This window comes from Nerophis lumbriciformis, linkage group LG09, assembly GCF_033978685.3.
Source record: "Nerophis lumbriciformis linkage group LG09, RoL_Nlum_v2.1, whole genome shotgun sequence".
Taxonomy (NCBI): domain Eukaryota; kingdom Metazoa; phylum Chordata; class Actinopteri; order Syngnathiformes; family Syngnathidae; genus Nerophis; species Nerophis lumbriciformis.
The window spans coordinates 17,012,267-17,134,619 of record NC_084556.2 but is presented as its reverse complement, the minus strand read 5'-3'; the positions used below and the strand labels follow the sequence as shown (position 1 = coordinate 17,134,619).

At 38.8% G+C, this 122,353-nt stretch overlaps 9 protein-coding genes and 1 long non-coding RNA gene across 17 annotated transcripts in view; 5 read left to right on the top strand and 5 right to left on the bottom strand.

Moving 5' to 3' along the window:
- Positions 1 to 931: 931 nt before the first annotated feature.
- On the bottom strand, positions 932 to 37,986 carry cfap54 (cilia and flagella associated 54). 3 transcript variants are annotated; one of them, XM_061962460.1, is made up of 55 exons: positions 36,437 to 37,986; positions 31,072 to 31,177; positions 30,775 to 30,924; positions 30,508 to 30,673; positions 30,386 to 30,444; positions 26,973 to 27,116; positions 26,768 to 26,881; positions 26,559 to 26,660; positions 26,237 to 26,429; positions 25,526 to 25,624; positions 25,329 to 25,441; positions 25,140 to 25,251; positions 24,951 to 25,027; positions 24,356 to 24,475; positions 24,134 to 24,260; positions 23,979 to 24,019; positions 23,730 to 23,855; positions 23,483 to 23,654; positions 23,284 to 23,417; positions 22,990 to 23,190; positions 22,823 to 22,915; positions 22,568 to 22,756; positions 19,821 to 19,939; positions 19,599 to 19,746; positions 17,939 to 18,094; positions 17,740 to 17,862; positions 17,517 to 17,639; positions 17,279 to 17,399; positions 17,079 to 17,168; positions 16,875 to 17,001; positions 14,696 to 14,786; positions 14,470 to 14,552; positions 11,984 to 12,181; positions 9,519 to 9,682; positions 9,316 to 9,446; positions 9,036 to 9,245; positions 8,764 to 8,960; positions 6,366 to 6,501; positions 6,172 to 6,295; positions 5,745 to 6,089; positions 5,547 to 5,634; positions 5,217 to 5,387; positions 4,241 to 4,307; positions 3,606 to 3,791; positions 3,343 to 3,429; positions 3,147 to 3,266; positions 2,943 to 2,990; positions 2,532 to 2,822; positions 2,308 to 2,462; positions 2,134 to 2,233; positions 1,870 to 2,017; positions 1,617 to 1,771; positions 1,382 to 1,528; positions 1,168 to 1,289; positions 932 to 1,039 (listed from the first exon to the last, which is right to left on the bottom strand). In XM_061962460.1, the coding sequence occupies exons 2-54, from the start codon at positions 31,171 to 31,173 to the stop codon at positions 1,176 to 1,178; spliced, it is 7,197 nt and encodes a 2,398-aa protein (XP_061818444.1). In that variant the 5' UTR covers positions 31,174 to 31,177; positions 36,437 to 37,986; the 3' UTR covers positions 932 to 1,039; positions 1,168 to 1,175. The 3 variants fall into 3 exon arrangements, with proteins under 3 accessions (XP_061818444.1, XP_061818441.1, XP_061818442.1); XM_061962457.1 differs by lacking the exon at positions 36,437 to 37,986 and adding an exon at positions 34,731 to 34,908; XM_061962458.1 differs by lacking the exon at positions 36,437 to 37,986 and adding an exon at positions 34,731 to 34,908 and having other exon boundaries at positions 23,483 to 23,651.
- On the top strand, positions 34,738 to 36,446 carry LOC133607640 (uncharacterized). The gene is made up of 3 exons (XR_009815432.1): positions 34,738 to 35,025; positions 35,569 to 35,755; positions 35,847 to 36,446. It is a non-coding gene; the product is annotated as an uncharacterized lncRNA (long non-coding RNA).
- Positions 37,987 to 38,113: 127 nt separating the features above from the next.
- Positions 38,114 to 39,425, top strand: LOC133607638 (alpha-crystallin B chain-like). Its single transcript, XM_061962466.2, has 3 exons — positions 38,114 to 38,356; positions 38,422 to 38,544; positions 38,613 to 39,425. Exons 1-3 carry the CDS (start codon positions 38,177 to 38,179, stop codon positions 38,802 to 38,804), a joined length of 495 nt encoding a protein of 164 aa, XP_061818450.1. The 5' UTR covers positions 38,114 to 38,176; the 3' UTR covers positions 38,805 to 39,425.
- A 1,229-nt stretch (positions 39,426 to 40,654) lies between these two features.
- Positions 40,655 to 42,954, bottom strand: mia (MIA SH3 domain containing). Its single transcript, XM_061962468.1, has 4 exons — positions 42,353 to 42,954; positions 42,153 to 42,286; positions 41,254 to 41,355; positions 40,655 to 41,163 (listed from the first exon to the last, which is right to left on the bottom strand). The coding sequence occupies exons 1-4, from the start codon at positions 42,474 to 42,476 to the stop codon at positions 41,140 to 41,142; spliced, it is 384 nt and encodes a 127-aa protein (XP_061818452.1). The 5' UTR covers positions 42,477 to 42,954; the 3' UTR covers positions 40,655 to 41,139.
- Positions 42,955 to 43,000: 46 nt separating this feature from the next.
- Positions 43,001 to 55,619, top strand: bicdl2 (BICD family like cargo adaptor 2). 4 transcript variants are annotated; one of them, XM_072913798.1, is made up of 11 exons: positions 43,001 to 43,143; positions 44,185 to 44,266; positions 44,350 to 44,581; positions 45,832 to 46,047; positions 46,236 to 46,352; positions 50,508 to 50,654; positions 50,818 to 50,964; positions 51,182 to 51,256; positions 53,824 to 53,906; positions 53,977 to 54,091; positions 55,370 to 55,619. In XM_072913798.1, the coding sequence occupies exons 3-11, from the start codon at positions 44,444 to 44,446 to the stop codon at positions 55,538 to 55,540; spliced, it is 1,209 nt and encodes a 402-aa protein (XP_072769899.1). In that variant the 5' UTR covers positions 43,001 to 43,143; positions 44,185 to 44,266; positions 44,350 to 44,443; the 3' UTR covers positions 55,541 to 55,619. The 4 variants fall into 4 exon arrangements, with proteins under 4 accessions (XP_072769899.1, XP_061818447.1, XP_061818449.1 ...); XM_061962463.1 differs by having other exon boundaries at positions 44,333 to 44,581; XM_061962465.1 differs by lacking the exon at positions 50,818 to 50,964 and having other exon boundaries at positions 44,333 to 44,581.
- A 40-nt stretch (positions 55,620 to 55,659) lies between these two features.
- LOC133607643 (mitochondrial import receptor subunit TOM40B) lies at positions 55,660 to 67,554 on the bottom strand. 2 transcript variants are annotated; one of them, XM_061962473.1, is made up of 10 exons: positions 67,528 to 67,554; positions 66,339 to 66,538; positions 64,843 to 64,910; positions 63,615 to 63,707; positions 63,424 to 63,525; positions 63,230 to 63,335; positions 62,856 to 62,978; positions 62,705 to 62,781; positions 60,075 to 60,177; positions 55,660 to 57,439 (listed from the first exon to the last, which is right to left on the bottom strand). In XM_061962473.1, exons 2-10 carry the CDS (start codon positions 66,520 to 66,522, stop codon positions 57,297 to 57,299), a joined length of 999 nt encoding a protein of 332 aa, XP_061818457.1. In that variant the 5' UTR covers positions 66,523 to 66,538; positions 67,528 to 67,554; the 3' UTR covers positions 55,660 to 57,296. The 2 variants fall into 2 exon arrangements, with proteins under 2 accessions (XP_061818457.1, XP_061818456.1); XM_061962472.1 differs by lacking the exon at positions 67,528 to 67,554 and adding an exon at positions 66,947 to 67,075.
- Positions 67,314 to 73,169, top strand: fdxacb1 (ferredoxin-fold anticodon binding domain containing 1). The gene is made up of 5 exons (XM_061962471.1): positions 67,314 to 67,708; positions 67,790 to 67,946; positions 69,278 to 69,481; positions 69,583 to 69,741; positions 71,737 to 73,169. Exons 1-5 carry the CDS (start codon positions 67,534 to 67,536, stop codon positions 72,887 to 72,889), a joined length of 1,848 nt encoding a protein of 615 aa, XP_061818455.1. The 5' UTR covers positions 67,314 to 67,533; the 3' UTR covers positions 72,890 to 73,169.
- Positions 73,170 to 73,315: 146 nt separating this feature from the next.
- On the top strand, positions 73,316 to 86,839 carry alg9 (ALG9 alpha-1,2-mannosyltransferase). 2 transcript variants are annotated; one of them, XM_061962470.2, is made up of 15 exons: positions 73,316 to 73,503; positions 77,303 to 77,438; positions 77,527 to 77,661; positions 77,752 to 77,822; positions 79,977 to 80,065; positions 80,137 to 80,272; positions 80,354 to 80,441; positions 80,532 to 80,637; positions 81,815 to 81,937; positions 82,054 to 82,208; positions 82,272 to 82,401; positions 82,466 to 82,613; positions 85,266 to 85,395; positions 85,474 to 85,604; positions 86,219 to 86,838. In XM_061962470.2, exons 1-15 carry the CDS (start codon positions 73,325 to 73,327, stop codon positions 86,340 to 86,342), a joined length of 1,881 nt encoding a protein of 626 aa, XP_061818454.1. In that variant the 5' UTR covers positions 73,316 to 73,324; the 3' UTR covers positions 86,343 to 86,838. The 2 variants fall into 2 exon arrangements, with proteins under 2 accessions (XP_061818454.1, XP_061818453.1); XM_061962469.2 differs by having other exon boundaries at positions 82,054 to 82,401; positions 86,219 to 86,839.
- Positions 86,840 to 88,182: 1,343 nt separating this feature from the next.
- layna (layilin a) lies at positions 88,183 to 101,244 on the bottom strand. The gene is made up of 8 exons (XM_061961600.2): positions 101,059 to 101,244; positions 100,928 to 100,945; positions 97,967 to 98,270; positions 94,394 to 94,551; positions 94,280 to 94,321; positions 92,112 to 92,171; positions 91,933 to 92,029; positions 88,183 to 89,230 (listed from the first exon to the last, which is right to left on the bottom strand). Exons 1-8 carry the CDS (start codon positions 101,132 to 101,134, stop codon positions 88,522 to 88,524), a joined length of 1,464 nt encoding a protein of 487 aa, XP_061817584.1. The 5' UTR covers positions 101,135 to 101,244; the 3' UTR covers positions 88,183 to 88,521.
- Positions 101,245 to 114,828: 13,584 nt separating this feature from the next.
- The window catches only part of LOC133607644 (complement factor B-like), a 24,199-nt gene continuing 16,674 nt past the window's right edge, over positions 114,829 to 122,353 (bottom strand). Inside the window, exons 9-18 of the mRNA XM_061962474.1 lie at positions 121,891 to 122,001; positions 121,687 to 121,821; positions 118,806 to 118,903; positions 118,577 to 118,712; positions 118,354 to 118,492; positions 118,199 to 118,275; positions 116,769 to 116,869; positions 116,566 to 116,695; positions 116,429 to 116,478; positions 114,829 to 115,109 (exon numbers count right to left, since the gene is read on the bottom strand). Of these exons, the coding sequence (XP_061818458.1) occupies positions 114,933 to 115,109; positions 116,429 to 116,478; positions 116,566 to 116,695; positions 116,769 to 116,869; positions 118,199 to 118,275; positions 118,354 to 118,492; positions 118,577 to 118,712; positions 118,806 to 118,903; positions 121,687 to 121,821; positions 121,891 to 122,001 (1,154 nt within the window). The 3' untranslated portion in view covers positions 114,829 to 114,932. The remainder of the gene's footprint in view (positions 115,110 to 116,428; positions 116,479 to 116,565; positions 116,696 to 116,768; positions 116,870 to 118,198; positions 118,276 to 118,353; positions 118,493 to 118,576; positions 118,713 to 118,805; positions 118,904 to 121,686; positions 121,822 to 121,890; positions 122,002 to 122,353) is intronic.

The window sequence follows — 122,353 nt, the reverse complement described above, 5'->3', positions numbered from 1 at the left end:
GTTATCGATGGTAAAATGCATTTTTAGACAATATGATTTGCCTGAGTGGCTAAGAGACGGTAGAAAATGGACTAGTAAGGACAAATTTAAAAAAAAATAATAATACAAAAAAAAAAAATGTTTTTTTGTTTTTTTTTTAACTTAGGACTTCCCGCGGACCGGATTTTGGACGCTGGAGGGCCGTATCCGGCCCGCGGGCCGTAGTTTGGGGACCCCTGGTCTTAACTCATTCTCATTTTTTGCAACATCAATGTGGAATGCGCTCCCAACAGGTGTAAAAGAAAGGGCATCTCTATCCTCCTTCAAAACCGCAATAAAAGTACACCTCCAGGCAACTTCAACCCTAAACTAACACCCTCCCCGGATTGTAAATAATCAAATGTAGATACTTTTTCTTATGCTTTCTGATCTCTCTCTCTCTCTCTCTATGTCCACCACTTGCTGTACATATCCTACCAAGTCAGACCTACACTGTTGCAATGCCCATTTCTCTGTTCTCAATTGTTGATGACTGAAGTGATGATAACAACCAAACCTAACCCCCCCCCCCCCCCCGTCCACATCCCACACCCCGGATTGTAAATAATGTAAATAATTCATTGTATATACTCTGATGATTATCTTGTGTGATGACTGTATTATGATGATAGTATATATCTGATAGTATATATATGTATCATGAATCAATTTAAGTGGACCCCGACTTAAACAAGTTGAAAACTTATTCGGGTGTTACCACTTAGTGGTCAATTGTACGGAATATGTACTTCACTGTGCAATTTACTAATAAAAGTTTCAATCAATCAATCAATCAATCAAACAGATTATTCAAATATTGCACACATCGGAAATAGTAATAATTATAATTTATTTTTTTCCCCCACTGAATTTAGAAAAAAATGCAACCATGTCGTTATTTTTAAAACACAATTTTATTTCTATTTTTTACAAAAGGAGTTATGATGTTGTTGTTTTTTTCAAATTAAAGTTTGATGCATGTGCATTAGATGTCACAGCATGCAAAAATCCAAATTATGACCTGAAAGAAAGTGTACATGACTTAACCACAAATCTACAAGAAACAAACAAATGATACATGTATACAAATAATATTGAAATATGCAAATCTCCAAATCTATGGTTGGAAACTGTATAGGCTATACATACCTTGTTTGCTAGGTTGTTTGATTTAACATATAGAGGTAAGGAAGATAGACATTTTTGGGCCCGGGGGAAGAAATGCACATTTCCCCATCATTAAAAACAACACTCTCACCAAACTCGAACAGCTGAAACAAAAAGAGAATATCTTCAATTTAATTCCCTGCTTTACCTGACTGCAACCGTATTTATGTGAGTGGTGAATACAGTATGTTTTTACCTTCTTTTGCAAAAGTTTATGCGTCAGCTTTATTAGTTTGGCACTTTGTGTTACTTTCAGGCTGCTGAGGAGTAATGTGGCTCTAATTAAAGTCATATCGGATCCTGGTGGCATACGAGGTCGTCCTGACAGTAGGCTCACGGCATCCTAAACATATTTGGTGTTATTTGGTAGCATTTGACACAAAAAGCAATTGACTAAGTTATTAATGAGAAGATGTTGTTTGTGTTGTTACCTGCAACAGTGCCACGCTGTCATCCACCCTGCCTCGTTCTGCTTTTAACTGTGCACCTTCTACCATCAAAAGGGCTTTAAGGTCGACATCTCCCAAAAGAGTACAGTCGTCCAGACTCTGCTTTAACACCTGAGCCGTCTTGTCATGAATTTTATCTATACAAAGGCAATACAGGTATTTGTACACATTTTGTACAGAATAAGATGCATATTGTGGGTGTGCGCGGGGTGGGGGGGACTACACGCAAACAGACTTGAATGTGGAGTTGCGGCATCAGGGTCCTGTGCTGCGAGGCAGCGGAACATAGCCACACGGCAACGTAGCCACAAAACACCTCCGACCCGCTCACTGGCCTCAACTGCTCTGGGGCAGTCTTCATGCTGCGCGCAATCTACGGTGTCCTGTTGACAAAATAAACCACACATGCATCCATGCATTAAATCAGTTATGTGTATTCTTGTACATTCTACATGCAAACACTTTGAAATAGTCCCCCGGCCCCATACGATACTTCTACCTTTTCATTTTCAATCCCAGCAAGTGTTGATTTCTCGTGATCCAGTACAGGTGCTTTTAAGTCTTGCAGAAGCACCAGTGATGCCACTGCCATTTCAGAGCTGAAAATGTTAAGCATGAAACAGGCATGATATTAAATAAGATAGCCATATGAACACAAATAAGGCCATCATACCTCAGTGCAACATGTCCTTGCTGCATGTAGAGATTGGCTTTGAGTAGATTGGCCTCTATTTTGAATTCCAGGTTCTCAATTTCACTGTGGGACGGAGATGGGAGGTTTTGCAATATGGAGTCCAATTGGAGGTGAGCTTCTTCCAGCAGGAGGTACTGAAGCAGAGGAGAGGGCAATTAATGACAGAAATTGAAGTAAAGATCTGTAAAAAAAAAAAATCTTACCTTTAACCTTTCTGGTGTGAGATTTTGCTGTGAATCAAATAGTACTCTCGCTTTTGGGTTTTTATTCTCCTCAGAACGTGTTTGGTTTTGTTCATGGTTATCAGCATTTCCTGTGTAGCTAAAGTTAGTAAATGTTCTTTCTTGTGGATCTGGCTCAGGAGGGCCTTGCACAGTGTTGCTGAGCATCAGGATGAATTGAACAATTGCAAGGTTAAATCGGAGCCCCAGTGTGGATCCGAAAAGAGTGCTGACCTCTGGAGAAAGCTCACAGTTGAAAAGCTCCTCCAATGCCTAACAAAACGTCACAAACAGAAATCCTGAATAAAAAATGTTTTAACAACTTTTAACCTTGTAGGTGTAATATATTGCAATAGAATGAATACAATGCTTGGAGAAAATAAAATATAGTACCTGAACATTGTCCAGAAGTGGCCTGTTGTTATGAAACATCTTCCCAGGCTGCAGAATGAGCATATTGCATTATTAGGCTTATTAGGCTCAGTTAACTAAAGTCACAAGAACAAGATTGTAACTTAAGGTGCATCTGACAACATGAGCATGATATTCTCTTATGACTCAAATAAAGAGTAAAGCGGAATGAAAAAAAGTGAATACTTGAAGGAACTCATTAGTGATGTAACGTCCATTAGGGAGAAGAATCCCCACTCCTTGTGAGAGCTTCAGTGCCTCCTTTATGGCCTCAGAGAAGAGCCATAATTCAGTGAGAGTGCGGATCTGCAGAAAACACCACCCAAGTTTAAAAAAAACAACTATCCCCCAGAAGCACCACACAGGTCTAAAAAATGCTTACCTTTAGAATTTTGCCCTCAATTGTGCGTTCAGCGTCTCTGCATACAGTTCCGACAAGATGCTGATAAAGGGCTAGCATGGGCAGAAGCTGAAATTAAATTACAAACTTTATTCAGCACTGTAATTATACACTCACTGGGCACTTTGTTAAGCACACTTGCTCTAATGCACTGATTTTATATCTCTAAAGTAGCTAAACAAAACTGGTCAGGTCAACAGGTAATGTTGGGTGTAAAGTATGGACAGTTTAGTGCAGGTTGTTACCGCTATATGATAGCCTGCGATGTACAGCCACTGGCAGATAAAGTTCAGGCTGGCGACAGTATTCCCGAGGTCGGCCCTGTGATGTTCTGAGAAAAGGTCAATCCCGGGGAGTAGTTCATCTCCGATGCTGTATGAAGCATACTGGAGGTCATCGAGGGGGTGAGCCAAGGAGCAACACAGCACACACTATAGGGAAGATGCATATAGAATATGTGTAAAAAAGCCCCTCTTAAAAAGAGTTAAAAAAATTGTTTAAGTTATTTTTGCCTGTCATGAGCTAAAACGTCAAACTTGTCTTGGTAAAATTTCTTTAAATAAAACATTATATTTAAGCTTTAAAAACTTAAAAGTGATCTTGAAATTAGCTATTAAAACATATTAGCTATAATTACTAGTATTATGAAGTTCTGTGTCTTATAACAAACTTGTGATGCTCAGAAGTAGTATTTTTTTCCTCATAAGATCAATTACCTAAAAAACAAGTTATTGTGTCTCACGGAAAAAAATACTACTTGTAATAAGATTGTTTAGATATTTTGACTAGAAATTAGAAATATATACTTGGTAAAATTGTGATTTTTTTTAGTGCTGGAAGAAAACTATTGCAACATAAATAAATATGTATTTACCGGTACCTTAAAAAGGTGAGCAGACAAGAGTGAGCACATGGTCCTCTGGCCGATATCTGAAGTTAGAATATACCTGTAGATGGACGCACAAACAGATAATGGGCCTCACAAAAGTAACTATAAAACCCTCACATTTCAGTAATCAATTATTCTCAAGATATAATATGAAACTTGGCTAACCGTTAGAGTAGTCGGTGTACAGCTTGTATTTACGGACCACTGGAAAGGAGTCAACACAAAGCCATTTTTGTCTGAATAGGTGGCAAGGCAAGTGAGTAGAAAAATAATTGTCTTGCCTACATTCAAGCACAGAGGTAGAAGAGTTATGGTTTCGGGCTGTACTATTGCTGCCGGGGTTAACTCGGGATTGCAGTTTTTTGAGGGAAATTCTAACATGTAATGTGACATTCTAAACCAAAGCACAATCCCCTCCTTTCAAAAACTGCAGGGGGCGGGGGGACTTCCACAACCAGGGGTGGAAGAGGTTTCCATTGAAAAAACTGAAGCTCTGGTAAATTTCATGCCTGGGAGGATTAAGGCAGTGTTGAATAAAATAGTGCTCACACTAAATAAGGATGTTTTGCCCCAATGTACACTGTTATCTGTGAAGAGTTCTACTTCTAAATATCACAGTATATTACAGAATTTATGTGAACCACAACTCCCCAATTACAGCTGCACTCGTGCAACCCCGGACCATGGTTGACCGTAGGCAAGACACAATTATCTTGGGACTCACTGGTATTACCAGTTATTCAGACAAAAATGGCTGTGTGTTCAGTCAATATTCAGAGGATAGTAAATACAGAGTGTTGTACAAGCTCTACACAGACTACACTAAAGCATATCAACGTTTTATTTCAACTTATTGTCCCTTGAGAAGATAAAAACAAATGCAAGGGGTGTACTAACTTTGGTGAGGTACTGCACTGTATGTTGCTAACATAAAAAGTCATTAATAAGAAATATCACAGGAACCTACTGTGCAATCTTAGCAGCAAGCACCGCTGCCTGTAAACATCCCCAAATGCCAGCCTGTTTTAAAGTTTGTTGCAGTGTGCCACCCGCGAAAGTTGCCCCATCCCATCGATCTATCACCTCTGAGCTCTGTAAAGCAGCATCAACAGCTTTACTCCAGCAAGTGTGTGCCATCCTAGAAGTAAGGAGAGAAAAAAACAGTGCAATAATGAAAAGCTGGCAAACTCTGTAACCTAGTTTGGGCTGCGTAATTGCAGGAAAGAGGCAGGGTACAATAAACGGCTTGTTTCAACATGCACACATTCACAGACTTGGGAGAAAATAGATTGCAGACCGTGGGTTTCCATCGTAGAAATGCAGGTTTCCCATTTCATGCAGTGCAAATACTCTGAGAGATTCTTGGCTCTTTGTCTGGAGATATTCTAGGAGAAGTTGGCAACGAACAAAAAAAATATTGCAGAACTTAACTGTCCACCATATTTAAATTCAAAGTTTTCAGCAATAGTAATTTCCAGGTATTTTGTGATCTTACTTGTGGATGCAATGTATGTAGAGATGACTTTGGGCAAGTGGTCGGGGCTTATAGGGATATTGTAGAGAGTCTTGGGAGTAACATAGTGGTTGTCGATCAGGTTCCAAGGCTGGATGTTTGGTGTGGCCATTAGTATGGGATTAAAATCAATCTCTCCTGGTAAGCATTCTTCACTTTCAAAACCTGCTTGTTTATTGGCAAGGTGCAGCAGCAGTAAAGATCGACTATAGCGGAACACTTGGAGACAATGTGGTACTCTCTCAACAGACTGACGGTAATAATGCAGAGTGTTCTCCACATCCAGTGGGACACACACAAGGGCCTGAGAGCGCTTCATTTCTGCATCTTAAGACACACAAAACACAGCGGGCGCATTAAAACATTACCGCGGTAATAAAAACATGGCATGCTTTATTAGTGTTCTAACCTATGAGCTCAGTTTCATTCGGGGGACTGGCGTCCGAAGCATTGTTGTGGCTTGATGGGTGCCGAATAAGATGAGGTACCCATCCACTGAACAGCTGGCAGCCTGCATAAGTCTTGTATGTTACCTAAAACATCAAAAGGGATGCTTTAGATTGTATACTAGCTAACTACAACTTCAAAATGATGAGGTGTTACCTCTTTGTTAGTGAACCAATGGGTTTTCACATGGTGTGGTTGTGGGACCCTTGGCCCTCTGTTGTTACTAATCCTTTCAAGCAGCTTCTTCTGGGCCAGGACCAAGAGGGGAGTCACTGTCAAGGCGTATCGGTCACTAGGATGTCACAGGACAGATTTACATTTAGTGTTGTTATTCAGTACAACTTGTTTTGTGACCTCAGAAGGGACAAATAACATACTATAGAAGAGGTTTCCAAAGTTTGATGCACACCACCTCCTACATCAGGGGTGCAGAAACTTGAGAAAAATAAACCTTTTTTTAAAAAACTTATAAAAACTTTAGTTTTGTCACAAAATAAACGTCAGTAAATAACTTTGAAAACCCCATGCCACAGTCTCTTTATGTCATCCCTCAACATACTAAATGTTTCCATTGTTTTCTATAAAATAAAAAAAAGCAACATTAGATGCATTAGGTGCAGGTGTGAAACTCAAGACCCAGGGCCAGATCTGGCCAGCAATAGCCTGGAAATAATATGCGTCAATAAAGCAATTAATCTTTTTTACTAAATGTTTTTGTTTTTTTAATTTTGACAGAAAAAAATGCATGTACTGCTAACTTTAAAGGGGTCATAATATGATTTTTCTTCTACATTTAAAACACTTCCTAACATATAGTGGTGGTTCTTTGGTCAAAATTTTGCATAGATTATGTTTTACAGATCGTTTTCAAGCAGCTTTCTTTTTTTTGCAAATACATTTTATTGAATTTTACAGTTAAAATCCCATTTGACAATCATACTTTGCTCACTCAGACCCTTCATACATGCACACATCCACTCATCCACACTCACATGCACGCTTGAGGAGAGAGGTGCACTTGGGCTTTAACTCAAGGTTTACAGTATAGATTCCTGGGCGCGGACAACGCTGCTGCTCACTGCTCCCCTCACCTCCCAGGGACTGAGGGTGATGGGTCAAATGCAGAGGATAATCTCACCACACCTAGTGTGTGTGTGACAATCATTGGTTCTTTTTAGACATTATTAGAAAAAGTACCCAGATATTGTATATATCCATTCATCCTGCACTGGCTCAGGATCAGCAGATGATCCAGACCATAGCATTTCAAAGAGCTTTCTGAACGTGGTTTTTATGGGCAGTTTTATTTACCTGCAGTTTTATTTACCTTACCTACTTCAACAGCATCTTCTTTCCGCTATCTTTGTTTAGGTTTTAAACACTTCCATAGCGATTTTACTGACAGATGAAGTTCAAACTATACGCTACTTTGTCTTAGAAATGGCAACAGCGGAGGATGCATGTGCATGTACGAGCCATCATGCCCCACAACAAGAGGATAGCGAAAAATACATTAACTACAGCGTCGGGCGGCAATGGCACAAAACACTCTGGGTAAAAATATACCATAAATGGATTATCCGCTGACGTCCCACTTGAGAACAATTCCAAAATTCTAAATAGCTCGTTTGGCGGAAGTGTGAAGGAAGGCAAGTTTATTGACGTCCCACTGGGGTGAGTTTTTCCTTGCCCTTATGTGGGCTCTGTACTGAGGTTGTCGTTGTGGCTTGTGCAGCCCTTTGAGACACTTGTGATTTAGGGCTATATAAATAAACATTGATTGATTGATTGATTGATTGATTGATTGATATTTTATAAATATCTCTGCAATGCCTCCACAAATTAAATTCAACTTTTGGGAACTTAAGCAGATCCCAAATACACAACAGCAGGTACCAATAGGTAAGAAAAGTTGGTTTTGCATAATAGGGTCCCTTTAGATTCGTTATCTGATTATGCAACAAACTATTAGTATTAATATTAACAATGTTCCAAACATTTTTTTGTCAAAATAAAAAATACTTAAATAGCTGCTAGTCAAACTGAAGCAAGTTATCCATCAATTTGTACATAAAAAAATATGATCAAATGCATAGGCAATCGTGTAATAATACCAAGTGTTGATTATACATTAATATTCATATATAATTACTGTTACAAGTGTGCCCCTGAGGGCAGCCATAACTGTGATGTGGCCCGCAATGAAGACGAGTTTGACACCCCGATACAGAGTAAGAAAACCGAACCAATACAAGAGATATAAAAAATGTTGCTTTTACAAATATAATAATTATGTTTTTTAAAGATACTACCCAGATGGATTTGCATCATATTAAGAGGCACTTCGAATATTTTTAAATTAAAGTAAAATATTAGAAATACCACTTGGTATTGTGTAATAAATGCAGAGCAATGACAGTGGTATCATAAAGTTAAATGAATGTGTTTGCGTTCCATAAGAGCAATATAGTACTAGTGTTTTTTCAAAGCATATTTTTGATACAACTTTTGAATTGTGCTTAAAGCCAGATCACAGCTAGAACATCTCATTTACCAGGTGTATGAGTTGAAAAGTAAGGCAAAGTGCGCTAGGTGTTCCCATTTGCCCCTGTCATGGAGCAGCTCAAGAGTGTGCAACACCAAAGAGCGAACCCAACGCATGTCCACCTGGGTGCAGTCATCCAGTGGGGCTGTGAAAGAGAGATTGAGTTCCAGTTCCTCCTCGGTTACGTTGTCATACAAACGCCACAGCTTGAGGTGACAACAAATGGACGGTTATAATTGGATGAAAACAATAACATAAATTTTGCTTTGCATGACACTTACTCCCAATCTGCTGAGCATGTCTATGATAAGATCTGTTGCATGTACTAATAGAGGGGTGAAAATATTTTGCAAGTCCTCCAATGAAACCACGAAGGGAGGTTGAAGCTGAGTAGCTGTCCGCTCTAAAGCTATAATTCTGCTGCTTTCTTCCCACACAGTGTGACACACTTTCTGCAGGATTGTCCAGTGACTTCCGCGGTGGGCCAACACCTGAAAAAAATAAAAACAGCACACAAATTAACAAATAGAGTGGCTACAATGTGTGATTAACAAACTATACCATAGCCCTGCGTAGATACAAGGCAGCTTTCTCCAGCGATTCCAATAGAATTTTACAAGCCGTTCTCTGTTCCTCTAGCTCTTGAGAGTTTTCTTGGGACCAGTCAAAACTCACCATAACAGAACCATCATCTGCTGACAGAAAGTAATGGCAAAAAAAATTCCTTTCATTCAACAATCCCCAATGTGTGCTAGATTACCCACCATCCTTTTTATCCCAGTCTCTGTTGGACGTGTCATCTGACAAATTAGAGTCTGAAGAGTTTAAAGAAGGTTCGGGTTTAGAGATAGGCGGTTCCCAGGAGTGATTCTTTATCAGAAACCCAGAGTTGGCCAGAAAGAAACTTGATGGATTTAGGTGACTGAATCTGAAACACAAAGCACTTAATTTATTAGATGAATTAGCACAATCCAATAAGATCTGATTTAAGATATGGACTGAACAAAGTAACAAATAATTAATTATAGGAAGTGAGACGTATGTGTTAGGGATTGACCAATTATAGGCCAGGCCAATTATCGGGGCAGATATTTGGCATTTTGAAGTACATCAATATCGGTCTTCTTTTATCGGTATTGGCTGATATATATATATATATATATATATATATATATATATATATATATATATATATATATATATATATATATATTATATTATATTATAATGGGACAAGCGGTAGAATCTGGATGGATTTTTTTTAATACACATTACTAAAATAAAAATACATCAGCAAATACAATATATAGACATATGATACCAGTATTTAGTATTAAAAAATAGTCGTATGTAGAGAGTAAGTAAGTTAGTAGTAATAACCTGTGCTCCTTTCTGCAAAGGACCGCCACCCCTCCCCATTTCTCCCCTTGCTGATCGCCTACAGCACATTTCCTTGGTTTACAAGAACTTTTCAGAAGTTAAATTTTTTGCCAGTGATTTCAGTTTTTGTCCTTCTTTCCTGCAGTCTTTCTCCTGTTTTGTGTGTTTTCGTAACTGCAGTGATTACCTTCGTCTGCAGCACTCGCAACGTGCATGGGCTCTTTAGAGGAGCGTGGCGAGTTTTTATGTTCCGTGATTAAATCAAATAACAACGTGACAGAGATGGACATGACAGAAAATCCATATCTGCCAAAAATCCACACTTTGTGTAAATTGACAAATAGGAGACTTATATAATACGTAAAGAAAGTAAAGTTAAAGTCCTAACGATAGTCATACACACACTAGGTGTGGTGAAATGATCCTCTGCGTTTGACCCATCCCCTTGTTCACCCCCTGGGAGGTGAGGGGAGCAGTGAGCAGCAGCGGTGGCCACGCTCGGGAATCATTTGGTGATTTAACCCCCAATTCCAACCCTTGATGCTGAGTGCCAAGCAGGGAGGCAATAAGTCCCATTTTTATAGTCTTTGGTATGACTGAGCCGGGGTTTTAACTCATGACCTTCCAGTCTCAGGGCAGACACTCTAACCACAAGGCCAGGGGCAGAAGAGCAGGCAGCAGCTAATTTCTGTAACATTTAAATGATCAGCCAGCTTAAAAAATTGTCTCACTTATAAGCTACATGAAGGATCCCAAAATTGGTTTTATTTAAATGTTTGCAATATTTAAAAATCATATATTTCATATCAATCATACTAAATTGTGATACAAATTGAGAACAGGAAGTGAACATTAGTAATTGTGAGTAATTGCTATGAAGTGGAAAAGGTGTAGGATTAAATAAACTTTACTTATTCCTACACTCCTTTTCGGACATGTAGTAAAGAGAAATTAAAATATGTAAAACATGGGATGTATCATGGTGAAACTGTAAGCATGTTCGAAATAAACTTCAACCTACAAACCAACCAACCTATATTTCAGGGTCCCTCACAAGGAAACCTTACAAAGTATTAAATATATAAACTGCTATAAAATTTTATAAAATTTAATACATGGCAAATTATTTTGATGTAGAAAAATCCCATATCACTACCAATTTTCAAAGGAAATTTTAATTAAAACGTTGATGCTCCTCTTACACACAAGTAATAAAGGGTGTTTGTAATATCGTCTGATATTTTTTTCTGCTAAGTTAACCAAGACATTAGCACCACATAAAACGTTATGTCGCTACTGGTCCGCCGTTTCCTGAAAAGTATTGTTAATAAAACAACTTAAAATTATTTTACAGCTGTTTACTGACGTATAGCCTACTATTCATGTTTAGCTAATTTCTATTGCAAATTAGTATCGACTTCAAATATCGGTTATCGCCTCCTTGACTACTAACTGTCGGTATCGGCCCTGAAAAAAACATCCATCCATCCATCCATTTCCTAACGATTGTCCCTTTCGGGGTCGCGGGGGAGTGCCGGAGTCTATCTCAGCTGCATTCGGGCGGTAGGTGGGGTACACCCTGGCCAAGTCGCCACCTCATCGCAGGGCCAACACAGATAGACAGACAACATTCACACTCACATCCACACACAAGGGCCAATTTTAGTGTTGCCAATCAACCTATCCCCAGGTGCATGTCTTTGGAGGTGGTTACGGGGAGAACATGCAAACTCCACACAGAAAGATCCCGAGCCCAGGATCGAACCCATTGTGAGGCACAGGCACTAATCCTTGTGTCACTGTGCTGCCCTGAAAAAAACATATCGGTCTATATTTAGTATGTGTGAACCTGGACTGCAGGGATCCTTCGTTGAACTGGTGCAACTCCCACTCAAATATCGTCAGATGTGCTTGGGCGATGCAGTAGTTCAGCTGAGACCTCCAGACTCGCTCCTCAGAGGAAGTTTGCCTCAGTTGAAGCTTCCTCTGTTGGCGCTGAATGGCAACCCTCAATGAGGCCAGCAGCCTCTCCACGGCCTGTAGCTCCCTACACCAAAAAAAAACAATTACAGAAATACCATAATAACAAAACACAGACAGCTACTGTATACATAGACATACTTTGCGGGGAGTGACAGGGGAACATTTGATTGATTGAAACTTGTATTAGTAGATTGCACAGTACAGTACATATTCCGTACAATTGACCACTAAATGGTAACACCCGAATAAGTTTTTCAACTTGTTTAAGTCGGGGTCCACGTTAATCAATTCATGGTAATACATGAATTCATGTCCTCTGTATTTTAAAAAAAAAGCCATTTTTGTCCCATACACCATCCAAAAATAATATTACGCTATTGAATAAAGACAAGTCAAACACTAGTGCTAGGCAAAAAACGACATCTCAGGCTAAATCTTGTCCCTTTAGACCAGCGTTTTTCAACCTTTTTTGAGCCAAGGCACATTTTTTGTGCTGAAAAAATGCGGAGGCACACCACCAACAGAAATCATTAAAAAAACTAAACTCAGTTGACAGTAAAAAGTCGTCACAATTGTTGATTATGACTTTAAAGCATAACCAACCATGCATCAATATAGCTCTTGTCTCAAAGTAGGTGTACTGTCACCACCTGTCACATCACACTGTGACTTATTGAGTTTTTTTATGTTTTCCTGTGTGTAGTGTTTTAGTTCTTGTCTTGCGCTCCTAGTTTAGTGGCTTTTTCTCTTGTTTTGTTATTTTCCTGTTGCAGTTTCATGTCTTCCTTTGAGTGATATTTTTCGCATCCACTTTGTTTTAGCAATCAAGTATATTTCAGTTGTTTTTATTCTTCTTTGTGGGGACATTGTCGATTGTCATGTCATGTTCAAATGTACATTGTGGACGCCGTCTTTGCTCCACAGTAAGTCTTTGCTGTCGTCCAGCATTTTGTTTTTGTTTACTTTTTAGCCAGTTCAGTTTTAGTTTCATTCTGCATAGCCTTCCCTAAGCTTCAATGCCTTTTCTTAGGGGCACTCACCTTTTGTTTATTTTTGGTTTAAGCATTAGATACTTTTTTCCCTGCACGCTTCCTCCCGCTGTTTCCGACATCTACAAAGCAATTAGCTACCGGCTGCCACCTACTGATATGGAAGAGCATTACACGGTTACTCTGCGTAGCTCTAGACAGCACAGACACTCAACAACAACACATCATTTGCAGACTAGAATTACTGGTTTGCAAAAAATATTTTTTACTCCAAATAGGTGAAATTTGATAATCTCCCATGGCACACCAGACTGTATCTCACGGCACACTAGTGTGCCGCGGCACAGTGGTTGAAAAACACTGCTTTAGACAACCAACAAAATCATTGATTGGCTTTATGGGGCTGCCTTCTTGCCAACGTGACAATGATTGACAACAAGCAGCAGTTAGTTTGGAAAAAGGAGCGAGTTGGCCTCCAAACGGCAATATGGATCACAAACAAGTAAGACAAGGAAAAAAATCCAAGCAAGAGGAGTCTAGTGCGGCAATCAAAGGTAGTTATATTGTTGTCTAAGACTTGCACTCAGGGAATAAGAACGCAAATTGCAGATTAAGTTTTTTCGATTCTTGGTAGCGCAATGTCTTCAGTCTTTTGTTTCAGCGGACATGATTCGACTCCCAGCCAAGACATACAAGGTTAACATTAAACTAAATCATGATGTAATCTTGGAAAATCAAGGAAAGTTAAACATTTAATTATGTTAATTTCTTTATTTTCTACAAAAAAATTATTATTGAGCGATTTGTTTGCCATTCATATTACTCCAAAACATGCATCTAATCCAGTGGTTCTTAACCTTGTTGGAGGTATCAAACCCCACCAGTTTCATTTGCGCATTCACCGAACCCTTCTTTAGTGAAAAATAAAATGTTTTTTTTTTTCAAATTCGGGACAAAGTTATATGTTTTTTTTACTGGTGCACAACATGAACCGTGCATGAGCATCACCTTGTTCAAAGAACAAAACCAACACAGTGCAGGAACTCACAACAAATTACACACCTGCAAATCAGATGGAAATTAGAGGGAACGTTGTTTCGGGGTATCTATAATATGCCGATAGGGAGAAGTTTTTATTCTCACGATGAGTTGAGTGTGTCTTGACCTCCGCGACAGAGGCTCCGCTGAACCCCTGAGGCCGACTCACCAATCCTTAGGGTTCGATCGAACCCAGGTTAAGAACAACTGATCTAATCCCTTCAAATAACACCCCCTTCAAGCCATGCACCCTGTATGCAAACTAGTTATGTCCCCTACCACTTCTGAAATCCACATTTTGTTTTTGACTGTACATATACAATACCTGGCAGTTCTAGCACTCAGAAGCGCACCCCTTCGAAGTTTAGACTTCCGTTTCTTTGTAGTAGTTTTCTGAGACACTGTGCTCTGCAACAAAATAGCTTCATTACCATATGTCTGCTTTATGGAAGAATACAAATATATAATCGACCATTTAACTTTAATATTTTTTAGGGATAATGGTATAGTCATTTGAAAATCATTATTTTCCAGTGTACTTGCATTTTTACCTGGGAAGATGGGCTCTCTGTCACAGTGGGCTCAATAGTTTCTTCTTTATCACACTGGCTATCTGTGGCTTTTTCCGGTACATCATCTCTCCTATTGGAAGACGCACACAATATATATATAAATATGTATATATATATATATATATATATATATATATATATATATATATGTGTGTGGGGGAAAAAATCACAAGACTATTTCATCTCTACAGGCCTGTTTCATGAGGGGGTTCCCTCAATCATCAGGAGATTTTAATGGGAGCATTCACATACCATGGTTTATATAGGGCACAGAGTGGGTGGGTACAGGCTGGCGTAGGGGCGTGGTGATTGGCTCATGTGTTACCTAGGAGGTGTTTCCGTCTGTGGCGGCATGCTGTTACAATTTCGCTGCGCTTGTTGAGGGATGACAGGTCTGGACGGTAAATAATAAACAGTTTCTCTTTCAAGCATAGGTTGCATCTTTTATTACCACTATTGTAAGGTGTGCTGGATGCAAGAATTTGCCATGTTATTGAATATTCAACATTATTGTCTTTGAGGTCCCAAATGTGTTTGCTGAGTTCTGTGGTATTCCGCAGGTTTTGGTTCCTGAAAGAAGCCTTGTGATTGTTCCATCTGGTTTTGAACTCTCCCTCGGTTAATCCTACATGTGTCGGATGTGTTAATGTCCTTGCGTGTTACCTTAGATTGGTAGACAACTGATGTTTGTAAGCATCCCCCGTTGAGAGGGCAATCAGGTTTCTTTCGGCAGTTGCAGCCTTTGTTGGTTTTGGAGTCGCTCTGTCCGGGGGCCGACGGCTCATTTGCAATTGTTTTGTTGTGGTTTGAGATAATTTGTCGTATATTGTTCATACAGCTGTAGCTCAATTTAATGTTGTTCTTGTTGAATACTTTTCTTAGGATGTTGTCTTTGGGAAAGTGTTTGTCAATCAGATTGAGGAATTTGTGTCCAATGTTAGTTGAGACGTTTTTGCTGTATGGGGGGTTGTACCAGATGATGTCGTTTCGTTTTCTGTTCTTTTTTGGTTGGTTTCCTGGCGTGGGTTCATAGGTGAGGGTGAAATTGTATCCGCTTTCATCAAGGGCTTTTTGGTACGGGGGGTTGCTTGGTCAAATTCAGCTTTGCTAGATGACAGCATCGATAGCCTTTTATTAATTCCGGTAGGTATTCTTTTCGTGGTGGTGGGTGGGTGGTTGCTGTCATGGTGCACGTATTGGAGTGTTGTGTTGGGTTTTGTGAATGGTTGGTAGCTGTTATTTGTCAGGTTGAAAGTGACGTCAAGGAAGATGACGGTTTGCTTGTTGGCTTCAATCGTGATCCGTAGGCCGTTCTCTTTGAAAATTTGGCATATGCGCTTCAATAATGTTGAATATTCAATAACATGGCAAATTCTTGCATACAGCACACCTTACAATAGTGGTAATAAAAGATGCAACCTATGCTTGAAAGAGAAACTGTTTATTATTTACCGTCCAGACCTGTCATCCCTCAACAAGCGCAGCGAAATTGTAACAGCATGCCGCCACAGACGGAAACACCTCCTAGGTAACACATGAGCCAATCACCACGCCCCTACGCCAGCCTGTACCCACCCACTCTGTGCCCTATATAAACCATGGTATGTGAATGCTCCCATTAAAATCTCCTGATGATTGAGGGAACCCCCTCATGAAACAGGCCTGTAGAGATGAAATAGTCTTGTGATTTTTTTCCCCCACACATACATATATTGCGCTCTACTACGGTATCGAGCACTATTTTTTGGATAACCTTATTAAGACATATATATATATATATATATATACACACACACACACATATACACAAATATATATACACATTTATATATATATATATATATATATATATATATACACACAAATATACATATATATATATATATATATATATATATATATATATATATATATACATATATATATGTGTGTATATATATGTGTATGCATATATATATATATATACATACATATATATATATATATACATACATATATATGTGTGTGTATATATATATATATATATATATATATATGTATATATATATATATATATATATATATATATATATATATATATATATATATATATATATATATATATATATATATATATATATTTGTTTTTATTATCTTGCAAACCATGGCTGTTGTATACCTGGCTAGAAACTCAAATATGGATTGCCCCCATTGTAGCACAAGTCCCAGGTGTCCTTCTTCCAAGGCTCTCTGAAGTAGTAGTGCCGAATACTCAATAAAATTTGTATGGCTGCTGAGCTGCATCACTATGAAGAAATCATATACACATACATGCAAGAATGTAGTAAATGATTTAGAACAGAATATTATGCATGTCACTTACCGTATTCATAGGCGTCATTTAGAGCGCTGCTGAGGAGCCGCTCACGCAGTATGGCATCATCCTCATAACCAGTCAGAGAGAGTGATATCTCTAAGAAAATCACATTATGGTACAAAACTCACTATTTTGTAGTATTACATATTTTTTCAAGAATATTTAATAAATCTAATGAATGCAACCCTTTTGTTATTGTGTATTACCATTTACAGCGGCAGGAGCTGCTTCTATTGGAATTGTTTTTGTGTACTTCCCATATAGTTCTTTCAGCTGCAGACTTGTTTTAATTTCGACTTTTGCTGCAGCAGCATCCTCTGCCTTTAACTAAGAAAATACAAAAGCGTACTGTTTTTACTTGGTTCTTGAAATACCATTTTCTTTAAAAAAAAAAATAATACATTTGAAAACCAGAAACGATAACAAATCAAAACATATCTTTACCGACACATTTTTGTTGGGAGGTTTAATGATTCGCTCCTGGGCATCAAAGATGTCTTGGAGAAGAGCACGGCCACTGTCAATCACCATGGCCGCCTTACGGTGCTCCTTCACTGAACGCAGTGCCTGGCCAAAAAAATCTACTTTACATCTTGATTATTCAGGACTTAATTCCAGCTTACTTAGATGTTAACATTTTTAGATTCAGCCAAACATGCATATGCACCTTAGACAGATAGTTGGTTATACAGGCAATCATGTGCATAAGGTATTTCACTGTGTTTCTGGGCCATTTTTGTTTGAGATAAGGTTCATTATCCTTCAAAACTGTTAAGCATTTGGTGAGCAACTGAAAAATAAAAGCAAACAAAAGTATTGGAAATAGTGTATCATCTTATGTTGAAGGGGCAAATAAGTGTTATTACCTCAATTGCATGATCACAAGGGATTTGATAGAAGATGAATGGAACCAAGAGGGTATAACAGCTTACTACAGCTTGAATGGCAAAGATGCTGTCATTCAACCACATAGCCAAGTCCATGGCCACCAGTAAGCGTTCACATTCCTCAAGTCTGGCCTCCTACAGACACAAAAAAATTCACATATTTTGTGTTCAAAAGATATAATAAATGTGTTCATAGGAGGAGACCATCAAGTCCGCCTTAAACATTTACCATACTTGTTTTTTTCTGATGACACAATGTAGTGGTTCCAATTGTATTTAACAAATAGAAAACAGTGTGTCATGATGAATGGTGTCAAAAAACTTAGTCAGTGTTCCTCAAGGATCCATCCTTGGGCCTTTACTCTTTTCACTGTAGATGAATAATCTTCTTCAGGCATGGCTAGAGTTTAATATAGAAAGGTACGCTGATGATGCTGTCATTTTAATTTATGGTCATGATACTAAGGAAATTACATCTAAGCTTACAAATGCACTACATAATATCCACAACTAGCTAAGTAACACGTGCCTATTGTTAAATGCAAAAAAAAAAAACCCCCAAAAAAACCCAGTATGCATGATGTTTAGTAAGCGACGAGTAGACAATAAATGGTCCAATGGGTTTTTGGGCAGGGAGGTACTTAAACTAGTCTCTCATTTCAAATATCCTGGAATTATTCTGGATATTTTTTTCATTGAGAAACTTATATTAAAAGTCAGGAACAGAATTAATTTTAATGTTACAAAATGTTAAACAAATGCGAACCCTTAACATCTGATGCGGATTTTTTTTTTTTTTTTTTACTGTATGGTCTGTATGGCGTTAGCAGGCACCACTGTTTTAAAACTTATAGAACAACAGTATAAAAGAGCAATTAAGATATTTGACAGAAAACCTTAATTTTATCGTCATTGTAAAGTTTTAGAAAAATGTGTTTACACTATGAAAACCTGAAAGTATTCAAAAGTGCTATTTTGTATTATAAATGTATGCATTGAACAAAGAGAGCACAGTCTAACAAGTCAAATGTCTTGTGTGGTAAACATACTTGCCCATTATTATGCATATCTGATTCTAATTTTGACATGGACATGCTCCAAGCCCCTGTTACAGACTACAATAATAAAAGAAGAGCCACATGACTTGGCACCAAGTCAGAAGCTAGAGGTGAATGTGAGGTGCAACACAGAAAAACCACCGTTACACAAAACATTCTAGAAAAGGCGTACAAATCTGGAACAGCCCTCAGTCCCAATCAGGGAGAGAAACACACTAAATTGATACTTTCAAGGTAAAACTAAAAGCATGGTTACAAGGAAACCAAACGTGAACATTTTTAACCTATTTCAAAACTGTTGCTATGCTCTGGATTTTGATCTATTTTATTATATTGTGTTGCTGTGTCACTCTATTTTTGTTTAGAAAGACAGCAGATGAAAATTTGCATCTTTGCTATCCATCCATCCATTTCCTACCGCTTGACCCTTTAATCCGGCATATTTACACAACCTCTGGTTTTATTGTGTTCATCAAGGGGCATTGTCCCTTTAAAATAAACAATAATACAATAATACAAGTAAAAAGCACAATATGTTCACTCAGTTGTTAATATTGTTTACAACACTGATTTAAAATGACCTGTTTCCAGACAAATAGTCCGCAGATGCTGCCCCAGTCACAGAGAAGAGAATGCTGCTGTATGTTGATGTCTGTCTCAATGAAGATAGACGTGAGGAAGAGCTGACACAGGAGAGGAGATGAGCTTTCCAGAGCCTTTAAATGCAGCCTTAAAATGGGATAGGAGTCAAATGAGATGAGCTAAGACCAAACTTTAGATATTTATCGGTCTTTTATCCTCACCCTGTTGAAGCAATTCTTTTCCGTGGGCTCTGTGGCCCACTATCAGGGAGGGTGTAGTGTTCCCATAATTCTTTACAGGCGCTCTTTGCGATGGTGTATTGTTTGGTGTGGAATGCCACCTGTAAAGGGAGGCAAATAAAAAGAGTACTTTTCTGGAAATGTACGCAATTGAGAACAAAGCTTATCTACATTGTCTTCTCTCGAATAAGGCAGTTGAACTTGAGGTGAGGGGTATTTGTCCTCTAATTTTACACGATGGGTTTGTATCAAAACAATTGTTACTCTTAGAAAGTGCAAACCAAAAGCTATAGTTTTGATTAATATGGAACAAAAATATGCCAGACACAGGAAGGTATATATAAGTCTAAACTGTCAGGGAAGAGATTATGACAATATTAAGTTATGAATGATTTTAGTCATGAAAATAATATTTTGACAACCAACAATATCCCCTTCATGGGGTTGGTTGTCACACTGTGTCAGAGTGTCTTTAAAAAAAAAAAAATTGTAGGTATTTTAGGTATTTTCCTTTTTTTAATATGTGTATATATATATACTGTATATATATATATATATATACACATATATGTATATGTATATGTATATATATGTATATATATACATATACATATATGTGTATATATATATATATACACATATATGTATATACATATATGTGTATATATATATATATATATATATATATATATATATATATATATATATATATACACACACACACACACACACACACATATATATATATATATATGTATATGTGTGTGTGTATATATATATATATATATATATATATATATATATATATATATATATATATATATATATATATATATATATATATATATATATATATATATATATATATGTATATGTGTGTGTGTATATATATATATATATATATATATATATATATATACATATATATATATGTATATATATATATATATATTTTGTGGAGTCTCACTCAAGCACCGCCTGACAGGTAAGCACCTCACAGGGGAGGAGCCAGGGCATGGAGGCAGAGTGGAACATGGAGGACAACGCCCCAGCCTAGGCCGCATCATTGAGGGGCGGTACATACCGCTGTACCTACTCAATTAGCCTGAAATGCCACCAGCTGTGCGGCCGGGTGGGGCCCAGCTACAAACTTTTCTTCAATCTGCCTAATTCAGGTCTGGCTCTCCTCTGTGTCAAGGCAGGTGCATCAGGTGTTAAGCTTAAACATCCACTATTTCCCCATTAATGACATTACTGGTGAGGTGAGATGTTTACTGATATTATGTATTTCTTAATTTATAGGCAAATCCCTAGGACATTGAAGGAAGTGTGAATTGGGAAAGATTGAGAACCCCGGATGCAAGAGATTTATGTTTAATTGAGACTTTATGTTTGATGCTTACACATCCTGCCCTTCTTAAAAGGACCAGTTCAATAAATAGCCCCTTTCGGCTTCTTGCAAACTGCATCCCGTGTCTTGATGTGAATCAGGTGCCATAATTTATATATATATATATATATATTTTTTTTTTGTTTTGTTTTGTTTGTTTGTTTCTTTGTTTTTTGATAGTCTGTTATTTACAATGAATTTGAAAATTTGAAAAAAACTCAAGCTTCAATGGCTTGAATTTAATATATTAACGACTGTTGCATTTGGGTGAAAGAGGTGTTCCCCCATGATGCAAAAGGAAGGGCAGGAGGCGACAGAACCGGCCTGCAGGGACGCTTAATCCTTAACATTATATGGCAAAATACGAGCAAATTGCTTTGAAGAAAAAAATAAACTAAATGGGTAATACATACAAACAAAGGGAGTATCGAGAAGCTAACATAATAAATACTGTGGTCGAGAGAGGTTCCACCAAACATAACATGTCGCAATAGCAAACAATGACCTCCCAAAGGCAGGGAGGGTGACACGTGTGTATAAAGCTCTCTGAATAGTGAGCTAATTGATTAGTTCCCTCTAAACTAATCAAAGGGAGGAGTGAAATCAATTAGAGCTCCTAGCAGCCACACAGTAAACAAATGAGCGCCAAAAAAGGAAATAGACAATAAACATAATACAAAACTCAAAACCAAAGACATCATGACAATGACTATTGAAAATTGTTTTGATGAAGAATTCACCGGAGTTAGCGGTAGCTAATTGGGACTTATGCAGATCCCAAAAGCAGGTGCCAACAGGTGGGAAAAGTTGGTTTTGCATAAAATTACCCCTTTGCGGTGGTTAGAATTTGAAAGTTGAGATGCCATATAATTTTCAAAAAAAGTGCATATTAGAAAATCCATCACTCCTCTTTTAAAGTTAAAGTACCAATGATTGTCACACACACACTAGGTGTGGCGAAATTATTCTCTGCATTTTACCCATCACCCTTTATCACCCCCTGGTGGGCAACAGCGGTGGCCGGGCCCAGGGAATCATTTTTGGTGATTTAACCAACCCTTGATGCTGAGTGCCAAGCAGGGAGGCAATGGGTCCCATTTTTATAGTTTTTGGTATGACTCGGCCGCAGTTTGAACTCACAACCTACCGATCTCAGGGCGGACACTCTAACCACTAGGCCACTGAGTAGGTTTTGGACAAAGCCCTGTATCTTCTTCAATCCTAAATCAGCCCCTGGAATTAAACCTATAGAGTAACAAATGTGACAACTAACCCCCTGTCCCCCATGTAGATTTGGTAAGACATATAAAGGAGAGCGAAGTGTTACAAAAGAGCGTACCTGTGCCAAATGAGCCCATGTGGAGAGCAGTGACTGCGGCATGGATGCCATCAGTGGGACACTCGTCCCTCCTATGTTGTTTCCCAGTAACTTCCCTTGACTGTTGTATGCCGCTAAAGCAAAAACATACTTCTGGTTGGGTTCCAGCCCCTCCACCTTCAGCTCCCATTCGCCAGAGACTGCTGGTACCTGGAAAAACGCGTTTTTCTTATAATATGCGTCTAAGGGGACATTATGTGCACAAAAATGCCATACAAAATTTCCAGTTCCTGCTAGGCTGCAGTCTCCAAGACGAACTTTAAGGTTGATGCCCTCAGCTGCACGGCCACAGAGTTGATACCAGCAAACCTTGATTGACGTAAGAAGGGGATGAATTTGGTGCACTATACTTTAACTTGATAAAAATAAAAAGGGAATCTCACTTGTTCCTCCATATGGTACGGTGCAGGAGCAAAGGTGAAGGAGTGGTTAGTGCGGTAGATCAAAATAGGAGGAGGGGGAGGGCTTTCCTGTTTCTCTTCCCCCACAATGTTGCCTTCATTTTCAAGTGTATACTTTGGGTTGTTGGCAATGTACAGTTTTCTCTCTTCTATCCCTGCCTTCTCTATTAAAGTGCAGGCTTCCTGGAGGGAGTGATTTTAACAGAACACATACAATCTCAGCATAAATCACTATATATACACACCATACATACGGTATGAATGTGTGCGAACAACCTCTAAAAGACTCTTGATGTCACTGGACTCCTTTGACTTTATCCTGTCATACACCAGCAAAGCTTTCTGAGTCAGAAAAAGTGCTTTGGACACTTTGTTCTTCTTGATCTTGTCCAACAGATCAGACTCTGTGCCTGTATTAATAAAACAATATATCAATGACAGGTGAGTACTTAAGGATTTTGCAAGTCAGGCTCACCTTCATTCAGTTGTGTTAACTTAAGAGAAGCCCGATGGTGGACAATGGTTAGTTCAAGAAGAAGGTCCATGACAAGCGAGGACATTTGTGAAGACGGGCTGGACCGAGACTCTTTAAAATCTGAGTCATTTTCTTCATTTCTTTTATCCTCTTTGCTTCCCTCCTCTGTCTTCTAAAAAGGACGATCATCCAGCCATGACATAGGGGACATAGTTGATGCAAAAATAGTGTTGCAAACAGCATGTACCAGGTAAGCTGCATCGGTGACTGCAGAGCCATCTTGGGGCATTAGTGTGACCACACACTTGACCAGAGCCTGGAAACCCATTGCCACTACCTCACACACCTTCTTAAGAAGATCTTTACATGACCCCTGTAAATACACACATTGTACTGTTTTTCTCCGCACAATCTTCAGGAAGTGATGTAAAGGTTATGCAAATGGTTGGCAGGACATACATACTCTTATCAAAAGAACAATGCAAAAACAAAATACCTGAAGAAGGGAAACTGTCTTTTCACCATCACTTTTGACTTCTTCACATGTAATTAAAGAGAAATAATTAGGGTTTTAAAAGTAAAACATATATACAGTAACATATATAGAAAAGTACTCGTCAGGATTGTCATACGCAGCTTAACAATTCTTACTGCGATCAGCTGCACTCTCTAGCAGTAAGACCACGCTGTGGATCATCTCAGCTGTCTTTAAGCAGTCAATTGTTGCCAGGTCACAGGCGAAGGCCACATCACACTGCATGGATAGACACCATGCCCACTGCATAGGTATAAAGAGAATGTACATTAAGCAGTGGACAAAGCAGAACAAATCAAACAATGTTTATCCGATTAAACAAAGTGCTGAGGTGTTACCTTGTCGTGGTCCTTTGTGAGCTCTGGGTTTGTGAGCTCATCCATCACTATCACCAACTTCAGCTTCCCCCACAGAAAGAGCAAAACATCCCAAACCAGTTCCACATCTGGTCGTGCCTTCTACAAAACACATTTGTGTATGTACAGGTGAAACTCAAAACATTTGAATATAGTGCAAAAATCTATTCATGTCAGCAATTCAACTTAAAATATGAAACTAAAATGTGAATAAACTCATTACATGCAAAGTGAGAGCTGTCAAGCCTTTATATAATTTTGATGATAATGGCTTACAGTTTATGAAAACCTCAAATTTTCAGAGATTTTAAATTTGAGGTTTTCATAACCTGTAAACCATGATCCTCAAAATGATATAAAAAAAAAAAGGCTTGAAATAATTGAGTTGCATTTTATGAGTCTATGTCATATATTAGTTTCACCTTGAAAATGTAATTGCTGGAATAAACTACACAATATTGTTTTTGTTTGTTTCACCTGTGTATACATACAGTACATGCACAGGTCCAGCACTGTTTACAGCCGAGTGTAAAAACCCATGAAACTACAACATTTATAAGCTGTTTTATGAACTTACAGGGGCATAACCACAAACAGCCTTGTGCATAGTCTCTGTCAGGATAATGATACCATCAAGGCACCACTTGTTTCTTTCTGTGGAAAAACGAGATCATGTTATTATTTTAATTAAAATACAAGATAGGAGCTTGCCATAAAAAAAAAGACATTTTTACTAAAGGTCAGCATTAACAATAACTATGCGTACCAGTGTTGACGTCCTCTTTAATCCTTCGCCTCTGGTAAGCCTTAAGAGTGTTGAAACCATTGATTAAGTTGAGTTCATGTTCTGCCTTCCTGAATGAAGGGCCCTCCACCGCCTGACATACACAACCAGCTTTCTTCAAGACATTTGCAATATAACACACTTTTTTCTCATGCAAAAAATGCTACTTACAGACAGAATCTGCAGCATCGGACTGGTGTGTTCAGCAAAAGCTTCCGGTTGCTTGTACTGATACATCAACTTAATGAACCTCACGGCAGCAGTGATGGGCACTTTGTTTTCTCCTGTAGCAAGACAATGATTCAATGGAAACAAAATAGATAGGGTGCCTTTAACTTTGTTGTGTGACACATTCAACAATGACTTACCCGCAATTGCTAATTCCATTAGTGTCGTTGTTGTGGTCAGCGCACTGAGAGGCACACATGGCTGATCGTTACGCTTTTGATCACTAGTACTAGCCACTCCTTGAAAGTACAATATACAAACATTTAGTACAGAGAGTGACACTTTTGGGACACATGTCAATAAAACAGTTCCGAGGTGTCTCAACCCAAAGAGCTGGGCAAAACCCCTTTAAACACCCCTGTTCAGAGCAGACAGTTTTGGGATGTGAGCATGCATGTCGCACGCTGAAAAAACAGGATTCACACAAAAAACTTCAGTCTGAGTCCTAACAAAAAGGAGAATTAACCTCAAAGCTAAGAATATACAGACGCCAGTCGGTACGCCCGACAGTCAAGCCAAGATAAAATAGAATGTGATATCATGGGTGTGTAATGTAACGATCATACAACCAAAATTCAGTTTTGCTTGGCTTTTGGTTTTAACATGATATTGATTCCATGTAGTGGATTTTGATAATGAAAAATGGCTGCTCTTTGCCAAGTTAGCTGTCAAGTCACACATTTTTGACATAGGAATCTCAAAGAAAAAAACGTAATTGTGTAATTTCACACTGAATGGTTGGGCAGGCACTCCAGCCACAAATATGTGTTATCAATCAATTGATAAGTCACTGTTCCATTATAAATCCTCTTTAATGTCCAACTATGCTAGCAGCATTGATTTGTACTGACCAGATAATATACAAATGCCAGCAGAAAAGAGTTCCAGGACCACTTCTTGCAACTCCAGTTCATCCGGTATCCTCGTCTGCAGCGGGCGCATGGAACTGTCCCACAGAGCTTCACAAATGCCCAAGAACTGGGCTGCACTGCAGTCAAAGAGGCCCATCAGCATTCGCTCTGTGGCGTTACGAGGCCATGGTATCTACGGCACACATTTGGTTCAAATGTCAACGACAAACAAAGCCATTTTTGTCAGGCAGCTGTTGTTCTACGGGTGAGAATACTATATTACAGAATGCATGTACGCTTGGATTTTACAGTTTTGACATACATTTGGAAAGTCCTTCAGGGTAGTTTTGGTCTTGATTGTGATATAATGCTTGGGTTTCCTCCTGGTCTCAAACACGGCACGCTTGAACATCTGGGTGGCTAGCTGGAAGAAAAAAAATCATTTTCGGTTTTGGACTATGATTGAAGCATACTATAGCAAAAAGTAGTAGCAATAATAATAATAGAATGAAATGAAAGCTTGTTTAGTGCCTTGATAGAGGCCTCTCTATAAGTCATCTGAGTCTCTTGAGTGGCAGGACCACCATCCTGCTTGTCCTGCTCCGCGAGGTCATTGATTTTTCCAAGAGCTCTCCTGGCAAATTCCTGATAGCATTTAAAAGCACAAATACGATTAAGTAGTAAACAGCACTATTGATTATAGGGACCAAGGTGATCCAAAAGTGTCATCTCTTACCTCTGCCTGCAGAGAAACCTGGTTGGCATAGTAACAGTGACATACAGCACAGTAGAGTGTGACAATCCATGGAAGATGTTTAGCAGTCATGACATGGATGTATGGCTCTAAACTCAGGCTTGACCACAAAAGGTACTCAAGTGCCTTAAAGAAAACAGAAGAATAATGTTGATTGTTATTATCAGGGAAAAAAAACTGTGCTGGAAGACGACTGCCCGGTATTTTTAATCAGATTAATCACAGGGTTCAGTGTATTAATTTCAATTGATCAGGAATAAATATCACTCATTTCAATATATATTAATTGTATTTTACTTTTGTATGAGCATAAAAACTGTTTTTTAGGGCTGCACCTAACGATTATTTGAATAGTCGACTAGTCAGCAATTATTTTCAACTATAGTCAACTATAGTCAACGATTATTGCTAATGATCTGCTGTACATGTTTGAGTTTCACGTTAATTTTAATTGATTTTAAAACTCATAGTAAATTAAAGTGTAACAAAAAAAACATAAATTACTGAGAGATTAGTGGTTTTGCTTTATTTAAAAAAAGTACATTATCACAGTGAAAAATAAATTAACAGACCTAAAGTATAGCGCAAGATGTCCTGTAAACATGACATTCAGTGCAAAAAGTATTTGCAATACATTATGGCACTTTATTCGGGCTGTGTGGAATACTATACTCTTTTTTTTAATTTTTTTTTTTTTTTTATTGTTTTATTATTATTTTTAAGTATTTACCTGGTTTTTGAACTCTTATTTAATTACCTGAATGTTAATGAATCTGTAATGGTGATCCTGACTGTTCTTTGTTGTTATTGTTAATGTTATTGTTATTTGATTGTCTGTACACACCAACCTGTCTGAAATTAGCCTTTGGCTAAGACCTGACATAATTACATTTTATGTATGTAATGTATATAATGCATTATTTTATGTCCATTAATATGTGCGGTCCCTATTTTAAATAAATAATTGAATCAAATTTAATTGAATCCAGTACTGTTAGGGTTATTTAGCTGCAATGATTTACCTAAAGGAATAAAAGTGTAAAAATTAACATTCCTGGTGGTCTATCAATTAATATTTTATTAAGCGACTGTCAACAATAACACATTTTTGTTGATAATTTTTATAATCGACATGGTTATTTATGTCGACTAATCGTAGCAGAGATACTGTTTCTATAAACTAACAGTTATCTGCATTAATGTCAACCTGTTAGTCCTTAACTTGTTATTCAAGTGCTATTTTAAGATGGAAAAATAGTCCTTCCTGCAGAATCTCTGTAAAAATGTATTTTTGTGTACTCAAATTTCCCATGGAGAGGATCATTGTGCGTTTAGCGTGTTCCATATTGACTAGTTCGGTTCTGCGGCCTATCACTAACGGATCAACTGCACATTTGCACGTGCACAACATTTTCACTACTTGGACAAACTGCCTGATATGTGTTGCCAGAGTCATTTCAGGGATTTTGAGTCATTCTGCACCGAAGATGGGTCAGTTAGATTTACATTTTGTTTTTTAATTGAATTAATAATGGATGCATCCACTTTTGAAGGGGACCTATACTGCAAAACCAACTTTTCTTACATATTGGTACATGTTTTTGTTTATTTGGGAGCTGCATAAATCCCAAAATTTTAAAATCAAACCATCGCGGCAAGGCGGAGACATTTATAAAACAACATTTCCTTCTTTCGTACTTCCTCCTAACAAGCCATTTTAAAAGTTCCCCATTATTGAGATTTTTCCCATTGATGACTTAGGCAAATACCTACATATATGGTAAAGTGTTACTGGAAGAGCTTTGCACGAGTCCGCCATTGTAGTCAGTAGGTTCCTCCTTTTTCTCTATCCTCTTGTTGCTGGGCAGACTAGCTTGTACATGCACATGAATCCTCCACTGTTGCCATTTCTAATACACAGTAGCATATAGTTCAAACTAGGGATGTCCGATAATATCGGACTGCCGATATTATCGGCCGATAAATGCTTTAAATGTAATATCGGAAATTATCGGTATCGGTTTCAAAAAGTAAAATGTATGACTTTTTGAAACCCCGCTGTGTACACGGACATAGGGAGTAGTACAGAGCGCCAATAAACCTTAAAGGCACTGCCTTTGCGTGCCGGCCCAATCACATAATATCTACGGCTTTTCACACACACAAGTGAATGCAAGCATACTTGGTCAACAGCCATACAGGTCACACTGAGGGTGGCCGTATAAACAACTTTAACACTGTTACAACTATGCACCACACTGTAAAACCCACACCAAAACCCACACCACACCCACACTGTAAAACCCACACCAAACAAGAATGACAAACACATTTCGGGAGAGCATCCGCACCGTAACACAACATAAACACAACAGAACAAATACCCAGAACCCTTGCAGCACTAACTCTTCCGGGACGCTACAATATACACCCCCCGCTACCACCCCTCCCCCCACACCTCAACCCCGCCCACCCCAACCCCGCCCACCTCAACCTCCTCATGCTCTCTCAGGGAGAACATGTCCCAAATTCCAAGCTGCTGTTTTGAGGCATGTTAAAAAAAATAATGCACTTTGTGACTTCAATAATAAATAAGGCAGCGCCATGTTGGCATTTTTTCCCATAACTTGAGTTGATTTATTTTGGAAAACCTTGTTACATTGTTTAATGCATCCAGCGGGGCATCACAACAAAATTAGGCATAATAATGTGTTAGTTCCACGACTGTATATATCGGTATCGGTTGATATCGGAATCGGTAATTAAGAGTTGGACAATATCGGAATATCGGATATCGGCAAAAAAGCCATTATCGGACATCTCTAGTTCAAACTTATATTTGTCAGTAGAGTCCATATTGAAGCACTAAAAAATACAACATGGTTGAAAAAAATCATAATAGGACCCCTTTATGCATTAATTTTGACAGCCCTACATTTGATCAATTAAAATGTTTTTTTTTTTTTATTTAAATCAATTTAGGATAAATGCAAAGTTTTACGCAGTATTCTTAATTGTTGTACATGTATAAGAAAGAAGTTTACTAAGGTATAATACAATTTTAATAAAGTAAATTGATGCATGAAAAGGGCAATACTGCCACCTAGTGGTGTTTTATGGGTATTGCTGGTATTAATAATGCCTTCCAATATTTACAATTAAATGCATTGCTCATATTGTGCTGAGCAGCCAAGACCCTTTTCTGTGGTGGCATTACAAAAACACTTTTGATGCAAGTCCAGATTGCTGAAGTTTTGATTGACATGTCACAAGATGATGGTTGGAACCCCAAATTTTGTTTGACTTCCCATAAAACAATTGGTTGTTCTCCAAAATGTGTTTAGGGCCATTCGACTTCTGGAAGCTCCACTGTACCCCTGCGCAGCAATACGTACCTTTGCATTATGATTCACTGTCATCAGGTAGCGGCAGATGCTGTAGATGTGCAAAGTACCTGTAATAACATTTCGAGGTTCAATTTCATGATAAACAGATACCTTTTGCAGCCACTGATTACCATTATAAATCTGCCAACAGAGGTGCTCGTGTGGCTGAAAAGCCTGCATCATTATCCTGATGAATTTCAGCACATCCAGCAGTTTTGAAAGCCCCTTCTCACTGAGGACCATGGGCCTTTTCTCCAACTCAAATATGCACAATGCACAGCCCAGCATTGAACGGACCTACGGAAACACAATCCAGAAATTTACATTATCAACAATGTTTCTGACTTTCATTTAGAAGCTTGATTGTAGCATGCCCAAACACACTGTGTGCAGAGTACCTTCATGCTAAAGATAGCTTGGTCTGTGTCAAAACCTTCAGGGAAGAAGCAGGCCAGGAAGTGGTCCAGATCTCTAATGTCACTTATACTGGTTGAGCAGAACTGAATCAGGTGCAGACCGTAGCCTTGGGACAGAGCCAGCTGATACAACTGCAAAGACACAGGAAATAGCTAAAGCACTAAATAATTCATAGAAAAATACAAAATAAATAAATGAATAAAGTAAAAATAAAAATCTTCCATAAAATCTAAATATATGTATATACTGTAACCAAGTCATTTCTGGCTTCAGTCTACCTTTAATCCAGCGAGAAAATCTCCTATCCGTACCATGCCCTCCTGATACAATGCAGAAGGCAGACGACGTTTATAGTTTTGCCAAATCTCTGCCAGCAACATATTCCTGCAAATGTTATGAAATGAAACATGTAAAATGATCCATAAATAATATATACAAATTGCTCTTAATATGATTACAATGGAAACCGTGTTGATTATACTGAGCTTCACTAAAAATATTTTTTGTCAACAAGGAACCCAGCAGGCACAAGACATTAAAACATTGAGAACATTTGTTGAATTAGGGCTGACGTTGAGCAACTCAAACATAACGTTGAAACAACATGCTTTTTGACGACGTTTATTCAATGTTGGGTTCTGACATTGATTTGACCATTGAATTATGATCAATTCCCAAACAGTATTCTACAACACAAATGCAACGTTGAAACAACATGCTTTTTGACAACTTTTATTCAATGTTAGGTTGTGACGTTGGTTTGACCTTTAAAATGTTGTCATTTCCCAACCAACAATGTGGATCCAACATTGGACATCAATGTTGTCTCAACTTACGAATACAACTATTTCGCAATGTCGTTTTAAATTCAGTTTCAAAAGACATGTTCAGTCGTGGTCAAACGTTTACATACACTTGTGAAGAACATAATGTCATGGCTGTCTTGAGTTTCCAATAATTTCTACAGCTCTTATTTTGTTGTGATAGAGTGATTGGAGCACATACTTGTTGGTCACAAAAAACATTAATGAAGTTTGGTTCTTTTATGAATTTATTATGGGTCTACTGAAAATGTGACCAAATCTGCTGGGTCGAAAGTATACATACAACAATGTTAATATTTGGCTACATGTTTCTTGGCAAGTTTCACTGCAATAAGGCACTTTTGGTAGCCATCCACATGCTTCTGGCAAGCTTCTGGTTGAATTTTTGACCACTCCTCTTGACAAAATTGTTGCAGTTCAGCTAAATTTGTTGGTTTTCTGACATAGACCACCGAACTTTCCTCCAGAAGGTCTTATCTTTGTCCATGTGATGTCAGATTAAACAAAAATTCAGCTCTTTGGCCACAATACCCAGCAATATGTGTGGAGGAGAAATGGTGTGGCCTTTAATCCCAAGAACACCAAACCTACCGTCAAGCATGGTGGTGGTAGTATTATGCCCTGGGCCTGTTTTGCTGCCAATGGAACTGGTGCTTTACAGAGAGTAAATGGGACAATGAAAAAAGTGGATTACCACCAAATTCTTCAGGACAACCTAAAATCATCAGCCCGGAGGTTGGGTCTTGGGCGCAGTTGGGTGTTCCAAAAGGACAATGACCCCAAACACACGTCAAAAGTGGTAAAGGAATGACTAAATCAGGCTAGAATTAAGGTTTTAGAATGGCCTTCCCAAAGTCCTGACTTAAACGAGCGGACAATGCTGAAAAAACAAGTCCATGTCAGAAAACCAACAAATTTAGCTGAACTGCACCAATTTTGTCAAGAGGAGTGGTCAACAATTCAACCAGAAGCTTGCCAGAAGCTTGTGGATGGCTACCAAAAGTGCCTTATTGCAGTGAAACTTGCCAAGGGACATGTAACCAAATATTAACATTGCTGTATGTATACTTTTGACCCAGCAGATTTGGTCACATTTTCAGTAGACTCATAATAAATTCATAAAAGAAGCAAACTTCATGAATGTTTTTTGTGACCAACAAGTATGTGCTCCAATCACTCTATCACAACAAAATAAGAGCTGTAGAAATTATTGGAAACTCAAGACAGCCATGACATTATGTTCTTTACAAGTGTATGTAAACTTTTGACCACAAGAGTATGTATAATCAACATTGCACCAATGTCTTGTGCCTGCTTATCATACTTGCCAACCCTCCCGGATTTTCCGGGAGACTCCCGAAATTCAGCACCTCTCCCGAAAACCTCCCGGGACAAATTTTCTCCCGAAAATCTCCCGAAATTCAGGCGGAGCTGGAGGCCACGCCCCCTCCAGCTCCATGCGGACCTGAGTGAGACAGCCTGTTTTCACGTCCGCTTTCCCACAATATAAACAGCGTGCCTGCCCATCACGTTATAAGTGTAGAATGATCAAGGGCGAGTTCTTGGTTTCTTATGTGGGTTTATTGTTAGGCAGTTTCATTAACGTCCTCCCAGCGCGGTAACAACACACAACAACAGCAGTCACGTTTTCGTCTACCGTAAAGCAGTTTGTCTGCCGTAAACAGCAATGTTGTGACACTCTTAAACAGGACAATACTGCCATCTACTGTACATGCATATGTGACAATAACATCTAGGGCTTTTAGAGAGTAAAGTGCACAACTGCGCACACAACAAAGAGACGAAGCAGAATGCATCATCAGAGAGGGTGTTCAGCATGGTTAGAAAAATAGCGACAGAGAATAGAACAAGGATGGACAATTCAACCCTTAACTCAACAATGAGTAGATGAGTGTTATGTGTGTGTATATGTGTAAATAAATGAACACTGAAATTCAAGTATTTCTCTTATTTATATATATATATATATATATATATATATATATATATATATATATATATATACACATATACATATATATATATTTTTTGTTATATATATATATATATATATATATATATATATATATATACATATATATATATATATATATATAAATAAAATAAATATATATATATATATATATATAGCTAGAATTCACTGAAAGTCAAGTATTTCATATATATATATATATATATATATATATATATATATATATATATATATATATATATATATATACAGGGGCGCCGCTAGGGATTTTGGGCCCCATGAAAATAATCTTTACAGGGCCCCCAACACAGTGTCATTATTTTTTCTGTATTATAATTTCATCATCATTAGGGGCCTCTCTGGGCCCCCCTCCATCATGGGCCCCTAGAATCCGTCTCCTTTACCCCCCCCCCCTTTTTGGCGCCCCTGTATATATATATATATATATATATATATATATATGAAATACTTGACTTGGTGAATTCTAGCTGTAAATATACTCCTCCCCTCTTAACCACGCCCCCAACCACGCCCCCCTCCCCCACCACACCTCCCGAAATCGAAATCTCAAGTTTGGAAAGTATGCTGCTTATAGATCTGTTCTTGTTTTGTGGTGCATTTTGCTTATTTAAAGTAACATTTGTCGAATATCAGTATAAATATTAGTTAAGATTCGAAAACTAGTCCTGCATGGAAATATATTTTTTGGAAAAACAAAAAACAAAAACAGTTTTGATGCTGATTTCAAATACTTAACTTTGCTTAAAATGTCCACTATTTGTAGTGCATGTTAAAACTTCACCAACAATTGTTTTGTATAAATATACTCCAAAATTGCAATAGTATCCTGTAGTTATTAGTAACTAACCACAGCAGATAAGCAGTCTGCTTAACATAGAAGGTAATTTTATGTAACTTTAATATAACTTTAAAAGTAATCCAAAATAATATCGATGTCGATTTGAGCATGAAATGTAAACCTCCTGAAGAATAAAGTGTGGCTAGCTGAGATAGGCTCCAGCACCCCCCACGACCCAAAAAGGGACAAGCGGTAGAAAATAGAATGGATGGTGGATAGCTAACAAGCTAGTAGTTCCATGAGCAGTCACAGCGAGCTTACCCTTTAGCAAACGAGACGTTGTCACGGCTGGGCGACGACGCGACTCGTTTCATTATTGTCATAAACGAGCCAATATCTCGGTCAAAAGATACAATGACCGGGTTTCTTTTGTCAAGTTTTCCATAATAGCTAGCGGGTAATCCCACCGTCGCCATTTGAGTGGTTTTAACCGGCGAAAAACAAGTCTGGAGAAGGGCATGTCACCATGGCAACGGCGCTAACTAAACCGACGCCATTGCTTGTGACGTTGCAGTCCGGCTGGAGAAAAAAGTCGGAATTCTTCCTGTCTTTATTGGTCTGTATGGAAAACAACCGAAATGATGTGTGCTTTAAAAACTATTCTGTGTGTGACAACACTACCTTTGTTCTTAGTTTATCAACCTATTATCACATACATTATACATTTGAGATAGTGACCATTAAAAACTCATAAGTGGGCTAGTGTACTGCAATGGGTTGGTAATTTCATTTACTAAAATCATGAATGGTGGAGCATTCGTTGTTGAAACATTTGGGGGTTCCGCTGAGGTTTTGATTTCAGAATTGTGTGGTCATCCCTACCCCTATCAAAATAGTAACATGCTCTAATTATAGTCCAGACATTTATTTACCTATAAATAAACCACAAAGAAGACAGGACGCTATGGGATGCATCTAAAATCTCAATACTTATATATTACAACTTAATTTTCTTTTAACTTTTGCAACCCCTGGCAAAAAGTATGGAATCACTTGACTTGGAGGATGTTCAGTCAGTTGTTTATTTTGTAGAAAAAAATAGACAGAAATTACACAACTCTATAGTCATTTGAAATGGCAACTTTCTTGTCACGGCCAGGGCGCATCCCAATGCGCACTCAACTGGGCGCTCTGCTGATTGCGCCACTCCGGCAGAGGCTGCGCCAGTGCACAGCTGCAATCAATCAGTGGCAATCAGCACACCTGAAGCTGATCATCAGGCCTGCCTTCATAAGCCTGCACAAACTGCTATCCGGCGCTAGAACAGAGCAATCTGTTCCTGTACAGTAAGCCGAAATTCTCCACGCTAGATGCATACTCTCTCGGTTTCTCCCTCTTCGTGTTTGATTGGTCCCGTGTCCCCCTTGTCTCTTGCAGCAACCCTTCCTTCGTTCCCACGTGACAAGCTGTGTGTCTCGTCTCGCCCCTGTGTTCCCCTCTGGTTCTCTGGCTGCCTCTTGGATCTTGACCTCCCACCTGGACACAGACCTTTTGACGCCTCTCTATCGCCCCCAACTTCCTGTCGGCCTCTCGGATCTACGAGCTTGCCCTGCCCCTTTTGGACTTGCCTCTCGCTCAACAGCTAATCTCCACACAGATGCACACACATACACATTTTGATTATTTACAGACATAATTTATTATTTATATATACTGTGATGTGTGGGCACAAACCAACCTCCCAGAGACAGTTCTGTTAATGTTCAAACGCAGCGGCGTTGGTTTATTCAGCAACTTTTCTGAATGCAGGTTAACTTAGAGTTCTCCCGATTGGGGCTTCCATTGAAACAAACAAATTATCGCATTTTTTATGCCTTGATCAGGTCTCCTAAACTGCCTGGAACATAGAGCAGATAAATCTCTGATCAGTGCAAAGTTCAATAAATCACAGCATTCAATGAATCCAACATATTACACATTTAGCAGACTAATTTACAAACTATATTTCAGTGGCGCAACACACTTACCGCCCGATGGGAGCAGACCTTTCCCAGCAGGGAGCCAGCCACACAATGAGTCATACGCTGAGGTGCTATTTAAATCAAACACAGTGATTGCCAACCTGACACAGCTGCCTTGGGGCAGGTGGCCACACATCAGCCTGATTGAGAATAAAATTAGAGATGTACTTGCCTTCAATGACCACACCTAGAGGTTGGCGTAGTTTGACTGCCTGGTGCATGCTTTCCTTGTGATGGCTGGCCCTCTGCCTATTCTCACCTGTTCGGAGGTAATGTGATGCTCCACAATACATACATACATACATACATACATAGAGCTAGTAATACGCCCCTGTTGTCTGTGCCGTCTCCTTTCCCCGCCGTACACATTTCTGGCTTCAAGAAACACTAAAATAAATCAAGAATATAAATTGTGGTAATAACAGTTTAATTTTCTAGATCAAACTGAGTGAAAATCATAGAATCATTCAATTCTGAGGAAAAAAAGTATATACCCGGTACATTTTAGTTTCCAAAGCTAACACCTGCATTAGGTTAAATCTGCTCATTAGTCTGAAGTTAAAAGGAAGTGTTCACACTTTGGAGAGCTGTTGCACCAGGTGGATTGACATGAATCATATCTCCTACACAAACAGTTGTTAATGGAAACCATAGAAAGGATTATTAAACTTCTGCAGAAAGATAACATGCGATGTCATGCTCTTAGCATTACAAGAATCATAACAGTTGCCAGTGGCGAATAATAATCCCACCCAGAAGGCAGATTGGCACTGGCATATAAAGCTCTATGATTGGTGATCAGACGCCGGTGAGTTTCCTGATCACTAATCAGATGCTTCTAGCAATCAGAAAGTAAACAAAGGGAGGAAAAGTTCGCCGGGAACAGAACTAAACACTAAACATAGGGAAACCACAAACAAAGGCAAAACAATAAAAATGCAATTGTGTCCAAATATTGGGCTAATTTTAAAGTTTGATTAAATAATGCAAGCGAGTAATAACCTCTGATTAATCACAATTTAAAGGTGTAATTATTCTGATTTAAAAAATTATAATTTGACAGAACTACTTGGTGAGAGTTTTTACAGCATTATACCATAAGTACAACTTTAGAATAGCTTTTGTTGGGGTTTTGTTTCAGCCACCTGCAGACAAAGAGGATGATAACATTGAAATGTGTCATGATGATCAAAAATGGAATGACATACATCACATTGGATGGGACTCCATATTTGGTATCTGAGCTTACAGCAAAAATGATACAGGCTTTAGATGCCACCTAATGCTGCGCCATACAAACTCATCACTTCCCATTCAAGCCTCACATCCACTTCGCTCGCAGTCCTAAAGCTTCTGGCACTGGCAGGCCGGCAGGCTAATGCTCTGGCAGTTGGTCCTCATACAAACATGTGCGCTTGGACCCAGACGGGGGCATTTCCTGGGTAGAGCACATAGGCAGCATCAGCAGTATTCACAGCCAATGTCACATCATGAGGGAGAGACACCGACAGAGAGACAGCCAGCCAGCCACAACAATGAGGGCAATGGTCGGATAAACAGTTGACAGTATTGTTCTGGAAAGATCAGCCTGTTGGCAGTGCAAGTGGGTTGTTACGGGAGGTGGGGGAGACGTGGACACTCGGGATGAGATGGGAGGGGAAAGCGCTATAAATGTGCAGCGGAAAGGCACAGTGAGCACACATCTGACACCAAATCAGACACCTCATCTCTTTCCAGATACTCATCATGGATATCCCCATCCAGTACCCCTGGTACCGCCGGGCCTTCCCGTACAGACGTACCGACCTGTCCTTTGCCGAGTCTCTCACGGATTGGCCTCTGGTCTGGCCTTTCCCGTGGTCCTTCGCTTGGATGCGTCCCTCCTTCATGCGCTGGTTAAACTGGCCCGAGAACGGACACAGTGAGGTAATCCATGACTGAGGCATTAGTAGTAGTCCAAGTACAGGCTTCTCAGTATTGTGTCTATGCAGATGCACGTGGAAAAGGATCGCTATGTGATTTATCTGGATGTGAAGCATTTCTCACCGGATGAGCTGAGCGTCAATGTCAGCGACGAGTTCATCACAATACACGCCAAACATGAAGACAGACAGGTTGGTCGAGCACCTTTGACCGCAATTGAAAGATCGACACGTGGCGACCGATTGCTTGTCTGTTCTAGGACGACCATGGCTTCGTGTCCAGGGAGTTCCTGAGGAAGTACAGGCTCCCCTCCGGGATATCGTGTGCTGACATCACCTCCAGCTTGTCGGTCGACGGCGTGCTGACTATCACCGCGCCCAGGTCTTCACCCGGCCCAGAGCGCAACATTCCGATATCCTGTGAGGATGGATCAGCTAAACAGAAAATGTAGAGCCGCGTCGGAAAAGGAAGCATCCGACGCAGTTTCACGATACTAATCCTCACGATTACTAAAAGTGTGTTTGTATTTAACTTGTTTTGTGAGCAGGTGAGTTCATGTATAGGTGGGGCAGCCATGTCTAGTGTAGAGCCTGCTAATAAACTAGTATCTAACTTACTACTATTGTCACATGCCTGCAAAACATAGATTCATAGGTTAGGGTACTATCAAAAAGATGCACAGCCAATATTGAAAACCAAATATTACACCACCTTGAATGTAAAAGTGCTAACATTTTCAACTGGATCCAAACAAAAAAATGATTGTTATAGTGCCTGGATGAGTGAGTCCATTTTTTTCTACGTGTGTGTGTGTGTGTTCTCCAGAGGCGTCGTTTGTGTATTAGCTCGGGACCATGGGTGTGCTTCACTGAGAAGGGGTAAACAGGTATTGGATGAAGAAGGAAACTATTGTAATAATGATATAACCTGTATTTATGTATGTGTGTGTCGCATGAGTGGGAACGAGCTCGATGATGATGATGATGATGATGATCCCCCTAGGAAATGGTAACAATCCCCTGGTATAATTAACTGAAAATACATAGAATAAACATTGAAATATAAAACGAAAGTGTCTACTGAGTGTCTTTACAAAAGTGTTTATTTTCTTTCTTCTTCAATGCTATAGTACAGACATGAGTCGAAATCAGTTTCTTTACATCTTATAGAGCAAGGGTGTCCAAAGTGCGGTACGAGGCTATTTGCGGCCCGGAGTTAACTTTTTAACGGTCCACAGCACAATAGTTATCATTCTAATTTTGCAGATATACACCTCAATTCCAAATAATTTGTTACTTGACAAATGATACCTGTTAGCATGCTAGCTTTTTTCCTTTTTTTAGCTAATTTAGTAGGTATACATATGTTAGCATGTTAGCATTTTAAACAGATTTTTCAGGTACACGCCTCAGAGTAAGATATTTTGGTACTTGACGCATGTTACAGTTAGCATTTTAGCATGATAACATTAGCATCTTAGCTTTTTGAGCAGGTATACACCTCAGCATGTGCATTCTATTGAAAATCTAAAACATTAGTACAGTTAAGTCATCAAATTCAGGACTACATCGGCTTATGAGTTTGATTGCTTCTGTAACCCAAAATAATCATATCGCAAATCAATGTTCCCCATTGAAATTAATCAAGTTATTCCGTGCTGAGCCATACTAAAACACCACAATTTCAACCTGTAACATGCTTTTAAATAAGAACAACTAACTTCTAAACAACAAATATTGTATCAAGTACAGGACCATCCCTGGCTAATTTGGAGCCCTAAGCAGAATTTATTTTGCCCCCCCCCCACAACAACATTTTCACAAACGAAACGATTCTTATAGTATTTAATTTAAAAAAAGCATATTTTGGACCTAATTAACAGTTATTTTGGATGCAAAAAAATGATTTCACAAAAATAAAACATAAATTGGCAAATTGGCAAACCTTTTTGCCTTAACACTCTGCAGGAATCAAACCCAGTATGTCTGATATACTGGACACATTAATAATACCATGGAAAATTTGCTATTACATTCTTATCAGTGACAGAGCAGGAAGGAGCAAGGAATAAGTTTGTGAAAAAATTTCATATTAAGCGCCATATTAATTGACCTAATCGTGCAAAACGGGGCCCTGAGATCTGTGACAGGGAGGAGCAGCCCTCATCAAATACAATACAATAGAATGTAATATATACAACTACAATCATTGGATATTTTGGGGTTCACTGTGACATTTGTGTTGCGTTTCACGTCATAATTGTGCTGGTCGCGGCACAGGGTGCAGAGACGGCAGGCAAACTGCAGGTAAAAAGTATTTAATAGCAAAAATATTGCAGCAGGGAAGTGCGCTAAAAGACCAAACAGTCACAGGAAGCATGGACAAACAAAGTGATGGCAAAAGGAGGCAAAAAGAAATAAAATACTAGAAACTAATAATAATGTCATGAGAGGTCATGACAATTCGCTACGTCCACTAGCAATGGGGAGGCTTGTAACCCAAATTTTTGCTCACAGCCTAAAGCATAACAATTAGTCAAAAGACAATTATATGCTGAGCCAAGGTACCACTGTATTCATCAAATTATTTATCACTGTGATTGGAGTTTGCATGTAGCGAAAGGCGGCGATATCAGAAACAGTGCAATTCTAAACCACTGCAAACTACCAAAAAATGTTTGCATTTCAAATGTTTTGATTTGCTTTTGAACATGCATGTGTACCAATTATATAATTGTGTAAGGTAAAATAACCAGACGGTTGATCTCTTCCTAGTTTTATACCAGTTCAGTTACAGTAAAAGTCCCATTTCTGTAGGCAAAAAAAAGGAGAAAACAAATCAACTTTGGCTTTTTACTGTGAATGAGTTGTGTACTGTGCAGTTTGTACGTGTTTACTCACGGTCGTCTTCACTTCTGTGTTAGCTGGCATGAGAGGATGCACCTCCTCCACCACAGTGCTGGGAAAGTGACCGAGCCGAGCCCCCTGTTCTCCGTCCTGGACCTGTGAAGATGGCATTTATGATGCTTCTTGTGAGCAGTGACTTTTAGCATGAGAGTGCGAACCAACATTCTGGAATTACATGAATAAATATAAAAAAGCTGCTGGCGATGTGTTTGATGGAGAAGCATCTGGAAAAAGATACCATAAAAAGCCACTCTCCAAAGTAACTGCAGTACATTATTACATTACTTCATAAAACTGCTGTAGTTATTAGCTGTACATTCAATGGTATTGTTTTTATAAAATATGACTTATCTAACAGTTTGTTTTTCTTTTAAAAGACATGTTACATGTTCAAATTGTGGTGTTTTGGGGGGTTGCAAGCACCAATTAAATAGATTGTAATTAATTTAAATGGGAGATGTTGATTTATGACACAAGTGTTTTGGGTTAAGAGCTTCGTCACAAAACAAATTAAGCTCGTAAGTTGCGGTACTACTGTGTTTGTTAATTCTATGTTAAAAACTCACTCTTGTTACTCAAACAAGTCATCTATGCCATAGTAACTTTGTACAAAGAAATGCCTGCGAAGGTCTAAAATACATTTTGATAAGTTCATTACAGCATGTATATACCGGTAATCAGATTTAGAGTTAAAAATAGACATTTAAAGTCTTTTTGATAAAGCTTTAACAAAAAATGGCACCGATTCGTAGGGATGGGGACCGAAACCCGGTTCCATGACTTACACGGTAATATCCACACCGAAAAAAGATGTAGCTATCAGAGCTTTAGTTCGGTGTTAAGTGAAAGTAAACTCAGCCCACTCTTTGTATGCAGCTATTGCTTTTACTTACACTTCCAGCCCAGAAGAGGTTGCCAGTGTCCTGCAGCATGGCGTAGACATAAACCAGCTGCCCCTGCCTGATGGAGATGAACCTGCAGTCTTCGGGGTTATAGTCCTGCGTAGCACGAGCTATCAGGATGGCATCTGTACAGCAATAACAAAAATAGTGAAAAAAAGACCTGATGGTATTTTAATGTAAAAGGTACTTACAGCTGCAGTCCGAGTCTGCACAGAGTTTCCGGGTGGAAAGTTTAGTCATCTGTCTTCCAGCATCAGAGGTCGGCGTGAGCAAAAGGCCAATTAAGATAACCAGAAAGAATCTGCAAAGAGTCATGTCTGCACCCACTGATCTTCAACACTCTTCTTCGGAGCTTTTGCAGGAGGTGTTGGGATTTTGCTCACTATTTCTACCCCCAATCTACTCCCTCTTCTACTTGCATACACAGAAGTCCTTTGAAAGTCGGTAAACAGGATGAAGGGATGAGAAGGAGGGGGGCGGGAAGGGGGTGCAGATTCGACAACCTCATACTTGTGTTCTGACCTCAAACCCGCCCCCTTTTTTCCATCCCCACTGGCCCACTGTGCTCACACCTGAGTGAGCATTCATCCTTTCAGACAACTTTTGTCTGTTTTTTCCTTTCCTTGTTCCGCCTCTAGGTGCCATCTTGGTGCCCCTTACACTACTCTCTCTCCCTTTCTTCCTCACCTCTCTCTGTCACTCTATCACTGCAAGAGGCGGAGCTTCTAGGTGTATTTACATACTGTGTAGTTCCACTGCTAAGGGAACCAGCTGAGCCTCTCCTGTGCAAACACACACACACACACACACACACACACACACACACACACACACACACACACACACACACACACACACACACACACACACACACACACACACACACACACACACACACACACACACACACACACACACACACACACACAAACACTCGCCAAACAGGAAGACTATTAATCTACAGCGCGAGTTGGACTCTCAGGTAAGATCGACTCACTGATTTCTGCTACATTGCTCAGAATTCAATAATTTCTTAAGAATTAAAATATACTTAAACATGACAGTATTGTGGCAATAGTATGTTTATGTCCATTTTTCCCCACTGTAATCAAGATGTATTCTTTATATTATTGAAGGTATTTTATATGATATAGCCTGCACTTACAGTAGGTATACATTTACTAATGTTTCTGCCAATTTTGAATTAAATTTTATATACGTTAAATTACTAGCCGAAATACAGACCATCCAAAATATACATTTGTTGAAGACTAAACTTCATATCTATTTATTTAAAGCTGCGTTTGTTATTTAAGATGATGGTTACACTATTATGAATTTTGACTTTATTTTTATTTCTCTATTTTTCTGCACCATAGCTAATGGAATCAGCTTTACAAATAAAGTTTGATTTGATATCACTGAACAAGCTATCTAAAAACTATACTATATACTATAATATTTTTCCACCAAGAAAAGAGTAACATGGTGAACACAGGACATGACCAAACTGCCATCAAGCGCTCTGAGGTGAAAGATTAAATAAACCTACTTCCTGCTACTTTTCCCACATCTACTGTAATTGTAGGTACACCAACACAATATAAGATCATATACAAGAATAGTATGAAGAATTGTGTCTTTACAAAGTTAATAATGCTTAGTTTTGCTGTCAGAAAGGTGGTAATTTAACAGTGTGTTTATTATTGTGGTTGCATTGTCGTGTTGTTTGAAAGTACTTTGAAAATACTACATTTCCTCGCCCTCAATCATTAACTAAAGGAACTTTTGTTGACTTTTAATGACGTGTTTGGTGGGTAATAACTGTGGAATTCAAGGAAGGGGGTTAATCAAAACAGTGACAATAGTGGAGCTGGAATTTCGGTCAGAACATAACAAAAGCGCCTGTCAGACAAAGGAGCGTGTGAGATTCGATTACGAGAAAACAGCAAATGGGATACCGTCATGATCTTGTCTGTCCTGTATTTACAGTTGGTTCATTATTATGTTTGTGTGCACACAGGGGAGAAGGATTGAATGATACCAGCATCAGCACCACGTGGAAGAACAAGGATTTTCAAGACAAGCCTTTAAGGAAATAAATGGTGTGTGATCACAAACTTATCTTGGACCTATGATGATGTCCTCTGACTGACTCCTGCCATTTGGAGAACATGTTCACCCCCAGGAAGGACAGTCTTCCTTCCCCCAGCCTGGAGGACTCCTTCTTCCCTCTTTCGGCGACCTCTTCCATCTCTCTTTCTTTCGCCCTCCCTGCATCGATGATGACGAACGGTGGCATCGACACTGGAGGGGGCATTGAGACGGACCTGATTCTGGCAGCAGAGCTGGGGCAGGCCCTGCTGGAGAAGAATGAGGAACTGGCCGCTGCTCTGGAGGAGAAGGAGAGGGAAGTGGAGGTAAGACTTTAGATGTCTAATTTTGAATATATAACTGCAGTACATACTTTAGCTATGGATCAATGCATTCAAATGCATTAGCAGTAACTGCAGAAGTGTCATTTTTAGCATAAAATCCATATTAAGTAACCACAAACTCTAATGAGATCCAATAGCTGCAAAAACAAATGTCAACATATGTATAATAAATCAAAATATAGTATTACAACCTCGCTCTCACTATGATGCAGTGCAGTTAACTACCACAACAAAAATGAACATCTTTGACAAGTGTCAATAAAAACTTAGTATTATTCTTTTCACACAGCTTTTGTATTGAATCTCTTTAAATGATGTAACTGGTGAGTGTACATTAGTACACGTGGCGTTAAGATCCTTAGAAGACAACATCATCATTTCCATCCTTCCTCTTACAAACAACCCACCTTACGTGTTTCATAATAACAAAGTAAAGGCCTCAAAGAAGTATCATTTATGAAGTAATAAAATAAAAGTAAAGATATGGCAGGAATAAAATATACAGTCATTATTAATACAACTTTTGTTTGTATATATTATAATGATGAATTATTTGTAATTTTCTACATTACTTAGATATTTTGCCAGCTTCTGAAGCGTTTTTCTTTGTTGTTTCTTTTGTTTGAGGTTAGATTTTATTAGAATGTTATGGACTAGTGTGAAAAACTTTAAAGTTATAATATTTAGGTTGTAATTTTTATTTACAAATGACTTTAAAAAATAAAATTATTTATTTAGTTGAACTTAATTTTAACATAACATAATTTGACAAATTAAAACAAATATATGATATAGAAATATAGGAGTTTGTCAAAGTAAGTCATTAAATATAATATACCTATAGTTAGGGATGGGAATCTTACAACAATTAATTATTTGATTTGATTCTCGCAACTATTATGTGATATAAAAATGATAAAACCTTTTCAAAACAGATTACAGGTTACAAAAGCTTTTCTTGGCTGCTGACGTAAGCGTTGCGGCCAAAAGATTAAAAACATTTAATGGTAGATTTTTGAAAATTATGAATCCATTTAGAATTGGAATAAACAAACATTTGGATGTGAAACAATTTTTTGAGCAGCCCTACCTGTAACAATGTGGCTGCTATCATTATAAACACAAATATTTAATTATTGTTTTTTTTAGTCTGTGGTAATTTTTTACAAATGTATTTCAATATTACTAAAATAATTTTTTTGAAATGACAAAAACACTGTTCAATGTTTCAGATGTTACAGCAGGAGAAGCATGTTCTTCAAAGAAGGCTGGAGATGAATGAGCTAGCATCTGGACAGAAGGAGGCCGAGCTGAACGGGGATTTGGCCGCCTTACGGACCGAGCTAGACCGTCATCAATGTCTAGGCCGGGACCGACGAAGGGATGAGAGCGAACAGCTGACCCAGTTAGCCAATCATAACCAGCGCCTAGTGGAGCAACTATCAGAGGTGGGTTAACGTAATCACCCATCAGGCAGGTTTTTGATCCTTGAGTCTAGTCAGGAAAGTTTCGATGAAGCAGTCACAATGCTAAACATAGAAGCAGGGAATTCACAGCCGGAGAAATGCGGGCCAACAAGTTTGGGGAGTCTCAAACTCCTTTGAACATTCTCTCAACTCTTCTCTCTCCTATGCAGGCGGTGACGCTAGAACATTCCTTGAGGACTGAGATTCGTACCCTGAGAGAAGAGATGGACGATTCCTCTTTTAACCGGAATTTTAGCTCCACGCAACTAGAAAACACACGCGCAGAGGTATAGGTATCTCTTTGACATCTTCTCAAAGGACAATACTATAGAAACTAAACTTGGTTATACAATACAGTGCATTTGGAAAGTATGTAACATACTTATTCCAAAATGGAATACATTTATTTTTGTCCCAAAAATTATACGGACAATGACAATGCGTACATTTTTTTAAATTTATTTTGCAACTTTATTGAAAATAAACAACAACAAAAAAACATGTACATAACAAGTATTCACAACCTTTGCTCCACACTTTTTTGATGAACCTTTGGCAGAAATTACAGCCTCAAGTCTTTTTGAATACAATGCCACAAACTTGGTACAAAAACTTTGGGCAGTTTCTCCCATTCCTCTTTGCAGCACCTCTGAAGCTCCATCAGGTTGTATGAGAAATGTTGGTTTTCATCCAGGATGTCTCTGTACATTTCTGCATTCGGCGTTCCCTCTATCCCGTCTAGCTTCCCAGTTCTTGCCACTGAAAAACATCCCCACAGCATGATGCTGTCCCCACCATGCTTCACTGTAGGGATGGTATTGGCCTGGTGATGAGCGCTGCCTGTTTTCCTCCAAACAGAATGCCTGGCATTCATGCCAAAAAGTTAAATTATTTGTTTCTCATTGTCTGAGAGTCTTTCAGGTGGATTTTGGCAAACTTTTATGAAGGAATGGCTTCCGTCTGGCCACTCTACCATACAGACCTGATTGGTGGATTGCTAGAGATAGTTGTCCTTCTGGAAGGTTCTCTCTCCACAGAGGAATGTTGTAGCTCTGACAGATTGACCACCGGGTTCTTGGTCACCTCCCTGACTAAGATGAATGCAGCAATGTACAGAGACATCCTGGATGAAAACCAATGCTTCCCATCTAACCTAATGGGGCTTGAGAGGTGCTGCAAAGAGAAATGGGCAAAAAAGAATGGGCAAAACTGCCCAAATTTAGGTGTGCCAAGCTTGTGGCATCGTATTTAAAAAGACTTGGGGCTGTAATTGCTGTCAAAGGTGCATCGACAAGGTATTGAGCAAAGACTGCGAATACTTACAGTATGTACATGTGATTTTTTAGTTTGAATAAGTTTGCAAAATTTAAAAAAAACACTTTTCACATTGTCATTATGGGGTATTGTGTGCAGAAATTTGAGGAAAAAAATGAATTTATTCCATTTTGAAATACGGCTTTAACATAACATGTGGAAAAAGTGAAGCATTGTGAATAGTGAAAGTGATCGCGAGGCCAAGTAAGTATCCTCCGCACTGAACACAATCAAAGTGTCTAATGTCCACGAACTCCACCAGAGATTTTAATAACAATGTGCAGTTTTGGTAAATTCCTTGCCTAAGAAGATTAAGGCAGTGTCTTCACACCAGTGTTTGCCATAAATCAATGGTGTCCAAAGTGTGACATGAGGGCCATTTGTGGCCTGCAGCTCACCTTTTATTGACCCGTGACACATTCTAAAAACAAAATAAACACGTACCTCATTAAACACAAAAACAACTAAGAATAAATTCAACTGGTCCAATTCCCCCCTAAAATTGGACCTGAAAACCAAAATGGCCGACGACCATTTGATCATTTCCATGCATCCTGTCTTGATCATGTCTTTAAATATCTTGCATGATATGGTACGGTGTGCAAAAAGTCCTTTATAAAATTGTGTTGGTAGTACAATAATTATATTAGTTAAGAATATTGATAAAATGAAATGTAACAACTCAATGGGGTTATACTATGCAAGGCATGTTTATTTTAGAGCACAATTTGAACGAAAGTGCTTTACAGATGTATATAATTACGAAAAGTAGAATAAAATCATAGTTAAAGATAAAATAATCATAAAAAAACATGAATTAATCTAATTTGCATCGTTGCCTATATCGCAAAGCTAATATGTGGATGTTTTGTTCAGATAGTTTAGCATATATTGATTGACCTACGTTGTATTGTTTTTAGAATCTTTGTTGTACACACGCATCCTTCAATTATTTTGTATGCGGCTTTTGCTGGAAAAAGTTTGGGCACCCCTGCCATAAATGTATTTATATGTGGCGGTCTGTCACATATAAATACATTTGAATCGCCACTAACAGATTCGGCACTACCTGTTCACCCTCAATCATGAATCTTATAATTGTCGTGATTGTAGCTTGTCAACTCTGTACAGTAGATGACAGTATTTGATTGATTTTAATTTTAATTAACTATGATTGTTTTTTATGATGATTGTATTTTCTCATTTTAATTTGAAATATGATTTTATATTGCCTTCTTTTAATTTTCTGTAAAGCAATTTGAATTGCCTAGTGTACGAATTGTGCTCTATAAATAAACTTGCCTTGCCTAGATAGCATTGTAACTGCTTCCTAACAAACCTTACACACATCTGGTCTGCCAGAGAATAAGAACACATAGCAAGAGGTATCAGTGGTGCCAACGTAGCAACTCTGTCGCTATGATTAGGGAGTATTCAGAGTCAGACCCCACTAGATTCTCCTTTTAAAAAAGCTACGAGCGACAAATCCAGTGACTTTCTCTGGTCTTATTGGACACTTTTGGAGAATCTTACATGAAAACATGTACCGCTCTTGTCAACAATCAGCATGTGCTGCTGTCTTACTTCAGTCGTGGAAAAATACAAAACAAATCATATTTCTAAACATGTTAGTTTTGATTTTAATGTTTCTTTCTCACTTTTGTGTCTACCACACTGTCCATAAGTTGGCCATTCATGGCCAACTATGCAAATAAGAAAATAATGTACTTGGAATGTTAATATTATTATTATTGTTATTTATTGAGAAATTCAAGGTAGATGCCCTTGCATTATCACCAACAATTTTGTGAATACCAACAACATGAAATGGGTTCTTTCTTGGCCTGTTTGCTATTCCTTGACTAATTGTAATGCCATTTTAGTGAGGTTTTTACAGTACTGCTGACAAATAGGGTGGTGCAATTATTTAAAAGGTAATTTTCAATGGGAGCTTCTGGGAATGCATGAACATGTATGGAAACTAACAATAATAAAATCACTATTTGTAAAACAGCAGGTTACTTTATGGATGGAAATGTAATACAATGGTACTTCAACCTAAGAGTGTTTTGAGATAAGAGCTCTCTCTCTCAGCTAAGTGTTACAGTATGCTTTAAGTTGTAAGCAAAACCTTGAGTTACAAGCATCCCCGTCACTAGTTGATGTAGCAAATGTCACATTGAACCCCGTAAGATCAGCCCAAAACATCTGGGATACACGTGAGCATAAGCTTAGAGTGAGAGATGGACATGACTTTGTTTTCCACACATGGGAAGGAAAAAAGTGAGTGTGTAGGGCAGAATTAAGAAGAGGTGGATGATATGCATTTAATTAAAAAACAAAATTATTAAAAACATGACCAATCGTGTAGCTAACTAACTTGGAAAAGCAGTATCACTGCTAGTCTGCACCATACTGAAGCTGAATGAGTCGATAATGCCAGCCAAGAATGTTAAAATAATGCAGTATTTAAACAGCAGGCAATTATCCATTAAATATAGAGAAGTTCCAAGGAGATACATTCTTCAAGGTAAATGTTGTACATTATTAATACATTACTTCATAAAACTATTGTAGTTTTTTGTAGTACATTCAACTGTATTGTTTTTAATGCAATATTTATTATCTAAGTTTGTTTTTCTTTTTAAAGGGCATGTTACATATTGAAATTGTGCTGTTTTTTTACACCAATTTAATTGTTTTAAATTAATTTCAAATGGGCGACGTTGAATTGAGATACAAGTGTTTTGAGTTAAGAGCTCCGTCACAGAACTAATGAAGCTCTCAAGTTGAGGTTTGATAACCACATTAATACAGTAAATCAAAAATGGCACCAATGATAGAGACACATATATGCTTTTTCAGTATTAATCTAACGCAAGTAATATTCACAAATAAATAAAAAAGTAATAACAACAACAACTAATTCTCAATAACTTTAATATTTTCAAAACTGCAGCTTTACTTATTATGGAAATCTTCCATAAATGTACTGGAATTTATGTTCTGACCTTACAACTGAACAAACAAAGGATAAATACATACCGTTATAGATTACCACTTAATTAATTGTGGCTGCTTTGTGTCTTCCATTCCGTTGCTTCACTCTTGACCTCCTTTCTATACAGAACCGTGTCTTGAAGGAGCGTCTGGCACACATGGAAGCCCAGTTGAAGGCCTCCTATGAGGACAGCGACAGGCAGCGTTCGGAGCGAGACGTCCTCAGGCACAGAGTGTCAGATCTGCAGGTCCAACTGAAGGAGAAAGACGCAGAGGTTAGCATCTGGGGGGTCTTTCTCCCCGTGACACTAACTGGAAGTCTATCAACTCCTTACTAATGAGACACTAACACATGTTAGCTATGGCAGTGAAATATATTTGAGTGTTTGTGTCTCTGTGTCACTGTGTGTGTGTCTGTGTCTGTGTGTATTTGTGTAGATAGAGCAGGAGCAAGGGGTGGTGTTTGAGTTGCGTACCATGAATCGCTCTCTGCAGCGAAATTCCCTGAGCCTGGGAGAAGAGAGCATCCTGGACATTAAACACACACCACCTTTGTCACTGCTTAGTGAAATTCAGCAATCTCAGGTACATACTATACACACACAGAACCCCAACTGATGTACAACCACCTATGTGTGTGTGTGTGTGTGTGTACTAACCACTAATGACCTTGCACTGGCACCGTGCTTTTGTAGATTTTTTTAGACTAACCCATGAATGTTATCATTTTAATACAATGCTTGTTGCGGCTGATGTAATATGTACTCATATACTACTGTAACCATCACGTCTCTCTACGCAGGCCAAAGATGCACTCCTGGCACACTCTGTGGCGCTGCAAGCAAGGGATGACGAGATAACGACACTGAAAGAAGAGGTTTGTTGCAACTGTGTACATTACCATTTCCCTATAAACACAAACACAACACAACTCGCACACAAATATATATTTGTGCCTTTACACACTCCACCCAATCATCATCTGTACAACACATGCTGTTTAGTGTGAAAGCAAAGAGGTGGGGTCTACAGTATCAATTGGTTTGGAATAGATCGCATACCGCAGGTGTACAAAAGCCAGCTGTGTTATTTTACAATAACTCCAATTGTGTCTAGTTTTAGACGTTAAAGTTCAAATTTTATGAGAGCTTTCAAAAACAACAAGTTAACTTGTTTGATTAATCACAAAAAAATATTGCAATATATACGCAGATTAATCACATCCTTTAATTTGGCAGTACATGCTCTGTACTCTAACTTCGGATGGTTACCTGAAAGGTGGCACAAGTTGCTTTATGATCAGTGATCAAGTTAATGCATACGTCAGTGCAAAGATGAGTGAGGAGACTCCGGCTGGCGTGCTTGCTGGCAGATTTCACTCCAAAATACAACCTGACTGTACTTAATATAAAACAGTGACCAAGTTTTGAACAAATAAATGACATGCATTAATTCAAGTAAAGCATGTGTCTAAATATTGAGGTCTTTTTTAATCCATACATCCATTTTTTCCCCTTTCGGGGTCGTAGGGCTGGAGCCTATCTCAGCTGCATTCGGACGGTAGGCGGGGCACACCCTGGACAAGTCGCCATCTCATCGCAGGTCCAACACAGATAGACAGACAACAATTTGCACACACATTCACACACTAGGGTCAATTTAGTGTTGCCAATCAGCCTATCCCCAGGTGCATGTCTTTGTCTCTCATAATGATTGTGAACGATAGGCAAAGTTCCAAGAAAAAGTGCAGTTCCCCTCTAAGATTGCTTTAAGCCAATTTTTTTTTTTTTTATATTTGTTAGCCTTTACTTAATGAGTGTTCTGCTCATAATTAGCTGTGAATCTTTTCAACATCCTTAGAAGTTAATTCAAATTATGCAACCTGTGATTAATAATGATTCATCACAATTCTAAACTGTGATTAGTTTGATTTCAAAAAGGTATCATTTGGCAGCACTAATTTTAACTTACTGTTTATTAGGGGGAAAAAAAAGGGAAAAAAAATATTTTATTAATATTTTTAGGTTGATTGGCAACACTAAATTGGCTCTAGTGTGTGAATGTGAGTGTGAATGTTGTCTCTCTATCTGTGTTGGCCCTGTGATGAGGTGGCGACTTGTCCATGGTGTACCCCGCTTACCGCCCGAATGCAGCTGAGATAGGCACCAGCGACCCCCCGCGACCCCGAAAGGACAAGCGGTAGAAAATGGATGGATGGTTTTTATGCAACATATTTGGCATGTCTTCTTGCCATGATGTTGTTAATGTGACATCATAGTTGTATTATTTATTAGTATTATATGCGGGTCTATCAAACAACAAATACAATTTTCTAAGGTTTTTTCATTTTTGTTTTAGAGTTTGAGGTGTACATTTAATTTCAATGTTCAGAAATGGGTGAATGTTCAGTATTAATACTTTCAGTATTTTTATATTTATTATGTACACAATTATATTTGTATAGTTTATTCATAATATTGTATTGTATGCAGGCCAATCTATTGAAGCAACAATTCAAAATGTCCACATTTTTCTCAATTTATTTTAGTTGTAGGTTTGATTTTCAACTGAATATTTAATAGTTTTAGTATGCCAATAGTAAAAAAAAAAAAAAATCATAACAACATATACGTTTTCCTTTTTAATTTTAAATTACAAAAAAAAAATCTAAAATGACTCACAAATTGGAGGAAAAATATATATATAAGACAATATTATACTACAACATGGCTGATAGTATTTATTTATATCAATCAGTATAGTTAGCAAAAGCAACACACTCACAAACCATTTAGTGCAGGGTTTCTGCAGGGTTATAGTCAAATTTAAGACCATAATGAAGAAAAACAAGATCCATTACACATCCATATTGACAAAAAAGTACAAGTCAATCCCTGTACAGCTGTGCAGGGGTTTGTGGCGAACTGGCATCTTTTGACACAGACTTGTCCCGCATTTTTGACTGTTTTATTATCGTTCCAATCACCTTTACCACAATGTTTGCAAACGCTGCGCTCTACGATGACTCCCTATGTTGGTTTATTTGTAAGACTTTCATAGTCATATTTTTGACTTTCTATGCTATTTTGATGGAATTTCCGCCATTTTAAGGCCTTAAATTCCAATTATTGAATTTTAAACTTTTTAAGACTCTGTGAGTATTGTGTAGTAGCAAACATTTGGTTGCAAGAGAATATTACCACGATTATTCAATCAACATTTTTATTATACCGTAACATCAGACAGACAATCCAAAACATACGTACTACTCCAACATACGAGAGAGAGGCTTCCAATGCTTTGCAGTATGCAAATCGTTGTAATACTGGCTCTTTGTCGAGTTTATGCAGGGAAATTACTATAAGTTCTGATAAGATTTCCATCGGTTGCTCTACTTGTGTCACAGAGAACTCAAATGTTACATGGCTTTTATTTTTGTCTCAGATGAAAAGCCAACAAGAAGAGCTGGATTTACTGAGGGAGGAAATCAAGCCGTTTCGAAGCAATCCAGGACAGCCGAGTTACAGGTGAAGCTTTGCAACATTTGTTTCTTACTGAACATAATCAGTTTAAAATAATTAGCACATGAATGCACAGTTTCTTGGAGAATGAGTTCGCCACAGTGAAACAAGAGAAAGACTTACTGACCCGTCAGCTTCTCAACACCATCCAACACAAGGTGGCGCTGTCTCAAGAGCTGGATGCTTGGCAGGTAATCTGTGATAGACTCTGACATACACTCACATTAGGTGCAATTTATACAAGAGATGTGTTACAACATCTGCTTTCACACAGATATAGATCATAGGTGTCAAACTCAAGGCCCGGGGACAAGTCTTGCCTGCCACATCACTATAATGTGCCCCGCCATATCATTGTAATGTAGTTGCTACATCATTTTATCGTGGCCATGTCACATTTTTTGTGGTCCACCACAACATTTTATCATGGTAGGTCAAATCATTTTATTGTGGCTTACCTCAGAACATCTGCCTTCACAAAGATATAGATCATAGGTGTCAAACTCAAGGCCCGGGGGACAAATCTGGCCCGCCACACCATTTTAATGTGCCCCGCCATATCATTGTAATGTGGTTGCCACAACATTTTATTGAGGCCTGCCACATTTTTTTGTGGCCCACCGCAACATTCTATTGTGGTAGGTCAAATCATTTTATTGTGGCATACCACTTAATTTATCGTGGACCACAACATAGTTTGAACGTGGTCTGTTTAATACTTTTAAATGGCCCACCCCATCATCCGTAGTTGCCCACCACACCATTTTAAATGTGCCTCGCCACATCATTCTAATGTGGTCCGTCAGCTCATTTAATTATGGCCTGCCACATCATTTTATTGTGCCTTGTCACATCATTTTGTTATGGCTCAATACATAATTTAATTGTGGCCAGTCACATCTTATTAATGTGTTCCGACAAATAATTTTTATCTGTCTCAATAAGTCATTTTATGTGTCTCAACAAGCATTTTACGTGGCCCACCACGTCATTCTTGGCCTGCGAAAGGCTGGAAATATAAAAGCACTTTCTGTGTATTTGTTATTTCAATTTTGACAGAAAATAAAAGCAATTTCATATGTTCTACACTTTAATATTAGCTGATGTTCCAAACATTTTATTTTTGGTCATCAAAAATAAAAATATCTGCTTGTCATTTTGGCTTTATTTTAAAAGCCAGTTATCCATCAAGATGTAAACAATATAACAGTAAAACAGTTGCCTTTGAAAATGATGTAACAAGGCTATTATATGTTCATATTCATATATATTCCGTTACATGTGGCCCTCCGAAGGCAGCCATAATTGCGATGTGGCCTTTCTATTAAAAGGAGTTTGACATCCCCGACATAGTTAAATTTTCTCATGCATTACTCTCAATGATCTGAAATGATCATCATAAAGTTTCACAACACCTCCTTGACTGTATCTCATCAAGCGTCCACATTTCTGGACAATTTGTGTGTCAGGAGGACATGCGCTTGGTGATCAACCAGCAGGTGCTACAAAAAGAGGAGGACAGGATCAAAGAACTGCAGCGAGAACGAATGAGCACAGGAGGACTCCAAAGAAGCAAGTCTTTGAAACTGAAAGGCGAGTCAGGAAAAGGATTCTTCTCGTCTCTTTTCAGGGACAAATAACAGACACAGAAATATGGCTGCTGCTTAAGGGACATCAGCAACACGATATTGTGTATATATATATATATATATATATATATATATATATATATATATATATATATATATATATATATATATACACACAGTATGTTAGTATTTATGAATGTACAGTATGTTCAGTTTTTATGGCTTTATATTAAAAATATTTGAAATTATTTCTTGTATTTTTAATGTTGGTGAGTCGTGACTTTGCTTTGCAGCCTTTTTAGTTCCAACCTGCTACTTTAGATTTTTGTTGACACTCTGAATTAATCTAAATGGACATTTTGGAAAACCGGATTCAAGAACTGTTCAAGAGTTTTGAGCGACTAATCCCAACAAGTTGATCCTATTTTTGAAAACGTTCCACCTTTACAAAATTAATCCTGCTGAATTTCGATCGACACCAGTGGTGTGGAATTATAGTAGTATCATTATATTAAGAACTAGTTACATTCAAAATCTGGTACGTGCATTAGAGACAATAATGTAGGAAGATAGCGTAGGGGAAAAAAACTGTTACAATAATAGAAATAATGCAGTTTAATAAATTAATTGCAAATATGCATTCGATCCCTTCAACTTCCCTCCATTGATAAATAACATATTAAAAAAAATAAATAACACATAATTCAAACGTGCAATAGTGCAGGTTGCATTATACAGTATTTCCACTTACAGTAAGTGCTCCAATTAACGCCTCCAATCAATTAATTGTCATGTCTCCTATGGGAACCATGTGTGTGGTTTACAAGATAAATAACCTCTGGGGCCTTTAATACTTTAGCAGCAAGATATGTGGCTGTAGGAAACCTCATGTCATAATATGGCAGTATCATGAGTGGTCATCATCCAGCAGCTTTATCTACCTCTGCACACGCTTTAAAATGTTGGTTGTGCTACCGAGCTGCTAGTGTGAAACTGTTACACTTGCTGCACTGCTTTTTACAATGACCTCATCGGCACTATTAAAGCTGACTGAGCAGTTTGCTTCTTACCACTATTACAACATTGGTTTTGTTGCTGCTGTGTCGTATAATGTACTCGTTAATAAATGGTCAAAAAGAGCTATGTTTTCTTATGCATTTCAAATCATTTTAAAGTTTAAAAAAAAATCTGAATGTAATTTTCCAATTATCACCTACTTCAAATCAATGCACGTTACTTTGTGGTTTAGGTAAGGCTATAATTAGAGCATTTACGGTATGTTTCATATAGTTCATTACTTGGTCCTCTCATTGGTTTATAACAGCACCTTTTGTATACCTTCACACACTGGCATCATTAAAACACATACTGTACAGTACAGTATATACCTAGGCCAATAAGTTTGTCTGCAAATTAAAATAATATTAGCATGATTGTGTTCTAATATGCAGAAAATGAGCACATTCCAGTAAAGGGCAAAAACATAACAAAAATATTGTTTTGATAGTCTCTCTTTCCATGACAGTAAATCCCTCATGTTTTTTGTAACAAAATGTGTCCCTTAATAAATTCATCTAATCATTCCCACTAATTTGGATGGCAACCAAATTTAAAAAAATAACCCCCCTATTTTTTTAGAGGTAGATTGCAGGACAAGAATTCAGGAATTGTTCTCAGACTCAAGACGCAAACTTTCAGACCCTCTGGTACTCTGCTGCTTCCAGGTCTTCATCCCGATTCAGGGTGAGACCGCTCATGGGAGCAATCTCTGTGTTTTGTTATCCCTCACATGTCAGTCAGTTGTGGACTATTGTCCCACATTGACACCGAGACCTACTTGCAGTTTGTCACCACGGTGGTTTACAAACGCACCCATGATCAGGGTGGCAGGAAGCGGACTCAGACGCTTCTCCAGCACGCCTCCGAAGATACAGCGACTGTTAATCATACCTGCAAGCACATAACATAAATGCATCTTAAAATATTCTTGCAAGATATTAAAAAAAAAGGCATAGAGCAGACTTAGGCATTTATTTTGACTCTGGGGCCACATTGAGAGAAAAAAATGTGTCTGGGGGCCGGAGTGAATGTGTATTCAGGAACACTAATACAAAAACTCACAATAATGTCTGATAGAATCCTAAAACTGGTATGTCAGACCACCTAAAAAACTGAAAGAAATGTGTAACTGAATGAGGCACCCAAAATGTAGATAAAGTAAATAATGTTAGGAACATATGAAGAAAGCTCCTCTTTTAAATCTCAGATCACCTACTCGATCCACATCTTTTGCTCGCAAAATCAAGCAAAATGAAAAAAAATGCAACAAACAGCGAAATATGAATGCAGAGGGTAAAAAACATCTACAATCTGATATAATTTATTTTCTGCAGAACTTTGTTGTCAAAATCTGTTTCTGCGTCTGGGTGCTCTGTAAACAAACTCCGCCCACTTTGCTTGGTGCCTTGTCTGCCTGGAGCGGCTGTGATGTAGATTACTGTAATAACCCGTACATCACTCAAAAGCGCAGATTCCAACCATTGAAATACTTTATATAGTTCAAAACGTACGGTCATTTGAAAACAACACTGTACATCATAATGTCGGCTACAGTTCAGTTCAGTTTCAGTTTATTTCGAACATGCATACGATACAATGTAATGCATCACAAATTTCCAGTTGTTTCATTACAGCACGTCCAAAAAGGATAAGGAAGAAGCAGAGCTTATTTAAGCCTACCCCTTTTTGTATCATAGCAATTTTATCCCATTTCCTTGTTCTCTGTTTGTAACAGAACTGTAAATGAATAAATATTAATAAAATAAATATACCATAAGTAAGTAAACAAATATTAAATACATAAATAATCATTATCTCATTTTTTTTTTTAAAGTTCATTGTACTTTGTGAACACTTGTAGTTTGAACAGTCTCTTAAACTGAATCATATTGGTGCTTTGTTTGACTTCCTCGCTTCACGTATTGATTCCTGTTAGTTAAGTAGCTTCTTACCCGGTTCAAGACCAACCCTCTGATGCCATACCATTCCATAATTTAATTCCACATACAGATATGCTAACAGTCTTAAGTGTTGTACGTGCATACAAATTTGAAATTCGATTTTCCTCTAAGGTTATATTTCTCCTCTTTTGTTGAGAAGAATTGTTATACATTCTTGGGTAGCAGGTTACAGTTGGCTTTGTACATAATTTAGCTGTTTGCAAATGCATCAAGTCGTTGAATTTCAATATTTTTGATTTAATAAATAAAGGGTTTGTATGTTCTCTATATCCAACATTATGTATTATTCTTTTTTATAACACCGTTAGTGAATGAAACGCACATTTGCCGTTGTTTCCCCATATTTCTACACAATAATTCAGATATGGAAACACTAGTGAGACTATGAAGGGATTTTTGGTCCAGAACAAATTTGGTTTATTCTTTACTGACATGTTTCTTGCTACTTTATGTTGTGTATTTTTAACATGAGGTTTGCAGTGTATTTTATCATCTATTGTTACACCCAAAAATGTGTTTTCTTCTACCCTTTCACTGTCTACTCCATCTATTTGTCTTTTTAATTTGTTAATTTCTTCTGTAATTATTTGTATTAGTTTCTGTGTTCTCCTGAACAAAATACAGTTGTATCATCTGCAAATAATACTAACTTTAAGTCCTTTGTAACTTTACAAATGTCGTTTATATAAAGATTGAACAATTTTGGTCCTACTATTTATCCCTGAGGTACGCTACAAGATATTTTCAGCTCTGGAGAAGTGTGTTCGCCTCGCTTCACGTATTGATTCCTGTTAGTTAAGTAGCTTCTTACCCGGTTCAAGACCAACCCTCTGATGCCATATCGTTCTAATTTGTTTATTAAGATATTATGATGGATTGTGTCAAATGCTTTTGTTAAATCCATTAACAGTGTAGCAGCACATGTTTTGCTGTCTATTGTATTGGTGATCTCTTCCGTTATTTAGATTAATGCCATTGATGTTGAAATGTTGGCTCTGTATCCATATTGGTTGTCTGTGAGTGTTTCATTTTTATTCATGAATTTGTCCAATCTGTTGTTAAACAATTTTTCAATAATTTTACAAAATTTTGAAAGTAGAGACTTTTGCTACTTTCATTTTCAATCCATCTATTTTTTACCGCTTGTCCCTTTCGGAGTCACGGTGGTGCTGGAGCCTATCCCAGCTGCAGTCGGGCGGAAGGTGGGGTACACCAGGGACAAGTCTCCACGTTATTATCTGGGAATATGCCTGTTTGAAATGATAGGTTGCTGATTTTTATTAAAATTGAAATTTCTTCAAAAACCTTTTTTATTGTTCCCATATCAATTCCGTTAAAATCAGTTGAGGAGTTGGATTCAAATTTTTTCACAATATTGATTATTTCCTCATTTGTCACACCTTCGAGGAACATCGAGTCCGGGGATTTAGATGTTAAAAGGCTAAAGACATTTTTTGGAAATGTCCGGCGGGCCGAATTGAAAATTTGAATGAGCCGTATGTGGCCCGTGGGCCGTATTTTGCCCAAGTCTGATATAGAGAATACAATTAAACAACATAAAATACCTCGAAAAACCATGTTGGCTTCTGGAAGTTCCATCTGATACCCAAATGAAGTTGTGGTCTCCTGAGTCCTGGTACTGGCTTCAAACTCCACCCCTACTTGGATCTGGTGAGCACATGTATGAAAAAAATACTTCATCAATTAAACCTCATCGTAAACATAAGCATATTTTTCCCTAAGTATGACTATGACGGTCATATTACATCTCGGGGCTAGCGACCTCTCCCAAATGGATTCAGAGCTTTTCTTCCAGTCAGTCACAGACATTGGATGGGTACCTTTCACATTTGAAACAATACGGTACCATCTCCTGGTACCTGGGAATTGATGCCGATACTTAAGTGTATACATTTTTGAGTGTTCATGTGTAAATGTTTTATTTCAATAATAAAATCATTTTTTTAATTTAACATTTAACAGAGAGCTGATAATGATATCTGTGCTGTCTAGTTCTTATATCTTGATTACTTATCCTAGTCTCATTTGCAAGTATTATATAGTAGACTTTGCATGCAGTTGCAATTCCAAGATGTTAGATTGCAGTAGTGTATAAACTATAGCAGGGATATTCAACTAAATTGTTTTGGGGGCCACATTTCCAGAAATTTAAGGACCTGGGGGCTGGACCTCTCCCTTCACTATTAGACTTATTTTGTATTATCTGGCGAACTAGCGTTCTCTACAGTAGACATGTGATTTTGGTCTATTTTGTCAGAGTTACAGGAGAGCTTTTCTGTTTTTAATAACATTTTCCTAAAATAAAAAATCTAGTCGAATATCATCTTTATGACAGCACTCAAGTGTTTTTAAGAATGTGCTGCAGAAATGTTTGTCTCCCAAGTTTTGGACTGAACTCAGGGGCCGGTATGGTGTCATTCCCGGGCCGAATTTGGCCCCCGGGCCGCGAGTTGAATAGCACTGGACTACAAGATGTTGCTATAGTCCAGAAGTAGTCTTTGCCATTGAGCTGAATGTCTTGTCTTTCGTAGTACCCTACAAAGTGTAAGTTAGGTGGTGACATCGCCATGTAAAATTGCTAATGCTTATCAATAGAATGTATACGGCAAAACATTAAGCTTGCCCATTTTGAAAAATGGAGCCTAACTGTACTTTCAAGTGTTTTTCATCAGGCATACTTACTTTTGTTGACATGAAAAATTGGATGGGGAGGGGGGGGTGGGCTGGGGGGGCTGATGTGGGGATGGGGGGGGGGGGGGGGGGGGGGGGTTGAGGTGCAGGCAGCATACTCCTTCCCCTTCGAGCTTTTCTGGATGAAATGAAATTCTTTTTTCCAATCATTTTGGAACTTGCAAGCGTATTTCTTCTTCTTACTCGTCGTCGCCATGTCTCTTCTTCGTTCTTCTGCTTCGTCTCCTTCTTGTTGTGTGTGCAGTTGTGCACTGAGCTCCGAAAGCCGTAGATGTTATTGTAGCGTCCCGGAAGAGTCAGTGCTGCAAGGGATTCTGGGTACCGGTATTTGTTCTGTTGTGTTTATGTTATGTTAAGGTGCGGATGTTCTCCCGAAATATGTTTGTCATTCTTGTTTGGTGTGGGTTCACAGTTTGGCGCATATTAGAAACAGTGGTAAAGTTGTTTATACGGCCACCGTCAGTGTGACATGTATGGCTGTTGAGCAAGTATGCCTTGCGTTATCATTAAACCAGTTAGAAGATCATACAACGTGTCAGCATTTCTTGACATCTTAGAGTAAAGACCATTATTAAACCCGTCCAACGCTACATTATTATGTGACTGGGCCGGTACGCTGTTTATATGGAGGAAAAGCGGACGCCTAGACAGCATGCGGCTGATAAGGGGTGAAGGTTTCAGGTGAGAGAGGACGTTAAAGGCAGTGCCTTTAAGGCACACCCCCAATATTGTTGTCCGGGTGGAAATCGGGAGAAATTCGGGAGAACGGTTTCCCCGGGAGATTTTCGGGAGGGGCACTGAAATTCGGGAGTCTCCCAGGAAAATCGGGAGGGTAGGCAAGTATGCTGCCGCGGGGAAAAATGTCTCAAATATTAGCAAGTTAACAAACAACAGAGGAGGAGTTATGATGCTAATTTTAAGATAATGATGATCAATAAAGCAGCTAAGAAATATGGTTAATAAAATTTAATTTGAAAAATAACAAATGTTTATTATGTTTTAACATTTTTTTTCAGAAGTGGTTCCCAAAAACATGGTGTTGGCTTTACAAATTAGTCGACTCAACAACACCACTGTTCCTTGTCTCATATGCTATGTATTGTGTTTTAAGATTCCCCTCATCTCTGCAAATATGCACTCAATAGGGTCAATATCGTCATTGTTAGGTTTGGGGTCCTCAATTACACACTATTAAGGCCAGTATTGTCAAAAATATAAATTAATAAATTAAATAAAACCAAACAAACAATAAATACATAAATAAAATGATGCGAATATAAATTATATTTTAACAAATAAACATATTACCATTCAGTCTGACTGGGAATTAAACTCTGGTTCATTTGTTCAGAAAGCAAGAATCATTACCAATTGAGCTATATTTAACGTGTTACCTCTTTTAATAAGCAGTTTTCTGTAAAACTGTATGGTTTCATTATTTGGGTGGCCGCCTATTGAGGACCCGTGTGTTAGCTTTTAGTACCTGTTTATTGGCTCTGTGATAGTAGCTAGCATGGGCTCCTCCTTTCCCAGCATTTAGAGTCGCCACCCAGTTAGGTCCTGAAAACACAAGGATGAAAAAGTTCTGCAAGTTTCAACAAACATTGGAAAAAATTAAATTCAAGAATCCCCACTTGAATATTGTCCAGCCAGCGTGAGGATTCCGCCCTCTTCTGCTCTGCCTCTGTGGTAGACAAGCTCCCCTCCTAACACCAGACCAGACGACACACTCTGGAGGAAGTGAGCCACAAGGATAACTGTCCCAAAAGCACACACATGCACAGAACAGATTAAAAACTAATTTCATGACATGATGAGCCTCACTCCATAATTTATTGCTGTCTCGAGATCAAAATGATGTACAACCACACAATTCACTAAGCCCTAATACAAAAGCTAGGTCAAAACATCTGCCGTTTTAAATCTAACAATGCTAACACTTATTGTTGTGGTTGGAGTTTCTTGCTAGATTGCCCAGGTGTGGTGAGTGGCACTGTCATTTTCTCACCTGATTCTCTGAGCACATCCGGGTTAGCCACCGTGACGGCGGCAGTGAAATCACTTCCTCTGTACTCCGTTTCAAACTGCCATGTTACAAACTGGGATTGCTGGGTCTAAAGTAAATGTGATTTATTTGTATATGTTAGTAGCAAATTATTTAATTTTCTGTGACAGGGAATAAAAAAAACACAAGTTTTATACCTGGAACACAGTTCTGGCTCGCACACGCTCAGTGAGATGCAGCAGAGCGTGCGCGTTCAGACTTCCTGAGGAATCCATCTCACCGATTAATGCAGGTGCATCCTACAGGTAGAGGAAGGATGTGGACAATGTTTAACAAACCAAAACACAAAAAAACACCACGCAAAAAGTGCTTCTTTTTTTTTTTTTACCTTGTCCTTGCTGTAATCGTCAGACTGCAGGTGTTCCACGTGGAATCGATAGTACGAAGGACTGACGGCACTGAGGTGGAGAGTATGACTGACCTACAGACAAAAATATTGATTCATGCAGTCAATGATCCCAACATTAAGTTCACAAGCTACAGTATTTTTGTCTAAAAGTCTCAAAAAGATGAGCCTGAAATTTATAGACACGCTAGCAATTGTTATTTCACTTTTTAATTTTGTCCTAGATTTTTTTGAGGTGTTGGTTGTCAAACTTTTTACTCGGGGTATTTTACTCATCACTTCAAAAAAATCTTGCAAGAGTCATTCCTACATTTGATTGAATGACTTGAAAGGCTCCAACCCATTGTAGCAAAGAGGTAGGTAACTGTCAAAGACACTCTGACACATTGTGACAATCAACCTCATCACGGAGGTGGTTCTCACACGCTATGGGGTTGGTTGTCACAATGCTATTTTAATTGGAAAATTATTTTCTGTCAAAACAACATTTTGAAGTTTAATTGCATAGACAAGTTGACAAATGCATAACTTAATGCATCCTAACACAAAACGAGCAAGGAACCTGAACAGGAAACACATCTCTCGGCCAGCCTCCTGTATGCGTGACATCTATGCATGCATGTGTATGTAAGTGACAACCAACCCCAGATTGAGTTTCTTGATACAGCAGAGCTAATAACCATGTAAAAACTAGTTAGCTAGCTAATAACCGTATATACTATAGCTTTCCCTTCACACTTTTCAAGGGTAAAATGCTTTTGTTATAAATCCATTGTGTAAAAAGCTATACAACACACACTGAGCAACTGAACACTGTATTCACAATTTGACATGAAAAACGCAAAACATCCTAGCTGTCTTACTCCAGAGAAGACTATGTAGATGAGCCAATTCCATAAATTTGAGAGAGAGAGAGAGAGAGAGAGAGAGAGAGAGAGAGAGAGAGAGAGAGAGAGAGAGAGAGAGAGAGAACCCACTGGTGGTGAGATAACATGAGCCTGACAACCGACCGTGTCACTAAGGTAAATGTAACCTATTGTAAAAGTTGCATAAAAAATGTTGCCTTTACAAATGACAATCCATCCATCCATTTTCTACCACTTGCCCCTCCCTTCTAAAAATATGTATTTTTTTCATATTTTTAACAATAAGTGTATTACTGTAGTTTGCAGAGTAACTGCAACTCTATGTATCACCTCTCATACTTCACCTTGAAGAAGCTGCTCAGAGTTTTGTTGACAATCATCTTGACTCCCTCAATCTGTTGAGGAAACACATCTGGGGGAGCAAAGAGGCAACTTGGTCATAAATTATCAATTTAATGAACATTATTTATATGCTTTATGATTCACTGACTATTTTGTGTTAATAAGTGTATTAGTATCCAATTAAAGGCCATGCACTTCTGGTATTTTAAGTTTAAATAGGTCTGCATAAGTCTCAAAAAATTAACATTTGGATTTTTCTTGCTTAGAACTGAGATTGTGCAGGACCATTATCATCATTATTTTAGATTCTTAATTGTTCTCTGCTTTAGAGAAACTTCTCCATGGTATTTTTGTTGTTCTTGTCCCAAAGGGCACGCTCACTCACTCACTGCACAGTACAGTGGTACCTCAACTTAAGAGTGCCCCAACTTAAGAGGGTTTTGAGATAAGAGCTGTGTATCGGCTAATTGTCATGCTTCAAGTTGCGTGCAAAAATTTTTGTTACAAGCATCCCTGCCATTAGTTGCCGTGGTAAATGCCACAGTAAACCCTGTAAGATCTGCCAAAACATCTGGTTTTACTTACAGCTCGAGATTGACATAACTTTGTTTTTCAACTATTGGAAAGGAAGAAAGTGAGTGTGAAGGACAGTGTTAAGAAGAAGAAGTGGATGGTGTTCATAGGATTGAAAAAATAAATGGCAAAACAATTAGAGTATATCACAGCTAGTCTGCACCACACTGATGCAGAATGAGTCTAATGCTAGCCAAGTATGTTAAAATAATATCTAAATGTTGGACATTAGTCCATGAAAATACAGAAAAGATGCTGATGGTGTGTTTGACGGAAAGGCAACTGCAGTAGAAGTCCACTCTCCAATGTAAATGCTGTACATTATTATTACATTACTTCATAAAACTGCTGCAATTGTTAGTGGTACTTTCTATCATATTGCTTTTATAAAATATTTGTTATGCAAAAGTGTGTCTTTCTTTTTAAAAGCCATGTTACATAAAATAAAAATAGCACAGTTTTGGAGGGGCAAGCATCAATTAAATTGATTCAATCAAATTCCAAAGGGAGATTAAAGTGTTTTGAGTTAAGGTCTCTCTCACAGAACCAATCAAGCTCGTAAGTTGAGGTACTACTATACATTCATACATGCAAGTAATAAACAACCTGATGATTAATAGCCAGCGTTCCTCATCAGCCAGGGCAGACAGCTCACCCTGGCCGGTGAGGTACGATGGGGGACGGCAAAAGTGAGTAGGAAGTGCCGGCCGCCATGCCATCAACAGTGAATTTTGATTGAAATTGCAGTGTATGTGAAGCGGCTCCTTAAGGAGATTTTTTTTGTAAAAGTGTGATCGTATGTAAGTATTAATTGAGATGGCGATTGTGTTAAGGTAGTCGAATTATGTTTTTTGTTATGATAATAATGAACAGATAATTAGTATTACAGTAACTTTCTTGGGATATCATTTTGTACGTGGCATACCTTTGCAACTCCTGTGTAGGGAGTGAAAGCTGCCTGGGTTAGGTAGGCGTCCATCTCTCCTCTCCCAGCGTGGCGGGCTGTACCAGTGAGCAGGATGTGCATCCCAGCGAGAAGGAGGGTGGTCTGTGGAAAAAGGCCAGTTCTGGTGACCCGCACCCGAAGACAAAGCCAGAACACTGCCCATGGGCCTGAAAAATTTCCTATGGAAAAACAAAGGTACTTGCATCACATTTATTATCCAAACACAACCTCTCACATAACAGTCCCAAATTATGATACATAAGTACAATGTAATGAAGCGCTGAACCAGATCTAAATAATACAATAGGCCTATTGTATTTTTTTAAAAAGGGAGCATTTTGGAGTAAGAGGCTCAGAAATGGAATATTATTCATTGTCCAGGCAAATCTGCTGAATGTATAGGACGGAGCGACATGATAACAAAATATAAGCATTGCAAATGAATTAAAAATTGCTGTCAATGTAAAAATATAACTGCAGCAATTATAAGGGGTGACATAGCAGGGTGCATCAGTACGGTTAGCTAGCATGACCTTAGCATCATCGAAAGCGGACGTCTAGGTATTATTTTTGTTATGCTGCCCTACCTTCAACGTGTTCAAAAATACATTAAATTCCTGTAAGAAACCGGCAGCCATACATTGGTAAAACTGTTTGGTGAATGAATAAGACGAGCCGTGGAAAAAAAGGAAAGGGGCTGATCTTCTGGCTGTTATGTGTCACAAGATAATATGTCCCCTTGAAAACATGATCAGAACAGTCACTTGAAAACGTAATTTTTTAAATCTTTAAATGTAACTAAAGGTAACGCAAATATTATTAAATAATGTATTTACACTAGAATTTGATATATATTTTTAAATATACTTTAAATTATTTATCTTTTTCTGGACCTGAGGAAGTCCACATTCCCAGCCTTGATTCTAGCCCGGACTCCTATAGCTGAAACACGATATAACACAAGCACTGTACAGTCGGGGAGATTATTCGGCGTAAATCACGAAAAGGTCAGATGGTTTTTAATCCCACAAAACGGACTAAAACGAATTAATCGTACTAATTTACGGCGACAAAACGTACATTTGAATCAATTAATTTATATACTGACCAATACACGTATTTGTTATTCTAAGAGGAAAGCGAGAGGGACACTACTCTTTAAAAAAACCTGGTGATGTCTCGTTCAATGTCAGTATTACTGGTGGGAGAAGGGAACTTTTCCTTTTCTGCTGCTTTATGTAGCTTGCAAGGTTCATCGCAAATGGTCACGGCGACTTGTCTGCAGCCGCAGGAGGAGACACTGCGGCAGGAGGGTGCATCTGATAACGTTCAGACCATCAAGGACTCCGGTGAGTGTTGACATCAATGAACCTTTCCATTTAGTTTGTGTTTTTCCCAGCATGTTTTGTACCTTTGCATGCGTATTGCAGGTGGAAGGGTGCTGTTCGAGGTGGACAGCACAAAGCTGGGGGAAAACGTGTCCTTGCAGGGTCATATTTTTGACCGTGTTATATTTAACTTCCCACACTGCGGGAGGAAGAGTGGTGTTAAAAAGAACCGCCAACTTCTTAAAGACTTCTTCCTCAGGTATAATTAACAGGGATTTAGGTGGTACACTTCACTGCAAAGTCCATTATCAGATTGTGTCAGGGAGGTTTTAAGGTTCTAATGATACCTGTGGTTACAAACATCTTGTATAATGTTGTTTGCCTCCTGTAAGAAGTACAATATTTTTATAATAATTGTCATTTCTAAAGTAAACAGTGGCTACAATCAACAGACACACAATTAGGTACACATTCTAGTACGCGTCTGATGGTAGAGCTGTATCAAAATGTATTCATTTAAAGATGGGTAGAGTATTGTAATTATTCTAATATTTTGCCTAATCAGTTCTTCCCCAGTGAACACCAGAGCAATAATGAGCTCTGCTACCCATTTTGTTCAAACATGTGATGTACTTCAATGTAACTTTATTAACCCTTGTACAAGTTTAGGATTGACTATAATACACACTTACTCTTAGGATCCAAAAGGGCCGACCCGCTCAAAAAAGTGTCAGCAATAAAATAATAATAAAAATTTTCCTTTAACGCTTGAAATATTTAACAACTTTGATCCATCTATTGACACAAAGCTTATATTATGTTTTATGCCGTTTTTGTCCAAAATAACTGTTTTTTTTTCATGAGAAAATGCAAAATATGTAATATTTCTAAAAATAAGCTATCCTTGAATATGACAAGGATTCATGACAACATTGATTTTAGTCTTTTAAAAAATAAAAGTTATAACGGGAGTCAACGGGGCCGGAAGAGGTCTGTAGAGAAAGTATGTATACTTTATTTTTATATTGTATTCCAACAATGTTGGAATCAAACACACAATTCACTTTTATAAACAAAAATACTTTAAAAATTTCAGACCGCTAACTTCCAACCTGCACAATCGAGGCAGCGTGGCTCGGTTGGTAGAGCGGCCGTGCCAGCAACTTGAGAGTTTCAGGTTCGATCCCCGTTTCCACAATCCTAGTCACTGCTGTTGTGTCTTTGGGCGAGACACTTTACCCACCTGACCCCCGTCCCACCCAAACGGTTTTAAATGTAGCTTAAAGATGTCGATAATGGGTTTCACTATGTAAAGCACTTTGAGTCTCTAGAGAAAAGCGCTATATACTAATAATTCACTTCACATAAGGAACACATTTAATGCCCAATTTGGGCCCTAGGGGTGCACAATGGTTAAAAAGACATCCACACTCACATTCATGTCCACGGGCAGTTTAGAGTCTCCTATCAATTAAGTTTGTCCGAGTTTGTCTAAGTCTGTTAGCCAAACAAGCACCGAGAGAACATACACTCCACTATGCACCGTGCTGCCACGGTGTGTTGTAGTTGCCAGATTCTGTCTGTGTCCAGCTGCGTTCAGTTGCTGGCTGAAGACGGGGAGATCCATATTTCTTTGTGCAACGGACAAGGTGGCACGCCGGCCGACCAGCTGAGGCGAGAGCGGCACAACAGCTGGCAGGTGGTTGCCATGGCAGCAGAGGCGCACCTCATCCTTAGTGATGTCCGCCCTTTCCAGGGTGAGGAATACCAGAACTACAAGTGCACCGGATACAGGTAAGATGTAAAGGTGAGTGTTTAAACATAAGAGATGACTCAGGCCATTAAATATGCAAATGGAGGGTGGTTGTTAATATTAAATACCATTTTTTTTACAGGAGCCAGGATAAAGGCTTTCATCTGGAGAACGCTTTGCTCCATGTGTTCACTCGCAGCGTCCCCTTCAGTTGCCCTCAAGTGTGTAAAGTGGAGGAAGTAATTGAAGGACAGAAGGTCCAGTACAACATTCCAGCTGAGCTCAGTGATTTCATTTCCAGGTATTCTAACCTCCTCTTAGCAGGATTATGTAGAAAGTCATGAACAAAAATAAATGTGTTTGATTGTATTATGAATAATTATCCATAGAGTAATCCATTACATATTGAGCATAATCTGGAATGTCTTCTGGATCCATGAAAAACATGTGCCTCTTTTGTGCAAAGATCCCACAAAAGTGCTGCAACAGGAGGTCTGGCATTTATTTGCTTGTGGCTTTTACACAGAACCCAGCAAAGTGGGATTCTGCTCTAATTGTGCTTTCACGCAGCATCTTGCTTTGATATAATTAGATGAATGACAACGTCAGAGCAAGAGTATGATGTGACGTAAACCGAACTGTAAACAATTGCTTTGAACACAACATTTAAATATTATTTTAATGTCCTAGGCTGGTGTTCAGAGACTCCTGCTTTGGTATGGTGCAGAGAGACTAGCAGTGATACGCTCATACCGCGTCGCCAAGTCGATTACGCAATCGGTCATGTTATTCATGATTTCTTTCATTAGTTAAATGAAGATCATTTGCTTCTTTTACAGCACTGACCTTCACACTCACTTTTCGTTCCAATGGTTGAAAAACAAAGTCTTGTAGATCTCTGTCTATAAGCTAATGCTAGCAAGTAAGACCAGATATTTACGGCAGATCTTCTGCCTTTCACTGTGACATTTGTTACACCAACCATCAAGTAGAGCTGTAAGAGGTGCAGGACGACGCCAGTCGGAGTTCAGCGGCTAATCCAATTTTGTTGTGGCCCAAATGTCGTGGACAAATACCTACGGAAATATTTATTTTATAGAAATAGAGCAGGCGGTAGGGCATGAAATGAGAAGGAATCTACGGACGTTCCAGCGGCGGTAGTCTGCAGCTGTGTGGGCTTAGAAGAGGGAGAGGAGGCTTCCCAACAGAGTCCAGTAACGCCCACATAAGTACGTCCGTCAATGTGTGACGTCCCAACTGGCCCACTGCGCGGGCAGAGGCATCCAAAACTGCGTCCAAAGTTATATGAAGCTTATGATTTGGCACTTACTAATTGTTTTACACAAGTTTCCAATGTTGTATTGGGACCCTCTCTTAAGAAGGGAAAAGTCAACCCAGATCATTTTATTCTAAGGCTGTCTAAATTGATGAGAGATGACTAGACTTGAAGTTTAACAATTTATTCTATGAAAAAGGAAAAGTGAAAAAGGAGTAAGTACAAACAATAGCAATACAAGCTGGGGGATCGAACTGAGCTGTCTAAAGATCAGAGCAATATCTCTAAGATGGTCACCCTACTTGCATGCTTTTGTCCACTTCGGTTACTTCGCCTTGATAGGATCGAAACTGAAACTTAACGGAGTGTGTGTGTGTGTGTGTGTGTGTGTGTGTGTGTGTGCGCGCGTGTACATCTGATGGCACAACCGATGGGGTTGATTGGTAAAGTGCGCACAAGTGACACAAGTAGCCACCTTCGTGTGACTGTGTCTTTGAACTTGGACCACACATACTCCCCCCCTTCGTCTCATTCCTGGTACCTCTTCTTCCGGAACCTAAATAGATAGATAGATAGATAGTACTTTATTGATTCCTTCAGGAGAGTTTCCTCAGGAAAATTTAAATTCCAGCAGCGGTGTACAAAATTGAGACCAAATATAAAAAGTAAATAATGTGGGTATAAATGGAAATAAAATAGAACATTTTACAATAAGAATAAAAATAAAAAGCAGCAATAAGAATAACAATATAACAGTAAAAATAAGAATATGACAAGAGAAACTAGGCATTAGTGACCATGAGATACAATGTGTGTGTATTTACAAGGATAGGAAACAAAGGATGCATTCATGTTATGTCCTTGAACATAATTTACTGCACATGAGATAAGATCTCATGCACAGTTCACTCTGTGCAAAGGTGGGAAAATATTTCTCTAACAGTTGTAACACGTATCACAGGTCGCCTTACGGAGGGTGCCCTTCTAGATTCTGACCAGGTCCTTCTACTCTTTTCTCAGGGGTTTCCTCTCAGCAGATTCTATCCATCCCGTCAAACTGGTGCAGGACTTTCTACTGGGAAGCTTACATGAAAAGTGGGCAGTCTCCATGGCGACACGGACCCCTCCTTTCCTCATCACGGCTAAACAGCTGCACACATGCTGCCCTGATATTAAAAACACACTCTGCTACTGGATTCATGCCTGTCAGGAAGACCTGTACTGTGAGGCTTGCAGCTCCACAGGTAAAGATGAAGGTCAGGAGTGTTTTGACAAAAGGAGGAACTGTGCTAACTCAGAGTGCAGGACTAGGAAGGGATTAAATGGGAAGAGGTCACTGTGCTGTCCTGACTGTGAGGGGGAGACTGCTCGTTTTGTGCTGCGTCCTTCACTGGGCCCCCAGATGGAGGAGCGTCTAACTGAAAAAGAAGAGTGGAATCCTGGAGAAACAACAGTGGAAGATAACCAGAGCTTGAATGGTGTGAAAAGCTTACTGTTTGGCATCAGTGGTGTGGTGTTCCACAATGTTCCCGTCAGCCTCTGGTCTCAGCCTGCCTTTCACGAGCTCCTCCTCACTGGCGTATTGCCAAAAAAGTGTGAGCCAGCTAAAGTTCTCCAGCAAACTTTGGAGAGGCTGCTAGATCCCTATGGCGTATCCATGGTTATCGAGCAGGGAGGTGTACATCTGATGGCACAACCGATGGGGTTGATTGGTAAAGTGCGCACAAGTGACACAAGTAGCCACCTTCGTGTGACTGTGTCTTTGAACTTGGACCACCTTGCCGTGCTCGTATTCTCACTTCCAGACTGGCGGCTGCTGTGGTCACATGACCCACGTTTCTTGAATGAATTTGAACTCCGGCCCTCGCCTGGATCACCTTTCACCCCTTTCTCCCTCTACCCCGAGCTCTTCAGCTTCGATATCAGCCTCTGGACAGGGACGATGTGGGACGAAAAGAAGTTCCACGCGTTGGTCCGAGAGGCCACCTGCGGGGCGGTGGAACACGTTAAACTCATTGACAGATTCTCGCATCCGGACCTGAGCCAGACCAGCTGCTGCTACAGACTCATCTACCACTCACACACACATGCGCTGTCTCACACACAAGCCCTCCAGTTTCACAAGCGCTTGGAGTCGTTACTTTCATCACGCTTGGAAGTCACGATTAGGTAGCAGCTGAATATTTTTAGAACTGCAAATTACATTTTGAAATTAAAACATGTTGTGAAACTGTTCCATTTAAGTTAGGCTAAATACTTGAAATGAGATTGTTTGTTGTGCCAGTGAATCATCATATCATAACAAATGCAATATACAAAGAGAATGCAGCCAAAGTGACCATGATAGGCAATTGTATTAGTGTACTGTTCATTATACGCACAATTATGCTGTTCAACTGTGTGTAGAAATAAACATTTGTATTTATAGTGCATGTCTGACTCATACGTTGTAGTGCAGTACTAATAAATTATAAACTTTGTGAAAGCTGAGGACCGGGGAGGCGGATTTATTCCTTCATTATTAAACAATGTGGGCCGCAAGTTGAAAGACCTGTAGTAGTGCAAAGTACATGACACGTGACCTGTTACGAGCCGAACGTTTACGGAAATGAACGAACGTCGACTCGGACGTTCGTCTCTAAACATGGCAGCCAAGGCGCTCCGCCAGCGAACCAGACGAGGCAGCAGACAAGATGCGAGTAACGTCAATGTGCCCACCGAGGCTACTCGGCTGCCGAAAGAGGAAAAAGGGGCCGATGAGAGTAAAGCCACAGAGGCTCGGCAAGAGTGAGTAGGAGCCAGGACGAGAGCTATTGTTTACACACCGGTGTTGTCATGCCCTTCTCGGGCAGATGACTGACAGCCAGAGAAGCTAGCAAGCTAGCTACTACTATAATACCATCCATCCGTTTTTCTACCGCTTGTCCCTCTAATATATAAATATAAAACCTCAGCAAAACAGTATCTGCAGTATTTAAGATTCAACGTGTTATCTGCCTTGTTTGTAGTATACTTTAGAGCCTATTGTTGACACCGTTGGTCATTCATTCTCCCCTGCCGTCTCATTAATGGCACATTAGCTACTAATCGCGACAAAATGTCGATATGGATTATCAAAGACGGCATTGTGTTACGCACACGTTATTTGAAATCAAATTAACTTTTACGATGACGTGTCAATACCAAGGTGAATATCCATATTGAGCTGCACCTGAGCCGATTTATTGAACTAACCCCATGGTGTAAGAAACAGTATTACCACTACAGGCTGTAGTAATCTACAAAAAAACAACAGTGTGTGTGTGTGTGTGTGTGTGTGTGTGTGTGTGTGTGTGTGTGTGTGTGTTCTGGCAATGCTTACTTAATGGGGACATCGCTCTGTTTACACAGTCACCTTTAGGGGACGGTATGGGGACAACAAAACAGGTCCCCTAAAGGGAAACCTTTTTAAATGATAGTCAGATCCATTCGGAAGATGCCTAAGTGATTTTTAAGCTTTGGCCCATAAAACATGTTTACTGGTTAGTTTGAGTGTGAGACATTTGCACAGCAGCCCCCTCATCGGGCCGTAGCTGGTACTGCACTCGCTGCTCTGTTCACACTTCTTCCGTGTATAGTTAATCACTTCCACCTGGTGAAACTTCCTATAAGAGGACAGCTGTAGTGCTGTATTCTGAGGATCATGTCACATTTAATTTGACTTTTTTTTTTTAAATGGTCCTCAGTAGTCACGTACAAATTTGTGTGAATTATGCAAAATTATTTAAATTTGGTACCCATGAACCATATTAACTCTTTTTTCCCCAGGGTGCCCAGTAAGAATGATCAGCACATTACTTCATCAATCCAGAGATTTAAAGACGTGTATGAGCTAACTGGGCAGTGGCCATTTTACCTATTTTTTTAATGTCTCCACAACCTGTAGAAAGGGTGGTCCCCACAAGTGATGATCAAAAACTTGGTCCCCATTCCAAATGATAACCAGTATGTGTGTGTGTGTGTGTGTGTGTGTGTGTGTGTGTAAGTGCGTGTTTGTATTTGTGTGTGTGTATTAGAGATGCGTGGTTTGCGGACACAACCGCGGAGTCCGCGGATAATCCGCGGGTCGGGCGGGTGACATAAACGAAAAAAATAGATTTTAAATAGATGCGGGCGGGTTGCGGTTGAACCAATTCGGAAATATATATACATAGTTAAATGTTGTTACCCACATACGAAAAACGTATAGATTTTATCGGTCCTTTAGGTGGAGCTGATGGTGCATCACCGAAAAAGAAAAGGATTGACTTCACAGAATGGGAGGATGATACACCTGTACTTGTTGATGAAGTAGAGGATTATTCCTCTACAAACTTGCATCTCGACGGATCAGCAGAGGAAAATCTACTTTCCTTTTGGGGGAAACAAGGACAATCATTCCCACGACTACAACACCTTGCCAAGAGAATCCTATGCGTCCCAGCCACAAATGGCGCAAGTGAGCGCTCCTTCAGCGCAGCAGGGCGCATTTTAGAGGCCAGGCGCTCTCGCCTGAATCCTGGCACTGTAGATGCCATTTTATTCCTGCATAGTGCTAACAAAAAAAAAAGTAAGTAGACATAGGGTTGGATATGTTAAACGAATTAGTCTACGTTACCTATAGGCTATACCAAATAAGCCCATGTCTAACCTATATTGAGTTCGGTCAGCTGAATAATTTTGATGGTTACGTGTTGTTTGGGCGCACTACAAAGCAAAGGAATTAAGGCAATTGCGTTGTTTATTGTGGTTTTTTCTATTCGAGATATACTACTGTGTGTTAATTATTTGGCCTCGCTTTCAAGTGAAGCGCATCTCCGATTGGCGACAATGTAAGGACATTTAGCCTGCTTTGTTTGTCGCGACCGTCTATTTTCATTATAATTCAAGTTTGATGATAAAGTGCAGTCTGATGGGTTTGATTTCCCCCCTTCAGCTTTTTGCCTTGGCCAATAAGTTGCAGGCAATTTATTATTATTATTTATGTAATTTATTTTTGTTTAAATAGGGATGACATACATATGTTATTGTATAATTTAAGTTTGTGCGCATGATTGACAGCCTAAGGCTTATGAGGCACATTTTTTTTATTTTTTTTATTTCAACTTAAAAACGTATGAGCCTATATGCCTATGCCTACAACATAGGCTATGTGTTTATCTTTATTTTCCTGCCTGTCGTTGACAATGGAGATTGTCTGATATTTTGTCATGGCTGCAGATCAATCAATAAAGGTTCATCTTTGTCGCGAAATTGTTCACTGTTTCACTGTGCACCCCGCCCTCGTCCCTATTTGAGCATTATAACGTTAACAAGTTAATATACATTGAAATAAATTCAGAATTTTTTTTTTACCTAACGAAAATATAGGTCTAGTCTTTCTAAAACATTTTTTTAACTTCTTAAAAGCATCGTTCTGCTTGCTGGAACTGCGCACACAAAGTGTGAGGAACGCACTCCTGATCTGAGGGCATTGGCAACAATAGTCAACACTTTCTTAATGGAAATGACAATAATACTATAATAATGATAAATAATATTATCACGCATTGAATGTCTCTGCTGAATTGGATCAGTCTCCTTTCTTTAACAGGCAAAAGCTTTATAACCTCACTAATATGCTTGCATCGTCTATATTAGATATATAACAACTGGCGGATGGCGGGCGGGTGTGGTTTTGATAAAATGTTGGTTCGGGTGCATGCGGATGGATGACGACTTTTGTGATGCGGTTGCGGATGAAATAATTGCCTATCCGCGCATCTCTAGTGTGTATATATGTATGTGTGTGTGTGTGTGTGTGTGTGTGTGTGTGTGTATATATATATATATATATATATATATATGTATACATATATATATATATACGTGTGTGTATATATGTACATATATGTATATACGTGTATATGTATACACATATTTATATGCATATATGTATATGTATATATATATATATATATATATATATATATATATATATATATATATATATATATATATATACACGTGTGTGTGTATATATGTGTATATGTTTACACATATTTATATGCATATATATATATATATATATATATGTGTGTATATATGTACATATATGTATATAAGTGTATATGTATACACATATTTATATGCATATATACACACATGTGTGTGTATATATATATATATATATATATATATATATATATATATATATATATATATATCTTTCTTCTCAATTACTTCCTTCCTATGGTTAGAAAACGGTAAGTTTAGACCAGATATTTTGAGCGGATCTTATGAGGTTCACTGTGGCATTCTCTATGCCAACTAATGGCGGGGATGCTTGTATCTCAAATATTTGCTAGTAACTTAAAGCATACAATTAGTCGAGAGACAGCTCTTATTTCAAAACACTTCATAGAAGCAATATGTATACATACACAAGTCAATTAACCTTTTTATGATGGAACATTGCTGTCCCACTTTGTCCATTTGCTCTGATGTCAACTCATGATTGTGTTCGTGTCCCAAATGTTGTTGCTGGCAAGACGTGTTAAGGAATTTGTGTGTACTTTATATTCCGCAGGTCAATAAGCCGCGGTGGTCAAGTATGGGCACCGGAGGGCTCGACTGCCTTTAAATGTTTGCTGTCAGCCCGCTTCTGTGCAGCCTTGCTCAGCAACATCTCAGACTGCGATGAGACCTTCAACTACTGGGAGCCTGTGAGCACAACAAAACCCACCTCAACTGATGTTTAAGTACTTTAATATTGCTGTTAATGTATATAATTGTTGATATTTTTTCTGACAGATGCACTATTTGCTATATGGCACGGGGATGCAAACGTGGGAATATTCTCCATTGTACGCCATCAGGTCCTACGCTTACCTGTGGCTTCACGCCCTCCCGGCTTGTTTGCACGCTCATGTACTACAGACAAACAAGGTACTGTAAGCTTCTGCACATGCTTTCAGTTTATGACATCACTCTCTAATAAAAAACAATTCAAGCCCTGTTCTTACAATTTGGTTGCAGGTGTTGGTGTTCTACTTTGTGCGGTGTGTCCTCGCTTTCTCCTGCTGTGTCTGTGAGCTCTATTTCTACAAGTGAGTTAGCAATGTTGTTGAGAGATGTTTCTAATATTTTGGTCTCCTTATTTAGCTACATGAGCTTATTAGTATAACACTTCTCCATATGATAAAAAGCTCATCATTTTTTGAACAGTCGGAATTTCTGATACAACTCTAGTATTGGATATAATGAGGATGTGCATGTGTATCTAGTGAGCAGTGAAAATACAGTGGTATCTCTCATTTCCAAATGGCTGTATGAAAACCGAAACAATTTTTACCTTAGAAAACAATGTAAATCTAAATAATCCATTCCAGACACCTACAAATGGATGCTGACCACACATTACACTTTAAATGCAGCTAATAAGGATGACCTCGCCTACAGCCACAGCTGTTAATGCCAATGCTGAGACAATGCATGTGTTGACTATAGGCAACCTGGGAATTGCAGTAATTTTAGCATATACTGTTTTAGCGATAATCATTGAGTTTGTCTGTGACACAGGGCCTGTCTTAGAGGAGGTCACTTTGGATGCAGAATGTTGGTCTGATAGCTTCTTAGGACAAGGACTCCAGAGAGTAGGGCACAGAGAGGCTTTACTGGTTGAAGTTTGGATTAATAATTATGCGTGCGCGTGTACGTGTCTGTGTGTGCATGCGTGTGTGAGTGTGTGTGCGTGCACGCGCGTGTGGTCTAGAAGGAACAAATACAAAATAACGATAAAAATAAAAATAGCACTGCACTTTTTTGGAATTTTGCCTATCATTGGAGTACACTATTCCGCTCATAAAGCCCTCTAAAAAAACATCCAAAAGCTGCCAACAATGCTCCATTTACATCTTGTGATCTGAATATTAACCAAGTATTAGTGATATTGTTATTACAAGCGCTAACGCAGACAAACTACTTTTAGTGTGGCGCCGTGATCCTAGGGAGCTAACTAGCTTATGCTGCTATATTGAGCCTCTGAGTTGGTAAAAGTTATTTCTAGATTATAAATCGTGTTTCTTACCTGTATAGGAGAAGGTTGTAGCTATAAACCAAGAAGTTGGTCAACTTTGACATCCAACTTATACCCGGTAATGGTAAGAAAGTCACGAAAAGACGCTTGTTTGCGGCACCTTGAATTTTTTATTTTTTTTACCTGCGTGAGAGTTATGATTAATACCCAGTCTAAACGGGAAGATACGAACATCCCATCAGTTGGCATCAAAGTGAGAGCATACATTGTACAGTAAGTGGTTGTTTTTTTATGTTCATTGTTTAGCACTTAGCGATACTGCTGCATGATGCGTAGTGTTTCAGTAAAACTGGATCCGCTTAGCACACAGCTTCTAAAACTTGTAGTTCATCTTTCTTATATTCAGGGTAAAAAATACAAGTTTCTGGATCATCATTTGTTCCAAAGTAGTTTTTGTTGACTCTCACAAGTCTGCCATGAGTAGTAGTGTTGTTATTGTTGTTGAAGGGAAAAGCGAACATTAAGATGCATCTGTAAAATTAATATGCCTCTGTATGCTTAAAATGAGCAAAATACATAAATAGTACATGTTATTATCAAGGTGTCTGTTACTACATTACATATATACTTACATTGTTTATATAAATCGATGATGGAGGCTTTTGGATTATTTTGGAGTTCTGTATGGGCGGAAAAAAGTAAATGACCATTGACTCCATTGTTAGCTGACTTTTGTAAGCAATTATTTACTAGTTAGAATCCATAAACAAATTAAAACATGTGTTCTAATCTAACATAAGGATTGTGAATGATAGACAACATTTCTTTTAAGTGCAGTTCCTCTTTAAACATGGTCTCTGGGGACCTCTAGTGGTGGAATAGCGTAACTGCTGTATAAAGAAATTACGTCACCATTGAGAGAACGAAAATTGAGCATTGAATTGTAGCTGAATGCGGCAACATCGTTGCAAACGAATATGCAGTGAAGGCTACATTTAACACAAATTATAGGCATGGGAACATGAATGACAGTGCTATATTTGCCATAAAATTACATTTTGGTGAGGAACACACAGTGCTGTTCACAATCCCATTAATGAGCCAATACTAGCAGAGGATGTGATGGACAGGACATGACGTCGCAGAGTAAATTGCCAGAATAAGAGCATCCTAAACATTTTAATACTGTAGCAGAATAAGATCAAACTAAAACACTTTCCGACAGGGCCGTTTGTAAGAAGTTTGGTTTGCACGTCGGCCGCCTGATGTTGGCGTTTCTCGTCCTGAGCACCGGAATGTTCTGCTCATCTGCAGGTTGGTCTTCCACAAATTGTGTTCTGTCTTTGTCAACATTATGTAAGAGTAGACTTTCTTCTTCTCTGCAGGGTTCCTGCCTTCTTCGTTCTGTATGTACACGACGCTAATCGCCATGACAGGATGGTTCCAGGACCTCACGCCGTTAGCCATAACGGGTGTAGCCGCTGGCGCCTTCGTTGGATGGCCGTTCTCCGCTCTGATTGGGTAGCAATGTTAATCAGAATGACTTTTTATCAACTGCATGCTGTGAATGAAAATATGTACAATAATTTCTCCGCTCAACAGGATGCCGATTGCCTTCGATCTGCTGGTGTTAAAGCGGGAATGGAAGAGTTTTATCACCTGGTCAGCTTTTGCTGTCTTGGTCTTACTGGTAAGAAAAGGCAACAATTACTGGTGGAGTTCAACTTTAATGTAAACGAAATGCAAATATTTAAAAAAAGATGCACGGTTTCTTTTTCAGGGTCCCTTGGTTGCAGTGGACTCTTTCTTTTATGGCAAACTAGTGGTCGCCCCTCTCAATATTCTGCTCTATAATGTCTTCACACCACATGGGCCCGATCTGTATGGTAATTAGCACGCACCTCTAATGTAATATTTTATATCATGTTGGCACAAGTACTAGGCATAAAAGTCAGAAGTGGCATTGTGCCCATTTAAAAAGCCAATTATACATCCATAACACTTAAATTGACCTTAGACATAGATTTTTTTGTTGTTAAATACATTTTACTTTGTCATCTAAGAATTACTGAAAAAGGAATACCCTTCATAAAGCTCTATTCCCTTTTGTGGTCTATAGAGGGAGCCTGAAGCCATTCACCTAATTTGCCTGTGTTTTCGTGTCACACTGATTAGAGGCTTCATGCAGTCCATAAACGTTTGGACTTTGAGGCCCATTTTTTCCATGACAGAGGGGAACAGGGCCCACTCTAATATTAACATTGAATTAGTAATCTTACTCTTGATTTTAGTCGTATTCAATTGATATGAAAGCATGTGTTAATCTCAAATATTATTATCAAGGCTTTGGTCAGGCTGATTACAAAATAAATACTAGTCAAATAGTCAGCAAAAAAAGGGACTCACAAACCTCATAAATAATCAATTGACATACAATTACACAGTTTCTAAAATAAATTCTAACCAATTTAATAATAAACAATCATTTATATGTTTCTTAAATAAACTGTCAATACAATTTAAGTGCATATTAAAATACAGCTTCACCACTTTAGTCATATTTTTTGCGCTTAAGAAACCTTTCTATGACTTTAAGATTTGTTATTCAAATGTGAAGTGCAATACGAATAAAATATGTTATTATTATTCTTACTTTAGCTCCAGACATCTTCTGTTTGTTTGATATTGTCTTTACTGCAACAAGTGGTGGAGACGTGTATTACAACTGAGAACCACTACTGACGGCCCACACAAACCACAGCTGAGAAAGAGATATTTTTTGGCGGCCCGGCTTTGCGGTTAAGAAACACTGGTCTATAGCATTTTGTGTTTTTAAAAGTTAATGATTCTCAGTTTTATTGATTAATTAACCTGTTTATTTTTGTGGTTTGCAGTAGTGTACATATACTACTAAAAATGTTTTAATATTTTTATTATCCTGGTGTGGATGGATGTAATCTGCATGGGTCTCAGTTGATGTAATTCGCTGTTTTACCAAACTCCGTGTTTTATTTTTTTGGACTTTGATCACATCAATGTGTATTTTGTGTCTTTTATTTCCAGGCACAGAGCCGTGGCACTTCTACTTCATAAATGGGGCTTTGAACTTCAACCTGGTGTTTGTTCTGGCACTCTTTTCCCTGCCACTCACTGCTCTCATGGAGACACTCCTACACAAGTTCCATGGTGAGCAGCTTGTGCGAGAATTGAGATCATGTGCGGAATGTTCCTCGCAGCCTCCCTTAGTTGTAATAGCTGCTCTTGTGATTCCACGAGTCGCCTCTCATGTGTGTTTCCTGCAGTGCAGAACCTGGGCCGTCCATACTGGCTGACTCTGTCCCCCATGTATTTGTGGATGTTGATTTTCTTCACTCGACCTCACAAAGAGGAGCGCTTTCTATTTCCAATCTATCCTCTTATTTGCCTGAGTGGTGCAGTGGCCCTCTCGTCTCTGCAGGTGTGTCCCTGTTATAGCGGTCCCCGTCCAAGCTGCATTTTGTCATTCGTTCCCTTCCTGCAGAAATGCTACCACTTCCTGTTCCAGCGCTACCGACTGGAGCACTACACGGTCTCCTCCAATTGGCTGGCACTTAGTGCAGTTGTGGTCTTCGCTGTGATGTCACTCTCTCGCTCTGTTGCCCTCTTCAAAGGTATATGTGTGAGGGCATGTACATCTCTCTATCCTGGCTTGACATGTTTTCTTCCTCTCTACAGGTTACCACGCTCCTCTGGACTTATACCCAGAGTTTCACCGCATCGCCAAAGATACCACTCTGCACTCAGTCCCCGAAGGCAGACCAGTTAGTGTGTGTGTGGGCAAGGAGTGGCACCGCTTCCCCAGCAGCTTCCTTCTTCCACACAAGTCAGTAGGGATTGGCATTCTTAATCATTGCTTTGTAATTTGACTGATCAGTTGTCAAAGTAATGGAGTCATAATGGATTTCACTTGGCAGAGGGCACATTTTACTCAGACCAAAACAGTCTGTTGCCTTAAAAGATTTATCTGAAACAGCAAGTAAACAAAAACAGAGCAAAGCTTGATTTTGGAGCATCTTGAGCTCAAGAAAATATATTTCTTATTGTATTTGTAATATAGGAAATAACTACAACTAGGACTGCAACGATTAATCGATTGAAAAAGAGCTTACACTTATATTCTTTTGCTTCGATTAATTGTTTAATGAGTGTAACTCATAAAAATTGCCAAAATCCGGAACGAATGGAGTGCCTGCAACTTAAAAGTACCAGTAAAGTGGAAATACAAGTTGACTTTATATGCTTAATTGTGTTTCATTTTATCCATTAAACCATATCCAATTGTATTTACAATCCCCAAAGTATGTGAAAACACCGTCTAAACATCACAAAATGCCACAAATTCGGTCAGCCATTTTGAATATTCTGCTCCGAACGTCTTTGGTAATTTCCGTCGATTGACGTCACTGGAGTAACACTTCTGCACTCTGACCATAGTATCAGATCAGTCTTACTGCAAATACGCAAACATTAGAGAGAGATGTGCTGTCTATCATTCACAATCCCTATATGAGACATGAACACATATGTTTTTCTTTTTTTATGCATTATAAGTCTTAAATAAATAAATACATACATAGTCTGTCAATGGGGGCTTTCTAATCCCCCCACAAAACCCTCTAAGTAACCATCCAAAACCTGCCAACAGTACTTCATATACACATCGTGACCTAAATATTAACCAAATATTAGCTATGTTGTTATTATAAGCGCTAACGCAGACAAACCATTTTTTAGCGGAGGATTGATTACACAAAGCTAAATAGCCCTTTCCTGCTTTACTGTGAGCTGGCCGTGATGTCCTGCTGCTCCTGCATCATCGCGTCTCGGTTCGTCAAAGTTATTCTAGATCATAAATCATGCCTCTCATCTGGATATTAGTATGATTTAGCCATAAATCAAAAAATTGTTCATCTGTGACATTCAATTCATAAACGGAGATAGAAACAAACGCACACAACCGAAGACAGTGTCTTGTTAACCATTTGTGTGCATCGAGATTCATTATTCATCTAAACGGGAAGATATGGACATCCTATTTGTCGTCATCGAAGTAAGAACAGACATTGTACACTAAGCTATTGTTTTATTATGTTTGTAGTTTGTATTTCTTGTTTAGCACTTAGCAATACTGCTACATGGTGTTTAGTGTTTCGCCTGCTTGGCACTCAGCATCAAGGGTTGGAATTGAGGGTTAAATCACCAAAAATGATTCCCGGGCACGGCACCGCTGCTGCCCACTGCTCCCCTCACCTCCCAGGGGGTGATCAAAGGGGATGGGTCAAATGCAGAGGACAAATTTCACCACACCTAGTGTGTGTGACAATCATTGGTACTTTAACTTTAATTTTAACTAAAGCTGGATCTGTTTAGCAGAGCTTCTAAAACTTGTAGCTCATTCTCCTTGTATTCAGGATCAACAATAGAAGTTTCTGGACCATCATTTGTCCCAAAGTAATCGTTGTTGGCTCTCACAAAGCCTGCATGATTTGCATTGATGTTGGTGGGGAAGAATTTGCGGTTCCTACCTCTTCGTCGCGTGATCACGTGTCTAGCTAGCTCATTAGCTCTCAAAATGGCTTGGGAATCTTCGTAAGATTGATACTATTTTGATCATATCTATTTACTCGCTAACTGTATAAGTCTTTCGTTGTCATACATCATATATATATGATAATAGCTTCAACATAGAGGCAACTTGTTTTTCCACTTTATTGGTACTTTAAATACATGCACATAGTTTCTTCAATAGAGCGCACATGAGCGGTAGTGTGTGGGGACCATGATCTGTGTGGTGGCGAACAGCGCAGAGTGTTTTTTTAATTTTTTTATTCTTATTAATGCACACATGTTAAAAGTGCAATTTCAATGTTGAGGGGACGGCGTGGCGAAGTTGGTAGAGTGGCCGTGCCAGCAATCGGAGTGTTGCTGGTTACTGGGGTTCAATCCCCACCTTCTACCATCCTAGTCACGTCCGTTGTGTCCTTGGGCAAGACACTTCACCCCTTGCTCCTGATGGCTGCTGGTTAGCGCCTTGCATGGCAGCTCCCGCCATCAGTATGTGTGTGTGAATGGGTGAATGTGGTAATACTGTCAAAGCGCTTTGAGTACCTTGAAGGTAGAAAAGCGCTAAACAAGTATAACCCATTTATCATTTATCATTTATGTGTATTGATTAGAAAAAAAAGAAAATTATGGTAAGCATAAAATCCTCATTTATTTAAACTATTTTCCATAAAATACGTGGTTCATCCAATTACTCGATTAATCGAACTTTGCTTTTCACATATCAACATGCTTATATTCAGTAGGCTTAAATTTTCTACATTTGGCATGGAGTTGAACGATGGATGGATGATTTGGAGCAGATTTAGCTTTGAGGCTTAGAGTCCACTGCCTTTGTATTCTGCCTCACCACTGTTTACTTTCACAATCAAATGTGTATTTGTCCACTAAGTTTCCTGTTTTTGATCTCCAGCTGGCAACTACACTTCATCCAAAGTGAGTTCAAAGGTCAGCTCCCCCAGCCGTACACCTCCGGTCCTCTGGCCACACAGATCATCCCTGCTAATATGAACGACCAGAACCTGGAAGAGCCCAGCAGATATGTGGGAAACACACTTATTTGTTTTTCCTGTATTAGCAAAAACACTTATAGTACATGACCAGTGTGTCGATCCATGCAGGTAGACGTGCGGCAGTGCCACTATTTGGTAGACCTCGACACAGAAGAAGAAACGCCACATGAGCCACGATACGCAGCCAACAAAGAGGAGTGGAACGTCATCGCCTACAAGCCTTTTTTGCAAGCATCCAGGTATTCCACACCCCGACTTAAACAAGTTGAAAACCTTATTCAGGTGTTACCATTTAGTGGTCAATTGTACGGAATATGTACTTCACTGTGCAATCCACTAATAAAAGTCTCAATCAATCTCAATCAACACACTTACAATATGTAATATAATGAAATCATATACCTCTTGTACACCCTCATAACAAAATGCATTAAAACTAAATGAAAACACCCTAGCAAAGTGGCGCGAACTGGCAGCCACGCTTCCGTCAGACTACCCCAGGGCAGCTGTGGCTACAAATGTAGCTTACCACCAGCAGGTGTAAATGAATGATGGGTTCTCACTTTGAGTGTCTAGAAAAGCGTTATAAAAATCTAATCCATTATTATTATTATTATTATTATAATTATTATTAATGCATGAACCTTATGATGTAATGCTTTGGCTTTGTTTAACATACGTATCCAACATTGTAACAATAGTTATAAGTCAGAAAAGACACACATCATCATAGTTTCCCTTTAAAACACTGAATAAATGCATCAAATATATTTGTACATTCCAATTCTACACAGGAAATAATTAAAACAACTTTGAAAGGAATCTCAAAATGGCCACTTTTATCCATTTGTAGGTCCTCTCCTGTCTTCAGAGCATTTTACATCCCGTTCCTGTCCGAGCGCCACACCAGCTACCGGCGCTACGTCATCTTGAAACCGCGGCGGCAAAAGCAACCCTGTACGCGCAGCCGTGGCTGACCTTTTAACCTCAGATACAACAACAAAAATCAATGACTTCCCCCTTTGACACAGCTGGAGTGTGCAGTTTGTCAGGTGGAGTTTGACTATTGGTCTTAAGAAATGAAGATGCGGACCCTTTAAAGACTTTGCGTGGACTTGTGTGTGAGTGTGTGCATGTGCATTTGAACACCAATTCGCACTTGACACTATTAAGGGGCGGGAATGGTGTGTCTGTATGTGTGTCATTCCTCAGGTGTGCTTATTTAGATGTCTGTTCATGTCAGTGTTTCCCTCCATACTGGACACCAAACCGAACGGAATAACTCAATCATAGGTGATAAAAATCTGATGTTTACTTGTGCTCGGTGTGAGTGAAGATGATGAATGGAAATGAATAATTTAATTTAGATTGGTAATGGAAAGAAATATGACTGTGAATACAAACTTGTTTTGTTTTTTTATCTGTACAATAAAAAACAGCACCACAATCCGATTGATTTATTTACCCAACAAACATACAAACCACAGGAGGCGTATCAAGACATAACACATCATTACAAATATCAATATAATTGAACATTCTCTTCAACAACATGCTGTGTTGTCATTAATGTGCTACCTAGACCCTCGGGAGCGTCATGAATCAAAACAGATTGATTCAGTGGGAAAGAGAAAATCATTCATGTATTCCTGTTTGATCGTTGTGTCAATACACAGTTATAAAACATAAACACAAATAGTATTTACCCAACATGTCACCAAATAAACATTATTAGACTGCAAACAGTGAAATATCAACACTTAAATGGCCATGCAAATGACATGCGCACTTATCCACGATATACTAGCAGAGACCAAAATGCTCCATCTTAATGGTGTACTTCAAAGAGTGCAATTTCAAGGTGAGGATGTTTGTGGCATCTTTTCGAAGTGTACAAGCTGACATATTGCCATTTTTCACTGTCGTCATCAAGCACAGGTCTTAATGAAGCTTCTTCAGTGCATGCGACACCACATAGTTCAGCGTAACAGACACATTCCATATACAGCACAGGTGTCAAACTCAAGGCCCGCGGGCCAGATCCGACCCTCCACATCATTTTATATGGCCCGCAAAAGCCTGGAAATAATGTGTCAATAAAATACCTTATATTTTCTTTCTTTACTTTCTTATTTTCTTACTAAAGGTATTAAGGGTTTTTTTTTCTAGTTTGACAGGGAAAAAATAGTGTCCAATGTTGCAACAAATATTATATTATCAAACTTTTTTGCTCAAAATCCAAATAAATACTTAAATATCTGCTCAGCTCATGATTTCGAAGCAAGTCATCCATCAAATTGTACACTATAAAAATGACCAATGGATTTTACTGTAAAATGTAAGGAGTTTTTTTTACAGCATATTACTGTAAGTTGAAAAAAACGACCAATGTTTGTTTTTTTTAACAGTAAAATTATGTCGACTGAGCTGTCAGTTTTTTGCTGTTTTTTTTATACTGTGAAATCCACGGTTGATGATTTTATGGTACCACATTTCATAATGGTAAAAAACTGGGAGCTGATTTGCCAAAATAAAATTAAACAGCAGTACTGTATTTATATTTATAATTGTATTTATTAATTTATTACTATGTATATATATATATATATATATACATATATATATATATATATATATATATATGTTATAAAAAATAATAATGAAAAAAAAAAAACACCATATATTTTAGCGTAAAAGTAAAAAAAGTCTGGCAACTAAGCTGCCAGTTTTTTTCTGTAAAAAAACTGTGGTAAAATCCACAGATTTGTTTTACTCTTCACGTAAAATAATGTAAAATATTTAAATTCATAGGCAAATTAATTTATTATTTACTGTTACAAACGGCCCCCTGATGGCAGCCATGACTGCGGTGTGGCCCTCGATGAAAACAAGTTTGACACCCCTGATGTACAGTATTCACAAAGCTGTTGCAAGGCTGGATAGTAAAATAAAGTTTGTCTGGGGTCGTCCATTGTCTCCAGCTCTTGCATTGGATTTGATTTGATTATGCAGGTGTATCCAATGTTTTTGCCAGCAAGTGACTATGGCTTACATTGACTAAAGAAGGTGGCCAATCGGTTTGATCCATTTCTGAAATTTTTTGCAACTTTCATGCAGTGTCTTAACATCCTATAATCAGACCCACGAACACACACATCAGTACTTTTCACTGTCCAGCCAGTGTTGTTCATTGAAGTATCTCCTTCCTCCATCAAAATTCAGAGCACTTCTGTAGCTATCCAGAGTAGCCTGGTAGGATTTTCTGCTTCCATAGCTTCCCAAGATGCTTTGGTAAGAATCCATCTTGCCATCGGTGGTGTACGTCTGATACAGGTCAGCCTTCACCGTGTGATCCACAGGCTTCACTTTGAAGTCATAGAGGTCAGTCTTGGCTGTCATGTTGTCTTCGTACAGTTCGTGGTCTCCGTAGGCCCTGCTGCAGCCAAAATGCTCACTCTTGGTTGTTCGGCGGCCGAGACTCCTGTCGTAAAATTGGCTGGGATGAGCCAGACTCCCGTCAGTCAGGTCCCTCTTCGCCGGTCGGCCCAAGCTGCTGTTGTAGAGGTCGCGGGTACTCCGGCGGCCCAAGCTGAGGTCATTGATGTCAAAGTTGAGGAAGCAGCTCTCAGTGCTGGCGAGAGTCACAAAGCCGCTTTCGGTGTCGCGACCTCCCAGGTTGTCGTAATCCCCGGTGGGGGTGTCGGGCGAGGAGCTAAGGAAGGATGTATTTTTGGTGTGCGGGCGCCCCGACACCAAGTCGTCATCCTTCTGACAGCGGATCACGTTGTAGACGTCTGTCGGAGTCGGGCTGGGTCGGAGGCCCGTATCTGGCTGGGGTACTTCCGATTTTTTCTCCTTTCTTCGTCTGTCAAAAGAAAACATTCTTTAACTAGACCAAACGTTACACTGTAGAACAGGGATCCTCAGTTACACTTGTCCAAGGGCAGGATTTTTTCTTAGAAAACACGGTAAGGGCCAGTATTGTTAAAAAAATTTTTTTTTATAAATTAGGGCTGTCAAAAATAATGAGTTAACTCGTGTATTTAATCACAAAAAATGATCACATTAATCATATATATATATATATACACAGATTAATAACGCTGTTTATTTTGACTATACATGCTCCTTTCCCCAAACCGCGGATGGTTACCTGAAAGGTGGCACAGGTTGGTACATGGTCAGTGTTCAGGTCAATGCGTACTGTTCCACACCAAATTTTATCCCAAAATACAACCTGACTAGACTTTAGATAAAACTTTTACCAAGTTGTGAGAAAATAAATAATGTGCATTCAAGTAAACATTTTTCTAAATGTTCCTGTATGACATTTTGTCAATGAAATTGCATTTGTGTCCATATATTGGGGTCTTTTTTAAGTTAATTTAAAATAATGCATGCGAGTAATCATGATTAATCCAAATTCAAAAGTGTAAAAAAAAACATTTGACAGCACTAATATGAACTTAATATAAATGTAATAATACACATCAACATACTATTTTAATAAACATGTACTTAGTCACCCTGACTTGCATTTGAACCCATGCTCCTTTTTATGAAGGAGCAAGCACGTTAACATTGAACTATCGAGACACTCTCATTGGGTATTTACCATTAATGTCCAATTTTTCATAAAGGCCCTAGATGAATGAGAACCTTCACGGACATACGTAAATGTGAATGGTTTTATTATTGGGGGGGTTTGGCGGGCCGATGTTCTGGCAAAAGGTGGATTTGCACCCCAACCATATACGCCTATCTATGAATCCAAGGAATGCATTATTGATATTGAGCATTTAAGGAATATTCAAATGCATATTACACTTAATAATAATAAATCTCCGCGGTTCAATTCCAATTTTCGGGGAGGCGATTCGATTCAACACGATTCTCGATTCAAACCGATTCATGCAATACATTATTTCGTATAAAAATTAGAATAAAATCTTTTCAAAACAGGTCACTGATTCCAAAAGACGTATGGTGTGTATACGCACAGTGAGTAAGCTACAGATGGCCAAAAAAACTGTCTTAAAAACCCCCCAAAAAAGGACTATATATATAGACAGTGTATACAGTGCATACACTATATATACACTGTATACATTCTGTATGTAAATATATACATACATTAAATAGATATACACATGTTTTAATAGATTTTTTGATACTTTGAATTTATTTAGAATCGTAATAAATAAGAATCACGATTGGGATGTAAATCTATTTTTTTTCAACACCCCTACTAAAAACACTATATTTGTGTATTTTTTGCTGGGAAACCAAAAGCGCTCCCAGTATGCTTTGCTCTAGAGATGTCCGATAATATCGGCCTGCCGATATTATCGGCCGATAAATGCGTTAAAATGTAATATCGAAATTATTGGTATCGGTTTTTTATTATCGGTATTGTTTTTTTTTTTGTTTTGTTTTTATTAAATCAACATAAAAAACACAAGATACACTTACAATTAGTGCATCAACCCAAAAAACCTCCGTCCCCCATTCATTCATTCATTCACTCATTCACACAAAAGGATTATTTCTTTCTGTTATTAATATTCTGGTTCCTACATTATATATCAATATATATCAATACAGTCTGCAAGGGATACAGTCCGTTGGTCCACTAATAGTACTAACCTTTAACAGTTAATTTGACTAATTTTCATTAATTACTAGTTTCTATGTAACTGTTTTTATATTGTTTTACTTTCTTTTTTATTCAAGAAAATGTTTTTAATTTATTTATCTTATTTATTTATTTTTTTATTTTTTTAAAGTACCTTATCTTCACCATACCTGGTTGTCCAAATTAGGCATAATAATGTGTTAATTCCACGACTGTATATATCGGTTGATATCGGTATCGGTAATTAAAGAGTTGGACAATATCGGAATATCGGATATCGGTAAAAAGCCATTATCGGACATCCCTACTTTGCTCCAGTTGATTTTTTGTCATCTTCACATGAAACCATAACGTAATAAGTCCTACATTGTGTAATAGTTTGTAGTGTGAAACATGTATATTAAATGACCAAGTACAAAAATATAGCGCTATTTAGTGTAACAAAGATTGAATCAATGCACAATCACATATTTTGTATTCATACACATGCACAGATGCACGTTTTAGAACACCCTTTTGAAGACCCCTGCTGTAGAATTTTACTACTGCCCAGTTACTATGGAAACCAGAAAACGGTCACTGTGCTGCTTTCTTGTTTACATACAAGAACAGGCTTGTGGAAGATTAATTGTGAATTCTGACTACATTGAAAAAATTTACTTTAGCATAATTCTTTAAATCAATACAGAATTTGACTGAGAGTAAATATGGTGACGATAACGACAATGCCAGTCAGGATATCAACAGACATCAGTTAAGCACACCGCCTTAGTTTTCCCTCAGAGGAACGCGGATCATCTGCTCAGTGATCGATGCTTGTACCGTATTGATGTCTGAGTTAAGGATGATGACTCTGCGTGCTCCGCCTGAGAGCAGTCCACTATAGAAGATTCCGATCATTACTTGACGGGTCAAAGCAATCCGATGCTCACCGCGTGACCAGCATTTTGAAGCAGCAGACCCCCGTCACTGTCAGCAGCAGCAGTATGAGCGGGATGGTGGGGATGATGATGTACACCACATTGAGGGCTAAGAGAGAGGCAGACGTTACATGGCATGATTAGCATTTAGATGTTAAAATAGTAGACTATAGACCCATCCGTTAGGTTACCTGTGCTTCTCTTTGCATTATGATCACTTGGATTCCACGGCACAGATGAGGGGAAGATGTCTGTAATGAAAGGCATTCATGATAAAAATACATGCAAGTCACCATTAGTAAATGCTCCAATTAACACCTCTATTCAATCAAGTGTCGAGTCCCCAAAAGTCTACAAAAGTTAAGGTACAATAGGTTATACATTTAAAGTATACATGTCAAACTCAAGGCCCGGGGGCCAGATGTGGCCCGCCAAAAGCTGGGCTTGATAAAATACTTTCTGTCTAAATGTATTGGTTCTTTTAAAGCTCCAACTCGCCGAGTCTAAATGAAAGAAAGCAAATGTGAGCAAAACCTAAACGAATCAAGTTTTGACCATCAATCATAAATGAAGCTTTCAGTACATAAACAACGTTGAGATCTATAAATAATCTGATAAAGACAGGGGAAAACAAGAATACCCGTAAACGGCACGTGCAACAACAACAACAAAACAGCAAACCTGGCTGTAGACGCGATGTTAAATCAGGAAATGCAACCTTGCCCCAGCAAAAACAATGCATATTTATCTGAGAGTCTTGACACCAATTTCCTCGACGCAGCCACACACAAATGAGTTGTAGACCTCCATGCTTTTCCAAGTTTTCATTAGTTTGGCCGTGTAGAATGATATCTAGAGCACCAGATAGTTCGACATGTCTAGGGACGCGACCGACGGTTAAGCCTTGAAATCACTCGACAAATCTTATTCTTATAACGTATGGAGATAGACTCCATTGCATAGTTTGCATTCTTTGCTCGTATCTGCTTTTATCTGGATAGTTCGAACTGTGTTTGCTGCACAGTAGCCCACCACCTCGTTCACTTCCGTTCAAAATTCACATGTCCGAATACAACCTATTTATAAAACAATCTCGCCTTGTTCCAAACTTGCCCCAAACGAGGTGTTCGGAATTTTGAGACTTACGTGACATATTTTACGCCAGCGGATATCTCCATATATGGTAGAGGTTTACCCGAAGAGCTTTGCACAAGTTTGCTAATTTGTAATTATAGTCACTAAGTTCCTTATTTTTGTCCATCCTTTTGCTTTGGGGCAGACTGGCTCGTACATGCACATGCGTGCTAAAACCAATTTCCAACAAAAAGTAGCGTATAGTTCGAACTTATATCTGTCAGTAGACTCGCTATGGAAGTTGAAGGGGGCTTGGCCTGGAGGAAGCCCACAAAACAACGCATCATGAAGAGACTATCAAAAAGTGGATTAAAGATGGTCTGTAAAATCATAATTAAAATTTGGACCAAAGCACCCCAATTACATGTTATGTAAACCACAAGGAAGTGCTCTAAATGTAGGGGAAAACAATCTAATATGATCCCTTTAGGGTTACAAGGATCACTTATAACAGGGGTGTCAAACGTAAGGATCAGGTTTTATCCGGCCTGCGGGATGAGTTTGCTAAGTATAGAAATGAGCCGAAATTTTTGAATGAAAGAAACTGCTGTTCTAAATGTGTCCACTAGATGTCGCAATAGCAATTCTTTGTATCTATATAGATTATGCTACATATGTAAAAAAAAAAAAAGAAATCATATGATGTTAGTGCATCAGTCAAGGAAAATGAGCAAACTACATAGATAACATTATATTATTTTTTATCTTAATAGATTGAAAATTAACATCAATGAGTTGACTGATGAACATTATCACATTTATTCAGAAAGTATACATAACGACAAATAAAGGTAGAATACTATTAACCGCAACATGTAAGTGTAAAAAACCCCCAGCATTTTTAGAATGTTCTTGTTCTATTTTTTAACAAAGAAAACAATCTGAAGTTGTCTTTATTTTTAAGTTATCGTGCCGTGATTTTACCAGTCTGTCCCACTTGGGAGGCCCCACATCTAAAATGAGTTTGACACCCCTGACTTAAAACATTGATAACAAATTCATAAAATCCCAAGTTGATTCAACGTTATTGAAACCCTAACCCTAACCCTAACCCTAAAATTCAGACATTTTAGGCCATAAAAATCACAACAACAAAAAAAATCCTGGAGGGACTGATGAAGGTTTAAAAAAAAACTTGCATAATGAGTAGTGATATTTTGGAAATAACACTCCATCTATTTTGTACTGGCATCTTCAGTAAATAAGATGAAATTAGAGCACTTACCTGCATGTGTGGAGTTAGGGGGTGAAGGGACAGCGGACTTCTCTGGCAAGATTAAAACAGTCAACAAGGAAGCACATTGAAATAATTGGAATGTTGGCGCCTGTGAGGTTGTACCTGCGATGTATTTGCAGATAAAGTTGTGCTTAGTTTCGCAGTTGTCGTCATTCCACTGGAACATGTAGAGTCCTCCCATCCCGGGCGGTGCAGACGGCTGGTGATACATCACCACGCACACCTCATAGCCGCATGATGGCTCATCCCAGTGCCAGTTCCTGCACACATGGAGCCACAGTCATTTATCTCAATGCTGCCTCCACTAAACATACGCGCCCGTTTATTGAGCTCGCTTAAAAAAAAAAAACAATGTGGCCCTGTAATAAATCTTTCTCTCGCGAGGATTCTAATGTTCACTTTTACTGTAATTGTTTAAGAGAGAGAGGTATCGATCTGTTTCAATAGGCATTTTGGAGGCTAGGCCTTTTACAGTAAGTAGCACCGTGTCATAATAACTTATAGTGAGAAGTCTGTATAAAAGTAGGTTTTGCAATTCCCTGAGGCCCTGGAAAAATAAGTTAATTGAGGACTGTAATGTCATTGAATACATCACAACATATCATAGCTAACTACAGAGAGGGCAATAATATTTATAGAATATTTTGTCCAGGCCATAGTTTCTTCTCACAATTTTGCTTGTGGAAAAGGCAAAATATTATGGAATTATGCATTATAAATAGGGCTGTCAAAAATAAAGAGTGAATAATCACAATAAACTAACACATTCATCATGTTTAGATACAGATAAATCAATCAATCAATCAATGTTTATTTATATAGCCCTAAATCACAAGTGTCTCAAAGGGCTGCACAAGCCACAACGACATCCTCGGTACAGAGCCCACATAAGGGCAAGGAAAAACTCACCTGGCTCCTTTACCTTAACCGCGAATGGTTGCCTGAAAGGTGTGTGTTATTCGGTCAGTGATCAGGGCAATTCATACGTCAGTGCAAAGATGAGTGAGGAGACTTCCAAATATAACCTGATTGGACTTTAGATAAAAGTGTTACCAACATTTTCAGCAAATAGAAAGGGTACATTCAAGTAACACATTTAGAAAATGTTTCTGTATGACATTCTGCAATGGCACAATTGCCTCCCTACTTGGCACTCGGCATCAAGGGTCGGAATTGGGGCTTAAATCACCAAATGTTTCCCGAGCGCGGCCACCGCTGCTGCTCACTGCTCCCTTCACCTCCCAGGGGGTGAACATGGGGATGGGTCAAATGCAGGGGATAACTTCACCACACCTAGTGTGTGTGTGACTATAGTTGGGATTTTAAATTAACTTTAAATATCGGGTCTTTTAGTTAGTTTAAATTTTGCAAGTGATTAATAACCTGTAATCAATCAGGATTAATCCAAATTCAAAAGTGTTAAACTGATTTAAAAAAGGTATCATTTGACAGCACTACTTGCAAGCATCATATTTCCCGAAATTGTGGCCTCTGCTCCTCTGCTTGAATGAACTAACGCCATGCCCCAAATAGATTCCTCTTGTTTCCCCTCAAAACAGAAATACATTCAATATTGTTGAACTTTAAAATAAGAATAAAAATGTGTTCCCCTAGTACAGGGGTCGGCAACCCGCGGCTCTCGAGCCGCATGCGGCTCTTTAGCACTCCCCTAGTGGCTCTCTGGAGCTTTTTCAAAAATGTATGAAAAATGGAAAAAGATGAGGGGAAAAAAATATATTTTTTGTTTTAATATGGTTTCTGTAGGAGGACAAACATGACACAAACCTCCCTAATTGTTAGAAAGCACACTGTTTATATTAAACATGCTTCACTGATTCGAGTATTTGGGGAGCGCCGTTTTGTCCTACTAATTTTGGCGGTCCTTGAACTCACCATAGTTTGTTTAACTAAGTTTTGTATAACTTTCTCCGACTTTCTAGGACGTGTTTTATGCCACTTCATTTTGTCCACCAAACTTTTAACGTTGTGCATGAATGCACAAAGATGAGTTTTGTTGATGTTATTGACTTGTGTGGAGTGCTAATGAGACATATTTGGTCACTGCATGACTGCAAGCTAATCGATGCTAACATGCTATTTAGGCTAGCTATATGTACATATTGCATCATTATGCCTCATCTGTAGGTATATTTGAGGTCATTTAGTTTCCTTTAAGTCATCTCAATTCAATGTATATCTCATGACACACTATCTGTATGTAATATGGCTTTTAATTTGTTGCGGCTCCAGACAGATTTGTTTTTGTATTTTTGGTCCAATATGGCTCTTCAACATTTTGGGTTGCCGACCCCTGCCCTAGTAGATGCCCTGCCTCTTATATGACTGCTGGGGTTTCATCTATAAAGCTTGCGTACGCACAAAACCGTGCCGAAAAGTTGCTTGCGATGTTTTCACACAATATGTGTGATTTATAAAAAGTTACAGTTTTCCACATGCAGTTTTATGGATGAGACCCCTGGTACTCTGCAGAAATACTGTTTATATTAGAGTGGGAATGGTTGTTTGGTTTGGGTCATTTATGAAATGCTGTGCTGTGTAAATATCAATGTGCTGTTCATGATCATTATTCGGAATTATTGATGTTGTCCACTAGACACCTACAAGGTGGCAGGAATTATAACATCAGACATTTAAAATTAAGATGAAGGCATTCTGCAGGTCAGATTCTTAAACAAACTTGTGATGTCTTGCGTGTCAAAATGAGGACGCTGGCGGGCCGCATTTGGTAGTTTGGATACCCCTTGTTTTTATTATGTCATGAGCTTCCTTGGAAAAGATGGGTCTAGAGATTTATACATGCAAACATGGACCTAATTTGGGGGGGTAGGGGGGGGGGGTAGGAGGATATGTCTATTGCATTTAAAAAAAAAAACATTTTTGCGCACTTTTTAGCGTCCTAAAATAATGTTAAGCTATTGAATGGAGATAAGTCAAACACTAGTACCAGGCGGAAAACGTCCCTTTAACCTCCCAAAAGCGAATTGATTGGCTTTCTAGGTAACTTGCGCAAAGGGAAAAATATGTAATGTAAGTAACTCCTGGTAGCGCGATGGCTAAGGTATCAGTCTTTTGTTCCAGCGAACATGGTGAGGTTCCCAGCCAGGGTACCGGTATATAAAGTAAACGTTAAATTAAATCATAATAAAATCTTGAAAAACTAAAGTAAAGTTATTCATTTCAATCTGTTAGTTTTGTTATTTCGTTAAAAAAATAAATACAAATAATATGACATGCATTTAATCCCTTCAAACCACGCCCCCTTCCAGCAACGGCCCCTGCACTCAAGCCAATTGCGTACCCTCCTACTTCTGAAATCCCAATTTCGTTTCTGGGTGGCGCCATTCAACTTTTCCCTAAGCAAGTCAGAGCTTTTTTTCTTGCGACACTTGGAGTGGGAATCCAAAGCAAAGGAGTTCTGATGCTAATTTTAAGAACATTTAACAAAGCCCTTGTCCGCTTTTGGGGACCAAACTACTGCAGTTGTTATTAGTATTAAATTAGACTATTTCAACTTTTTCTTGAATGATTGTATTTTTCTGGGCCAATAAAAGACCAGCTGTGGGTCATAAATGACTCTACTGTATATCCTCGTGATATTCGGTGTGCCTTCTAGAAGCTATTGTCTATTTGTGACGTCATCCCACCACCACCCACCTAAAAGTGGACTTGCTGCCATCCAGCCAGCGGTATTGCGATGAGCATTCACTGCTGCTGCTGCTGTCCTCGTCTCCATGGTTACGCTTCAGCCCGATCCAGAAGTCGCCATCGGTCGGCCGCAACTCCGTGATGAGCTGCTCGATGATCTTCTGCTCGGACGCCGACTCCACGCTCAGCAGCTGCCCGCCGTCCCGGCGACACGTAAGCTCAGCCTCCCCGAAGTTCAATCTCCGCCGCACCTCGGAGAAATAGGCCAGCTTGTAACACGGCCTGCCTTTGCCCGCCTTGCACACACGCTGACCTGCGCACAGGTGCACAATTGATCTCTGGGTGTATGATGAAGCTCACTGTAAACTAGTACATATTTCCAAATGAAAAAATATGTCAGCTTCCCAAAAATGCCTGTACATATATTTGTGTCCACAGTCTAGTGTTCATGTTAGAACGACACATAAGCCTGCAGCTAGGTGGCAGCAGTGATCCATCTGATCAACAGTTCTACTCAGAAGAAGTAGGAAGTACACATGACCAGTAGAAAGGTAAAAGACGCAAAGAGATTGATAAGTTTGTGACAGGAATGAAAGGAAAAGAGGAGCCTTCGTCAGCGGCACATATAAAGAAAGTAACTCGTACAGATAAAGTAATACATGTAACAAGTTCTCAATAGTAATCAAATTTAGGGGGGGTTCGTTTAAAAATAATCTGTCCCCCCTCAGGGGAAAAATATTGATCATAGTTTTTTCACACTTTAAACTTGTCAGTCTTTGAAAACTTATTTACCCTCATTTTGTTAGCCCTTTAAAGATCAGTATGCTGTAATGCTCCATTATTTTTGTCATAGCCATCCATTTATCCATTTTGTACCGCTTGTCCCTGTCGGGGTTGCGGGGGTGCTGGAGTCTATCCCAGCTGCATTCGGGCGGAAGGCGAGGTACACCCTGGACAAGTCGCCACCTCATCGCAGGGCCAACACGGATAGACAACATTCACACTCACATTCACACACTAGGAGTAAAAAAAAAAAAAAAAAAAAAATATATATATATATATATATATATATATATATATATATATATATATATATATATATATTTATATATATTATGCAGACACTTATTATTACTTTTTTTAAACAAACAGTCCAACATTAATAACAACACATACTTAATATTTCAGAAAACAGTTAAAAAAAATGCTGCATGCTTTGAATGTATATATATATATATATATATATATATATATATATATATATATATATATATTTGTGTGTGTGTGTGTGTGTGTGTGTGTGCTGACCCCCCCGCAACCCCAAAAGGGACAAGCGGTAGGAAATGGATGGATGGCTGTATATATACTGTATATATACATGGGTATTTGAAAACCAATAGTTGAATTGAGGGCAGCACAGTGGAAGAGGGGTTAGTGCATCTGCCTCACAATACGAAGGTCCTGAGTAGTCCTGGGTTCAATCCCGGGCTCGGGATCTTTCTGTGTGGAGTTTGCATGTTCTCCCCGTGACTGCGTGGGTTCCCTCTGGGTACTCCGGCTTCCTCCCACCTCCAAAGACATGCACCTGGGGATAGGTTGATTGGCAACACTAAATTGGCCCTAGTGTGTGAATGTGAGTGTGAGTGTTGTCTGTCTATCTGTGTTGGCCCTGCGATGAGGTGGCAACTTGTCCAGGGTGTACACCGCCTTCCGCCCGATTGTAGCTGAGATAGGCTCCAGCGCCCCCCGTGACCCCAAAGGGAATAAGCGGTAGAAAATGGATGGATGGATAGTTTAATTGAAATCTTCACATAAATTACTGCATTGTTTAATGTTAAATCAAAAAATAATACTATGAGCAAATATCAAATAAATAGATCTCATCAAGTTTTCGATTGTTATTCAATTCGGGGGGCTCGCAGCAATTTCTGTCCCCTGGGATACTTGAGAAGCACTGTACTAATAGTTGTTTTTAAACGTGTCAATCCAAAAAATATTAAATGTTTTTTTTGGCCCAGTATGTTTACATTGCTCCACTGTTTTTTGTCATTGAAAAAAAAATAAAATAAAATAAAATATATATATATATATATATATATATATATATATATATATGTGTGTGTATTATGCACGGTGCAGACACTTATTACTTTTTAACATACAGTCCATATCTAAAATTAAGAGCGACACATACTTAGAATTTCAGTCAGAAAACAGTAAAGCAAATTATGCATGCTTTGAATGGGCAAATGTAGCACCATATACTGGACATATATTTACATCATCCATCACCACATGGCACTTCAAATGTGGCTTCACCATTTTATAATTTTTTCAAGCAGATTCTACAATATTTTTGCCCTAAATTAACAATTTTTTAAACATAACAATGGCTAAATGAGCTAAAAACATCAGTGCTACAGTAGTATTGGCAACGAGATGAGACCAAACCAGTCAGATCACACTGTTCAGTATGGTGGCCACTGATTGGCTCAGCTTCGGACAACGAATCTTGGATTAAAAGAGTGTAGAGGTGACTAAAGAGAGTTTTATTTCATGTCTGAAGGGTTTTTCTCAATGTTGACAAATGTATTTAGAAGGTAGTTTTCATGCTCTATCAATGAAAATAGTTGTTTTATAATTAATGATTCCTATTTTATGGAAACGTATATATTGCGATAATCGAAGAATTACTGTAAATAAAACATTTCACTAGTGCATTAGTTTATGTAAATTTTGACAAGGTTAATGAACAAATGATTTGAAAAGAAATCTGAAAAATATACTCTGGTAAATTGGACCTAATATTTTCAACACAACGTAAAATCACCTGCAAGTTAAAAACTGAATGGCACAAAATGTCCCTAAGGGCTTTAATAACATTCGGACAGAGTCAAACCAAACTCTGTATATTTAAAAATCAATATGACATTATAATACCGGTGTATAACAGCACATATTCACACTTACCTTTAGCTTCAAATACATCTGCTTTAGGTGTGTGAGCCCGGCAGCCAAGAAAAAGTCCCAAAAAGAGATCCACAATCAGTTGTAGTAGAAGCGGGTGTAGTTTTTGAAGGTGTGTGTGTGTTGAGGCTTACCTGTCATGAGGCTGGTGGCTGCTGTTGGATGAAAACATAAAAACAGGAGCTGACAAAAGATGGCAAGGTGGTCCATCACTGTCAGGTGAGTGACTTTTACTAGAGTTTTAGTTGTTCATGTCACCTCCAGTGAAAGTTGATGAAAATGTATTTCAAATGATGGAATAAAAAGCTGCTTCTTGTGTGTGTTGCACGCTGAAAAAAATGTGTGTGTGTGTGTGTGTGTGTGAGAGAGAGAGATGGAAGGAGGAGCAAGAAGAAAAGAAGGTGGGGAATGGGCCATGTGTTTAGGAGGGGGCCTGTAATCTGTTAAGAGCAAGTCTTTAATGATCGGCAGAAGAGGCGGCATTGATCGCAGAGACATCTAATCACGCAAGTGCTTCTCATTGTAAACGCTGACACCGGGCAGATTTCCCCCCCGCCTGTATGACAGGCGCTTTAGAGGATTATCATTATAAAGGTGTTACATGAAAATGATCTGCTGTAACTTAATCAGGATTTGTTTTTTCAGGTAGTGTTCTTCCCCTAATGTGTTTTAGTCCTTATTGTCACACAGTTCGGACAGTTAGTTAAGTTTTCTGTTTGAACATGCTTTGCATGAGTGCTGCCGGCGCAAGGAAGCTGCGGTTCAGTGAAGGGGAACATGATTCCCATGGGAAACATGGCTAAATGTCAGTTTCATATTTTGATAACATTAAAGCCTACATTTTCAGGGTTCAGTTCAGTTCAGTTCAGTTTCAGTTTATTTCGAACATGCATACGATACAATGTAATGCATCACACAATTCCAGTTGTTTCATTACAGCACATCAGAAGAAAAGGAGTAGGAAGAAGCAGAGCTTATTTAATCCTACCCCTTTTCATACCATAGCAATTTTATCCAATGTCCTTGTTCTCTGTAACAGAATAGTGAACAACTAAATAATAAATAAATAATATATCATAGTAAGCAAAGAAATATCAAATACATAAATAATCTTTGTCTCAATAAAAAAAAAAAAGAGGAAAAAAAGGGTCCAAGATGTTCATCATAATTGTTGTTCTGTATACTTTGTGAACATGTGTAGTTTCAACTTAAACTGCATCATATTGTTGCTTTGTTTGATTTCTTTGGTTAATCCGTTCCATAATTTAATTCCACATACTGATATGCTAAAGGTTTTAAGTGTTGTACGAGCATACAAATGTTTTAAATTAGATTTTCCTTTAAGGTTATATTTCTCCACTTTTGTTGAGAAGAATTGTTGTACATTCTTGGGTAGCCGGTTATAGTTTGCTTTATACATAATTTTAGCTGTTTGAATATTCACCAAATAGTTGAATTTCAATAATTGTGATTTAATAAATAATAAGGATCTCAATGGGGTTTGGACAAAAACAACAATAAAAATTGTAATATAGTGACAAATTAATTCCTAATTTAAGTGTGTATTATGACCTTTTGTTAAATGCTGGGTTTTTTATACAACTCCTGTATTGATTGTTACAGCCTTACATTTTCTTCATATCATTTTAATGTGATATTTCTCTTTATTGAAAAACATTTAAATGTTCTAGCTTTGAATTCAGCCACATGTAATAGGGGTCCGACCCGTAATTATCAGAATCAGTTTAATAAGCACGGTGAAACAGGGGTTAGTGCATGTGCCTCACAATACGAAGGTCCTGAGTAGTCCTGAGTTCAATCCCGGGCTCGGGATATTTCTGTGTGGAGTTTGCATGTTCTCCCCGTGACTGCGTGGGTTCCCTCCGGGTACTACGGCTTCTTTACACCGCCAAAAACATGCACCTGGGGATAGGTTAATTGGCAACACTAAATTGGCCCTATGTGTGAATGTGAGTGTGAATGTTGTCTGTCTATCTGTGTTGGCCCTGCAATGAGGTGGCGACTTGTCCAGGGTGTACCCCGCCTTCCGCCCGAATGCAGCTGAGATAGGCTCCAGCACCCCCCGCCACCCCAAAAAGGGACAAGCGGTAGAAAATGAATGGTTGGAGTTTAATAATTATATTGTTTGATATTAAAAATAACTTGGATTTATAGAACCACCCAAAGACACTACAAATTACATGTATGAAAGGCTGCATTATTTAAATTATTCATAATTTAAATAACATTAATTATTTATTGATATTTTGTTAAATATAAGGTTTAAGGCACACCTTTTTAATCAAGATATTGCTATTAGTACTACTATTATTCTCACTATTTTATGTTTTTATTTATTTATTAATGTATTGTTTATATTACATTTTTACATATATTTAAAATTTAATTTTTATATTCTTTTTCTGATGCTGATTTTTAGCTATTCTCCAGTGTGGACGCCACAAAGTTGGAAATGTTCCTTAATCTTTAGTGTCGTGCAATGTTTTCTTATTGTCAATATCGTGTGTGCGTGTTTTCATTTTTAATTTCATTTCTTTTACGAATGTAACTTTTTGTTGCAACTTGCCTGCGTATGAAATGTTCTACATAAGTTTGATTGACTGATTGATAAAATTGTACGATACAAGTAGAAAAATGATCGCATAAATTTGAAGTGGGGCTGCAACTTGTCGCAAACCTCTTTAGTGGCGTTTTGGTTTTGTCTAACACAAATGCTAAAAATGCTAATAGCCTAAATGCTAAAAGGTAGCATGCTAGCAACCCGCCTGGATAATTTATGATGACACGTGTCTTGTTTCATCCGGTAAGTATTGTTGTAAGTAATAAGTCTCAATCTGATAAATAAAATGTTCAAGCTAGCGCCAAGTAAGATAAGTCATCTATACTTACAGTCCTAACTGCCACATGTGTACTTTAATTTCGGGAGAATCCGCTGCAAATTGTCAATGCTAACAATGCTAACAGTGAGCAAGCTAGAAACTGTTGTAGCAATGAGTGGCAAGATTAATTATTTTCATTTTATCCAATGGTAATTGTCTTGAAAAAGAGAAGTCGTCTTATACACAGTTGTCTTCTGTTCGGTTCAATACAGTCGCCTAAAAGGATTTTGTAATTACAATTTTAGGCCTTTTGTTGTTATCTATTTAGGTAAGAAATTAAGGTGTAAAAACAAAAGCTTAAGCTTGTTCAGGGTCTTAATGGAGTTTTGACAAATGATGACAAAATACAACAATAATAGTATATATTGACAAATGAATGCCTATGTTAACTGGGTATTATCATTATCTTCTTAAAGTTTAAGTTTAAGTCCCAATGATAGTCTCACACACACACTAGGTGTGGTGAAATTGTCCTTTGCATTTGACCCATCCACATGTTCAGGTGAGGGGAGCAGTGAGCAGCAGCGGTGGCTGCGCTCGGGAATCATTTTAGTGATTTAACCCCCAATTCCTACCCTTGATGCTGAGTGCCAAGCAGGGAGGCAATGGGTCTCATTTTTATAGTCTTTGGTATGACTCGGCTTCCAGTGAGGGTTGGACTCCGCCAAGGCTGCCCTTTGTCACCGATTCTGTTCATAACTTTTATGGACAGAATTTCTAGGCGCAGTTAAGGCGTTGAGGGGCACTGGTTTGGTGGCTGAAGGATTAGGTCTCTGCTTTTTGCAGATGATGTGGTCCTGATGACTTCATCTGGCCAGGATCTTCAGCTCTCACTGGATCGGTTCGCAGCTGAGTGTGAAGCGACTGGGATGAGAATCAGCACCTCCAAGTCCGAGTCCATGGTTCTCGCCCGGAAAAGGGTGGAGTGCCATCTCCGGGTTGAGGAGGAGACCCTGCCCCAAGTGGAGGAGTTCAAGTACCTCGGAGTCTTGTTCACGAGTGAGGGAAGAGTGGATCGTGAGATCGACAGGCGGATCAGTGCGGCGTCTTCAGTAATGCAGACGCTGTATCGATCCGTTGTGGTGAAGAAGGAGCTGAGCCGGAAGGCAAAGCTCTCAATTTACCGGTCGATCTACGTTCCCATCCTCACCTATGGTCATGAGCTTTGGGTTATGACCAAAAGGACAAGATCACGGGTACAAGCGGCCGAAATGAGTTTCGTCCGCCGGGTGGCGGGGCTCTCCCTTAGAGATATGGTGAGAAGCTCTGCCATCCGGGGGGAGCTCAAAGTAAAGCCGCTGCTCCTCCACATCGAGAGGAGCCAGATGAGGTGGTTCGGGCATTTGGTCAGGATGCCACCCGAACGCCTCCCTAGGCAGGTGTTTAGGGCACATCCGACCAGTAGGAGGCCACAGGGAAGACCCAGGACATGTTGGGAAGACTATCTCTCCCGGCTGGCCTGGGAACGCCTAGGGATCCCCCGGGAAGAGCTGGACGAAGTGGCTGGGGAGAGGGAAGTCTGGGTTTCCCTGCTTAGGCTGCTGCCCCCGCGACCCGACCTCGGATAAGCGGAAGAAGATGGATGGATGGATGGGTATGACTCGGCCGGGGTTTGAACTCACGAACTTCCAGTCTCAGGGCGGACACTCTACTCTCTCTACCACCTTGCTAAAATGCTGACTTTTTTGATACAGCTCTTGTATTGGATATTATAGCTTTATGGTTTATTTGACCCATTATGCAAAATCAACGTTTTTACCTATTGGTACCTGTTTTGGGGAATTCGAGATCTGCATAAATCCTACAAATTTGAAATCAAACCGTGGAGGCACGGCGGAGACATTTAGAAAACAATCTTGCCTCTATACTTCCTTCAAACGGGAATTTGCCAGATTTGACATCAACAGATATCTCCATGTATGTTAGCGTTTTTATTGTAATCCGACGTTGTCGTCAATAAGCTCCTTTTATACCTCTACCCTCTTGTTGTGGGGCAAACTAGCTCGTACACGCACATGCATCCTCCGCTGTTGCCATTTTGTAATACAAAATAACGTATAGTTCGGACTTATATCTGTCTGTAGACTCCATATGGAAGCACTAAAAACTACAAGATGGCTGACGGGGAGAAGACAAGAGTCGCACAAAACAGCACATCCTCAAGAGACGGTCAGAAAGTGGCTTGAAAACTGTATAACATAATCCGTGCAGAATTTTGACCAAAACCATCCTTACATGTTATGTAGACCACAATGACGTGTTACATTTAGAAAGAACATCATTATATGACCCTTTTAAGTTTGGGAGAATCCCCTAAAAACTGTCAATGTTAACAATGCTAACATGCTCACAGCTGACACACTATCAGTGGCAAGGTTGTCCTTTTTCGTCTTGAAGAAATTTGTGTTTTGTTTGGATCTTTTGTTCTATCAATACAATTTTAGGCCTTTTGGCAATATCTGTAAGTCAGACGTTGTGAAAACAAAAAGCTAGCTCGCTAATGAACGTGTTACATTAGAGCAGGGGAGTCAAACTCATTATAGCTGAGGGGCCGCATGGAGGAAAATCTGTGCACACGCGGGCCGGACTATTAAAATCCATCCATCCATTTTCTACCGCTTGTCCCTTTTGGGGTTGCGGGGGGTGCTGGAGCCTATCTTAGCTGCATTCAGGTGGACAAGTCATGGCATTAAAACTAAAAAACAACTTCGGATCGTTTTCTTTGTTTTACTTTGGCCAAAAATAGAACAAACACATTCTGAAATTATTACAATACAAATATAGAATAAAATACCGGCAGCGGTAAAGTTTAGATCCATGAAGGAGAGAAGAAAGTAAATGAATGTTTATAACTGAATACATTAACATATGCATACAAATTTGTTTTCTTTTGTATTATTTTTTTAATGAATTAAGTAACGTTTATGACAACCTTTTTCCAAAACACAATATAGAATGTGATATACAAACGTAGATAATATGTGATGTATAGAGCGGTATAGCTCGGTTGGTAGAGTGGACGCGCAAGCAACTTGAGGGTTCCAGGTTCGGCCCCCGCTTCCGCCATCCTAGTCACTGCCGTTGTGTCCTTGGGCAAGTCCCTTTACCCACCTGCTCCCAGTACCACCCACACTGGTTTAAATGTAACTTAGATAATGGGTTTCACTATGTAAAAACGCTTTGAGTTACTCGAGAAAAGTGCTATATAAATATAATTCACTTCACTTCACATATAACAGAATAATGCATACATATATAATTTGTTTTCAAAACGGCTACAAAAAGTGGTACCCCCAAAATTTACTGTGGGACCCCATTTTTATGACTTGATGGATTTTGAAAATTCCTAGCGCCAACACTGATGGAGTATTGGTGCGTGCAAAACAGCAGCAGGCGGCTGTGGCCTGCGGGCCGGTTCTATCCATCCATCCATTTTCTACCGCTTATTCCCTTTTGGGGCGCTGGAGCCTATCTCAGCTACAATCGGGCGGAAGGCGCGGTACACCCTGGACAAGTCGCCACTTCATCGCAGGGCCAACACAGATAGACAGACAACTTTCACACTCACATTCACACACTAGGGCCAATTTAGTGTTGCCAATCAACTTATCCCCAGGTGCATGTCTTTGGAGGTGGGAGGAAGCCGGAGTACCCGGAGGGAACCCACGCAGTCACGGGGAGAACATGCAAACTCCACACAGAAAGATCCCGAGCCCGGGATTGAACCCAAGACTACTCAGGACCTTCGTATTGTGAGGCAGATGCACTAACCCCTCTGCCACCGTGCTGCCCGGGGCCGGTTCTAATACTAATCAAATATCATCCTGGGGGCCATAGATAATTATTTCGCAGGCCGGATCTGGCCCGCGGGCCTTGACTTTGACATTGAGGCATTTGAGATTTAAAGTGGCATATCCAGCCACTGCACAGAAGTTCAAGGGCTCGATAAAAAGTTAACGCAAGCGCAATCTTCCTTTTCTTTTAAGACTTTAAGCTCATAAACTTCCATCCATCATTCTGATTTTGCCAGGTTCTTCTCTATTCCATCAGTACATTGATGTCCGATAATAACCAGAATCAGCAGCTACAGCGATGCACACTCACACTCTCAGTAACGGCAGGAGTGGAGGAAAAGTGAGCGTGTGCACTTCCTGATGGTAGTAATTTCTAAAATGGCCTATAAGGTTGATTTAGAACTCGCAAAGAGACAGATCAGGGAGTTTAGGCAGCCGGATGCCTCATCAGGAATTATGCGCTACAGCAAGGAATATAGGGAGTGAGTGTGGTCTAATCCTGTAATGTTCCATTGATTGATTGGGATTTAGCTGGGGTTTACATAGGAGGTGTAATGTTGAGGTTAGCAGGTGGACAAGGAGGGGTAACTGAATCCTCTTTGTTTACAGCAGCTGAGAGCAGGAAGAGCTTTCATTCAATTAGGACCCTCATTGGTCCTGCTTTGTCTCGGCCATCCCGCTGACGCCCTTCCTCCATCACAATCAGTTGAAGGGAATCCAGATGAATGCCCCCATGGGACGGTCGTACTTCACAAACACCCATAGCAGGTGGGTGTGGCAGAGTGTCAAAATAACTCAGAAGGGCTACATGGTCCACATGGAAAATTGGTAAGTGGACTTTTCCCCCTCAGCATGACAGCAGAGCAGTCAGCTGATCAAGTCAAATAAGCTCATCTGAGGCCATAAACTGGCCCCGGCAACCGTCATGCATCCTTTTGTAATCGACAAGACAGAACTTTACGGCGCACTTTCCTCTAAATTGGATTTGAATAATGCGAGCTGGCTCGCCACCAGACGCGCTAGTCCGCATTGCGCCGTCAAGCTGGAAACGAGCCGCCACTCGGTGACCCCGAAGGAGAGTCGCAGCGCTCCATCAGCAGACGTTAAAAGGCTTTTAATCGAGATTTCTTAGTAACTCTACAAAGCATTTGGCATGTGACCAACGATCGAGGGAAATTGTCGAATATGATGACCACAGTGTGTTGCAGTATAAACAACGGGTGTCAGGTTTGGCCCCCCACGTCGTTTTATCGTATTTTTAGGAGTATAAGTCGCTCCGGAGTATAAGTCGCACCGGCCGAAAATGCATAATAAAGAAGAGAAAAAACATATATAAGTCGCATTTTTTGGGGAAATTTATTTGATAAAACCCAACACCAAGAATAGACATTTCAAAGGCAATTTAAAATAAATAAAGAATAGTGAACAACAGGTTGAATAAGTGTACGTAATATGACGCATAAATAACCAACTGAGAACGTGCCTGGAATGTTACCGTAACATATTATGGTAAGAGTCATTCAAATAACTATAACATATAGAACATGCTATACGTTTACCAAACAATCTGTCACTCCTAATCGCTAAATTCGATGAAATCTTATACGTCTAGTCTCTTCCGTGAATAAGCTAAATAATATTATTTGATATTTTTTTACGGTAATGTGTTAATAATTTCACACATAAGTCGCCCCTGACTATAAGTCGCACCCCCGGCCAAAGTATGGGAAAAAACGCGACTTATAGTCCGAAAAATACGGTATGTGGCCCGCGACTGTGTGGAAATTAAGTGCGTCAATAAAGCAATTTGTCTTTCTTCCTAAAATTCAGAGGTGTTCAAACTTTTTACAAAAGATTTTTAAAAAATAATGTGGGGGGACCACTTTTGATACACACGTGGTGTTCTTCAAGGGTCTATTTCAGGTCCTATTCTTTTTACTATTTACATGATTCCTATTGGCATCAGGAAACATGGAATTCATTTCCACAATTATGATGATGACACATCGCTGTTCATGCCCATGTCTCCTAATGACACAAAACTAATTGATACTCTTTTTAAATGCATTTTAGATATTCAATCTTAGATGGCAGATAACTTTTTACAGCTTAAACAAGAAAAAATTTAAGTTTTAGTTGTTGGTCCGTAGGCTCTGAGAAACACATATCTTAACTACAAGGTAGGTAGGTAGGTAGGTAGGTCTTTATTGTCATTGCACAAGTACAACGAAACTTTGTTTTCAGCACAAACCCGTTCAAGATTAGACAAACAAACAGTGTACACGGTTACAGAACACACAAGGCGTCCCGTAAAAGATCAATCAATCAATCAATCAATGTTTATTTATATAGCCCTAAATCACAAGTGTCTCAAAGGGCTGCACAAGCCACAACGACATCCTCGGTACAAAGCCCACATAAGGGCAAGGAAAAACTCACCCCAGTGGGATGTCGATGTGAATGACTATGGGAAACCTTGGAGAGGACCGCATATGTGGGTAACCCCCCCCCTCTAGGGGAGACAGAAAGCAATGGATGTCGAGTGGGTCTGACATAATATTGTGAGAGTCCAGTCCATAGTGGATCCAACATAATAGTAAGAGTCCAGTCCATAGTGGGGCCAGCAGGACACCATACCGAGCGGAGACGGGTCAGCAGCGCAGAGATGTTCCCAGCCGATGCACAGGCGAGCGGTCCACCCCGGGTCCCGACTCTGGACAGCCAGCACTTCATCCATGGCCACCGGACCTGTGCCCCCCTCCACAAGGCAGAGGGGAGCAGAGGAGAAAAGAAAAGAAACGGCAGATCAACTGGTCTAACAGGGGGGCTATTTAAAGGCTAGAGTATACAAATGAGTTTTAAGATGGGACTTAAATGCTTCTACTGAGGTAGCATCTCTAATTGTTACCGGGAGGGCATTCCATAGTACTGGAGCCCGAATAGAAAACGCTCTATAGCCCGCAGACTTTTTTTGGGCTCTGGGCATCACTAATAAGCCGGAGTTCTTTGAACGCAGATTTCTTGCCGGGACATATGGTACAATGCAATCGACAAGATAGGACGGAGCTAGACCGTGTAGTATTTTATACGTAAGTAGTAAAACCTTAAAGTCACATCTTAAGTGCACAGGAAGCCAGTGCAGGTGAGCCAGTATAGGCGTAATATGATCAAACTTTCTTGTTCTTGTCAAAAGTCTAGCAGCCGCGTTTTGTACCAATTGTAGTCTTTTAATGCTAGACATAGGGAGACCCGAAAATAATACGTTACAGTAGTCGAGACGAGACGTAACCAACGCATGAATAATGATCTCAGCGTCGCTAGTGGATAAAATAGAACAAATTTTAGCGATATTACGGAGATGAAAGAAGGCCGTTTTAGTAACACTTTTAATGTGTTATTCAAAGGAGAGAGTTGGGTCGAAGATAATACCCAGATTCTTTACTGATTCGCCTTGTGTAATTGTTTGGTTGTCAAATGTTAAGGTGGTATTATTAAATAAATGTCGGTGTTTAGCAGGACCGATAATCAGCATTTCCGTTTTCTTGGCGTTGAGTTGCAAGAAGTTAGCGGACATCCATTGTTTAATTTCATTAAGACACGCCTCCAGCTGACTACAATCCGGCGTGTTGGTCAGCTTTAGGGGCATGTAGAGTTGGGTGTCATCAGCATAACAATGAAAGCTAACACCGTATTTGCGTGTGATGTCGCCTAGCGGCAGCATGTAAATACTAAAGAGTGCAGGGCCAAGAACCGAACCCTGAGGAACTCCGCACGTTACCTTAACATAGTCCGAGGTCACATTATTATGGGAGACGCATTGCATCCTGTCAGTAAGATAAGAGTTAAACCACGACAAAGCTAAGTCTGACATACCAATACGTGTTTTGATAAGATGGAGAAAAAGGTAAAACGCTGGGGAAGAATGAATAAAAAAATACAATCTAGACTGGGCTCCTAAGGGGGCCCAGTCTGGAGTGGGAAAAAACCTCCATAGCAAAGCACATATACATATTACAACGTACATCTCGAGGGAGTGCGGGGTAATGGTGGTAGGCCGCAGCTCTCTGCGCTGACCATCCTTTCATCAACCTTATGGGATTTGCGTCAAGGGCGTTGGGTTGGGGGGCGGGGTGGTGTATGTGTGGCGTATATTTTTTTGGATGCATGTTTGTGTGTAAGCCTACAGTGTGTCTCTGTTCCGCGGCCTTGATCTTGTGCAGCCGATAAGTCCAAAGTCAACAAGAACAGGTGTGTGTCCATGAGAGACAAGAAGGTAGTTTGTTGTGTCTTTGCTGCACTGTCCTTCGGGAGAGTCTCGAAGCCAGGGAAACAATCCAAGTTAGAATGTTTTGTATGCGAGTGAAAATAAAATTTGCTTTTCACTCTAAATTGTCTATGACTGGTCCTCAAAAATCCTGCGGGGCAGACAGTCCGATGTTATCCAAATCACAAGAGTGTCCACAGTTCTTCCCGCATCCTCCAATCATTCGTGGCAGCTTTGCCTTGGACACCATCACTCCGACTGAAATATGGCCGTATTTTGGGTACCTATGTAATCCGGTGGCGGGCCGTGCGTTTCCCACCTAGGCCTTCGGTGATGTCCAACTTCAAAGATTACCTCTCAAAATACCATAATTGATGTTACCACATGACCATTGCTGGAGAAATACTATACAGAAACACATTTACGCACAACTGTTGAATCACATCAACAGTGTACAAAAAGCGGTTATTTTCTGGCGCATTTAAAAATCTATTAAAACGCATCAGCAATTAAAACATATCTTATGTGGTACTGTCAAAATTAAAAATTTAAAAAAACATATTAAAAGTGAAAAAATAAACTCACATTTTGTAGCACCTATTCGACGCCGTATAAGCCAGTGGTACCCATCGTCGTCGGCTTAATCGAGTGGAAATGGTGGGCATTTCTCCCTCTCATCGCTAGAACAGCTCAGCTAGCTTCCGGGGTTGGCTGACATCGTCTCACAAGATGTAGTTTCTCTTTAAATATCCTTCTTGAAAATGGCCCTGCAAATATATATCTGCCACCTAATCAACGTTTTGTTCTCCTTCTCTGCGCAACACTTCCTGCTTCCTGCTAAATTGAAACTTGTGAATGGATACTCACTTTGGAATGACAAGTGAGTATCCAATCACATCTTTTAATTTTGACAGAGACATCGCATGTAATGCATGCATTTGCATATCTTCTAACTGTAATATTATCTGATCATGCAACAAACATTATATGATCTTATGCCAAACATTGTTTTGTTAAAATTAAAAAAAATACATAAATATCTGCTTGTGACCCTGACTTATGATTTCAAAGCAAGTTATCCATTACCGTAATTTGTACAAAAACATAATCAAATGCATACTGTTACTGTTACAATGAAAACAAATTCACCAGCCCTGGTATATACAGTGTAGAAAGATTGTGGTTTTGTATATTTGTCTGTCTTTAAAAAGGACTGTACAGTAGTAACCCAATTTACCAGCTTATTCATTGGTTATGTGACTTAACTAAAAACACTTATCTTAAATCTCCATCTCCACTGAAATGAATTTAATTTGTGCTTTCCCCTACCCCCTAAACAGCATAAATTTAACATGTAACATGCCTTATAAAAAGCAATGCTAACTTTTACAGAACAAATTTGTATAACAATAATACAATAACAATTACAGTAGATTTATGAAGTAATGTAATAATAATAATATACAGCATTTACCTTGGAGGGTGAACTTATACTGTATCTCCTTCATAAACCAAAGTGATATTGTGACCAAATTGTTAGAAACAGCTCTTAGTATGATGCATCACATTTCTACACAACTAAAAACTACAACCAAATAAATGTCATACAATTAAAAAAAACTTTCAAATAAAGTGTATGTTGAATAAACTGTGTCTCTAATCCTGTGAAAAGTCTCTTAACTCCACACCTTAGACCAGTGGTCCCCAACCTTTTTGTAGCTGGGGGACCGGTCAACGCTTGAAAATTTGTCCTAATTTTTTTTTTTTTCATAAAGAAATACAATCATGTGTGCTTACGGACTGTATCCCTGCAGACTGTATTGATTTATATTGATATATAATGTATATATTGTGTTTTTTATGTTGATTTAATAAAAAAATAATAATAATAAAAAAATATTTATTTTTATTTATTTTTTTTACTTCTTGCGCGGCCCGGTACCAGTCATCGGTCCCCGGTGGTTGGGGACCACTGGCTTAGACCACAGGTGTCAAACTCAAGGCCTGGGGCCCAGATCTCGAACGCCTGGAAATAATATGTGTCAATAAAGTACCTTATCTTATCTTACTAAATGTATTCATTCTTTCCATTTTGACAGAAAAAAATATATGTACTACTTGATATTGCATACATTTTAAACTTTGATATTATCCAATATTGCAAGAAATATAATTTTTAAACTTTCCAAGCAATTTTTTTTTTTGTTGAAATGCAAACATTTTTGTATCTGCTTGACTTATGATTTCAAGTTATTCATCAAATTGTAAAAATTACAATATATTTTTGATATTTTACAATGTTTTGTTATTGCTAATAACAAAAGTTAACCACTGTAAAATGAGCTGCCAGTTTTTTTTACCTTAAAATCTGTTGTTTTTACAGCGTATTACTGTTGGGGAAACAGTACTACATTTTTAGAGTAAACTGGCAGCTCAGTTGCCAGAATAATAAAAAAAAGTGGTACCATGTTTCCATTTCTAGTAATATGTTATTAAAACCCCTGTAAATTTTACAGTAAAATTCTGGCAACTAAGCTGCCTGTTTTTTTTTTACAGTTAAAAACAGTAGTACTGCTTTTTCATTTATTGTAATATGTTGTAAAAAAAAACAAAAAAAAACAAACTATTTTTTACAGTAAAATTCTGGTGACTGAGTTTCTAGTTTTTTAATTGTAGAATCTACAGATTTTTTTTTTACAGTGACCTAAAAATATATACAATAAATGCATAGTCAAATGAAAATGGATGGATGGATGGAAATGTATTCTTCGCTGTTACGAGCTGCCCTCCAAGGACAGCCCTAACTGTGATGTGGCCCTTAACTAAAACGAGTTTGACATATGTGCCTTAGACCCTCGACTCCGCCCACAGCTAATGAGCTACGCTTATTTGACAGCTAAAAATGTAAGTGTAGAAGAGCAGGTCCATTGACACAAAGATCAAAACCACCATTAACACTTTAATACTTTATTCAGCTTCATGTTTAAAAAAATACATGTAAAAGTGTATTGTTTATGATTATGATAGCATTCCGCTCATAGTACAGGCTTTTAGTTTTTCAAGAACTCCAGTGGTGCATATATTTTCTGTGTGTCGTTTCCGAGGATGGATTGAAGGAAAGGCATAACCCTGAAGAGGTTAATGTGGAAGTCTCGAGAGTCCTTCCCAGACTCTACGACACCGCCGCCTTGGCACAAATTTTTGCTACCCCAGCTGACCACACCAATCTGTAGGAGAAAAAAAAAGTCACGTTAAACACTTTGCTCATGTTACTAACTGTTTTCATATATTCATAAACAATGGAACCTCTAATGGACACTGATCCACCTGCAGTCTTGTATATACTGTATATATTGAACTGTAGATAACATGCTTTAATTACCATTTTAGCATTCTAAATTATCTAAAAAAGAAATTAACCACATATATCACGTAAAAAGCAACAAGGACATGCCTTCGATACTGTGTTTTAATGCATATAGACGATGTATGATACAAATATTATATATCTGTCTAACAATAGAGCTTTTAATACGACCGTTATGGTGTTGTATATTGATGACACATCCTAGCTGTATCCCCCAAATTTGACAGCGACAAGCAACCTGCCACGTCCTTAGACTTAGACCAACTTTATAATTGATTCACAAGGGAAATTGTTTAACGTGTGTAATGCAATGTAGCGTCCTCGCTACCGAACTAGCGGCTAACATCCTTCCCAGTGCAAAGCCAGCAATTCTCGGTGGCCCATAAACTATGTTTCACTGGAAGAAGAACGCTAACCAAACATGCTACACCACATACTGTAGGACGATACAATTAGCCATGCTAACCGGCGCTAACAGCTAGGCTAGAGCGCTTGAATGTAAACCAAGGTTGGCGTATCGATAACAATATTAACAATAACTATACCAAGTATAGTATCAGTATATGGTCAATACCACAGTGGTTAGATCAACATTTTCTATTACCACAAAATATTTTATTGTTTTTTTTAAATAATAATTGATATTTTTACACTCTGTGTTTTTGTCCGATTATATAGTTGTGATCATTTAATGATTCTGAAAATTTTAAGTATGACCATTGGTATCACCAATACTGCCCCTGTAACTACTTGGTATTGGATCAATACCCAAATTTGGAGTATAGCCTAAAACTAATGTAAATTAACAGAAGAATAAGTGCTTGATACATTTTAATAGAATTGTAGATAGAACCATGGAACAGAGAGTAACCAGATATTACCAGTATATTATCAAGTATATTAATAATAATTTTGCTAAAAATAATACAACTGAAAATATAGGAGCCTTTTTAAGACGTTTTGAAATGTATATCATTTGTATATCAAATAATAAATTGTGACATATGTTGTTATCGCAGGAGGCTGCAATATATATCGCGATATAGATTTTAGGCCATATTGTCCATCCCTACTCTGAAGGCATATTTTTTTCCCCAAAAAAAGTAATTGTGTTTTTTTCTTTAATTGGAAGACCATTGAAGAGTTGAGCTTCTGTATCAGAAAGACAGGAAAGTTCACCTGCACTGTGCGCTGCTCGTAGTTTTTGAACACAGCTCCTCCAGAGTCACCTGTCATCCCCCCAAAAACACACCTCCGTGAAAAATACAGCTTGGGAAAATGATTTTTGATAATGACAAAAGTGGAGGGGAACCTACCTGTACATGCTATATGATCTCTGAAAGGAATCAGACCGCCGGTGCACAGAAAGTTGTCAGTCACAGCAACTTTGGGATCCTTCGTGGTAATTCCCGGGGCCATTAGTGCATGTTGAATGCATTCATCCCTCTGTGTCACGTCATCAGAAAGGTGAACAACAGCTCAGTGGGTTAAACAAGAGGGTGAATACAATGCAACTTACGTTATTGCCAAGCTTAGCAGAGACTTCTTTCTTATCCACCAAGTTGTCTGTCTGAGTCAAGAAAGTAAGGCTCTCCATATGACTTTTTAACAGGCGCTCCTCTGTTATTTGAGGTGAGGGAAAAGTTAGTCCTACAACAACAATTATGTTCACGTCTTCTTGTTCAATTGTGACACATTTTTTTGCGTTACTGGTACTGTTCTTTGATGGCAACCCGAAGAACGCTAACCACGACTTCTCCATTTAGACACTGACTGAGTTTAAGTCTCATGAGAGTTAACATGTATTGTTTGTTTGACTTTTGACAAGAACATACACCTTTTTATCAGTCAAATACTGTAAATGCTCCAATTAAAGATTCTATACAATTAACTGCTGAGGCTTGAGGTTCGTTCACTACAGAAGTCTGTCTCTAATTAGAACTGGGTCGTAAAATACTGTATTGATGGCGACAGCTGTGGCTGTAAGCAACATCTTGATGTAGCTTGTACAACTCCACAAGATGGCAGTAGCTGTATTAGAAGTACCCATGCGGATGCCACATTCGTACTTTGCTGGAAGTTTTTTCTTGAATTAAATTGTGCTAAGAGTTAGCATATATGTCAAGCACCAAGTTGACTCTGAGGTGTACGAATGCAAAATTTTAATAAATAAGTGTAAAAATTTGCTAAAAAAGTTGCCATGCTAACACTTAGTATGTATCAAGTGCCAAGTTATATGACTTTGAGGTTTACGGCTGAAAAATTAGCAGAGAAAAAGTGTAAAATTTGCTAAAAGAAATGTTAACATGCTAAGTATAAAGTTATATGACTCTGAGGTGTACGAATGCAAAATTTTAATAAAGAAGTGTAAAAATTTGCCAAAAAAGTTGGCATGCTAACAATTAGTATGTGTCAAGGGCCAAGACTGAGGTTTACGGCTGCAAAATTAGCAGAGAAAAGGTGTAAAATTAGCTAAAATAAAATGTTAGCATGCTAACATAGCATTTGACAAGTATAAAGTTATATGACTCTGAGGTGTACTGCAGCAAAATTAACTAAAAAAAAGTTAGCATGTTAACATTAGCATACTCGCATGCTAACACTCAGCATGTGTGAAGCAAGTTGTACAGTATGACTCCGGTGTACGCCTCCAGAAATGATCTAAAAAAGTGCAAAATTATGCAAAAGAGGTTAGCAAGCTAATCAACATGTGTCAACCATCAAGTCTGAGGTGTACGCCTTTAAAATTAGCCTAAAAGGTTAGCACGCTAATGTTAGCAGATTTTAGTGTAAAATACTATGTTGTGTGAATTGCTTTTTCGAAATTCACACAAATAGCGCATGTATGACAACAATGATAGTCACAGGTTGCCACTGAATATTTAAGATAGAATAAACAATTTTAAAAAAGAAAAACAAGTAATAATAACTAACAGGAGAGTTAGTCACCTTGTTTCTGGCATGTGGATTCACCAACCAGTTTTAGAGCATTGTTGGTCTCCTGGGTGCACGGTATGCAAATTGGTCTAAACAAGGCAAGAGCAGCACAATGTTCTTGTTGATATTTTAACCAAATTGAGTTGAATATGATTGCGGTGGAGTACCTGACAAAAGTGGAGATTTTCACATAGTCCATCAGTTGAATTAGAGCCACATCGTAGTCATAGAACTCCTCCACGCCCATGTCGACTTTAGCCTTGACGTTAAATTGTGGATGTAAAAAGAAATTCTGGACCTTTTTGGCTGTCGGACAACGTTTGTCAAAGTGAGTTATCAAGTGAACCCAAACAATCACGCAGGTCAGCATTGCAATCTGGCAACTCTTACTTCTTCTGCCGTTCTGGTCGTCGATGTCGACTGTGACGTGCTGGGGTAGATCTCCAAAGTTGAAGCAGTGAGCGGCAGTCAGGATGAACATGGGCGTCACCAGAGAGCCCAGACACTTCATGACTCTGCCATTGTTCTTAAAGAGTCCATGGGAAACAAATGATTTATTTCCAAAAAACATGAATGCCATGACAAGCATATAAAAAAATTACATAAATTAAGTATTCACCTGAACGACAATAAATGCCACCCAGGGATAGTTTTCCCTTCTATCAGTGGTCTTGTAGTCCTTGTGAAGACCACATAAACCTTTGACTTCTTCTTCATCTGCAAGAAAAACGCCGCACAACAGCATTAATAGTAATATTAGTAGGTAATATGCCCTAACCCAGGGGTCCCCAAACTACGGCCCGCGGGCCAGATCCGTTATACTCTATCATCATAATACACATTCTAGCTGTGCCCTACAAATTTGACAGGGACCATCATTTCTTACAAGTATCACCACTGGTGGAAGAGGAAGCAATTTTTTTTTAAACCAGCCCCTTAAGTTCGCTATCAGCTATAAAGTTATAAAAGGATGTTGCTAAATAGACAATATCCATCCATCTATTTTCTACCGCTTGTCCCTTTTGGGGTCGCGGGGGGTGCTGGAGCCTATCTCAGCTATATTCGGGCGGAAGGTGGGGTACACCCTGGACAAGTCGCCACCTCATCACTGGGCGAAATAGACAATATGTCTAATATTTTTTATTTCTGACCGTCCAAAATGTTGACACACACACACACAAGTAAGACGTAGGATTATCGTTTGTCCATTGCCTGTCCTTGCAGCGTGAGCGCTGATCTTGCAGCCGTGTGTGGAACCCTGTCAGTTTGCACGTCTTCCCACAGGTGCTAAATAAATAGTGCGATGAGTGTTGATAAATCACATTGTGCGCCCTGTAAAATATATTTGCTAAAATATATTTGCATCTTTTCCTCCCAAGATTGTTGGCGTTTTGATGATCGGCATATATTTTGCATATTAATGAAGAATGGACTGCGTATTGAGACAGAACACTGCCAGTAAGATTTAGTATCCAAAAAAAACAAGTTTTGGGAACAAATAAATACAAACATTGAAAAAATGCAATATTTTTGGTGGATGTTTTCGATGCCAATACTCATATTTTTGTACACTTTTATTGTTTTTGTGTGTTACAAAAGTTTTCATGATCGCTTCTCTTTTTTATGGTTTTGTTTCTTATTTTTCAGTTTCTCTTCTTTTTTTACGTTATGAAAATAATGGCAGTGTTTTAGCGTGAGGTGTAGGTGCCTGTGAGCAGGGCTTATAACAGGTCTACCCGGAAGCACTTTTATTGGACTGTAAAAAACACAGTAGAAAAAGAAAGGAGGACCGAATGCGTCCAAATAATATATTTTCGTGTTAACCTAGTCTTACTTTGAGGATGTCGTAAAAGCGGTAGAGACATTGTTTATGTATTTTTAAATTATCCATGTTTGTCTCGATACAGCCATGATATTTGGCGAAACTCCGTATGGAACAATACTTGGTTACATTTCCACGCCTTTGAGTCCAATGACATGTTTGAGTTTGAGTTTATTTCGAACTTGCATGCATACAACATGATACATCACAATTTCCAGTTTCTCTATTCATCATGTTCGAAAATGAGTAGGAAGAAGTATTTTCCTTTACATAGCAGTTGCTAACACTTTTGTTCACTTCCTGTTCTCAATTTATTCACAATATACTCCATAAGCAATAATATTAAAAATAAATAATAATTAGTGAAGTAAGTTATATTTCATATGGTGAGATAAATAAGATTATCTAGAAAATGAATGGATAGATGAAATAAATTCAGAATGTTTATCATGGTTCTTGTTCTTTGTACTTTGTAAACATTTTAAGTTTGAAGAGTTTCTTCAATGGGATCATGTTAGTACATTGTTTGATTTCTTTGCTTAATCCATTCCATAATTTAATTCCACATACTGATATAATAAAGGTCTTTATTGTTGTACTTGCGTACAAATGTTTCAAATTATATTTTTCTCTAAAATTATATTTCTCCTCTTTTGTTGAGAAGAATTGTTGTATATTTTTGGCTAGCAGATTGTGCATAATTTTAGCTGTTTGCAAATTCACTATGTTGTGGAATTTCAGTATTTTTGATTAAATGAATAAAGGGTTTGAATGTTCTCTATATCCAACATTATGTACTACTCTAACTGATCTTTTTTGTAACACGGTTGGAGATGAACTCTTGGGTCAACACATCTTTTAACGACGGCCTTTTTTGTCACAAAGGGGTTTACTGCGGGGTTCGTTCTCCAGGAATGCAGACGCACCACTCCGGACAAGGCGTGCAGGTAGGAACATGATTTATTCCTCAAAATGTCAAAGTAGTACAAAAAATGGAAAACAAGTCGCACTCGAAGCTAATGCTACTATTTAGCATGGACTATGGACAAGAAATAATCACATAACTTTGACATGAAACAAACAACTTACGTAGCAGGTTGCATGAAGCAAATAATGACGCCAGGCCGACTGACAGGCAAAGGCAGGCTTAAATAATGCCTCTGATTAGTGCTCGGGAAACAGATGAGCGTCCCGAACACCAATCAGAGACAGGTGAACACAATGAGCAACCATGGCAACCAAAACAAACTCAGAGGTGCACAAACAGGAACTAAAGGAGTCCAAAGCTAACAGAAAATACAAAACATGATCCGGACCACGGATCATGACATTTTTAAAGTTAAAATTAAAGTTAAAGTACCACTGATAGTCACACACACACTAGGTGTGGTGAAATTTGCCCTCTGCATTTGACCCACCCCCTTGTTCCACCCCCTGGGAAGTGATGGGAGCAGTGAGCAGCAGCGGTGGCCACGCTCGGGAATGATGATTTAAGCCCCAATTCCAACCCTTGATGCTGAGTGCCAAGCAGGGCGGTAATAGGTCCCATTTGTATAGTCTTTGGTATGACTCGGCCGGGTTTTGGACTCACGACCTACCGATCTCAGGGCGGACACTCTAACCACAAGGCCACTGAGCAGGTTATGTAGAAGCGAATGTGAAATGTGGAAAAACTCACCAATAATCTCATCAAATGTCTTCTGCAAAGTACGAATCGTATTCATCCTGAAGTAATGGTCGCCGCCCGTGCCCACTACAAGAGGCAATAAGTCGTCGTCGAAGATCTGGGCGCCAATAGCAAAAATGTAAATGTCTGAAATGAAGGAGCAACAGAAAAGAGGAGCTTATTTGTTTGGACTGTGGTTGAATTCAATAGACTCACCTAGATAATCTTCTCTTATTGGTTTTTGGTTCCTGGCAGTTTGGTCCATGTAGACCATGTTTTTTATTTTTTCCACTGTCGGCTCAGGTGTACCACCCATGTTGTAAGCACCTGCAATCAAAGAAGACAGAAACTAAAGCACTTAACACTTTAGATGGATAGACATGTTCTGCTTCCAAAGTAGCTCCTAATATCATTTAAGACAGCATTCATATACTGTACTCAATCATCATTATCATCACAATAGTATTAGAAGCGTGTAATTTTTTCCAGCAGTGAGCAAGGCACTGTGTCACTGAGACACGTGACTCCACCACAACAAATGCTGCAAAAACTAAAATCTAAGCAAAGTTAAATAAATTAAAGCTGTTTTACTTGTTAGCCCAATTTGTACGTATCGTATGTACTGTACGAAAACTTAAGATGGACTAGAATGATCTATTTATTTTTAATATATTGATAT

Excerpts from the sequence above, each read along its gene's own strand:
- cfap54 (XM_061962457.1), bottom strand. The coding sequence starts at position 34,885 with ATGGCGACGGTGGGATTACCCGCTAGCTATTATGGAAAACTTGACAAA. Across the intron at positions 19,940-22,567 it reads CATGGGCTCATTTGGCACAG|GTGGCATTCCACACCAAACA; the intron begins GTACGCTCTTTT and ends CTCCCTTTACAG. Across the intron at positions 3,267-3,342 it reads TTGAGGGCAAAATTCTAAAG|ATCCGCACTCTCACTGAATT; the intron begins GTAAGCATTTTT and ends TGTTTTCTGCAG.
- LOC133607638 (XM_061962466.2), top strand. The coding sequence starts at position 38,177 with ATGGATATCCCCATCCAGTACCCCTGGTACCGCCGGGCCTTCCCGTAC. Across the intron at positions 38,357-38,421 it reads CCGAGAACGGACACAGTGAG|ATGCACGTGGAAAAGGATCG; the intron begins GTAATCCATGAC and ends GTGTCTATGCAG. Across the intron at positions 38,545-38,612 it reads CCAAACATGAAGACAGACAG|GACGACCATGGCTTCGTGTC; the intron begins GTTGGTCGAGCA and ends TGTCTGTTCTAG.
- mia (XM_061962468.1), bottom strand. The coding sequence starts at position 42,476 with ATGACTCTTTGCAGATTCTTTCTGGTTATCTTAATTGGCCTTTTGCTC. Across the intron at positions 42,287-42,352 it reads TGCAGACTCGGACTGCAGCT|ATGCCATCCTGATAGCTCGT; the intron begins GTAAGTACCTTT and ends ATTGCTGTACAG. Across the intron at positions 41,356-42,152 it reads ACCTCTTCTGGGCTGGAAGT|GTCCAGGACGGAGAACAGGG; the intron begins GTAAGTAAAAGC and ends CCATCTTCACAG.
- bicdl2 (XM_061962463.1), top strand. Across the intron at positions 46,353-50,507 it reads TAGAAAACACACGCGCAGAG|AACCGTGTCTTGAAGGAGCG; the intron begins GTATAGGTATCT and ends CTTTCTATACAG. Across the intron at positions 50,965-51,181 it reads GTGAAATTCAGCAATCTCAG|GCCAAAGATGCACTCCTGGC; the intron begins GTACATACTATA and ends CTCTCTACGCAG.
- LOC133607643 (XM_061962473.1), bottom strand. The coding sequence starts at position 66,522 with ATGGGCAGTGTTCTGGCTTTGTCTTCGGGTGCGGGTCACCAGAACTGG. Across the intron at positions 62,782-62,855 it reads GCTGGCTGGACAATATTCAA|GACCTAACTGGGTGGCGACT; the intron begins GTGGGGATTCTT and ends TTGTGTTTTCAG. Across the intron at positions 57,440-60,074 it reads AGCCAACATGGTTTTTCGAG|GTATGATTAACAGTCGCTGT; the intron begins GTATTTTATGTT and ends ATGTGCTTGCAG.
- fdxacb1 (XM_061962471.1), top strand. The coding sequence starts at position 67,534 with ATGTCTCGTTCAATGTCAGTATTACTGGTGGGAGAAGGGAACTTTTCC. Across the intron at positions 67,709-67,789 it reads TCAGACCATCAAGGACTCCG|GTGGAAGGGTGCTGTTCGAG; the intron begins GTGAGTGTTGAC and ends TGCGTATTGCAG. Across the intron at positions 69,742-71,736 it reads CTCAGTGATTTCATTTCCAG|GGGTTTCCTCTCAGCAGATT; the intron begins GTATTCTAACCT and ends CTCTTTTCTCAG.
- alg9 (XM_061962469.2), top strand. The coding sequence starts at position 73,325 with ATGAACGAACGTCGACTCGGACGTTCGTCTCTAAACATGGCAGCCAAG. Across the intron at positions 77,439-77,526 it reads CCTTCAACTACTGGGAGCCT|ATGCACTATTTGCTATATGG; the intron begins GTGAGCACAACA and ends TTTTTCTGACAG. Across the intron at positions 80,066-80,136 it reads AATGTTCTGCTCATCTGCAG|GGTTCCTGCCTTCTTCGTTC; the intron begins GTTGGTCTTCCA and ends TCTTCTCTGCAG.
- layna (XM_061961600.2), bottom strand. The coding sequence starts at position 101,134 with ATGGACCACCTTGCCATCTTTTGTCAGCTCCTGTTTTTATGTTTTCAT. Across the intron at positions 94,552-97,966 it reads GGCAGCAAGTCCACTTTTAG|GAACTGGCACTGGGATGAGC; the intron begins GTGGGTGGTGGT and ends CCATGTGTGCAG. Across the intron at positions 92,172-94,279 it reads CCCTAACTCCACACATGCAG|ACATCTTCCCCTCATCTGTG; the intron begins GTAAGTGCTCTA and ends CTTTCATTACAG.